This window comes from Ochlerotatus camptorhynchus, unplaced genomic scaffold (assembly GCF_037179485.1).
Source record: "Ochlerotatus camptorhynchus isolate MF236.1 unplaced genomic scaffold, CSIRO-AGI_Acam_v1.1 ptg000109l, whole genome shotgun sequence".
NCBI lineage: Eukaryota > Metazoa > Arthropoda > Insecta > Diptera > Culicidae > Ochlerotatus > Ochlerotatus camptorhynchus.
The window spans coordinates 1-115,126 of NW_027040599.1; the positions used below are offsets into that span (position 1 = coordinate 1).

General features: G+C 40.4%; 6 protein-coding genes across 8 annotated transcripts; 3 read left to right on the top strand and 3 right to left on the bottom strand.

The window, feature by feature from the left end:
• Nucleotides 1–9,156: 9,156 nt before the first annotated feature.
• Nucleotides 9,157–14,744, bottom strand: Lamtor5 (Late endosomal/lysosomal adaptor, MAPK and MTOR activator 5). The gene is made up of 4 exons (XM_065219752.1): nucleotides 14,607–14,744; nucleotides 14,484–14,545; nucleotides 9,306–9,420; nucleotides 9,157–9,245 (listed from the first exon to the last, which is right to left on the bottom strand). The coding sequence occupies exons 1-4, from the start codon at nucleotides 14,639–14,641 to the stop codon at nucleotides 9,191–9,193; spliced, it is 267 nt and encodes an 88-aa protein (XP_065075824.1). The 5' UTR covers nucleotides 14,642–14,744; the 3' UTR covers nucleotides 9,157–9,190.
• Nucleotides 14,745–21,237: 6,493 nt separating this feature from the next.
• LOC135699453 (uncharacterized) lies at nucleotides 21,238–22,089 on the bottom strand. The gene has a single exon (XM_065219715.1). It carries the CDS (start codon nucleotides 22,087–22,089, stop codon nucleotides 21,238–21,240), a length of 852 nt encoding a protein of 283 aa, XP_065075787.1.
• A 673-nt stretch (nucleotides 22,090–22,762) lies between these two features.
• LOC135699463 (zinc finger protein 585A-like) lies at nucleotides 22,763–67,993 on the top strand. 2 transcript variants are annotated; one of them, XM_065219743.1, is made up of 11 exons: nucleotides 22,763–23,111; nucleotides 64,802–65,168; nucleotides 65,225–65,435; nucleotides 65,494–65,583; nucleotides 65,638–65,900; nucleotides 65,958–66,319; nucleotides 66,377–66,559; nucleotides 66,856–66,963; nucleotides 67,030–67,245; nucleotides 67,314–67,500; nucleotides 67,570–67,993. In XM_065219743.1, the coding sequence occupies exons 1-11, from the start codon at nucleotides 22,804–22,806 to the stop codon at nucleotides 67,990–67,992; spliced, it is 2,718 nt and encodes a 905-aa protein (XP_065075815.1). In that variant the 5' UTR covers nucleotides 22,763–22,803; the 3' UTR covers nucleotide 67,993. The 2 variants fall into 2 exon arrangements, with proteins under 2 accessions (XP_065075815.1, XP_065075816.1); XM_065219744.1 differs by lacking the exon at nucleotides 22,763–23,111 and having other exon boundaries at nucleotides 64,650–65,168.
• Nucleotides 67,994–70,109: 2,116 nt separating this feature from the next.
• Nucleotides 70,110–73,229, bottom strand: LOC135699465 (transcription factor grauzone-like). Its single transcript, XM_065219746.1, has 7 exons — nucleotides 72,950–73,229; nucleotides 71,984–72,891; nucleotides 71,484–71,924; nucleotides 71,232–71,420; nucleotides 70,908–71,158; nucleotides 70,745–70,842; nucleotides 70,110–70,685 (listed from the first exon to the last, which is right to left on the bottom strand). The coding sequence occupies exons 1-7, from the start codon at nucleotides 73,070–73,072 to the stop codon at nucleotides 70,488–70,490; spliced, it is 2,208 nt and encodes a 735-aa protein (XP_065075818.1). The 5' UTR covers nucleotides 73,073–73,229; the 3' UTR covers nucleotides 70,110–70,487.
• An 8,580-nt stretch (nucleotides 73,230–81,809) lies between these two features.
• Nucleotides 81,810–84,837, top strand: RpL3 (ribosomal protein L3). The gene is made up of 6 exons (XM_065219747.1): nucleotides 81,810–81,917; nucleotides 82,274–82,466; nucleotides 82,671–82,839; nucleotides 83,219–83,354; nucleotides 83,827–84,216; nucleotides 84,423–84,837. Exons 1-6 carry the CDS (start codon nucleotides 81,915–81,917, stop codon nucleotides 84,777–84,779), a joined length of 1,248 nt encoding a protein of 415 aa, XP_065075819.1. The 5' UTR covers nucleotides 81,810–81,914; the 3' UTR covers nucleotides 84,780–84,837.
• A 4,640-nt stretch (nucleotides 84,838–89,477) lies between these two features.
• LOC135699468 (uncharacterized protein K02A2.6-like) lies at nucleotides 89,478–93,142 on the top strand. Of its 2 annotated transcripts, none has more exons than XM_065219748.1 (2): nucleotides 89,478–90,266; nucleotides 92,487–93,142. In XM_065219748.1, exons 1-2 carry the CDS (start codon nucleotides 89,562–89,564, stop codon nucleotides 92,937–92,939), a joined length of 1,158 nt encoding a protein of 385 aa, XP_065075820.1. In that variant the 5' UTR covers nucleotides 89,478–89,561; the 3' UTR covers nucleotides 92,940–93,142. The 2 variants fall into 2 exon arrangements, with proteins under 2 accessions (XP_065075820.1, XP_065075821.1); XM_065219749.1 differs by having other exon boundaries at nucleotides 89,478–89,988.
• The last annotated feature ends 21,984 nt before the right edge of the window (nucleotides 93,143–115,126 follow it).

Sequence of the window (115,126 nt, forward strand, 5' to 3'; positions counted from 1 at the left end):
AAAAAAACTGGTATTCCGCAATGAAAATAATAATTATTTTACATACAATATGATGCAGCTCTATGTCTCCTTAGCTCCCAATAAGGAAGATGTAACCCTGAAATTTCCAGGTTATGTTATGCAAATAAATATTTTTAGCTAGAATGATACTTCATATGTTTGTGTTGTGTTATGTTGTGGGAGAGCTTGGGATTAAACCCATGATATTCTGCTCATTAAGCAAAACCGATCCCTCTAAGGTTTTTGTGCATCTCAAAACGAAAACACTAGACGGCAAAACATGATTAAGCCCTCACCTGGTATGTAATGGACAACAGAAATACGCGATAATTCATATATTGTCAGCATATGATGCAATATCACAACTGTTGATAAAATGAACGGATCCCATCTTATTTAAGACCTGGATGACCTGAAATGTGTGTAACCGGGTTAATACTTATTTAAATGTAATGTAATATTGAAAATGCGTTATAATGCCATGTAACAAGATACAATAAAAACAAGATTTTTACAAAACAGATAATGAACGATTCAGATTTCTTTTCAAGCTGGCACCTATGCTTCCCTGGAGCCGCTCATAATAGCTAACATTAAGAATTAAGTATAATAAAATGTAATTTACAATAATATTAAATGATGTAAAGTCGATAATGAAAGATATGTATTACTATAAACACTATACATATACGATAACCAATAGCTAGCTTAGCTTAGATTGACTGCACATATCAATGGTTGCAAGTTGCAACTCCGTGATTGATCAGAATCATGAAATTGTACAATGAATCAACTGAATGGGGCTGGGAATGACCGTCCATTCTCATTGTACAAGTTTCAGTGGCTCTATATGTTGTAGATCAATAACGGCGCCGGCCACGTCCTTGCAATCAGGTGGGAGTAGGGAAGGAATATTAGAGTGACCTTTGTTGTTTGTGGGCCGTGTTTACCTCTGCACCCCAACAAAAGACGCAGAAAAGGAGATTTTTGTTAGTAAGTTGGGTTCGTTGGATCAGGATTCACCTTGATAAGTGATGCGACCATGGTTTTAAATGAATCAATGCTATCATGCATGATACTTGGATTTGCCCGAAGCCAAAACCAAATGGTTTATCATTGGGCCTTATTTCGGGTGTCACTACACGGTGATAAGCAAGTGATACTCAGAATAAGAGCCGTGATTACCGTACAAATCAAATGGGAATCACTTCACCGTGACGACAAGTGACAACTTTTCCCACATACCAAACTTTTTTTTTTACCGTGCATATTTTCTCCATATAACACCAACAATTGTCTAAAACTTCGCCCAAGACACCAAACCAATCGGACAAACCGTTTCAGAAAATACAATTTTTTGAAGATATCATGTGCATTTTTCATAGGCCCTTCTCATAAGTAAGGCTAGATTCAAAATGGCGAACCAAGTATGCAAAACGGTGTTTTTCTTCCCCAAAAACTTGTATGCAAGGTTTCATGCAAATCAAAAAATACAAAAAATAAAAACTGGAAAAATTTCCCACTTGTTCGTGGAACCGCTCTAATGATGTTCCGTCATCAAAGAGCTGGAAGAAAACTCAAATAATTTAAATCAATAGATCCAGTCTCAGTGTTCACTCGGCTGTCGACAAAAGCAGACCACTCTCGATGTGTGCTACGCGATCGTCTGTTTTCTCGGCAGCAACCATTGTGTGGTCCTCCTCATTGTTCTTCATCAGCAGTTCTTTCGGTCGATGCGTCGTCGACTTTGGAAAGCAACCGTTTCGTGATGAGTGTGTGAGTGCTGACCACGTTTTGCGTCCATTGCTGCAATGGACGCGCTCTGACCCTCGTTGGCGTACAACAATTTGCCATACAATGAAACTACTGGAAGCGGCTCCAGTTCTGATGGAGGAGGCTTTTTGGATAGCGGAAGATAAAGTGTTTATTGTGTTGTACCTTTTGACTATATTTTTAAGATGTATTGTATAGTGACCAAGAATCCTCGGCTCTGTAAAGTTAATTCGGTTGAGCCTTACCAAATAAATTAATAAACAAAAAAAAAAAAAAATAGATCCAGTCTGAATGAAGGCTGCAAAAAGAGAATAATTATACAGCAATGACCCATTTTGTCAGCTAGCAAAGTATGTGTATCTTAAACATTCATCTTGAAGGAGGAAGGTATGAAATTACAATTATGTGGAATTATAAATTAGGAGATCTTAAAATGTGTGAAAAATACACATTTCAAGAATGTAGTACCAGTCAAAAAATGTGTATTTTAATACTCATTAATGGGTAAAAAACTTCAAAACTTGCTGCATACTGCTTCGTTGATGCTCGCCATTTGCCTAAGCGAAAAAAATTCAGCAATTTTAGGCAAAGGATGAGGAACTACGGTCCAAACTTTAAAGAGCAACGATGGACAAGCTAGAGGGTAAGTGGTTTATATTATTTTCATAGCTTAGCCCTAGAAAAAAAAATCATTTTTAAGTTTTTCATTGCCCGCTGTCTGGCTGTGATTTTTATTTTAATTAAATAGTATTGAATCCGAGCAATATTTATTTAATCATTGGCACAAATAAGAAAACTCCATTCGTCACCATAATATTAAAATTCTGTAAATGATTACTTTTTACACATTTTGCAGTAAAAACCGTAATTGAAAAATGTGTAAAAAATACACTTCTATTGACTTTTGATGGGTTTACACATAAATGAGTAGACCCCTTTTTTCACGAAATGTGTGAATTTTTACACATTAATGTGTTTACGCTGGTTACCGTGTGTGAGCCTAAACAGATTGTTGGATGCGGTTTTCAACAAATTCAGTTTTTGCTAAATTTTCGGACTTTTGTGTTTCGGCTTTTTGTGCTTCGGCCTTTTGTGTTTCGGCCTTTTGTGATTCGGCCTTTTGTGCTTCGGCCTTTTGTGATTCGGCCTTCTATACGGGTCCCCTGATCCTTTTTTTTTTTATATTAACTTTATTTGTACAGGCTCAATCGAATAAACTTTACAGAGCCGAGTTATCCTTTGCGTTATACATTATTGCTGTCTTAAATTTAAAGTTAAAGGAACTGGACCGAGTACTCGCGGTTGTCTCGAGGTTAGTGGAGATTTACAATTTTTTGGATGGGAAAAGGGAAGAAGGAGGTTTGAAATGTGGTTTACGATACAACTATTTACTTAATCCTAAAGCATGAAATTATTTCTATTCATCTTGAAAACAAACATTGAAAAAAAACCCCACACGTACAAAATACAAACTAAACACACGGTTAATCAAACTTACAATCTAAGGTTAATATCCTTAAAGTAAACATATATGAGTTTCATAAACTCCAGATCGCGTCTAGCCAAAATATCCCGAACTGGAACATTAGGTTGTCTACCTCGAGCCCGAAGGGAATCATAAAAATGTGATCTGACTCCACGATACTCCGCACAAGACCAAAGGATGTGATCTGCGTCCTGGTAACCTTGTCCACATTCACAGAGATTGCTGTCTCCCAACCCCACACGGAACAAGTGAGCGTTTAGACAATAGTGATTGGACATGAGACGAGACATCACGCGTATGAAGTCTCGACTCAAGTCCAACCCTTTGAACCATGCAAACTTCGACACCTTAGGGATAATTGAATGTAGCCATCGTCCCAAGCTCCCTTCACTCCATTGATGTTGCCAGCTAACGAGCGACTGCTGACGATAAATAGAGAAAAATTCACTATAGGCGATCTGTCGATCATAAATATCGCCTTCCATAGCGCCCACCTTCGCAAGTGAATCCGCCTTCTCATTGCCCAAAATTGAGCAATGCGAAGGGACCCACGCGAAGGTGATGATGAAAGAGCGCACGGATAAAGTACTAAGCAGTTCTCGTATTTTCAAGAGAAAATACGAGAAGTGCTTTACCGGCCTAATGGAACGGATAGCCTCGACAGAACTGAGACTATCCGTAAAAATAAAGTAGTGGTCTGGAAGAAGTGAAGCAATAGTTTCCAAAGTGTAGTGAATTGCTGCCAGTTCAGCCACATACACAGAACAAGGAGCTTCAAGTTTTCGAGAGGCGCTATGAAATTCATTAAATACACCAAAACCAGCGGACTCCTCTATTAGAGATCCATCTGTGAAAAACGTTCTTGCAGAATCAACATGGCCAAACTTTGCAGCGTATAATGACGGAGCAATCATAGGACGATGATGCTCTGGAATTCCGCGGATTTCCTGCGTCATAGATAAATCAAAATTCACTGAATTGCCGAAATCGGAGAAGACTACACGATTGGGAATATTTCTTGAAGGGCTGACATCCTGTGTTAAATATAGGTAGTACAATGTCATAAAACATGTTTGAGGATTTAGCTCCAGAAGCTTCTCAAAGTTTTCGATCACCAGTGGGTTCATTACTTCGCAACGGGTGAGGAGCCTCAGAGATAACTCTGAAAAACGGACGGATAGTGGCAACATGCCCGCCAGCACTTCGAGACTCATCGTATGAGTCGAGTGCATGCATCCTAACGCGATACGAAGACAACGATACTGGATCCGTTCCAGCTTGATGATGTGAGTTTTAGCTGCCGACTGAAAACAAAAACTACCATATTCTAGAACCGATAAAATCGTTGTCCGGTACAACGTCAGAAGATCTTGTGGATGGGCTCCCCACCACGTTCCGGTAATTGATCGAAGGAAATTGATCCTTGGTTGGCATTTTCGTCTCAGATACTCAATGTGGGATCTCCAGGTGCATTTGGAATCGAACCAGACCCCAAGATATTTGAAAGACATGGAATGAGTGATCGGTTTACCCAAAAGTTGAAGCTTCGGTTGTGCTGGGCTATGCTTCCTAGAAAAAACGACCAACTCAGTTTTCTCCGTGGAGAATTCGATACCCAGCTGAATAGCCCAAGTAGACAAATTGTCCAAGGTATCCTGTAAGGGTCCTTGCAGGTCAACCTCTTTTGGCCCTGTGATAGACACTACGCCGTCATCTGCAAGTTGTCTCAACGTGCAATTGTCATTAAGACAATTGTCAATTTCTCTAACGTAGAAATTGTACAAAAGGGGGCTTAAACATGAGCCTTGGGGGAGACCCATGTAGCTAAATCGAAAAGCTGTAGAGTTTCCATGAGAAAAGCTCATATGTGTTTCTGACAGCAAATTGTACAAAAAATTATTCATTAATGGAGACAATCCACAAGCGTGGAGTTTCTCTGAAAGAACTTCAACGGATACTGAATCAAAAGCCCCCTTGATATCCAAGAACACAGAAGCCATTTGCTCTTTCTTAGCAAAAGCTAACTGAATTTCCGAGGAAAGCAACGCGAGACAGTCGTTCGTTCCCTTGCCCCTACGGAAACCAAATTGAGTATCTGAAAGAAGGTGGTTCGTCTCAACCCATTTGTCGAGGCGAAAAAGGATCATTTTCTCCATCAATTTCCGAATACACGACAGCATCGCGATGGGCCGATACGAATTGTGATCCGACGCGGGTTTATCAGGCTTTTTAATGGCTATCACCCTTACTCGTCTCCAATCGTCGGGAACAATATTGAGCTCCAAGAACTGATTGTACAAGTTCAACATGCGCCTCTTAGCAACGTCTGGGAGGTTTTTCAGCAAGTTGAACTTGATTCTATCAGATCCCGGGGCAGAATTGCCACACGAAAGGAGAGCGAGTGAAAGTTCGACCATTGAAAAAGGCTGACTGATTTCGTCTACCGAATTCGCGGTTTCGCGAGGAGTCAACTGCGACGGCACGGAATCCGGACACACTTTTCGCGCGAATTTAAGAATCCATTGATCCGAGCATTCCTCGCTTTCGTTGTTAGTGGACCGGTTACGCATTCTTCGCGCCGTACTCCAAAGCGTATTCATAGACGTTTCGCGCGACAATCCGTCTACAAACTGCCGCCAGTAACCCCGTTTTTTGGCCTTGATGAGGCTCTTGAGTTCGCGTTCAAGAGATGTGTATGCGTCGAAATGCTCGCGTGTTCCGCGCTTCCGAAAAAGTTTAAACGCGTCGGACTTTTTACGGTAAACCTCCGTGCATTGTTGATCCCACCAGAGCGATGGTGTTTTCTTACGGATTGACGATCGCGGCACCGGTCGTGTTTGAGCTTGAAGTGCGCTGTCGACGATGAGATTAGAGAGGAAATTATATTCCTCCAACGGCGGAAGCTCTTCCACTGACGATACTGTATCGCCTATCGCGGATTGGAACTTAGTCCAATCGATGTTACGGGTTAGATCATACGCGACGTTAACGGATTCTGACGAGTTGAACCCACTGGCAATCGAAATTTTGATCGGCAGATGATCACTACCGTGCGGATCCTGGATTACATGCCAAGTGCAATCCAACGATAGTGAGTTAGAGCAAAAGGTGAGGTCTAATCTGCTACCATTCAAGGATGGACCAGCCAAACGTGTTACTTCTCCATTGTTAAGTATTGTCATGTTGAAGTTGTCGCAGAGATCATAAATCAAAGTAGAACGGTTATCATCGTACAGCTCCCCCCAGCCTGTACCGTGGGAGTTAAAATCTCCCATGATCAACCATGGAGCGGGAAGTACCGCACATATGTCGAAAAGTTGTTTGCGATTAACAGAGACTCTAGGAGCAATATATACAGAAGCAATACAAAGGCTCTTACCTTTAATGGTAGCCTGACATGCGACAACTTCAATACCGGGGAATTCGGGAAGATTCACTCTATAGAAGGAATGGCACTTTTTGATCCCCAATAGTACCCCTCCTCCACGTGAATCCTCACGATCCAATCGAATAATGTTAAAATCATAAAAAGGGAGATCAATTTCTGAAGAGAGCCATGTTTCACAGAGGGCAAATGCATCGCAATTATTGTTATGGACTAAATACTTGAACGAATCTAATTTCGGAATAAGACTTTGACAATTCCACTGTAGAACAGTGATCAAATCCCCGACCTCGTTTGGAAAATTATCCATCGAAGGAGATGATAGCTGCAAGAAGGGGCCATTTTGAAGTCAATTGCTTCAAGAAGGATTTCACAGTGGGAAGCAATGTGAGGACAATGCTTTTCAGAGGATCAGAAATGTTGAGGTATTTGAGAATACCGTCCACAATGTCATCAAATGAGAACAACCCAGATGAAGAAGGGGTTTCTGTTCTTAAAATTGGGGCATCAGGGGTTTTGGATGTCCCCGGAAGAGGTGGAAAATCCTGGATATAGTCAGTTCTGCGGAATCCAGGAGGAGTAGAAGTCTCCTTTTTTCCACCACTCCTTGATTTGGGCAAGCTGATTTGGGGTTCTTTATTTGCAACAATCCGCGAACGGATGCGCTTTCGTTTCCGTGCAGAACCTTCCGGAAAACTGAAAGAAGTTCCCTCCTCAGCCAAGTCAGAGTCAGTCTCGTCATCTGACAAAAGAGAAAAGGGATTTTTGTCATTGGTCGATGGCGTGGCTGTCTTAAGCATTTCTGCAAAAGACCGCCTGGAACGTTCCTTAAGGGAGCGTTTCATTTTGTCCCCGAGCTGTTTGTACGCCGGGCACGACGAGAGAGCATGAGGAGGAGTTCCGTTGCAGTACACGCATTTTGGTGCAGTAGCTGCGCAGGCGCCATCCTCATGCTTCTCCCCGCATGTGGAGCAGCGTGCCTTGTTGCCGCAGTGGGAGGCCGTATGTCCCAACCGCTTACAATTCTGGCAGTTCATGACCCGAGGTACAAACAACCGCACAGGAAGACGAAGTTTTCCCAGCTCGATGTATTGAGGAAGGGCAGATCCAGAAAAGGTCACCCGAAACGAGTCTGTGGGGGTAAAACTCTTTTTACCCTCGCTGAGCGATACTGACTTCATTCTATGAACGGCCAGTATCTTTACCGGAGGAAGCAAGGGGTTCTTGAATCGGCCAACCGCTTGCTTCTCCAGTATCTCGGGGTTCAGGCTCGCCTCAGTGACCACACCTTCGATATCCACATCAGAGGCTGGAATGTACACCCTATATTCCAGTGTGAAAAACTGGGAAACAGCAATTTCATTGGCCTGTTTCAGGTTAGCGACGGTCACACGAAGTTTGTTGTGCCTAACCTTCGTTATTTCGGTCACGGCAGAGAATCGCTTTGTCAGATCATCAGATATCTGAACAACATTCAAGGGTTTGTTTTTGGGCTGAAAATAGACAACCCATGGGCCAGTCGAGTCATTCGGGTAGGCCCGCAATCTGGAGCTTTTCTCAGCCTGCCCATTGTCAGACTGAGACGACGAACCATGGATGACATCATCATTTTTCTTAGATGAATGGTCATCCATGTCGTCTTCTGACAAAACATCCATTTTGTTCAACTAGTGGGAGCGCAAAATGCTCTCCCACTGAACGCACAGATACAATACACAGAAAACACTACAAACACAGAAATACAAAATGAAAATTTAACTAATGGGGGAGGAAAAGAAACAAAAAAAAACAAAAACTTATCTGATAATCCTATACTACTACCACCGAGCGTTATATGTGTAGGCGTTTACACAGATGACTGGGAAGCGACGCGCAGCGTGGATGACCTTCGCTGTGGTGCACTTGATCGAGGCGCACACAGGCGCACGATGATTGATGAACGATGAAGATGTAGAAACGGGTGCTCACACTCGATGATGATGATACGTGCGCGGGTATGCGTAAGCGCGTATGCGTGACCACGCAACGATGATGCCCAAATTGGTTCGCGAATTTCCAATAGCACGGATTACTCTTTCCGAAAATGACACTTTCTACTAAAAAAAACTCACTTTTCGATCAATTTACCGGGAACTATGCTTTCTCACTTAGTGAGAAAAAAAACTGATAATTTATATCAAGCGAATACCGAGAAAACTTCCAAAACAACGGAGCGCGAAACAAGTCGACCGTACTTCTTGCTACGACGCAGTGAATGGGTCCCCTGATCCTGATAACCCAAATTATAGAACTATTCCACCAATGGTTTGGATTATACCCCGAACACATCGTTAAGCGAAATAACCATACACATTTTATTAGGGATATGATCAACATACAAGACAGTACGAGCAGTTGCCGCTAGCAAAACGGTCCTATGTTAATGTGACTTCTATAGGACATGAGACTGTTACGCGTGTAGGTATAGGTTAAATTAATATTAATGGATTTTTTCGAAGCTGAGAATAAAATATTTAATTTCAAACAATGAATATTATTATTAAGGTTTATTTTTGTTTGTACACAGCTCCAGTGATACCGTTTTTATGGATAATGCATAGCCTAAGATTGAAACATATAGTGAACATTTATAGTGATAAAGAACGCAACAAAATCACTTACTTGTCCCCAACTTCCATCGACACAACAGGAGCATTGCAGTTCGGATCCAGCTGAGATGCTTGTTCGGAAATGGCTACGATAATTCCAGCTGATTTTTCTGATGCGTTTCCCCTCGCTGTGAACAAACATATAAGTAGGCAATTTTATCAAATGAAGTCAATTTAAAAAAAAAAATTATTTTTTTTTGCTCGTTTTGTTTTCCGTCGATCTTGTTTTCCGTGCTGAGCACCAATGCTACCGACGCCAGGGAGGCAGCTCCCACACCTGGACCACACCTATCGACCCATCAACTCATGAACCAGGGACCAACGGCTTTACTTCCCTTCCGAAGGAAGGCGTGATCAGAGACGTTATGCCTCAGAACATCCCGGCGGCGTCGACTGGGATTGAACCCAGGCCTGCTGGGGTGAGAGGTAATCACGCTTACCACTACACCACCGGCGCCGCTAAGAATAAAATAGTAATTAAAAGTCGTAAGATTAGTGCTCATAAGTGTACTTTGTTTTGCTTTACTAGGTTTAATGCTCCGATGTATACAGTTATTGTTAAGGTTTGACAGGTTAAGGTGATACAATCTGCTATTACGAGATAAACTAGCCAAAGAACTAATAATCTCGCTAATGAAGCTTGCAAAACAAAACTGCTTTCCCACACGCAGAGGATTTTCATCTAGTTGAAACAAAAAATATATTTTTTGAACTCAACAATTCGATATTTTTGTTTAAAAAATTGGTTATTGTTGAATCAACAATATTTTATTTTAAATTCAAAACAACATATTTTTAATTTAAAAATATTGTTTATTCAACAACAACAAATTTTGATGCATTTTGTCAATGTAATCAAACGCAATCAGCAAAGTGTGCGCCATTATGTGACAGTAATCAAAAATAAAAGTGGTGGAAGAAATGACCGCTTGAAATTGTGGAGGTTCTCAACAGACATGTACTGTAAGCCGCGACCGAACAGCTCTCTGTATTTTAGGTAATAATTATATTAATGTATTCAATACTTAAATCACATAAAATACATTGAAAAGCATCATTGTTCTTTTAAAACAGAATGTTTTTCCATCAGACACAGAAAAGGAATATCATTGAGCCAACAAATTAATATTGTTGATTCAAATAATACAAATACTTGATTCAACAAATAAAAATTGTTTCGCTATTTCAAAGAAAATAATTTTTGATCAATGATTTAAAATTAAAATTATTTTCTTTGAAGACAATAAAAAAATTGTTGGTGTCAACAATATTTATTGTTAGCCGGGAGATAACGATTTTTGACGTAGAACTACGTCTTTGTCGACTATACTGGGGTGCAAATCAAAAAATATGTGTGGTGAAGGAGTGCTAGGTTTTGAACGCTTGTAACTTTGTCATTTATAGATGAAATTAAAATTCAAATACGCCAATCGATAGGATATTACATTACAAACCTGAAATAAATATTTTTCCAATGTTTCTGTAATTAAACTTCTGAAAATGTACAAATGATAATTTTATCACTGTTTTCATGAAATAAACCTTTTTCCCAAACCCAGTCATCATAAACGAATACCACTTGGTTGCACATCATTCTGCTTGAACCTGAAAAGATATAAATCAGCGCTGCTCTCCTGTCTCTGCTCAACAAACCAATCCCACCAAGGTGGTCATTCTCTAAAACAGGCCTGATAGGACTAGGAACTGTAATTAATAATAATTGAAATTTCACAAGAACTAAAGTTGAAAATACGCATCTGTGTCACTTGATAAGTTATACATGTAAACCACACAAATTCAAGAAATATAGATCATTTAAAGTCAAAAAAAAAAGTCAAAGTCCTGTCTCTGCTCATTCCCGCTTCGGACGGCGTGGCACTAAGTCCTGCAGCAAGCAGGACTAAGTCAGCGGCTAAAGGTGGATCACGGCGTGTCCGCCACAATGAGGAATGAGACTTGAAAAAACGTGCATGTAAAACATTCTGCCCCTTAACAACCTCTTCCCCTCCCCCCTTATCAATTACCCGAAAAAGAAATGGACTTCGACGATCATTTTTTTTTTCCGGGAAACGATTTTTAAGCAAACCACTATTATGTATAAACAATTAATTTTTTACATGCAGAGCCGATATTTTCAAAAAACCATTGCTTAACAGGAGACATACACTCGATGGATTACCAACAACTGACTGTAAAACATATCTGGTACCTCTATATATGCAATTATATTAACATCCATAGTCCATCCTATTTTACATATTCTGTGCAAAAGAAACTTTCTGCTCCGCCCATTCATAAAAAAACGGCGGGAAATCCTATCAGGTTTGGTTGCACATCGGTCTGCTTGAACCTGAAAAGATATAAAACAGCGCTGCTGTCGTGCTTTTGCTTATTGTCGCCTTGGACGGCCAAAAAGGCGAAATAACGTGCCTATGGTTACTTGGGTCACCAACGCCCCACAGATGCTACGGAGTTGGATAGCTGGGTAGGAAATGAGTCAGGACTCGCTTAAGCAGGTTATGTGACCATAGTAATTGTTTTGTTTTGGAGGAGCTTGGGAATAAACCCACATGCTTCTACTCAGTAAGCAAAAGCGGTAGCGGTCAAACTAGTCGAGCTCCTCAATTTTTATTCAATTCCAATCCTGTTTAAAATAAAACGTAAACAAACAAAAAGAAAAGGTCTCCCTTGAATTAGCGAATTTACTCCTATATATGGCTGAATTATCTAATATTGAATAATTATTGTTTACGATAATTACAGGAAAATATAAAATAAAATATTGACTGCAGACAAAACGTGACTACACCCAAGTAGCATTGCAAGTTTTATGGAGGTTTTAAAGCATTCTACAAGTCTTAATCATGATCTCAACAAGATATTCTCACAAAGGTATTTCACGCAGCTATTATGCAGGGTACACTTTTTTCTACCTATCTTTCTATTAGGCCTATTGACATACGTTAGCTTCGAAACTTCGAATATTGAATCTCTTGTATTATACGCTATTGACCATATAACAAAAATAATATGCAAAAATAAAATAAAATTTTAATAAAATATTATGTAAAATTTTTACTAGAAGATCACTAATTTATTGGTGAGAAGTTTCTAATAAGCCCTCCCAGTTCCTCTGTATACATAACAAATCTGATACTATAATCAGAATTGTTCAGTCTGCATTAAGCAGCCAATTTCATCATGGAAGTTCTATTAACAACCAAGAATTAATCGTTTGAGGCATACGGAAGCATTATGAAGGTGATATGTTTCACTTATGGGAAATCATCATAGTTGCAGATGTAAAGAGACTAAACATAAGCCCTTTGCTTCAGTACCGTTAACCTCCATGTATATGGGCAGGGTGAAACCAATACAGAATATAGGTAGTCAAAATTAAAATATATTTCTCTGTGTGATGTTTGCTGCGACGCAAATATGTTGATGCAAATTTAATGCCTGAAACCAGATTTAATCTATGACAATCTACTTGTGCACCAACTTCCCAAACGTTAACAAATTTCGAAATACTATCCTGGGACTAGTGCTGTGACGATATCAATAAGTTCGATTCTATCGATAAATATCGGGTCTAAATTATCGATACAATAACCGATATTTGAAAAAAAAAATGGTTCTACCTTCTACCGTCGTTGGTTTTATCTCCAGTTGAAGGATCTGGTAACAAAGAATTTGTTCGTGACAAGCCAATGAGAAAGATCTCTACCGCTAGTTTGGTAGGGAGTTATCACGAGGGAATGGTTCAACGCAATAATAACCGAAGGATAATCAAGTGGACGACTCATTTTGTATGGAAGAAAATTGATTTGTAGTAGGTACGTGAGGAGTGGTATCGAACTAATGACATGTGCTATTTTTCGGTACTTAACTTACTTAGGACAAGTAAGAATAGTACGTTTCCATGTTTGTTTCAGGTGGCTCTGAAACTTCTGTCAAATATTTCAATCTTGGTTTCTTGGGAGCTTTTTTTTTCGAAAACGAGGCGAACTTTGAGCGATGTGCCTCGAAAAATGGACAGAATATTTTAGTTTGTGTGATGTCGATGTTTTTGATTTTCCAAATGCATTATAAAGTTGGAAGGGAATGAAATATGTTTAACCTTCCTAATGCATTAGGAAAGAGTTTCATATTGTGCATTAGCGAGACAAAAAAGACCCAAATTGCAACTTGCTCCCAAAAATCAATTTTTGAACCGATTCTCACATTGTATTTTTTTTTGTAAAGCTTCATTTGACAGCAATTTCCAAATGCTAGGAAAAGTCCTAAAATTTCAGGTCTCTATCATATTTCGTTACAAAGTTACAGCTTTTTAAAGTGACGCCGGGTGAAAAAACCCTAATTCACTAGCAAGTTTAATGCATTTTCTATTAAATATAGGAATCGGACCCGATATCGATACTGAAAATCCGATATCGAAATGATATCGATATTTTCAGAGACCGATATCGATATTATCGATAACTACGATAACTGGGACCACATTATGACATTATTACATTGTATCCAAGACGAAACGACTTTTTCATACAAGCGTTCATACAGCGGAGCCGGTGGTGTAGTCATGATTACCTCTTATGTTTTGAGGCATAACATCTTTGATTACGCCTTCCTTAGCAAGGGAAGTGAGTCGATGGGTCGATAGGTAGGGTCCAGGTGTGGGAGCTGCCTCCCTGGCGTCGGTAGCATTAGTGCTCAGCACGGAAAACAAGATCGACGGAAAACAAACCATGGAAAAAAAAGCGTTCATACGAAACACGCTTCGTAAAGGTCCCTGGTTTGAAGTTAACATTTAAAAAATTCGAAAACATTTTCTTCGTTCAAACCCTAAATTATGTTAATCAAAATTAATTTAGCAATACAAAAAACATTTGTTTGCTGATCATCTGGATAACTAACTGACGTAAGTATGTATCTATGAAACATAAAGTTCGTGAGCTCATCTTCTCTTAAAAAAATAACCAAATAGATGTTGTAACTTATCAATGTGTGCATCATAGTTTTCTTAATCTTGGCTGTTGATTTTGTGAAGTAAGTACATAATAGGTATTCTCACAGGGTAATCGATAACCGTCGATAACGTCTGTAATGTAAATTCACCACAGTCGATAGTTTATTTCTCTGAGTTTAGGAGTAATCTATCGTTTTTGTAATACCTAATAAATTAACGTACCTCCTATACATAGTCCTTGATTGTTGGCCAGGAGACATCCTAGATTTCCTGGAGTGGCCATCCTTAAACATGAAAAAAAATTCAGATTTGTCGACTTGTGAAATTACTCAAGCAAATTATTACACTTTGTCCAAAATTTGATCAACTTGCTCTTCCATATTCAAAGCAGTATAGAATGGTTATAGATTTACAGGAGATTCTGTTGATAACAGAGTATTTTCTTTTGTTACAATCGCAGTATCACACTCCACCTTCAACAGTTTCGCTCACTATAAACTTCTTTGATGTTTGCGTAAATAATTCAGTGCCAACATTTCAAAGGGGCGTAATTGCATTTGTAAACAATGGCTTTAGTCGTCGATTTCTCGCGAATAAAAGCTCACTCATGAAAAATAATGACACCAGCAGGTAGAGGAATGTTTCCTCTTACAGCTAGCATTGTAATTTTGGAGAGGTAAGATTTCATTCGTGAGAAATTGACGGCTAAAGTCATTGTTTACAAAAGCAATTACGCCCCTTTGAAATGTTGGCACTGAATTATTAGTTTGACGTTTTGGTAAATTATTAGTATACACGGTAACCGCAAAATACCCAATAATGACCACAAAGTGAGCATTTTCGAGGGAAACTGGGACTACCCATTAAATGAGTAAAATTTTACCCATTTAGGAGTTTTTGAAACTACAAACATATAAGTAAGTATTTATTTCTAGACAAACATTTCAAATGGTCCTATCTGTCATTGAAGCTGATTGGAGAAAAATTGATTTGAACTTTTGCAATATATTTTTAAATGCCATTTTTAATTACGACATAAAACGATAATCTTTTGTATTCTCAAATGCATAGGAAACACATAGAATTCGACTGAAGTGTATGTTTCTTCGTTTTATTCATAATTTTCAGATTTAATTCGTGGTTTTGTTACATAGGACCTTTAGCTTTTTTCAGTATCAGTTAGGACCTGTCAAATTGGTCTGATTGCAAAGTTAATGTTACTTAGGACCTTGGTGAGAAGACGGTTTAAAGGTCAGATAATTACAACTACATCATTATTTGTAATTGTTGATGGGCTTAAAACTACTATTCTGCCAATTTATTAAGTAAACAACATTTATAATAAGAACTTGTCCATTATTTTTTTCTGATGTATGCAGGAAAAATGTAAGTGTATGGAAAATTTGCATATTTTTTAATATTCGGTATATTTTTATAAACAAACTCTATTTTTTTCATTCTACATCATTCGTTTTACATTTATTAGCTCAAGCTGTTCATCAATAATTTACATTCATTCATGTTATTCGATCAAATCTACATCGCTGTCCTCCAGTAGATCGAGATCCCGAGCGAGATCCACATCAAAGTGGTCTACAACCGTATTATTGTTCTTCTTCCTGTTTTTTTTCTGTTGCAATGTTGCAAAATAATCTTTTTGCTTGACATATGGCATCATTTTGCGTAAATCGTCCAATTTAGCACTTGGCAATTCAAGTGGTTGATCCGCAATTGGATCGAAATCCTCGTCCAAATTCACGCTTGTAATATCGCATGTCGGATTTGACAGAATTTTGAATAAGCTTTTGCCTTGGTGTACTCCTGGAATCGCAATTAATTCGTCAACTCCATACCAGAAGCAGAGCGATTGATTACAGGCATCGTAAATGAAACTTTCTCATATCCCACTTCCCAGTTAGATGTTGGATCCATAGGAATTTCTAAAGCTTCATGTTCATATTAGTATAGCATTTCCAACTAACTATTATGAGTTTTAGTTTTTCTATTCCACGTGAAACACGAGATGAAACAAAGGTCCTAATCTCGGTCCTAATAGCATTTGTATTTTATTTTTTTTTTGTTGAATTAAAGAGCCTGAATTCATAAAATAAATTCAAGCTCTTTAGGTTGAATGACAGATTGGACTGTAAACATGTTTAAGGTCCAATCAGAGAGCTGTGCGATATTATAAAAACTTTCAAATTGGACGTTTTTTTCACATATTTTTATAATTTTCTGAATATTGATAATTAAAATTTCTAGAACAATACTTAGGCTGTGAACCATTTGCCGAGTTAAATTTAACTCGTGGTTAAAAGTGACATTTCGAAAGTTATTTTCTATGTTCGAAAATCCCCGTGCTGTCGATCGACCGGTTTTTGAGCCACAGTTGTCAAAATTTAACTTCTTGTCTGTCAGAAATAACCATGCTCGGATAGCACGGTTAATCGATAACTTTCCATCTGTCAAATTTTAACCAAAAGTTAAAATAATCCACCAAATGGTTCAGAGCCTTATAGAGATGGTGACCCGCATAAACGCGAACCATAAATTGACCTTACCTAAAATGGTTAAAAATTGTTTATAATCCCTGCTAAACTTTAACTGAAATGGTTATGGAACTTTACATGAACGTTTAATGATAAAGTTTCAACCTTATGTATTATGGTTTTTTGGAACTGGACCTTACAAATAATGGGCTGTTAAGAACCATTACCATTCTAAATTCTTGTTTTCTCCATACATTTTCAGAAAGAGAACTATATAAGAACGTTTTTACTTATGATTTGAGAACATTAATGGTAATGGTTATGGTAGTCAGTAAGGTCCATTAATGGTTTTGTATTATCGCTCAACTTTACGTGGAATATATCGTGAATTGGTAATCAGTAAATTACAGGCAACCAATTCGCGATATATTCCACATAAAGTTGATCGATGTTACAAAACCATTCGTGGACCTTACTGACTACCATAACCATTACCATTAAAGTTCTCAAACCATATGTTAAAAGGTTCTAATATAGTTCGCTTTCCGAAAATGTATGGAGAAAACAAGAATTTGGAACGGTAATTTATTTATTTATTTATTTATTTATTTATTTATTTATTTACATCAACAGGCTGGATGAAGCCCCAATGATTTAAACCTTATCAACTATGGTAAAAAAAAAAAAAAAAATACATTCAAGCATGGTCATAACATAAAAAAAAAACATTAAAAAACGTATATCTTATAGTCAATATCTTAACTCCTGCCGGCGAAAAACAGAAGAAAACTTTCGACGAAGCGCATCACGGGAGAGATGAAAGTCGAAAACAGATGCAACTCTGTTGAATGTTCTCTGCAGTCCGCAAATCGCACCGTACGCTCCATAATTTGTACGACGTAGAGGCAGTCTTAGCATAAGGTTATTACGAAGCGGTCGGGGTTGAACATTCAGGTCAATTTGCCTCAGGATAGCCTCACAATCTGTCCTTCCTTGTAGGATATCGGCCACGGTAAGGGCTCTGTTTGTGTCTCTTCTAGTCCGGAGAAATTCTAGGTCGATAAGTTGACAACGGCTTTCGTAGCTTGGTAATCGAAACGGATCGTTCCAAGGCAATCTACGCAACGCAAAACGAAGAAAGCGACGTTGAACAGATTCAATTCTCTCGGCACCGTTGTTGTAGTTTGGGTTCCAAACCGCTGAACAATACTCAAGCGTCGATCGAACAAGCGAACAATAGAGAGATTTTAGACAGTAGATATCAGAGAAGTTTTTAGCTATCCTAAAAATGAACCCTAAAGTTCTTGACGCCTTATCAACAACATATGCAATGTGTTGCTTGAAAGAAAGCTGCGAATCCAAGATCACACCCAAGTCTTTCACCTGATTCACGCGTTCGATTGTCGAGCCAAGCAGGTCATAGCTAAATATTATCGGTTGTTGTTTTCGTGAGAACGTAATAGCGGAGCATTTGGCTGGGTTCACTACCATTCTGTTTAACCTGCACCAACTAGCGAATACATTCAGTTGACGTTGAAGAAAGTGACAGTCAGCAATGGAGCAGATTCGTAGGAAGATTTTGAGGTCATCTGCATATGATAACCGAGGAGCTTCGATGACCAGATGCACGTCGTTGAAGTACAGTATAAAAATTAACGGTCCCATGTGGCTTCCCTGAGGTATACCTGATGTGGCGAAGAAGCTAGCTGATCTGCAATCTCCTATGGCGACTTTTAGTTGCCGACCGGTAAGATATGATCGAAACCAACTCAGAAGATTACCGCATACACCGAGCCTGCCGAGTTTAGCAATTGCAATAGCATGGTTCAACTTGTCGAATGCTGCGGATAGGTCTGAATAAATAACGTCCGTTTGAACCCGATCCGACATGCTTTCGGTTATATACGATGTGAGACACAGCAGATTGGTAGTTGTAGAGCGGCCGACAGTAAACCCATGTTGATCAGCACTCAAATACTGCTTGCAATGGGACAGCAACGGTTCCATAATCACTAGCTCGAATAGCTTCGAAACGGCACTTAACGATGTAATTCCTCGATAGTTATCCACAGCTCGTTTCCTTCCTTTTTTGTGGACGGGAAACATGTGCGCAAATTTCCAGCAAGATGGAAATATGCCACCTGAGAGAGACATTCGGAACAGGCGAAGAAGCGGAATTAACAAGCTAGCAATATGTCTCTTCAAAAATACAGATGGAACTCCATCAGGTCCAGGATTGAAGGATGACTTGAGCAGAGTCGCGGCCTTAGAAATCATTTCTGCATTAACATCAATTGCACCCAGCGTTTGATCGTTTACTGGAACGTTCCTGGCAGCCAGGTTAATATGGTCGTCAGTTAGTGTCTCATTAGTGAATACACTGGAAAACTTTTCGGAAAAAAGGTGGCATATATCCTGAACAGTGGCAGCAACTTCTCCGTTGAATTCCATAGACGATGGGAGGCCGGATTCCCTGCGTTGCTCGTTCACGTAGTTCCAAAAGGATTTCGGGTGTAGCTTAAGTTTGCGCTGGATGCCTCGTTGGAAACTTGAAAAGCATTCACGACTGACTCGCTGGTACATGTGATTCAGCCTCACATAATGTAGTTTCAGAGGAAGCGTGCGATACTTCGTAAATCTTCTCAATGCTGCTCTCTTGATTGACTTCAACCTACGTAGCTCTCTCGTTTGCCAGGGAGGGTGAGACACTTTGTGGTGAGTTCTTTTCGGGACGTGTCTGTCAATGACATATGCCAAGACATGTGAAAAGGTTTGCGCTGCAGCCTCAACGTCATCTGGATCAAGGATGTTCTCCCATACCATGCTAGACAATACATCTATGATGCTACGGTGGTCAGCTTTACGGAAGTCATAAGAAACCGTAGCAGTATAGTCGCCAAAATCACGCACGAGTTTGTCCTCAACAGTGACAATTAGAGGAGGGTGATGTGGAACTGGCTTAGTTAGTGCACAAGGAGCCGAGGAAATTGATGGAGCCCTGTCCTGTGTGCTCACGAAGCAGAGGTCCAAACTACGACCATTTTCATTAACTACATGGTTAATTTGAGAAAGCGTCGCTGCGCTGTAGTTGTCGAGAAGGCTAATAGCTCCTGCGTGAAATGTAGAGCTATCAGGATCTGGATACAGGAATCCGCTATGAGATGGACTCCACGAAACGCCTGGCAGATTGAAGTCACCAAAAATGAATATCTCATCAACTGGAGTGGAACTTTCGACAACTGTGAAAACTGACCGACAGTGAGTATCGATGAGTTCATTGTCGCGGACTCGATCAGGTGGAATGTACAGAGCGCATAGAAATAGTGTGCGATCACCCAGATTGATGGCTGTCCAAACCTGCTCCACATTGTTCCATGAATCGTTCTCGATGGCCTTTGCCTCCAACCCGCTACGGACAGCTACAAGGACACCTCCACCAGTAGATTTACGGCTGTTGTTAGGATTCCGATCGCAACGAAAGACCTCGTAGTCAGGACCGAAGACTTGACTGGAAAGCGTTCGATAATCGAGCCACGTTTCGCACAGGACAATAATATCGTAGCAACGATCCGATACAGCTAGGCGGTATTCTTCAACATCAGAATTCATTCCACCGGCGTTTTGGTAGAAGATCACGACGTCCTGCTTGCGGCAAGGAATCGAACGACTGCTCTCCCTGGAAATCACAGATACATCAGGCAATAACTGACCATCATCAAGTCTCATTGGATACTCGCCATAGTGAGTGGGTTGGAAGACCCCCTCTCCGCATCCGACAGCAGGTCCGGAACGACTATGATGAACGAAGGCTGCTGATGGCAGGACTGAGACGGAGGGATTGGGGGCTTCCATGGGGCTTTCTACGACGCGTTCCGGGTTTCCAGGATTAGGAGTTACAGAGGCATCATCACAATGACTAACATAGTTAGAATTGCTGAAAATTTGATCGGCATCAGGCAGTGAATAGTTAATATATTGATTGTACTTGCTTGTAGAGGCAAGGTGGAAGACTCCTGATTCATATCCAGCCACAGGTCCAGGACGACTATGCAGAACGCTGGCGGGAATCGGCACGACTGGGCTGGAGTAACCAGGAGCTTCCAAAGAGCGGTCTATTGTGCGTCCCGGAGATGAATTAGGATTGTTCGAACAGTAAAGCGGATGTTGTGAATGAGCAGTATCAGAAGTGCTTCTCAACTGGAAACAGCCGCCAGGTGCTTGAAGCGTTGCACTGGAACACGGAAACTGATCAGGCAAATGACTGTAACTAATGTATGCATACTTGCCTGAAGACGATGCTTGGGAGACCCCACCACCGAACTCGACCGCAGGGCCAGAACGACTCTGATGGCAGGAAATAGAACGACTTTGATGGCGGGAAACAGCTAGCGCGACTGGATCGAGTGGTTCGAGGTCTCCCATAATGCGACAGGCATTGCGTTCTGGTCTACAGCGCTCCGATTCACAACGCAAAATCCAATTCTGAATCAGCAGACTGGGTCTAGTCCGGAAATGGGAGTTGAGAACTCGGAAGGTCCCGTAATAGGAGAGATCGTGATGGTAGGCGTGTTCAAACGAGGCAACCACATGTTTTTTGAACCGTCTTCAAATTCACGGAACAAAATTCCTTTCGGCCATGTATCCGATCTAAGAGCAGCTTCGCGTAGTTTGGGATCCATTCCGACTTTGTACGAGATGAAGCTCATACGGCTGATGTCGGATCCTTTTTTGACTAGCGGCACAACCTTAATCGGATCTTCGCACTGTACACAACCTTTCACCAGCTTCTCGATTGATTCCGATTTCACGCTAGGATGAATACGAGAAAGGTACAGCCAAAACAGCTCGGTGGGTTCAGGGACAGTAAGGACCTCGGTAAAGGCATTGTCACCTGTTACTGCTTTAGAACCACCAACAAGTGGTTTGCCTGTGAGCGAGCCTTCATCGCGGCGCCGTTTTAATGGCGGTTGACGCATGAAATCAGAGTTTGTCGGAGTTGTCAATGCGATTCGTTTTGATAGCTGAGCGATCTGCTGTTCTTGCTTAGCCATTTCCTTCCTAAGCTCAGTGTGTGCGATTTCCTGTCTCTCGGTGATAGAATTAATCACACTGCCAAACGACGAGACGGCAGTTTTGAATCGAGCACATTTCATCAGCTTCGCGCACTCGTTACACATCCAAAACAGGTTCGGGCTAGTATGGACAATGTTCAGAAAAGCCTTATTCAGCTTTGTGCCGCCACACTTTAGGTGAATCATCCTGTCGCAAAAAGCCATGCAGGAGACGGATTCTTCGTCGCCTTTAACAGGCTTAGCGCATTGGTCACAGGCGGAAGTCATGCTGACTCAGTTTCCAAAAGTGATTTAGAGACAGCGGTGGAGATGCTCTAATACGCAAAGAGGAATTGGATTCTCGAGATCGCCCACTGCTATACGTGTACAATATGTCCGATTGGATAATGTTTTCACTGTTTTCACAACACAAAATATGCTCTAATTGGCCGATTATCGTAACGAACTACACTTTCCACTAACAACCAGTACAATATTACAAGTATACCGAACGGAAAAACACGAATAACGATAGCCCGTGTGATAAAAAAATGACAAATTTAGCAGCGCAAAATCACGACGATGTGAATAACAACAACTATATTGAATTTGGTTCTTAACAACCCATTATTTGTAAGGTCCAGTTCCAAAAAACCATAATACATAAGGTTGAAACTTTATCATTAAACGTTCATGTAAAGTTCCATAACCATTTCAGTTAAAGTTTAGCAGGGATTATAAACAATTTTTAACCATTTTAGGTAAGGTCAATTTATGGTTCGCGTTTATGCGGGGAGCTCTGCAGTACAGAGAAGCATTAAACTCGATTTGTTTACAAATGTCAAATAGTACCTTTTGAAATGTTTATCTAGCAATGTTTGCGTAGAATTTGTTTTTGTTTTGATTGTCAAATTTGTTTACGTTCATTTCGGTTCGATCTTGATTTGTTGATTTTTAGATAAAAGTTGTGAAAATTTGATTTAAATTATTCGTGATAATATAATGCCTTCTAAATGTTCCGTGGCTGGCTGTTCTGTATATGGAAAAGATGCAAGCTACAAGCTATTCAGAGTTCCAGCTGTTACCAGCCGATCGGCTGGAGAAGAAAAGCAGTATCAGCAACTTCGACGCTTGCGGTGGCTCAAAAATTGCAATTTCCATCTAACGTCGTCGACATTATTGGTGTGTGGTCGACATTTTTATTCAAAAAAACCAGCTGATTTTCAAGAAACGAAAAATATCGACTGGGTGCCAACATTAAATCTTCCCGGAGCAAGCAAAAATCATGTTCCGGATGTTGCGTATACACAGTAAGTAATTATATAGTATCCCGCATAAACGCGAACCATCACATGACCTCACCGATAATGGTTATAAATTGTTTATAATCCCTGCTAAACTTCAACTGAAATGGTTATGGAACTTTACATGAACGTTTGTGTGATAAAGTTTTAACCTTATGTATTATGGTTTTTTGGAAGCGGACCTTACAAATAATGGGTTGTTAAGAACCATTACCATTCCAAATTCTTGTTTTCTCCATACATTTTCGGAAGAGAACTATATTAGAACGTTTTTACTTATGGTTTGAGAACATTAATGGTTATGGTTATGGTAGTCAGTAAGGTCCATTAATGGTTTTGTATTATCGCTCAACTTTACGTGAAATATATCGTGAATTGGTAATCAGTAATTTACAGGCAACCAATTCGCGATATATTCCACATAAAGTTGATCGATGTTACAAAACCATTCATGGACCTTAGTGGTTACCATAACCATTACCATTAATGTTCTCAAACCATAAGTTAAAAAGGTTTTAGTATAGTTTTCTTTCCGAAAATGCAGGGCTGTTACAACAGGCGCGGATTTCGCGAATTTCGCGGATTTCGCGATTCTCGCGGATTTGTCGCGGATTTGAATTTTCAGTCGCGAAAATCGCGGAATCATTAAATGATGTCGTGAAAATCGTGAAGGGACTGATGTGCTGTCACAAAAATTGTGGAATTCATTGTAATCTTTCCGTCCCGGATTATTTTGCTGTCATCAATTTTGTTGTTCATTTGGCTCTCAATTTTTTACCGGTTCAAACCAAACACCCTGCAAATAATCGATATAGATGATCTCAATTCCAAAGTCACATCGGATTTACACGGAAATTCCCTGAGGTCTGTCCAATGTGAGACATTTTCCTTTTTTTCCATTATGAACATAACATTTTTCGTTGTCAAATCATAAACGAATCGTATATATGCGAGCAATTGCCATGTATACCGGATATTCTTGGTTCTCCAAATCGTCCTGGAGTTCAGTTGATTTGTTCTACTATATCAACCAAGACTCCAGTAATGTCTGTAGTATCGAAATATATCCAAACAGATTCAAAGTGTCTATGTGGATTGTACCCGACCTATTGCTACGTATACAAGATGTAATAAGTTCTGAAATAATTTGGGATATTAGATTATTTTTCTACTAGATCACCCAAGACTAATTCAATATCTGTAGTATCGAAATATGCCCAAATAAATTTGCAGTGTCTATGTGGATCATGCCAACCTATTTCCGTGTATGCCAAATGTATCCAAATCGATAATTCGATACTACAGATATTATCCTAGTCTTTGTTGATCTAGTTAAACAAATCATCTGAACTGCAGGACGATTTGGAGAACCTAGATCATCTGGTATACGTGTAAATAATTAAACATTATCCATATAGACACTATGAATCTGTTTGGATATATTTCGATACTACAGACTTTATCCAAGTCATGGTTGATCTAGTAGAATAAATCATCTGAACTCCAGAACGATTTGGAGAACTTAAAACATCTGGTATACATGACAATAGTTCATGCATGATCCACGTATACACTGTGCATCTGTCTGGAAATATTTCGATAGTAATGACATTGTCCCAATCTCGGTTGATCTAGTAGATCAAATTATCTGAACTCCAGTACGATTTGAAGAACCTTGAACATCTGGATTACTCGGAAATAAATCATGCATGATCCACATAGACACTTTGAATCTGATTGGACATTTTTCGATACTACAGACATTATTGCAGTCTTGGTTGATCTAGTAGAACAAATCAACTGATGTCCTGGACGATTTGGAAAACCTATAATTTTTCTGTATACATAGTAATAAGTCGTGCATGATCCATAAAGTCCCATATATACGATTCGGTTATTATTTGACAACGAAAAGTGCTAGGTTTACATTAGAAATAAAAAAAATCATGAAAATGTCTCACCATTTGACAGAACTCAAGGAATATCCGTGTAAATACACAACCGTGACGTGACCAACAAGTGTGACTTATGAAACTATGGTAATTTCTCGATTATGTGCAGGGTATTTGGTTTGAATACGTCAGAGACGCAAAGGTTAAATTAAAAAAAAATGCATTTCAAATGAAAATGCATTTTTTTTAAAATAATGTTTCATCAAATCTAGGCCGGTCCCAGACAACCAGAATGCACGTATATTCAAAATAGTTTTCGTGATGTACAGACATATATACAAACAAATAATTCGTATAGAATGCAAATAAATGGCTTATACGTACAAAAGTGGAGGCCATATACGTGCATATTTTAATTTAATTTTAAACGAGTTGATTATACATCATATTCGATTTAATCTGTAATAACAAATTAATTTTGAAAAGTCTTACGATGTAATCCGATTTAATTTATGATACAGTACGACGGAAAAATGAGTCATCGCATAAAAGTCGTAAATTTGCATTCTATACGATTTAACTTAAACATAATGCGAGGTACGCCATTCTTATAAGCGATTTTGACTTAAACTGTAGGAATTTACGATACTGTCTGTACATTGTTATACGACTTATGGTTGTCTGGGGTATTATTCAATAGAATCTTATAATGTAAGAGTGTTTTAAGATGTTCACTAATTACTCAGAATTTATACTATACATAAATAACTGAAGATGATCAATGCTATTTAAAAAAAAAATCAAAGGTTACAAAGGATACTCCTTTAGCTCAGTCGGTAAAGGCGCAGCTACAAAGCAAGTCCATGCTGGAGGCGACTGAGTTCGATTCCCGTCCGGTCTATTAATTTTTCGGGTTGGAAAATTTCTCTACTTTCTTTGGCATAGGATGGTACAGGCATAGGAAAGCTCTCAATTAAAATGTGAAAGTACTTCAAAGAACACTAAGTTGAGAGCAGGCAAAAATCTAATATACTACTATATAAGCAATAGGCTTGAAATGCCATGTAGTAGTATACAAATGCTATTTTTAGACAATGAAAACAGTTTTTTTTTTGTCGCGGATTAGTATTTGAAGTCGCGGATTTCTTTTGAGAAATCGCGGATTTCGCGGATCAAATTTAGAAAATCTTGTAACAGCCCTGAAAATGTATGGAGAAAACAAGAATTAAACCCATTAATTTTATTGTTTTTCTATTGTTGGAAATCCATACTGTATATAACGTATTGTAGATGATTCTGTGACACTACCCCGAATGTCACTACCCCGAACGCCGTTACCCCGAAAGCTACTACCCCGAATGTCCTACTACCCCGAATGGCCATTACCCCGAATACCCTACTACCCCGAATGACCATAACCCCGAAATTAAGACAAACGGAAGAACAGCATGCGATTAAAAGGATAAGGATTGTGCTACATTTCCCCGAATGCCATATCCACGAAAAAAAAAAGTTAGGAATTTTTCAACCTTGGCAATTTTCTTACTATATATTGAGCATAGTGAGCAGATTGCAACCCACCTTAAATTTCAAACCATGCAAATGGAAGATTTAATATGAGATTAACCCAACTACCAATTAATTTGCTTCGAGTAGCTAGAAACCCATTCCCAAAGCACAGGATGCTCACTATGCCCCTCTTTTCCCTATATTAATGTATTGAGCCGTTTAAAGCATTTTCATTTTTATATATAGAATAATAATCCAAAACCAGTATGCTTGTTTTCAGTTCATTTATTATTCATCATTATTTGATTTGTTTCTTGGAACACCGTTGAGAAATTCTTCCTTTTTTTTAGACATGAGCAGTTCTTTGGAGTTTTGAGGTTTTCATACTTTTAAACACTGGAATGTAATTGTAGAAGGAGAAAAAGTAATTTAATAAACAGTAATTGGAATTTTTTCCTTCTTTTGATCATGAGCTATTCTTTCAAACTTAATTGGACCAGAACATGATTAAAAATAATAATAAGTAATTTTAGAAAATAAATGGATATTTTTTCTTCTTTTCATGAACTATGGTTCAATTTAATACGAAAGAACAGCTCATGAAGAAATTAAGGGAAAAGAAATCTTTATTGGATATTTCTCCTTCTTTTCAATATGAGCAGTTCTTTCAGAAGGAAAATGGGAATATTCTCATCTTAGAATATTCGATTATGAAGGAATATTATTATATTTTCAATCCATTTGTTGAAGTGTCACTAAAGAGGGAAACTTCAATGCAGAACATGTGAATCTCATACACCCAGATCGCTGTGTGAAGGATTATAATGCCTTTGGAAAAAAATCTGCTTGTTTTTACTGCTAATAATACCAGTTACACCGATTCTATAACATTCCCCAGAATGTACCATTCCCCAGAAAAGATGATGAAATTAGTAATTTATCACTTTTTTTTGTCATTTTATATTGTTATATATTCAAAGAAGGGAATATTTCCTTCTTTATCGTATATCCAAAGAATTTATTATTTCCTTTTGTTATATTTCCAAAGAAGGGAATATTCCCTTCTTTATCATATATTTAACGAATTAATGATGTTCTCTTTTATACATATGCAAAGAAGGAAATATTCCCTTCTTTATCGTATATCCAAAGAATTAATTATTTCCTTTTCTTATATTTTCAAACAAGGGAAAACCCTTTGATCCATTAAGGTCTCCTAAAACCCCTTGACCCATTAAGAAGTTTTTCTCTTCTTTTTATATATGCGAAGGAAGATTCCAGAAGTGACTATAATAAACAAAAATACAGCTTACAGCTTTTGGAAATGGATTCGGGGTAATGGTCATTCGGGGTAATGGGCATTCGGGGTTGTGTACTATTCGGGGTAACGGCGTTCGGGGTAGTGTACCGTTCGGGGTAACGGCGTTCGGGGTAGTGACATTCGGGGTAGTGACATTCAGGGTAGTGTCACAGAACCATTGTAGATATATTGCAATAACAATAATTTCAATTTACTTGTATGATATATCTTATACTAGCTGAGTGCCCGGCCTTGCTTGGGATTCAATATAATCTTGAGTGTATGCACCGAATAAAAAAAGCATGCTATATTGTACGTAACCCCTCCCCCTCTTACCTAAGGGGCTAACCCTATGAACATCTCCTTATACCTCCACATGCCAAATTTGATTCCATTTGCTTGATTAGTTCTCGAGTTATGCAGAAATTTCTGTTTCATTTGTATGGGAGCCTCCCTCCCCCTTACAGAGGGGAGAGGGGTATCGAACCATCATAAGAACCTTTCCTGGCCTCAAAAATACCTTCATTCAAATTTTCACGCCGATCGGTTCAGTAGTTTCCGAGTCTATAAGGGTAAGACAGACAGACAGACAGAAATTCATGTTTATATATAGATAGATTGATAGATAGATGAAATATCGATGGTTGGCAATAGATTTAGTTGTAAATGTATCTTATTTTATGGTACTTGTAAGGTTATTTTTTTTTTCGGGGAGAGAGATGCTTTATTGGGAAACGTGCAGCAAACTTCCTTAAGCACGGAAGTCGTCCTAATCGAAACATCATCCACCATTTGCTGTTTTGTTGACCTAATGTGTGCAGTTCAATTAGTTTTATTAGCTCGCGTTCACGCGGTAGCCAACGGAAGCTGGAATCCACATAATTTCGCAGCTCTTGAATGGATTTTCCTTTCAAGCGTTCGTTGAAGTAATCGCTTAAAGGGTGATACGGTCAAAATTTGGTCAAGGGAAAACGCGTGTAAATCGGTGAAATCGTTTATTTAAAAAATCAAATTAAATTTCTTTTTCAAGTTCACTTAGTATAAAATTCAGGAAAAATATTCAGTTAGGCTTCCGCTTTTCCAAATCCGAATTGCCGGGCCTTACGCTTGACCCCTGCCATCAGATTTTGTACACCTTGTCCACCTTCTTCGCCGCAGAAAGCCAGTTTGCCTTGAACTGCTGCTCGCCCTTAGCAGTTTTTTTGGTCTTCTTTAGGTTCCGCTTGACAATAGCCCAGTATTTCTCAATTGGGCGGAGCTCTGGCGTGTTGGGAGGGTTCTTGTCCTTGGGAACCACCTGCACGTTGTTGGCGGCGTACCACTCCATGGCCTTTTTACCGTAATGGCAAGATGCCAAATCCGGCCAAAACAGTACGGAACAACCGTGTTTCTTCAGGAAAGGCAGCAGACGTTTATTCAAACACTCTTTCACGTAACTTTCTTGGTTGACAGTCTCGGAAGCTATGAAAATGCTGCTTTTCAAGCCACAGGTACAGATGGCTTGCCAAACCAGATATTTTTTTGCGAACTTTGACAGTTTCATGTGCTTGAAAACATCTGCTTCCTTTCCCCTTCCTTTTGCCGTATAAAACTCCTGTCCCGGAAGCTGCTTGTAGTCGGCTTTGACGTAGGTTTCGTCGTCCATTACCACGCAGTCAAACTTCGTCAGCATCGTCGTGTACAGCCTCCGGAATCGCGCTTTGGCCGTCGTATTTTGTTTATCATTGCGATTTGGAGTCACTACCTTCTTGTAAGTCGATAGTCCGGCTCGTTTTTTGGCTCGATGTACGGTTGTAGACGATACACCCAGCTTATTTGCGGCATCTCGGAGAGAGAGGTTAGGGTTTCGCTTGAAACTACCGGCAACTCTCTTTGTCGTCTCAGCGGCTTCCGGTTTTCGATTTCCCCCCGATCCAGACTTCCTGGCTGTCGACAAACGTTCCCCAAACACTTTAATTACATTTGTAACGGTTGATTTGGCAACTTTTAGCGATTTTGCCAACTTTGCGTGCGAGTAGCTCGGATTTTCGCGATGCGCGAGCAAAATTTTGATACGCTGCTCTTCTTGCTTGGACGGCATTTTGACAACTGAAGAGTGAATTCCAAAATCAAAATAGGAGCAACATTCTACACACACACACCTTCAAAATGAGGGGTGTTCAGGTTTTTTAAATGCAAAATTGAAAGAAATACGTCAAGTTGATATTGACCAAATTTTGACCGTATCACCCTTTAGATCGAACGATTCTAGCTTCTCTGCAACTCGCTTGTCTTCGTCGTATAAAGAACATTAAAAATCAAATTGAGGATCTCCGCAGAACAGTGACATACCTGCAGAGATGCCAGATCTACGAAAATCTCCGTAGATCTACGGATTTGACAAATTTTTGCGGAAATACGGATCCGTAGGCAAAATCTACGGAATCCTGTACAGTTTCTATGGACTTTTTTTTATTCAGTTTACGTCAGATTACTAGTTTCCTCCCTTCATAATCAAATTTTACGATCTAGAGTATAATCTGATTCTGAAGGGAAAGAAGCATAAAGTAAAATACACCCCTGCAACTTGTCAACCGTTTTCTTGCTCGCTTTCCAAAGCAACGAAAATACACAACGTGCTACAAGCAGAGCTGATAAATATCACGATTTTCATGTGACAATGAGAAAACTGGTCCTCTCACTATCACGAGACAAAACTACCTATCATGAGCTTTCTTGTCATTTTCCAACGACCAAGCACTCATGAGAATAATCCTCGTGCGGTTTTGACATCAATATTTCTAACTGTTTTAGACGAATTTAGACTAGCAACAGTATGTAATCGGTAAATGAATATATTTTTAAGATTTTAGCGGTACAAGTAACAATAATATCAATAAATGAGCTTATAATTACGATGATCTCAACGGCGCCGGTGGTGTAGTGGTAAGCGTGATTACCTCTCACCCCAGCAGGCCTGGGTTCAATCCCAGTCGGCGCCGCCGGGATGTTCTGAGGCATAACATCTCTGATCACGCCTTCCTTCGGATGGGAAGTAAAGCCGTTGGTCCCCGGTTCATGAGTTGATGGGTCGATAGGTAGGGTCTAGGTGTGGGAGCTGCCTTCCTGGCACGTCGGTAGCATTGGTGCTCAGCACGGAAAACAAGATCGACGGAAAAAACAAACCAAAAGAAAAAAAAAATTACGATGATCTTAACACTGTCACGTCTGAAATGACAAAAAATATCGATGAGAACTATCTCTGTAAATATCGCGTGAAATCTTTCATTGAAAATGACATTTGTCAGCCCTGACTACAAGACCCAATTACCGAGCTGTACCTGGAGTTCCTTAATTTAATTCTGCTGATTGTCGACAAGCTTTTTCAAGCAGAAAAGCCAGATATCATATCCATGCGCTCTACTGTGACACGAAAAGTAAACCAAATCTTGGGCTATTTCGTAAAACCTCAAGTTTTGCTCGCTGCTTTTAATCCGAAAGAGCTCAGATTAGAAAACAACGATTTCAAACTATTGAGTGAAATATACTTTGGCGTTAAAGTATCAGTCCTCATCAGCTCCGTAAAATACGACAGGAAACATGAGCTGGTTAAGCAAATGCTTAAACGATTGCAATTGGATAACGTGGTATTCAGGAATCTAACCCTCTTGGAGCCGTAAAAGTAGAAGGGTCTGTGTCTAGGGGCACGAACGGAAGCTTGACGTAGGACCGCTAGAGGACGGAACAAATATGAACATTTAGTTCTTTTAATTGATCAATCATCAATTATCTTAACTCTTTCCGTTTTTTATTTGTAAGCGTATCAAATTTGTAGTATTTATTTCAAGGAGAAAGTTGATGAAGAGAATCCAAGGGACTGTCAACTTGAGTATTTTCGATTCATCTACTCGACTTTAAAAGATGTATTTTGATTTTTTTGAATTTTTCTGGAAAATGGTAGGACGATGATTAATCTCACCAATACATTCGGGCCTACAATTCCACACCTTCTATGGAGACCAGGTTGAGCCTTGATAGCTAGCTGCTTGCGGGAACTGATGACCTTGACAAATGTCCAAAAAATACTTTTAACAAATTTATGGTGGTCCTGAAAAGCACCGTTTTGTAGTGATGGTTGAGTAATGCTGAGCTGAGCACGACGAGCTACTGCTTCCGATCCTAGCCTAGCGGTAGGACTTCTTCCTCCTTCTCTATGGTTTTTTTTTTCCTCTGTTCGGGACATAACACCACTGCGACCAGTAATTTGATCTATTGTAGTATATCCCGTGTCCTTAGTTAAGTGCATGTCGTATTACTCCATCACTATTGAGAAATGATGAAGTATTCGGTTTTGATACAGTTGTCATTCTTGCCTTCATTGCAAGGAATCGATTCTAACAGAAAGGTTCCGCTATTTATACCCTTCGGAGTTGGAACACCCTCCAAAGGCGCGCCCCTTTGTCAGTCAAAATTGGATTCCTTAACAACAAAAACAAGCTATGACACCGATAATGACCATGCATCAGAACCCTAGTCTTAACCACTTCAAACTAGGGAACAACGATTAGAAGATTAGGAATCACATAGGTGAAGACTAACTAACTCATTTTTTCTTTGTTTCAAGATCATCCTCGGTCCAGGCAACCCGAGGACTTATCACTATCAACAAGGCATAAAAAATAACAAGGACTAAGATGTGTTCCTTTGATTACTGAAAAATCCTGTTCCCCTAGTTTGAAGAAGTTAGGACTAGGAATCGGTGGTAGATCTTACATCCCGTAACGTACCACGAAAAGGTGATCTACCCACGTTACGGGGGTAATGGTTGCTCATATGAGCTCTGCAGCTCGCTGCTTGTAGGCAGCCTTTCGTTGTTGTTGTTGTTGTTGTTGTTGTTGAAAGCACTCCTGCTGCTGTTGCTGCTACTACTGCTGCTGCTGGACTGGACACCACCACTTACGGTGATAGAATGAGCACCGTTCAGTGGGACCGCATCGAATACGATGTTTAAGTCTGTGTTAGGGAATGCGCTGTTTTCAGACATTCGGTGATAATTTTTATCACCATTGCAACCACAAACGAAGTGACAGACGACTAACTGGCGAAGAAATCAATTAAAATAATGTGGTTCGCTGTAATAGAATTTTCTTAGAAGTTTGTGCCATCATCCACCAGATGGGATAGTATTTTTGTTTTGGTTTTGCTCAAAGTTGATTTTGTGTACAATGATTCTTTAACAGTGTGCAAAGAGTGCGTATCATTTTGTCATTTTTTTATGCATTTCAGTTTTGAGTAGAGTGAAAGAGATAGAACCAAAACATTCTAGTACATTTGGTGAAAATGCTAGTTCAATCCAGTAGTAGTGTTGCCATGTGGTACAATCCAGTAGTAGTGGTATTGCCATGTGGTACACTGAAAAATTGAAATAGCAGGTTAGTCACCAAAGTTTTCGAGCCGCTCCGTCTGTCACTTCGTTTGTGATTGCAACAGTTGGACATTTGGTTTTTTTCAATAGTGACCTATTGAAAATTAACTAAGTATTCATTTTAGCAGATTGGTAGATAAATTTCCAATCGTTTGGCTTATTTAGAATTAAAATCTATCTGCTATTGGTCGAAACCTGACCTCTTTCCGTAATGCTGGGCATTTTGGTTTTTTGAAATTGCGTGGATCCTGTGGAGATCTATCTAGCCCTGATGTATGTGTTGGTAGAGGGAAAATGTAAACTTTGCGGGAGACGATGTCTTAACACTCGAAAGCAATTTTGTGAAATATGAAGTAAAACAAATCCTAGCTAGTTCTGCATGATGATTTTGTTTGATTTTATTTATTTGTAAAGTCGCCGGGAAATACTAGCTGGCGATTTGTTTTTTTATGATAACTCCTTACTTGAAAATAGACAAAAACTCACAAACAGGCTGCTTTTTCTTGGTAAACAGTGTGATAAAATTTTGGTAACATACAAAAAATTCTATAATCCACATTAAATTTCATATGTAAGCGCCGATTGAAACAAACTTTTCGACGTCAGTACAAGGGTGATTGATTAAACGAAAGAAACGAATCGTGCGGAATGAAAGCCGAGGAAAAACTAATTGCACCAATATATTCAGGCCTACAATTCCACACCTTCTATAGATAGGTTGAGCCTTGATAGCTAGCTGCTTGCGGGAACTTATGACGTTGACCAATGTCCAAATAATACTCTTTAACAAATTTTTGGTGGCCCTGAAAAGGACCGTTTTGTAGTGATGATTGAGTAATTCTGAGCTGGGTATTCAACACGGATGAGGCTGTTGAGCTGTATGTCGTTTGGAGCGAGGGGACTGTGCTGGGGAAACAGCATATGCATGTAGGTAATTGGTGGATTTGTTAGTTAATTCGACGCTTTTGGACAATGCTGGACATTTACCAGTTTTCAATAGTTTCTTGTAGAAAATCAAAATTCAAAAGCATTGTTATCCATGCGCAGCCATATTTCTGATCGATTGGTGATAAAATTATTGAAATTGGATCAGGGGCAGCTGAGTTATTAACGTTCAAAATCTTTCTTAATTTGTTACATGTTCCATTTTCCGTTTTCACAAAGTGTACCCCCATATAGAAATCAAAGACGTAGTCCTACGTCAAAAACTTAAACAATCCACTAGTTTGGGTCCTCTACTCGGTCATTTCAACAACGTTATTGACAAAGAAGACTGGTAGCAAGACGATAATGAATTCAATGAGCTGCAAGTTTTCGATTAAAGACATCGGCGTTACGGATGAAGACAATGCTGACGATTTTTGGACAAAGATTGTTGAGCTGCGGAAAAACGATGAAAATTTCTCCTTTCCATTTCTTCGGCGGCTACTGAAGACGATTCTTGCATTACCGCATTCTTTCGCGGCGGCTGAACGAATATTTTCAACATAAAACCTCAACAAGACTGAAACTTAAAACAGATTATCAAACGAAACGCTGGTTGGAATATTAAGAACAAAGGATTGGCTGAAAACATTTGGAACTTCTAGCTCAATTTCAATCCCAGTAGACATGCGAAGCAAGCTCAACTCTGCAATGTATGTCACTAAATCACAGACAAACGAAGAAGAGTAAGAAGATTTCAGTGATGTTCTGCAAATTTTAAACAAAGTTTAATTTGTTATTGTTTGATATGGTTAGTTATCCTAAAATCATTTTAAAACACCCTAATGAAACAAAAATGATAAAATACACAAATATATCTCAAACAAACTGTCTGATTCACCAAGTATTTTTATATATATTAAATGAAGTAATGAAATTGGGTTGTTAGCAAAACAGCAAAAAAGGTTATCTTTCATTTAATTCCACTAAATTAATCTTGGTATCCATGACATTTTTATACCTGTGATCTTGACATTTTTATCTAGGGGATGAGTACTTAAGGGGGTTAGGTTTTGATACGTTTTTTAATGGAAATGACTCTGATGAAGACTGCACATTGTAGTTGAAATACGTATCTGTCATGGATACCAAAATTAATTAAGTGGAATTAAATGGATGATAACATTTTTGCTGTTTTATATTTCTTAAAGAAAAGTATACATAGCACTTGTAAAATCAACTTTTGATGTTAGACCCGGAGGGCAGAGTGTCTTATACCAATCGACTAAACTCGACGAGATCGACAAATGTATGCGTGTGTGAGTGTGAACGTGTTAGTACGAGTGGTTCCGAAAAATCGAAATTTGAAACCATTTTTTTTTCAAAATTTCTTCCATCGATTTATCATTTAACGTAAAATATTACCTTAGAAGTTCGACAAAAAAAAAACCGTAGAAATCCGTAGATTTGAATAAGTCTATGGAATTGCATAGAAAAAAATCTGGCACCTCTGCATACCTGTAACGCGCTTCCCTTCTGCTTTGACATTGTTTAATAAGTCAAATCACCGGGTGGAAACGGTTGTCATCAGGGTTTAAGCACTTGATTTTTCATATGCACAATGTGTTCTACACGTTGATTTCTAGTGTTTGAAAATTTGATATGTTGATAATCTTTCTCTAGCAATTTAAGCACAAACGAAGTGACAGACGACTTACTGGTGAAGAAATCAATTAAAATAATGTGGTTCGCTGTAATAGAATTTTCTTAGAAGCTTGTGCCATCATCCACCAGATGGGTTAGGATTTTTGTTTTGATTTGAACAAAGTTGATTTTGTGTACAATGATTCTTTGACAGTGTGCAAAGAGTGCGTATCATTTTGTCATTTTTTATGCATTTCAGTTTTGAGTAGAGTGAAAGAGATAGAACCAAAACATTCTAGTACATTTGGTGAAAATGCTAGTTCAATCTAGTAGTAGTGTTGCCATGTGGTACAATCCAGTAGTAGTGGTGTTGCCATGTGGTACACTGAAAAATTGCAATAGCAGGTTAGTCACCAAAGTTTTCGAGCCGCTCCGTCTGTCACTTCGTTTGTGATTTAAGTGTATTGCACATTGAAACACAATACTGTTCAAAACAGATGGATTTGAAGTGTTTTGCATTTCAATGCTATGTGAATTGTGCTAGCAATGTGTGACAACGGAAGCAACACACCCAACAATCAAGCATCAATTCCTAAATCAGATTCATTAAAAAAGGCAATTATAAGCTCTGTCCTCAAATAGCTTTTTATTTTGTTGATTGTGTTAAAATGCTTTGGTGGATGTCTTGATAGTGCAAATTATGATAGTCATCCGGTTTGAAGTGTTTGGAGCAAATGAATATCGGCGAAATATCATTGATTTTGTTCACGATGCCGTAAAAAACCAACCACTTTTTTGGCGGATTCCCCCCTTCGGAATTTGATCAAATTTTATCAGCAGATTATTCTGTTAGATATCATAACTGTTTTTGAATGTTTTCATTGCACAAAACCTATGTATTATCTCCTCTTCACCCGCATAAATGCGAACCATTACTTGATCTTATCAAAAATGGTTAAAAATTGTTTATAATTCCTACTAAACTTTAACGGCTTCGGAACTTTACATGCACGTTTATCACAATAAAGTTTTAACCTTATCTATTATTTTTTTTTTTTGGAACAGGACCTTACAAATAATGGATTGATAAGAACCATTACCCTTCAAAATTCTTATTTTCTCCATACAGTTTTGGAGAAGGAACTATATTAGAATCGAGATTAGAACCTTGTTATTAATGATTTGAGAACTTTAATGGTAATTGTTATAGTAATCAGTAAGGTCAATATATGGTTTTGTAGCATCGATCAACTTTATGTGGAATATATCGTGAATTGGTTGCCTTTAAATTACCAGTTAGCGATATATTCCTCATAAAGTTGACCGATAAAACAAAACCATCTATGGACCTTACTGGCTACCATAACCATTAGCATTAAAGTTTTTAAACCATAAGTAATATATAGTTTTCTTTCCGAAAATGCATGGAAAAAACAACTATTTTGAATGATAATGGTTCCTCAACCTATTATTTGTAAGGTCCACTTAAAAAAAACCATAATACAAAAACTTTATCACACAAACGTTTATGTAAAGTTCCATAACCATTTCAGTTAAAGTTTAACAGGGATTATAAAAAAAATTATCCATCTTTGGTAAGGTCAAGTTATGGTTCGCGTTTATGCGGGCATGTTTTAGTGTTTAATACCGCACATCAATCTTACACTGAGGCAAAATAACTTAAGAATTTCATTAGAACCACTTATGAATTATATCCACAAGAAATCGGTATGAATTTCATCATGTTATTGTTGACAACAGTATAATAAAACGGAGACGACTGGATCCAAACCCGAGGGGCACGCAATAACCTTTAACTCCTACGCAAGCCTTTTTTAAGTACAATAATTACAGTTAACTACATGATTAATTACTTTAATTACGAGCGTCGATTTTTTTTTTTGATTTAATTACTTTTAAGTACAAATTTCAGCTTTAATTACAAGTCGCTTAAATTAAGTACATTAACTCCATTAATGTACAGCGAGAAATGAACTGAAGTTTACCCCAGCGTACCGTTAGACCCTTTCGTTACTGGCCCGTGAAACAAAAACTTCACAGGCCCTTTTGCTACGTTAAGGATAATGTCAGCTCTGAAATATTGTATCGCTACCGCTGTTATGACTTCAGAATAGACCATTATAAACATACATCTCCCGGGACCTACGAGGTAATCTACGTTGGTGATTGGTGCCAATTCACATGCAACGATCGGTTAGTGATTGGAAATGTAGTAGGATTCCAATACTGCCGAGGTGTTGGCAGGGCAATGAACTATATCCTGGATCACGCCCCTGTCAAAGCACCGGAGAATGCGACAATGAAAGGAATGTTTGTTTGTGCTAACTGGTTCAACCTAAGAAATAACGAATTTAATTTGGTGGATGTGAACGAAAACAGAATTACAATAGAAAATTATGTTAAGCACGTTTTGCCTCTTTGTTTAACCCCAAAATGTATGGTTAAGGGGAAGTTTACCGCCTCGAAAATATAGTTTTTTCGACACGGTTTTTTTTTTTTTAATAATGGGAAAAATTATGAATTTTTTTTTCTTAGATTATTAGCTAAATATACGTGTAAAAATACTATTTATTTCTCCACGGATACGAATTTTGTTCATTCAAATCAAAAATAAATCTGTTTATACTCTAAACATATGAATGATACAAAGTAAATTGAAAACATGTTTAAAACTAAAATATGTATTTTGAATTAAATTCAAAAGCATGTTCTTTCCAGTGCTGTAAATTCTCAAAATCATTTGAACATTTTTGATGAAAATTAGAAAAGTAGCTATTCGCTATCAAAGGGGACCTCCTCCGAATGGGTGATATCAGTTGCTTAGTCATTTGACGAAGGCATGGATCATTCTCATTTGAGAAACGCTATATATCATTCGATTGAGTGTAACCTACACACAAACGGAGCTCTGGTCGACATTCCGGCGAAAAAGCTAAGCCAACCCGACACCAACCTGACTTCTATTAAACCCCAACCCGATGTTGACCCGACATTGACCCGACATAAACCCAAAATTGACCCGACATTAACACGACATTGGGTCGACATCGACCTTAAATTAGCCTTACATTGATCCGACATCGGGTCGACTTGTCTGTTCGGGACCATTTTCCTGGATTTCTTCCATACTCCACTGTCGTATATCAAATGATACTGAGTGACTCAATTGACAGTGACAATGAGCTTCGAATGAGAAAGGGGCTCTTCAAATTATGGTCATGTGAGAATTCTTTTACACAGAATTGATTGAATGGTTGTAGTGGTTCATCTTCAATCGAATGATATGAAAATTTACAGCACTGGTTCTTTCAGCAATATAGAAGTCAATCGTATTTGAAAGCATCAGTTACCGATGTGTCTGTATTTGACTGGCGATGATCGGCGGTAGTTTGATAGATTGGTAGATTGGTAGATTGAGGCGCAGAAGGCGGTAGTTCTTTCGCTGGCCATTTCGCAGGATCAGAAGTTTTTTTTTAGGCTAATAAGGGACTGTTCATAAACTACGTAGACATATTTTTGGATTATTGACCCCCTCCCCCTGCGTAGACAATTGTCCATACAAAATTTTTTAAATTTGTATGGTCCGTGCATAATTGTCAACCCCCCCCCCCCTAAACTGTCTACGTAGCTTATGAACAGCCCCTAAGAGAAAGAGCGGAACGGACACTGGAGCTGGTGAATACTTTGGACATTCACACACTGCGCTACTTCCGGGAAAAAATCGCAGCTAGTATGCAATTCGACAGTGAGCATGCATAAGGGCGAATACGTGATGATCGATTCTCTTCATCGATTTTCTCTTTGCATTGCTACAGCTAAGCGAAACATTTTTCTAGAATTTGTTCAATGCAGAGTAGCAACAGGTTGTATTGGCTATCAAAAGCAACAGCAAACGCACCGAGAAACGTTAAATCTAGCGAGTTATTAACAAAAGAGAAAATCGACGAAGAGAATCGATCATCGCGTATAGGCTCTTATGCATGCTCACTGTCGAATTGTCTTCCCAGCACGGATAACTTGAGTGTGTCAAGTTGATCGGTAACGATCATTTCGTGTCCTGTGCACATGGGACTCATCGTTTCCTATCGGTTTGAAGTTCTGCCCATAGTATTGTTTAGTTGACCCATGGAAAGACGAATAATGGGGAGGCGAATTTCATAAGTGCTATCGCGTCAATTCTTAATACGGATGTGATCATATGATGGCGATAATACAAATAAAAGCACACAATTGGTTTGAATCATCTTAGTGTCTGCAACCAAAACCTGATTATATTTTTTTTTTGTTAATGAACTCTGCCTTAAATCTGTTAATTCTTATTAGTATAATAATATTAAGTTTGAAAGAAATATTGAAATAATCGAAGAATTCACGCATAACATCAGAAAATTAATGCAAATGCAAATACATCTTCCATTGAATTTGTTAATTCAGGCACAAGCTAATATCATCATCTGTCGAACTGTGCTGCGAGCATGGCTTAAAATTCGAACATTTTTTGATCGGGAGGAAATTTGCTCGAGGAATTACTTGAATTTAAGGAAATGTAAAATTTGAAGACTTGTCGTCACAACAAAGTGATTCCCATTTCATTTGGATGGCAATCACGGCCCTCTTATGAGTATCACTTCCTTTTCACTGTATATTGTCGCTAGAGTTGTAAACCGATATAACCCACTCGTGACAATCGATTTTATTCTAGTTCTGCATTAAAGCGCATTATTCAACGAATACAGTGCACTAGATACGACATTATGTAGAACGTACAAAACGAGAGTGAAATCGATTGTCGCGAGTGGATTATTTTAGTTTCTAACTCTAGCATGGTGCTTCAAGAAATAAGTAAGTATAGGGGTGTAAGAAGAGTTTTTGCATAAATTGATTCATTCGAGGATGTGTTAAGGGTTTTCTTCAATTTTTTTTAAATAGTTCAAGAATAAGGATTTGGGTACGTTTTTAATTACATTTGTGTAACTTTAATTGCATTAATTACAGAAAATAATTTTTTAATTACATTAATTACGTAATCAAATTGAAGTACGTGTTTTAATTACGAAATTAAATTTAATTACATGAAATACTTAATTAACGGCGCCGGTGGTGTAGTGGTAAGCGTGATTACCTCTCACCCCAGCAGGCCTGGGTTCAATCCCAGTCGGCGCCGCCGGGATGTTCTGAGGCATAACATCTCTTATCACGCCTTCCTTCGGATGGGAAGTAAAGCCGTTGGTCCCCGGTTCATGAGTTGATGGGTCGATAGGTAGGGTCCAGGTGTGGGAGCTGCCTTCCTGGCACGTCGGTAGCATTGGTGCTCAGCACGGAAAACAAGATCGACGGAAAAAACAAACCAAAGGAAAAAAAAAAAAATTTCATTTTTAATTACTTAATTGGGTTCTTTAGGGGTATTGAGGTAATTGCATATTCTTAATCTGCATTACAAATGGAATCGAAATCCAAAATTTCATCAATTTTGGAGCACTGGAACTATTTTAAATAAGTATGATTACATTAGCTAAAATCACCATCTTAGCACCCCTCGATGGTACTTCGTATGGGAACGAGCTGTCAGTTTGTTAGTTTTGTGTCAAACAGTGAAGTGATTATTTTACTTTAAATCTTGATTTAAAAATTGAGATGGAAATAAATGGGATCGAAAAAAATATCGTTGTGCTCAGAAAACGACGCCTTTTCAGATGATGTATGAAAACCGACATATTTTTCAAAATTAAAGAACCCAATTACATAGTTGAACACTTTGTACTTTAAATCCATCGCAGTCAAAAAGGCTATTGCGTGCCCCTCGTCCAAACCATGGACATTGAGATTAACGGGCCCATGTGTTAACCACACATCTTTCAACACTTGGGAAATTGAAATGGTTATAGGTGTATAAGAGCTACCTCATGTTAGACGAAAATCATCCACGCTTATGAAATACATATGAATGTGTCATAAGTCGAGTCTTATGAAATTCTTATGTTTATGCTTCAGTGTAGTTTACCCACCCACACAGCAAAAAAAATGTAACGCTATTTCAAAACTACCCAAACTTGGGTAGAATCCACCCAGATCGGTCAAAACTGAACCTACCCAAAAATGAGTAAACTGTGTTGGGAGTGACAAGTTGACAAATGAACAACGTCGATCGGATTCATGTCGATGTTCTTCATTTGTCAACTTGTCACTTCAAACACAGTTTACCCATTTTTGGGTAGGTTCAGTTTTGACCGATCTGGGTGGATTCTACCCAAATTTGGGTATTTTCGAAATAGCGTGTAAAGCATCAAATGGCAAAACTTCGGTATAGAGTCGGTGTATAATGAGTCACGCCAAGAGAAAAACAGTTGAACTCGCATAATAAACATTTCCCTAATAAAAATAACCATAAAAGAGAGCTTAACGACGTGTTCGGGGTATCATCCAAACCACTTGTGGGATAGTTTGCCCATCCGGGATAGAGTTCGTTTATGGTATTTGTTTATTAGGGTTCTTCGATTATATTTTATATTTTATTGCAATATCTTTCGTGGACCTTTCATAGCATCGTAATGTTTGTTTACTTTGCACGATAGGTAGTTGGTTTGACATAGAAATACTCAGAGGAAGAGATGGGTGGAGAGAAAGTTTTGAGCCAAATGAACTGTCAAAATCTGAGCCAATCGGACATTCCAATTAGAATTTTTCAGAGGAATTCTTATTCTTACTAGAATACATTTGAGAGTATTGCAATCGAACAGAAATTCAATCACCTCTATGTTTTGTGTGCTTCTTAAATTTAACTAGTTTTTGGAACCAAAAACAATATTCTAACTCTATTGATTAATTGATCTTCGTTGTTTAATGAATGGCACCAAGAAATGTGAAAAATATTGCGATGCAATCAATTATTATTTTGCACGTAAATCGAATCAAAAATAAAAGTCATTTGAAATGCTAGCTTCTAGCAAGGGTTGCAAGATAATTTAGGAACAAATCCTGCTGCCGAATTGTATTTTGTTTTCTCCGCCTATCTCTCCCTCTGAGTATTTCTAGTTCGACAGTTCGATAGGTAAATTTGGCTTCACTCTTGGCGTGACTCATTATACCTGGGGGGACGTGCTGTCAAATCAGCCTACTGATCATCTTGTATGAAACTGGTTCCAAACGTAAACAAACGCTGTACACGCTAAGATCAGTTTACCTAGACGGTACAAAGAGATTACCGAGATTGGCCGTAAATTGCACAAACTCACATATGGGTATTTTTTTTAACCCAAATATGGGTTCTTATGAACCATAAATGATTTATTTTTATGCAAATTTGACTTAAATTTACCCATATTTGGGTTAAAAATTTTACCTATATTTGAGTTTGTGCAGTTTACGCCTAATTTGGGTAAAGTAAACCTACATTTGGGTTATCTGATCTTAGCGTGTAGGTTTCTTATGGCTTGTTTACGTTTGGAACCAGTTATGCGAGGTAGGCGACGATTGTTCGTATTTGACAGCCACCTCCCCCCCCCTTGCATTATACAGACACGTTATACACTGACTCTCACGGCAAGAAAAAAAATACTCAAAATTAAGTTTAAAAAAAACTCAATGTTGGGTTCTATCATTTGAGGTCCGCCATTGAATGAATCAGAAAAGCAGCGTTGGTTAAAATTTACTCAACTATTGAGTAATAATAAATTAACTCAAATATAAGTTTATTTTCATTGAGGTTGCTCTTATGCGCCTTTAACCTCGCCTTTAACCATTTCATCTTCACAAGCGTTGATAGACGAGTGGTCAACACACGGGCCCCGTAATCTCAACGTCCATGGTTCGGTTCCAGTCTGCTCCGTTTTATTATTTTTTTTTGTCAACTTGGTCAACGTGGATTCATGATCAGGAATACTCAAAATTGAGTTTTCTTCTTTAACTTAATTTTACCTAGCCCCACGGAAGCCACGTGATGAGTGAAAGGATATAGCATCGGTGTACATACTGTCGTTTTCGTTTTTGCGGTGTACACACTATTCCAAAACTACCCAAATTTGAGTAGATTCCACCCAGATCGGTCAAAACTCCTACCCAAAAAGGGGTAAAATATGTTGGCAGTTCCAAGTTGACAAATTTAATGGACAACATTGACATGAATCCGATTGACTTTGTTCATTTGTCAACTTGTCACTCTCAACATAGTTTACCAATTTTTGGGTAAGTTGAGTTTTGATCAATCTGGGTGATTCGACCCAAATTTGGTTAGTTTTGAAATAGCGTGCAGCACCGGTGTACACGGAAAAAAATTCTACCCAAAATTTGAGTTCTTTTTACTTAATATTGAGTTCAGCTTCTCCCTTGCACTCTATTGTTGTCAAAAAAAGGAACGAGAGAGTCGACTCAAGGATGTAGTTCAGCCCAATAAGTTACTTTTGAGTAAATTGCATATTCTCAAATTTACGTGAATTAAACTTAATTTTGGGTAGAATATACTTAAGAGTAGGTATTTTTTTGCTGGTGTTAAATGGAAACCAAGGAGCTGCTAAGCCTGCATTTTTCTGTTGTCTGCTATTTTTCACTCACACACTTACAACCAACGCAAAACAAACACATGCGGTGTAAGCGACAGCTGTAAAATATGCAATACAGCCGCAAAGTTCGTATGTGTTGTTCAAGTTTGTTATGGGCCATAAATTTATAGACCAGTTAAGAGGGTACTGTCAAATTTGTGAAATCCCATAGAGATTGCTGACGTTTGTCGTACGTAGTGTGCGTCAAGTATACGTATACGCAAAATGTTTTCATCGGGAAAAAAAACTTCATAGCGGAAAATTTTCCCGATGAAAACAAATCACTTACACAATCATACTTTAGCAATCTCTATAGTGGAAACATTTGATGTCAGTCCCATGATGGAAACTATATATATATATATACACGGAGAAACAGAATAACTCAAAATTAAGTATTGTGTACTCATCTTGACACCTAAGTGAAACCAGTCAAAATTGAGTTTTTTTTTGCGAATCTAAATTTGAGTATTTTGCAAAGACTTCGTACACTAAAAAAATATTCAAATCTAAATAGTATAAAAGTTACACTAAATCCCAACTCTCCTGACCGACGCATAGCTTGGTATAAAGACAGAGAATGCACGCCTAGTATAAAACTGGATTAAGGATAGTTCAGTTTAACCTTCCTAATGCATTAGGAAAAAGTTACACATTGTGCATTAGGGTCAAAAAAGACCCAAATTGCAACTCACTCCCAAAAATCCATTTTTGAACCGATTCTTGATCTAGTGGCCTCAAAATAAAGCTGAAGGATCCTAAAATGGCATCCTTTCCATGATTTTTGCAATTTGGCCATTTAGGCTACCTGGCACCGGTTCCGATAGGGCTCAAAAAGGACATTTCCAAAAACTCATGTACTGGTACCGTCCGACGGCTCAAAATTTATGATTTTTCATCCAAAAGTAAATAAAAATCATATCATGGACCAAAAGGTGAATATGGCCACATCCAGATACCCAGAACCGGTTCCGGTAGGGCTCAAAAAGGACATTTCCTAAATCACATGTACTGGTATCGTCCGACGGCTCAAAATTTATGATTTTTCATCCAGAAGTAAATAGACATCATACTTTGGACCAACAGGTGAATATGGCCACATCCGGATACCCAAAATCGGTTCCGGCAGGGCCCCAAAAAGGACAATTCCAAAACCTCATGTACTGGTACCGTCCGACGGCTCAAAATTTATGATTTTTCATCCACAAGTAAATAGACATCATGTCATGGACCAAAAGGTGAATATGGCCACATCCGGATACCCAGAACCGGTTCCGTTAGGGCTCAAAGAGGACTTTTCCTAAACCTCATGTACTGGTATCGTGCGACAGTTTAAAATTTATGATGTTTCATCCAGAAGTAAATAGACATCATGCCATGGACCGAAAGGTGGATCTGGCCACATCTGGATACCCAGAACCGGTTCCGGTAGGGCCCCAAAAAGGACAATTCCAAAACCTCATGTACTGGTACCGTCCGACGGCTCAAAATTTATGATTTTTCATCCAGAAGTAAATAGACATCATGTCATGGACCAAAAGGTGAATATGGCCACATCCGGATACCCAGAACTGGTTCCGGTAGGGCTCAAAAAGGACATTTCCTAAATCACATGTACTAGTATCGTCCGGCGGCTCAAAATTTATGATTTTTCATCCAGAAGTAAATAGACATCATACTTTGAACCAACAGGTGAATATGGCCACATCCGGATACCCAAAACCGGTTCCAGCAGGGCCCCAAAAAGGACAATTCCAAAACCTCATGTGCTGGTACCGTCCGACGGCTCAAAATTCATGATTTTTCATCCAGAAGTAAATCGACATCATGTCATGGACCAAAAGGGGAATATGGTCACATCCAGATACCCAGAACCGGTTCCGGTAGAGCTCAAAAAGGACATTTCCTAAATCACATGTACTGGCATCGTCCGACGGCTCAAAATTTATGATTTTTCATCCAGAAGTAAATAGACATCATGTCATGGACCAAAAGGTGAATATGGCCACATCCGGATACTAAAAACCGGTTCCGGCAGGGCCCCAAAAAGGACAATTCCAAAACCTCATGTACTGGTACTGTCCGACGGCTCAAAATTTATGATTTTTCATCCAGAAGTAAAAAGACATCGTTCTATGGACCAACAGGTGGATCTGGCTACATCGGGACACCCGGAACCAGCTCCGGCAGGGCTCAAATAGGACTTTTCCTAAACCTCATTTACTGGTATCGTCCGACAGTTCAAAATTTATGATGTTTCATCCAGAAGTAAATAGACATCATGTCATGGATCAAAAGGTGGATCTGGCCACATCTGGATACCCAGAACCGGTTCCGGCAGGGCCCCAAAAAGGACAATTCCAAAACCTCATGTACTGGTACTGTCCGACGGCTCAAAATTTATGATTTTTCATCCAGAAGTATATAGACATCATACCATAGACCAAAAGGTGAATCTGGCAACATTCGGATACCCAGAACCGGTTCCGGTAGGGCTCAATCAAAGAGGACTTTTCCTAAACCTCATTTTATTTGAAAAATAACACCTCACGTATGACATCCGCTTGGCCAATTGCCAAGTGGCATCGAAATCAAACATTAATTATTTGAAAAATTTATCGAAATTGATGAATCAATTTTTTTTATAAAAGCCAATTGGCTTATTGGGCAAGCAAACAACCCAATTAATCATTGGCACGGCTTACTACCATATCACCCAATGCATTTTATGGCTGTAGATAATCGGTAGTCACATATGAACTCAAATAACTTCTAATTTCATCAGAAAATGGGGAGAAACGGGTGAAATCGGGCACTTTCGGTAGTCTCTGCAAGACAAAACTAGCAGTATTCGTTTTCCCCAATTTTTGTACATAAGAACAGGATCTCACACCCTTTGAAACCAGCGATATGAAATAAGTGTGACTCTGGGTCAGTTTTTGCCCATTGTGCGCTGCCTCGTACTTTTGCTCCACTATAAGTAATTCTAGCATCCTACTGACTTATCATAAGTCTGATACTCCTAATACCATTTTCAATAAAAACGCAACCATGTTCTGTGTACGCCTTCACTACTGAAATTATCTTGTTGTTCACCTTCAAATTTGGTACAAATGATATAATTTATCATCCCGAAACAAACTGTTGCCTTTTCTTCGTAGACATGACCAATTTTTGTGAATGAAAAAAAAAATAAATAAAAACAAGTGAGAAAAATAAAATGATTTTGATTTAACTTCACCTTGCAGGAACACTCTGGACATAATTTGTGTAACTAAAACACATTTTATAACTTATTCTTATACGTTCCGATACGAGGCTTTTTTTCTATATTATAGAGACTTTTAGCTATTTGTTGGTTCGTCTCTTAGGCCTCAAGCTGTAATGAGCAGGCTTTGTCTCAGTGGGTAATGTCAAGAAGAATCCTGGAAAACGAGAGTCAATCCGAAACACATTCTCTTTATTTCTACGAGACTTGTTTTTCTTTTATTTCAGGTAAATTTCATCATGAATGAAGATTTTGATTTTGGTTCATCAGATGACGAAATAGTTGATTCTGAACCTGAAAATGATTCAATTGAAAATTTTTCGGATTCTGATGACGAATTATCCATAAGTGATGAAGAAGATTCCTCGTGGATGTCTAAAGACAGAACTCGATGGGAACAAAATATTGTGAAGCCGGATTCCAAAGTTGGACGGAAGCGGTCTTATGAGATTTTACGAACTCGCCCAGGAGTAACGAGCTATGCAACTGCTCATGTGAACAATGAAGTTCAAGCTTTTAAAGCTTCTTTCGATGATAGTCTCATCACTCTCGTCATCAGCCACGCTAACGAAAAGGGTTTTGAAAAATGTAGAGAAAATTGAAAAATTATAGATGCGGTGGAGTTCGATGCTTTTCTGGGTTTGCTTATATTGTCATCTATTTTCAAGTCAAACAAGGAGCCAGTTGAGACATTATGACACGAGATGCTTGGACGACCGATCTTCCGGACAACAATGTCAGCTCGCAGATTCAAAGACATTTTCGCTATGATCCGAACTGATGACAAAGCTGAACGATCTCGCGAGAAGAAAACCGCTATTAGAGAATTTTGGGATCTATGGAATGGTCAACAAGCGCTACTCTTCACACCGCACACAGCTTGTTTCATTGCCGTCGGGCGGTACCAATACATGAGGTTTTGGAATGGTCCATTTTGAGCCCTACCGGAACCAGTTCTGGGTATCCGGATGTAGCTATATTCACCTTTTGGTCCATGACATGATGTCTACCCAAGTAGCACACATCTGTCAAACAAAGTTGCAGCAACTTGATTGTGACTAAAATGAGTCCTATAGCAGTTACCTCAACCGGTTTGTGACAAGTGTGCTACTAGGGTATTTACTTCTGGATGAAAAATCATAAATTTTGAGCCGTCGGACGATACCAGTACATGTGATTTAGGAATTGTCCTTTTTGGGGCCCTGCCGGAACCGGTTCTGGGTATCCAGATGTGGCCAGATCCACCTTTTGGTCCATGGCATGATGTCTATTTACTTCTGGATGAAACATCATAAATTTTAAACTGTCGCACGATACCAGTACATGAGGTTTAGTAAAAGTCCTCTTTGAGCCCTACCAGAACCGATTCTGGGTATCCGGATGTGGCCATATTCACCTTTTGGTCCATGACATGATGTCTATTTACTTCTGGATGAAAAATCATAAATTTTGAGCCGTCGGACGGTACCAGTACATGAGGTTTTGGAATTATCCTTTTTGGAGCCCTGCCGGAACCGGTTCTAGGTATCCGAATGTTGCCAGATTCACCTTTTCGTTCATGGTATGATGTCTAGTTGCTTCTGGATGAAAAATCATAAATTTTGAGCCGTCGGACGGTACCAGTACATGAGGTTTTTGGAAATGTCATTTTGTGCCCTATCGGAATCGGTGCCAGGTAGCCTAAATGGCCAAATTGGAGAAATCCTGGGAAGGATGCCATTCTATAACCCTTTATCTTTCATTCGAGGCCAATAAATCAAGAATCGGTTCAAAAATGGGTTTTTGGGAGTGAATTTCAGTCTGGGTCTTTTTTGACCCTAATGCACAATGTGTCACTTTTTTTTGTAGCGTCACTCCTAGAGGTCGCTAAGAGCATCTTTTGACATCAAAATGTTTGTTTCCGAAAATTAGGGAAAGTCAGAAAATTTCAGGTCTCAATCATATTTCGTTACAAAATTACAGCTTTTTTAAAGTGACGCCGGGTCAAAAAAGACCCTAATGCACTAGGAAGGTTAAATCTAGACTAACATTTGAAAGGGGCGTAAGAGCCAAAATGTAAACAAACCATATTTTGCCACATATAGAGAGAATAGTTCACAAACTACTCGATAAACACGAAAATGTAGAAGAAAATATCACTTCAAATCATCAAAAACGTTTCTTCTTACATGGCGTATTTCCAACTTTTAACTCTATGATGCATCTGGTTGTTACGCCTTGCACCAGAACTACGAATTATATCGTTTTAATATGCCAAACGTATTGAGTCTGTAGTATCTAGTCACGCCCGATTCATTTGAAATGCATCCGATTGATAGTTCACGTGTAAACAACGAACAAAAAGAAGACCAAAAAATCTCCGGGCGTAATTCCACTCTCACAAAATTTGCGAACGAAGAACCAAGGCGTAACAACAAACGAAAAATCCCGAGGGTGTACTTCCACGGCGTATCACCAGTGTTGGCAGTTCAAAGGGTGGATGATCCGGGGGGTAACAACATGTATGAAATTATCAGGGCGTATGATGTTTTCTTCTCGATTTCACGACAAATAAAACTTTTTTTGAGTTTTTAGTGATGCATGATGATAGATTACAATATTAACTATATGTCAAGCTTATAAAATCATCCAGAAAATGGAAAGTCGTGAAATAGGATTAATTTTTAGGTCATCAAAATTCAGAAGCGATTTTCTCGATATGGTCATTTTGGAATTACGCCCTTTTCAAATGTTAGTCTAGAAATATACTTTATACGTGCAGTGATTAGTCTTGCTGTATGCTGGTTTTAGATTGCTTTGCGTTTTTGTTTTGATTTTTGGTTTCTTTTGAATTTATCAATTTGTTCACAGGATTAAAACATTGAACCATTTTTATTTTTCTAGCAATAAACATTTACAATGTCATCATTTTACTTTATCGCTTAGTGCTACATGAGGATGTACCAATATTAGCACGGATATAACTTTACTACCGACACCGACCATATTTCTTCGGCCACGCAACAGTTGCAATCCAAAAGCCGAAAGAATCGACGCCGGTAGGGTTATGTTGTCGTAGTAGAGTTGTTCGCTCTCCGATCCGGATGTTAGCGAATTCATCGACAGTCAACAGAGGGCCCTTACTATGTGCTCTATAACCATTACCAGCGTATTTCAGTCGCCGCGAATTTCTCCGGTGTCACCTGCTTTCCAGCTCAGGTTTCTGTTCCTTATTTTTATTCATGAAAACGACTGACAGCACAAATCGATTTTCGAAGCGATCAATCTGTGAAGCGAAATGTCTTATACTACGGCAGGAAGACATACTTGGCATCTTCATCGCTGGAATTAGAGGGTAGAACGGGTCGAGCAGGAAGGATAGTTTAATTTGGGAAATGATTTCATAAAAAAATGTCAGCAGATCGAACGAAGTGATGCCTAAGTAAACTTTAACATAAATATCAACTCACCTTAAATTCATCCATCGGAAGCATCGGAAGATATTCTTCCAGCCGTCTTGCGTCAGGTCTCTGGGACTGTTGTCATCTGACCCTGACCGATCCCCACTTCAATTTCCTCCGTCGGTTTTCTGTCCTGGATTCTGCTCTTTTTTTTTAAATCATGTCAAAGGCTAAATCAGCAGTATACACTGAACGAATACTTCATCGGTATTCAGACTTAGTATAATTTTGACAAAAAAAGAATTAGATTCAATGTATAAATCAGTGCCAACATTTCAAATGGGCGTAATTGCTTTTGTAAACAATGGCTTTAGTCGTCGATTTCTCGCAAATAAAAGCCCACCCCTCTAAATTACAAATACTAGCTGGTACAGTAAACATCCCTCTGCGTGCTGGTGTCATTCATTTTCATGAGTGAGCTTTCATTCGCGAGAAATCGACTACTAAAGCCATTGTTTACAAATGCAATTACGCCCCTTTGAAATGTTGGCACTGAAATATTGATTAAGCATAAAATGATTAAATTTTAATCTATCTGTGTACAGTAATATTTTTGAGTGTAGACAGTAGAATTTAACTGTTTCAGGAAGAGTGAATATTGGATAAAAACTACGCAAAGAGATCTTAAAATGTGTAAAAAATACACATTTTAAGATTTTTTTTTATTTTTTTACTCATTATTGGGTAAAAAAAACTTCAAACTTTGCTGCCTTGTTCACGCACGCGTTTTGTATATATTTCAGCAAAGTACAACAGGAAAATGGAGGAACTACGGTCCAAGCTGGACAGCGTAACGATGGATATACTAGAGGATAGGTGATTTATACTATTTTCATAGTTAAGTTTTATAAAAACTACAAGGGACAACCCAATGGAGTTGTACGCAATGATGACGTAGGACTACGTGGTATGATCAAGGGGGGGAGGTGGCTGTCAAATACGAACAATCGTCGCCTACCTCGCATAACTGGTTCCAAACGTAAACAAGCCATAAGAAACCTACAGCGTTTGTTTACGTTTGGAACCAGTTTCATACAAGATGATCAGTAGGCGGATTTGACAGCACGTCCCCCCCCCCCAGGGTATGATATAATAAATATTTTTTTAACTGCAGCAGGAGCTTGCGTTTTGTGTAGGAATAGGAATTTTAGTAGGATTCTCTCTGTTTATACTCTTTAGTATAAACAAAAACCAAAAATTGTATCAATAAAAATAATGCATTTTCAAATTGAAAGTTTCTTAAAATACGAAGTTTCAAGCACGAAAACATTTAACACAAAATTTATCCTTTTGAATTGAAAGTATTTCTTCCACTTTCGACTTGTAATTTTAAAAGTGCATTTTTCAAAAGAAAAGTTATTCGTTTGTCGCCTTTTTGGTAGTGGAATTTTCACTTAAGGAAGTCAGCCGTCTACTGCAGAAAGTTGTGTCAAAAACCAAAAAAGCCGTCAAAAGTAATTCAAAATCTGTTGGAATCATTGCTGGTTTTACAAATTTTTGTATTAGAAAATTATTTTCCTCAGAAGCAATCGTTTACCGATGTGGCAGGACACTTGTGGGGACGGTTTTCGAGTGGTATCATTGCCAAAGTCATTTGCATCGTGGAGGATTTGGAAACGCTGCGGCAGTCCTCCAAAGAGGTAAATGGCTGGGATATTTAATGACGAGTTTAATGGTTGGTGTAACCTTTTTTTATTCCGAAATAGTTCAAAACTACGATCTACAAATTGCATCTTCCGTAACGTTCATGCAAAACTGATGGAATGTACTTGCCGTATCATTCGAAACGATGGATCTCCTGTAGCTGTTCCGATGAAAAAAAATGAGAAAGTTATCTAGTTGTCATTTATTGGACCATTACTCGAAGGTCAAATTTCTGTAGCAGAACACAGGATTCTTCCAAACCCTATATACAATCCTATCTTGGAAAGATTTGGGAGTGCATAATGAAGGCTCCATTTCTCAAAGTGTCACCCTAATCACCGCCTTCATGTCGATCGTCGTCATCTTACGACTCGGCAACAATCTGAGGTAATTACATAAAATGTTTGTTTTTTTAAAGTTAATGGAAATGGGAAATACATAACTATTGAAAATGATAAAAATACAAGCTGGAATCTAGGTTTGAAAACTTTCTTTTCAATTTTGAGAACTATTAATTTGAAAATAATTCCAATTTGAGGTAAAAAATTATATTCTTGTTTTGAAAACAGCATCCATACAATCCATACTTCATTTGAAAAACCTTGTTTTTTTTTATTTTGGCATTTCTACAATTTGATTCAAATGTTGCAACTTTTAAAATTAATAAGAAGAGAAGCTTTTGATTTGAAAGGCTACACATTGTTATATTGAAAGCTCTGGACTTTCTACCAAAAAGAACCAATGGAAACTTTTAATTGTACAAATGGATTTTTTAATTCTATCGATGATTATTTTTTGTGTGTATGACTATGATTGCCCTGAAAAGAACCTTTTGATATGAATTTTAGTTGGGACATGTTCAGAAAATTAACTCTTTTGGAAAAGGGCCGATGGTAGTACAGGCTTAAAGACTTTGGAAGATGATGATGACGTATAGGCAGCTGCGTGTTCAATGACGGCATAAGGATCACATTTTCTCGGCACACCTTAGCACACCTTGGGTTTTCTCGTACATCAGACCGGAGATGAGGCATGTTTGAGATATTGAGATCGTGAGAGTGAATTTTCTCTTTCAAATTTGAATGTTTTGGCTCTCTGGGGATTGGTAGTAAAGCGGTCAAAAATGTATAGGAAAAAAACTTTTTTTTATTTAATTCTAGCTTATTTAACAAAAAATTCCAGGAAAAAACTGAACGACAAAGTCCATATACGATTTCTTTAGATTGTCGTCAACTTTTTTTGGAAAGCTATGTGAAATTCACATAAATTTCATGCATTACATATGTGATATAGTTTTCGAGTGTATCCCCTGTTTCCAAGTTTGGTTACAAGATTACAACTCTGGAGAGCATTTTGTGTGGTCGTTGGGAGCGTGGTTCTGAATATGGCGATGAGTGTGCAAAATGTTACGCAATTCCATCCTCTCTATTTGCACGCGCCCGAGGATCGGAGGCGAATGCCTCTTCGACTTGTTTCGTCTACTTACTACTCTCTGACGACTGTGCTGGGGAAGCAGCATATGCATGTACGTAATTGGTGGATTTGTTATTTCTTTCGACGCTTTTGGACAATGCTTGACATTTACTACTTTTTCAATAGTTTCTTGTTGAACATAAACAGTCAAAAGCTTTGATATCGATGCGTAAGCGTAGCCCTGATCGATTGGTGATAAAATTATTGAAATTGGTTTAGGGGCAGCTGAGTTATTGACGTTCAAAATCTTTCATAATTTGGTTACATGTTCCATTTTCAGTTTTCACAAAGTGTACCCCCATATAGAAATCACAGACGTAGTCCTACTTCAAAAAATCATAATCAATGTCACTTCATACTGATTTCTGTTTTTTTCCTTGATTTGTTTTCCGTGCTGAGCACCAATGCTACTGACGCCAGAGAGGCAGCTCCCACACCTGGATCCTATCGATCCATCAACTCATGAACCGGGGACTAATGGCTTTACTTCCCTTCCGAAGGAAGGCGTGATTCTCGGGGTGATCAGAGATCCCGAAAAAAATAACAACAAAAACACATTAAAAAACAATGTAACAATAAGACGAAAATTATTGTCTTAACAATGATTTATATTGTTACGTCTACAATAAATTTACCTTGATTTATGTTGTAATGGAAAATTTACAATAAAAAAGGGGGGTTGTTAAGTATCTTAACAATGAAATTTTCGTGATTTCCCCATATATATTTTTTACAATAACATTATATATTATTGTTATTTTACTGTTGGTTGGCGAATCTATTGATTAAAAAAAATGACAGTGTACTTTAGAGTGTATGTGTTGGCTTGACAGATCTACTTTATCGACTTTAAAAATGAATCGAAAAAAATAAAACATCGCCCCGGGAAGGGAAGGGGGTGGTATGTCTGTTACGGGTGAGTCCTTTTTTACTGGTTATGGATTGGGATTCGATCCGGAACTTGTGAGAAATGAAGGCCAACTCCCCTGCACTTGATCTCTCTAGGTCACATCTCCTTGGTGGTTGAGCGTCGTTGATAAGTTAATGCATTCTACTGGAGAGAATCGCCCATGAAATATGCTTCCACCTGAGAGTTCCTTCCTGATATCTTCAAGTAGTGGAATTTTTTATTATTATATTGTATGATTATTGATTGCACGGAAAAGGTCTGCATTAAGCGGGATTTAGATGAGGCAGGTGAGTTGAATTCAACTCAAACCGATCTGGTCGTAGGCGTTCAATTGACTTGACAACGAATAGAGCAAGTCCGATATCGGTCAGATTTCTGGACGTTCATTTCGCAGTTCAAGTGAGTTGAACGCTGAATTGAAACATCTTAACCCAGCATTAGAGAGGGTCTAGGATAAGAGATGAGCGGACGCGGACTGGCTGGTTTTGAGCCAAACGAACTGTCAAAGCCAGAGCCATACGAGCAGCGCCTATCTTGATTACATTGGCAGTGTTGCTGACCCTCTCATAGTCTGCATGCTTCAATCAGATTTATTTTTATTGTTCGTGAAGTAACCCACAATGAAAACACACCAATATTTAATGTAACAACAATTTTTATTGTGATAGAGTTGTTCATTATTGTTCATGATCGAATCATGTTAACAATAAAAAAAAATGAAAAATACGATAAAAATCATTGTAACAACATTTTATTATGTACATTCACTCAAAAATATTACAAAACCAATATTGATTAAATGGTATGCATTTTATTATTAATCAAAATGTATACATTGGTCCGATTAATATTTTCTTCAAAACTATACTAAGTCCGATTATCGGAGTGGAATTCGATCAGTGTATACTAAAACGATCAAAAATGACAATGTCAAACACGATGGCACTCGTAGTTGTTTTTCAGTTCACGTTGAAAGTGGTAACGTTCTCAAATGGTTCTGCAAACATCGTCCGCCCATTGATCGAAAGAAGCATGTAAGCCTGCCGGAAGTGGAATCAGAGCCTGTCATCAATGGCAACCCTGTATCGATTAGCCAATAATCTGCTGATGCACAGTAATTTCTTCTATCTGTTCGACTTAACGGCCAAAGCGTTGAATATGACCATTCCGGGTGGACCCAAGTTTTAGCCGCCTATCAAAGATCAAAACTTCGGGTAATGATAAACCTGGGTTGCCATAATGATAATTTTATGGTAATGCTTTTGCTTTAATTAAAACTTTAATTTTTATTTTAAAACAAACATATTAAGCATTAAACGAACAAGAAGCAGAAAATACATTCCCTCGAATAAACCGTATGTATGCATTGCAAGCATATTTCGATTTTATACTATGGCAGGTATAAATCATTTTTATACTAAGGCTGTATTCTCTCCCTTTATACCGACCTTTGCGTCAGCACGGAGAGTTGCGATTTAGCGTAACTTTTATACTATTTAGCTTCCAATATTTTTTGAGTGTTCATTGTACAGCTAGGCAGCAGTTTTGCCGTTTTCGGAAGAGTACAACATTATAAAGGCCGGCGCACAATAGATACGTTTTCGGGTTTTTTGACAGATAATAATGGGCTAACTGTCAAAAAACCCGAAAACGTATCTATTGTGCGCCGGCCTTAACAATCATTTTTACTGTCGACAATAAATATTAATGTTAGAGCATTGTTTCCACTGAAAAATTCACTGTAATTTTTTTTTCGGGATATTATGCCTCAGCGGCGCCGACTGGGATTGAACCCAGGCCTGCTGGGGTGAGAGGTAATCACGCTTACCACTACACCACCGGCGCCGCTACTGAGTTGTAAAAAGTAATCATTTCTAGAACTTAAATATAATGGGTCGCATGGTTTTTTTTATTAACTTCGGAATTTTCTTACTTGTGTCAATGATAAAATAAAGATTGCTCGAATAAAATAATATGGTGTAGTGATAAGCGTGATTACCTCTCACCCCAGCAGGCCTGGGCTCAATCCCAGTCGACGCTGCCGGGATGTTCTGAGGCATAACATCTCTGATCGCGCCGAGGATCACGCCTTCCTTCGGAAGGGAAGTGAAGCGATTGGTTACTGGTTCATGAGTTGATGGGTCGATAGGTAGGGTCCATGTATGGGAGCTGCCTCCCTGGCGTCGGTAGAATTGGTGCTCAGCACGGAAAACAAATCAAGGGAAGAAAACAAAAATCAGTATATGAAGCAAGCAGGCGAGACACCGGACATTGATTATGTTTTGACGTAGGATTACGTCTTTCAGCAACATATTGGGGGTGCAATTTCAAAAAAATCAAAATCAACCGCAGGACGAAAATAGGTCAGGTTTTGACCACATATACCTCTGTCAATAACAGATGAATTTTAATTCTAAACAAGCCAAAGAATTGGGAATTTATCTACCAATCTGCTAAATTGAACACTTTATTAATTTTCAATAGGTCACTATTGAAAATACACAAATGTCCAACTGTTGCAATGGTGAAAAATTATCACCGATTACCTAACACAGACAGCGCATTCCCTAACACAGATTTAAAAATCGAATTCGATCCTGTCTCACTAAACGGTGCTCATTCAATCACCGTGTGTGGTGGTGTCCGGTCGTCAACGTCAGCAGCAGCAGCATTGCTTTCAGTGTGTGGCGTTAACATTGTCCTCCAGTACACCACGAAAGGCAGCCTGCAAGCAGTGAGCTGCAGAGCCCATTTGTTAAAGAGTATGTTTTGGATATTGTAAAGGTCATCAATCGGATGTCAGTTCCCGCAAGCAGCTAACTATCAAAGCTCAACCTGGTCTATAGAAGGTGTGGAATTGTAGGCCTGAATGTATTGGTGCAATTCGTTTTTCACTCGGTTTTCATTTCGATTCGCACGATTCGTTTACTCAGTCACCCTTGTAGTGACGTCATAATGTTTGTTTCGATCGGCATAGGAAATTAATATGAATTATAGAATTTGTGTATGTTACCAAAATTTATGAATGGTCTTGCCACTAAATGTTGAGATAATTAATTGATTATTGAATATCACACTGTGTATACCATGAAAAAGCAGCCTGTTTGTGAGTTCCATATAACATACAGCTCACCAGCCTTATCCGTGTTGAACACCCTAATAGCTCAGCATTACTCAACCATCACGACTAAATGGTCCTTTTCAGGACCACCACAAATTTGTTAAAGAGTATTATTTGGAGATTTGTCAAGGTCATCAGTTCCCGCAACCAACTAGCTTTCAAGACTCAACCTGTTTATAGAAGGTGTGGAATTGTAGGCCTGATTGTATCGGTGAGATAAATCATATCGTGCGGCAGGAAGTGATAAAAATCCACATATAGAATTTAAAAGAAGTGGGAATAATTCGCTTTAGGTGCATATTCAGGTAAAAAAGTGAACGACAAGTTAAATTAATTAGTCAGGGACATTCATTTGTTTTCCCAGACAATATTGTTTAATATAAATGATTTTTCTTCATACAGTTTTACCTGCTTAGAAAGCCAAAAAAGTTCAAATTTGTCAGAAAATTAGCTTACACGAGCTCATGTTTTTTTATGACACCCACCCAATTTGTGATTTCCTTTCATAGATTACAAAATAGAGTATCTAACACTACAAAACATGCCTGGTACCGCATTTAGATTAACATTCGAAGCCCCTCCTTTTTTACATATTCTGCTCAAACGATACTTTCTGCCCCGCCCATTCACACAATTCGGAAGGAAATCCTGTATGGGGTGAGCTATTTTGAGTGCAGAATGTGTAAAGAAGGAGAGACTTCGGTTGTTAATCTAAATGCATATAAAGAGGTACCAGACATGTTTTGCACTGCACTGTCCTCTGTGAACAGTTATTGGAAAACAAATTATGTGTAGTTCAAAATCGATGCCACCGCCAACAACAGCAGTGACATCTGATGGAACATGAAAGCAGAAGCTTGACAAAATGATTAATCCGTGTTTCCCTCGGCTTTCATTCCGCTTCGCACGATTCGTTTTTTACTCAATAACCCTTGTAGTGACGTCAAAAAGTTTGTTTCGATCGGCGCTTAATTTAATATGGATTATAGAATTTTTTCTAGGGGAAATGGCTCTAATGTTGGCCTATGGATCTAAGATTGGGCCCATCGCTAAAAATCTGCTATTTGCTAGGATATTTTTGGTTGCTTTTGAAAATTTAGTCGATAGTATGAGCCAAAATTAGGGGCTGTTTTCAAGTAAGAAGGTAACATAAAAAAAAAAAAAAAAAAAAAAAAAAAACAATTCGCCAGTTGGTATTTCCCGGCGTCTTTACAAATAAATACAATCAAACAAAATCATCATGCAGAACTAGGATTTGTTTCACTTCATATTTCACAAAATTGCTTTCGAGTGTTATGACATCGTCTTCCGCAAAGTTTACATTTAGACATAGGATTACGTCTCTCTTAAACATATTGGGGATGCAATTAAAAAAAAACAAAATCGCCCGTGTTACCAAAAGTGGTCAGGTTTTGACCACTTATAACTCTGTCAATAACGGATGGATTTTAATTCTAAACAAGCCGATTGGTAATTTTTCTTCAAAGCTGCTAAATTGAATACTTTATCAGTTTTCAATAGGTCACTATTGAAAATTACACAAATGTCCAACTGTTGAAATGATTATAAAATTATCACTGATTGCCTGCAAAAAGTGGTTTTCTTAACATAGTCGCTAAATATTGATACCGAGCACGTAATCCTATGTCAAATATACGGTCGAGTCTTGGATACAACCTCTTACTTTTTTTTTCTAAAACTAAACTAAAACTAAAAGCTATGAAAAAAGCAGGGGGAACGACACTTCAGGATTATCCCATTTTTACCCAAACCTCTCATATAATTTTCAACGTGCACAAAATTTCAATCCATCCTATCTATTCTTTCTATTCCCAACTTATCCCTTCTGCATGCACACAAATTGGCAAGCAAGCCGTGCAGTTTCTCGAAGATTTCAGGTCGACCGCGAAGCACTCTGCCATACTCACTGTCAGTTTACAACACTCTCCACAACAAACACCACGTATGTCAGCTGACCATGCCGGTAAAAAATCGGTGCGAAAACTAAAAAAAGATGACGGACCATTCGTCTATAATCGGTCTCGGGGGCAAAAAACATCAAGTGCATCACGGAGGAGACGGCAACGCACATCCATTTCCCGGACTCAAACCGATCGAATTCGACGGATAAGAGCCCGGGTCTCTGTGTGTTGTAGCATGGAAGTTACCGAACAGGCGCGAAGCAACTGTTGATTTCGTTCGAACTGCTGATTCTAGCCCCGGGAAAAGCCTTACCAATGAAACCCCCTACGACAAGCAGGTGGAAAAGGAATTCAGGTCGTTTTTTCCACTCGGCCCAAGTTTTACTCGTCTCTGCTGCTGGTCAAGGGTTAGGATAAGAAAGAGCTAATGGTGAAGTAAGACACCCACCGGGTGATGTATTTCTGTGCGACAATATTGCGGATCAAATTCCCGTCCAAATACAGCTGGGAATATTAACTGGAACTTTGTAATCCATCGCCATCACCCGTTCATCCTACTGCGCAGTTTCGACCTTTTCGGTGCGGAACCGTTTTCTGCACTTGAGCTGTGACTGTGAGCTTTGATTATTATAGTTGGGCGGTGTCCCGAGCGGTGTCCATTAATTCCGTTTCACTAAAAATCAATATGTTTGACCCCCCCCCCCCCCTTTGGAACAAAACGTTACACTGAAAATGACCCCCCTCTATTTATTACGCAACGCTCTATAAACCCTTCTCCCCCGCCTTTTCATTTAATTAATGTTTGATTTCGTTTTGTATTTTTTTTATTTTTAGGTAATTAATTATATTATTAATATTCAAAACAAAAACAAAAGATCAGCATACCATCGAGTACCTCCTTTTCAAAAGTTCAAGATAGCAAAAATCTCAATTTATAAAATTAAAACAGATCCATTTTGTAAAGCAAGATTTAGTGATGATAGCCTTCGTTGTCGTTGCCAAAAACGTCAAAAAAGACCTGTATTTTCAAACTTTACATCAAGAAACGAAAAAAAAACAAACTGTTCTCTTTTTTACGCAACGCAAGGCTTTACTACTCCTCCCCTATGTATAATTCGTAACGATATAGGTGACCCCTCTCCCCCTATAAGCGTTACGTAATTCATGGACGCTTCATTGCAGCAAATTTTTCTTCTTTTTACACCTATCCTCTTCGCGTTCAGACTCATATCCCTCTGAAATTTTTTAACATCCCTCACATCACATCAATTGCCTGATCTATTACCATCTATTTTTTCTATCCCTGCTCTATTTTCGTCAACACGACACACTCAAAAAATCCCATCAATTATGTTTTTCCCCGAAAATCCCAAGTAATTACTAGACTGAAAAAATACATCCAAATGATTGTCGTTCCCTCTGGAAAAAAGTATAAAAAATCACCTTCCATCCATTGTTGCGCACTGTCCGCACAGTTTGGACCGTAGTTCCTCCATTTGTGCTGTTTTTCTTCTTTTTCCTTTATTTAACGTCGGTCTCTGTTCCGCAATCTAGTGCCAATCACCGACGGACATCGATTGCCATCCATTGACGGCAATCGAATGTGCAGGAAGGCAGCTTCCACGCCTGCGTAAAATATCGCACTCATTCAACACACATGGGCCGGGACCAACGGCTTTACTTCCCAGAGATTTTTATACCTCAGAAAAATCACACCGACCTCGGCTGGGATTGAACCCAGACCCATTGGGGTGCTAGAAAGCAGTCACTACACTAGAAACACTAGAATAAGAGACCAGCGGAGAAAAAAAAATGAATTTGGCAACAAGATAAACATCAAAGCAATCCTGGCATCACTTGCATTTGTAACTGCTTGCGAGTGACTCCGCCAATGCACCGATGAGCGAGTTCATGAGTGATTGTTAAACGATTTTAATACTCCTCCCTAATTGAAGCAAACCATTTGTAAACATTGCAGATTGGAACCGCTTTTGACAGTTCGATTGGAATCATAACAGTGTCTCCACTGGTCTCTTATTCCAGTTAGAGTCGGTGTATAATGAGTCACGCCAAGAGTGAAACCAAGTCTACCTATTGAACTGTCAAACCGGCTACCTATCGTGCAAAGTAAACAAACATTACGATGCTATGAAAGGTCCACGAAAGGTATTGCAATAAAATATAAAATAAAATTGAAGAAATGATCATAAACACGCAGTGAGCATTAAATTGTCATGGGATACGTTTGCTAATGATCAGTAATGAGAATTTCTACTATTGTTTGATAAGATAATTTGACAAAATCACTGCCCTAATAAAAAATAACCATAAACGAACGATAACCCAAATCATTGAACTATTCCACAAATGGTTTGGATGATACCCAGAACACGTCGTTAAGCAAATTAACCATACATTTTTTATTAGGGTGATATAATGATTCACTACAGCCGCTATTTTTTGTTCTCGCTAGAAGTCATTTGAAGTTGATGTAGAAGTCCTCTGTTGCCAAGTGAAAAGAAAGGGAATCCTTCGAAAACCGTGATGCGAGTTCAACTGTTTTTTTCTCTTGGCGTGACTGCCCCCCCAAACCCAGCATATAATAATGTTTGATTAATGAAATGTATTCAAAAAAGGGTTATTTAGAGCGAACAATCTTCAACTGGAACGTACTCACCAAATCAATATATTCGGGAGCGCATTCCCGATGCTTAATTTTCTCTAGTAATTTTTAAACAATTCCTCCTAAAGCGAATCCAACCACACAATAACTAAATATCACTTTTCTTCTTCATGTCACTCTGTGCATGCATCGTGAAAAAGACCAGCCTCGATCCTGTGTACATTTTCAGATTGCACGTTAGCGATCAGCGATGATCAGAGCCAGTTGTCTCACAAAGAGTCGTAGACAGAGATGAATAAGCAGCTTGTGAATAAAATGCACTTTGATGTTTGGTTCTGGTAGCAAATTGGGCCCGGATCATCAACCAAATAAAGGAAAAAAACACAACGACCGACGCAAAATCGACACTGATCACTTCTCGCGTCACTTTTCAAATAGACCAATGTAACAAATGTAAACAAATCGAGTTAAGCGATACAAACTATTGCTGTTCTGTCATTGTATGTGATACAAAAACATCCATCCAAATTTACTTTCATTTATTTAAGATAATCATTGATCAAAAATTGTCCAATGTACAGATTGAAATGATGGATACATGATTGTTACTTCGGTCATTCGGACTGCCTAACATGATTGGTGCTCATTTTCCAAAGGCGGGGCCAATCTAAAGTTAGGTACTATACTCTGAAATCTGTGAAAGGGAATCTAGTATCATGTAGACAAAACGTCCAATGTAACACTCATTGATTATGTCATTGAGAAAAATCGTCCAATGTAACATGTCCGATGTACAACTCGACTTGTCAAAACGTCCTATGTGGTTTTTTCTATGTTGTAGCATGAAATTCAAAGTAAAATTGTGATTTTACCGTTTCTTCTGAATTTTCAACGTTATTATACACTGACTACATTAAAAATAGTATTGCAAAATGTATTGTTTTTAAACAGTTAAAATAATAATCTGTCGAACTTCAACTTCGATTTTCTCAAAATGGTGGATATGTTACATTGGTCTATTTGAAAAGTGACGCGAGACTTCTTGGATGATTGGATATAAGTTTTGGCACATACTTTAAAGTATTTTGAAACTATAATTCAGGCATAACATTTGATAACGGCACAAAAGCATTTGTAAACAAACTTTCTAAGGCCCTCTACACGTGAACCAAAGTACACCAACGCAAACCAATACCACTTTCGGAAAAGGCACACTACGTCACGTATACGTATACGCAAAATGTTTTCATCGGGAAAAAAAAAAACTTCATAGAGATTGCTGACGTTTATCGTACGCACACTACGTCACGTATACGTATACGCAAAATGTTTTCATCGAAAAAAAAACACTTCATAGCGGAAAATGTTCCCGATGAAAACAAATCACTGACACAATCATACTTTAGCAATCCCTATGCTGTTCTTCACTGAAAATTCGCACCAAAGTTTGAAGCTTTTTTTACCCAATAATAATTATAAAAATACACATTTTTTGACTGGTACTACATTCTTAAAATGTGTATTTTTGCACACATTTTAGGATCCAAATTTACACATTTTTTGACAGCTGCATATAAATATAAAAAACCAGAGCCAACATTTCAAAATTGCGTAATTGCTTTTGTAAACAATGACTTTAGCCATCAATTTCTCGCGAATGAAATCTTACCTCTCCAAAATAACAATGCTAGCTGGTAGAGGAAACATTGCTCTACCTGCTGGTGTCATTATTTTTCATGAGTGATCTTTTATTCGCGAGAAATCGACGGCTAAAGCCTTTGTTTACAAATGCAATTACGCCCCTTTGAAATATTGGCACTGAAATGTGTATTTTTTTACTCATTTATGTGTTTGCGCTGTTTACCGTGTAAGTTTTGCCATTTGATGCTGATGCTTTACACGGCTACACATGTGTTCGTGAAATCCGGCACAGAGATCTTTGCATACATGCATTATCAAGCAAACTGAAAACTGCGCGAAACTTTAGAGAGCAGGCTTTGTTTTCATCACGGGCTTTGACAGTGACTTTCATCGTTTCATCACAACAATTTTAATCTCGAAAAACAGAAATCAAGAAATGGTTATTTCGTGTGCGGTAAAAACATGCCGGAACCACAACAAAAATTGTGACCTGAGCTTCTACACCTTCCCGTTGCCACGGAAGTACAGTACCAAGGAACATGAGAAGCTCTTGGCTATGCGATTGGCTATGTGGCGGAAAGCCTCCGGCTACACGAAACCAGTAAATAGGAGTGTACGAATCTGTGGCAAACATTTCGTTGGCGGTAAACCTACGAATTTCGATGAACCGGCTAACGTTGATTGGGTACCATCGCTCCATCTGCCGGAGCAGCCTCCTTCAGCGGTACAGGGTGCGGAGGTGGAAGCAGCTGGAGAGATCAGCAGGCCCGAGCAGGAGAAGCATCCGCAGACGGTAAGTTCCGTGGAAAATAAATATCATTCGAATCTTCTCATAATGTTTGATTGCAGATTTGTAGTATGAAATATTGCAGGAGCAACGACCGTCCAAGTTGGAAAACGAAGATTTTTCCTTTTCCGATGCTGGATACAACCAACTACGTGCGCCGGGTGCTTTCTGAGAAACGACTTCTGATATGGCTTCAATTGTTGGATCAATCTACTAGCTGGGATAAGGTTGACATATGCAAGTTGCAGCTGTGCAGCTTACATTTTGCAACAGGTAATCCATACTCCTGGCCTAACACAGGTACTAATCGTTACTGAAATAATACTTATAGGCACCATGGCAGAATTGACTGATGTTGAAAATGTCGATTGGATTCCAACTGTCAACATGACTAAAAGGGTCTGTTTCGCTGATCATGTCGGTGAGTTATGCGAACTTGATAAGATATTCAATTATACTTATTGTCCCTTCGTAGCTCATTTCGATCTATACAATTTAATTTCGTTGGTGAATGACTCGCGAATGACACAGAATTGCATGACAATCGACGATTTCAGCTTACCACAAGCAAGTGCTGCAGAAAATGCCAAATTAGCTGAAAAGGCAGCAGAACCGGTAACATTTCCCGGCAGACCTAAGGTTTTTGTAGGCCTCAAGTGCATTCTTTGCTTGGCGACTGCAATGCTGAAACCATTGAAACCGGAACACCGTCAAGCAATTGAAATTCTCTTCAAAGATGTAAGCATTCCAATTACACGATTATCATGTTTTATTTAATCGCATTTCTTTATCCAGAAACTACGTGTAGAAAGTGAACTGATTTGTGCTAACTGTAGCAAATCCGTATGCGATTTTTTTACTTTCTATAAAACTATCTTAAACAATCAGGAAAAAGCGACAGTGCGGAAATTGAAAAACGTGTTTCCCGTTCCGCAAAATTTCCAAAAACGGTTAGCACCAGCGCCACTAACATCAGCACCGGTTGAGAAAAAAATGAGATCAGCTGATGAGAAGGGTGTGAAATTGTTCGAACTGTTGACTACGAACGAGTTTCAATGCAAACTATGCAAAATTACGCTAGCCACTAGGTCAGTCCTAAATGATCACCTATTTCTCGCACATAAGGTGAAGATCAGTTGCAAGCTCTGCAAAAAGAGGTGATACTGTTTTTCATAAGCAATAAAAAGTTGATAAATCATAAATTATTCTTGCAGTTTTTCGCCTGAGGGATATACGAAACACAAGGCAGAATGTTTAGCAAAAATCAAAGCAAGAAGACAAGCCAATAAAGTGGCCACCGACGGGGCAGTACCTTCCAATGCGAATGTGACCACACCCAAGCAGGTGACTCCTCCACCATCTAATAAAAAACATTCTTGCTACATTTGCAAAGAATTGTAAGTACCTGTCGGGGGGGGGTACTTCACTTCTGGGGATGCATTTTATTTAAAAAAAAAAGTCTTCGAGCGGGATGAAAAAAAAGGGAAATAGACAGAAGATATAAATAGAAATAGAAAAGGAATGATTAAGATAAAAATAAGATTTTCTGGATTTTTTTTCATAAATGGATATGTTGCAAAATTTGTGGATAAATCATGGGGATCATAATGTCTCTTTCCCCCTGGTATCTGTCTAATTTGTATGAAAAAATGTGTTATGATTGATAATCGCCTTTATTATTTATCTGCTAAAGTTATACACCTGGGGAAATGATAGCTCATGTTAAGACGCATGGAATTGACACCGGAATCAAACAGGACGTTATGAAAGATTACGAAATATGCAGACTGTGCCAAAAGGCGTAAGTTTATAAGGAACTTTCTCTTTTCAAAGAATCATTAACTACAATTCATTGTACGGTTTCTAGTATTCAAAAAAAAAATATGGAAAGACACATGGAAGCACACGAAAGTCAACGGAACCAATTAAAGAAGCTCATACAAGAGCAGCAAGAAAAGCAGAGATTCCAATGCTCTGAATGTCTCCTGGAATTTAGAACGATAGCTCAAATGGAAAAACATAAAACTAAGCACAAGCTTGTAAACCAGGATGATAGGATCGAGTGTCCGGACTGTGGCCGAGTGTAAGCAAAAGTGTGACAATATTGTAATTGTAATTGTAACTAGCTTGTTTTTATTGACACCGTTGCAGCATGACAGCCAAGTACTTCAAATTCCACGTTCAGTTGGTGCACGACAATGATCTGCTACCATGTGAAAAATGTGGCAAACAGTTTAGCAGGGCTGCTCTCAAAAAACATCGATCAACTACCTGTGGAGATGATGGCATGGTCACGTGCGAACATTGTGGAAAAACAATGAGGGAATATTTGCTAAAGGCAATGACTGCTTACGCTGAAATCAAAAATGTTTGCTTACAAATAAATTCCTTTTTTTTCTCGATTTAGGGCCACGTTTCCAAGGTTCATTCGACTACGACGGTTAAATGCAGTTTCTGCTCGAAAGAATTCGATAGCAAAGAATATGCCAGCTCTCATGAACGGTGGTCACATCGAGAAGAATGGGACAAGAGGAAACGGGAAGGCGTTAAGCGGTTGGATCTCGATCGCGAGCAGCTTGAAGAGGCACTTGGTATCAAAACGAATCCCAATGAAGATGAAGACTCAAGCACATGTCCGGTGTGTTTCAACTTTCATGGTACAAAGTCAGGCGTCGAACAACACGTAAAGAAGGCACATTACACAGAATACATGTCTATGGTCATGGGCGGTATCATTGTGAGCAGTGGGGAGGACGCGTTGGAAGATTTCAACCCAGAAGAATACATCAGCGAAGTGTTGCAACCGGATGAGGATATCGATGCAATGTAGGTAAAGTACGGTATAAATAACTTTAATGTAAATACAGATACAATCATAATTGTAAAGTAATCTCATATATATCTCGAATATTGTGAACTCCCTACTGACCTCTGATATCAAGGTAATGTTGAAGACAGCTATGAATTCAGTTCGCCTTTCTGAAGGAGTATACAAATACTTATGTTTTTGAACTTGTATAGGGAAATTTTATAAGTATATAACAAATTATTTATTTCCATAATCTGACAAAAGCTTCAAGATTTGGTTTGATTTCATGTTTGAATAGCAATTGAGCCGTGTCACATGGAGGTGGCCACTAGACTGATGTAAAATTAGACATTTTCACTCCACAGTGCTCAAACGGTCCCAAATTGGGCCCTGATTAGCCTCCCAAAACTTGAACTCATTTAGTGAGAAACTGACTTGGCACAAACCATTTGAAGTTTATATGGAAATTACTATGGGAAAACAAAACTTTTTGTTCATTGTCTTCTAGCCTTTTTACTTATTGTACTGTTAACAAATTCTATTGCTATTCTTATGGGAATTTTTATCAGCTACAACTTTGCAGAAAATCGTTTTTCAGGCAAACGTCAAATGAAATAGTTGAAAAAGTTTTTTTGAATGGAAAATACGGTTCGAACGAAAACAAGAATATGGGTAATTAATTGATTAAGAGATTGATAATCTTATGGCAAGATTAAGCAACTGTATTGTGGGCAACACTGTATTCTGCAATGTAACATAGTAGCCATGATTTTTGTCCTCTATTCTACGCGCCATAAACACCAATGTTGCCTGCTGAACAGTTGATTGAGCATAATCATAAGACATCAGTGACTTGAATCCTTAATAATTTTTGTTCCTTACATTTGATCGAAAAGTGGTCTTCAACAGAGTTGTAGCTGAGAAAATTTTCAACAAGCTCAGTTATCGTTTTCTAAAGTAGAGTGGCCAGCTAAGTTTATTTACCTTTTCGTTCTTCTGTCCTCGATAGGAAATATACATCTAATTCAAGACGATCATTTTAAAACTTACTAAATACGCGTCAATCAAGTATTGCACTACTGCTTGATTGAAAGTTTCAGTACATTATCAATGGTGTATATTTGCATCGATAATGTATTGGAGCGGGGCTTATCATGTGTGAAAATAGCTTCGGAATGCTGCGTTCTTGAAATGGGCTATTGTAGCTGCGGTAGAGCTGTCACCTTCTAACTCCCGGTTTCAAACTTCTTGCATTCATAAGAAATGATTGTAGGCAGATTTTATCCATAATGCCACTGCCAGACAGTGGGAGTTAGGTCAAAGGTGAATCTTCATTCTAATCTACGATTCCACATACTATTAATAACCTTTTACACATGAGAACCTCCTATCGATCAGAATGAATTGGGCATATGTTTAGGATCAACAAACACTTTCAGGCGCAAAGGAGCAACAGGATCGAGCTGATAACGTTTCTTAATTCCAAAATCTGAAAACTGTTTTGAATAATATGTTTAGGTAATGGGCAGCAACAATGGACAGATAAACTACTTACAGCTTCTATTTATTAAATGCTTGATATAGAGATTGCCAGCAACGCCGGCTGGGTGTATCCAATGGCTTACCCTCCCTACTAACAAAAATCCACCCTTCCCGTGACACTTATGAGGGGTCGTAGAGATCTCTGCATCTCTCTTAAGTAAGTATCGGACTAACATTCCTCCCCTTTCCCCACCAGATGCAAGGACGTGGCCAGGACAGCTCTGGTCTGCTGGAGGGAGACACATCTTTTATCTAAGAAGTAGTAATTAATCACAAATTACTATCTAACAGCAACGGATGAAGGTGGGTCTCCTTCTTAACAACAGTTTGGAGCTCGTACCACCTACGACATTGTGCAACCTGGTTTATGCTATGCTATGCTATGATGAAGCAGATGATGATGACGTGTAGATTTTTATATGTTTACGTCAACAGGCTGGATGAAGCCCCAATGTGCTAATCTTATACATGTAGAACATTATAAGTCACACTTACGATATCCATCCATTGGGAATTATTGTGCTGCAGAATCATAAGAAGTTCTTATGGAATTCTTAATTTGTTTTGTCTCAGTTTATAGAAAAAATCGAACAAGTGTTTATTCGAGGTAGGATTATTTGTTATTAAATCAATTTGAAGCTTCAACCTTTGAGCAAAATATGGCGAAATAAGACTGATGCAATGTCTTTTGACCGTTGTATTAGAATAGCTTTAGAGGTACCATTCTTCTTGAAGCAGTCTTTCATTCATCTTTGCCGTTCAATTGTTACCATTCAAATTTCACTCCACTGTCTGACAGATTAGTGATTCCCACTTATGATGTTAGTAGTAAATACTAATGAACCCCATTTTTTCACACGAAGACAAACGTAGGGTCAAGTTTCGAAGGTATTACGAACTCTGATGGCTTGCTATCAAAAACCTCGTGTTGTTGTGTATTCATTACACCTAATGTAGATTGTTTTTTGCGAAAATCAAGCAGGTGCTTCCAGTACTTTGAACTTTACGCCTTCTTCACGTTTAGCCTGCAGCTCAAGCCACTGTTCGTAGTGGGCCTTCTTTCGGTGCGTATAGAGAATCGACTGGAAGCTAAACGTCATCGGACAGAACGTGCACTGGTACAGACTCTTTCCCGTATGTGTTGTCATGTGCTCCGTTAAACGTACCTTAACCTGAATAATTGCAAACAGAATGTAAATGTTCCGAGCTCCGATCGTTTGTTCGAAATTACCTTGAATACTCGTCCGCAAATTGTACAATCGTATCTACGATTATTGCAAGTATCCGACTTGTGACTCCACAGATGGTGTTTCGATTTGAACATTTTACCTACGGAATTGAACAGTCAATCGGACGATACCAATGTAAAAGTAAGCTACAAAAGGGTATTTTACCGCAGACATCACACGACACAGGTGCTTCCGTCGTGTGTACCGAGTCGATGTGCTTCGTCAGTATGTACTTATGCTTGAACGTTACACCGCAGATCTGACATTTAACCCTTTCTCTGACCTTCTCCTCGTGTTCTTCCTGATGGCGGTTAAGGGAAAATTTACTCTTGAACATACGAGGACAATGCGTGCACATATAGGAAGCACTCTCGTGAACAACGCGCTTATGGCTCTCCAGTGTACCTTTACTAAACCTAGGAATATGATTGTGATTTAATTTAACAAAATCAGCGAATTCTGATAGAAGACTATATCGATTAGGCTTACGGCTTGTGGCAAATATCACAGGTTACATCCTTAACGGCATGTTTTCGTTCTACGTGGGATTTTAAGCTTTTCTCGCTCGTCAAAGCTTTGCCACAATGTTCGCAACAAAACGATGCCTCTCCAGGTGTAGTGTGAGCACCTTCCCTGTGCTTCGGTAGATTCTGGTATACGTTACCACATATATCGCATCTGTAATTAAAACAACCCTTCGCATTATAAATCTCAATTTTTAAGCATGTTTCGAACACCAACCTGTACTTCTCTGGGTTGAGATGAAAATCTTTATGAATCAGTAGCATCGAGCGAATGTTACATTTTTTGTCGCACATGTGGCACTTCAAATAACCCTTATCGTTGTGCGCTTCGCGCATGTGCTTTTTCAGATCTTGCATATTATCGTACTCAACATCCGGTACGTGGACGTCCACCATGCGCTGCTGGTCGCAAATTTCGCAGATGATTCGCTTGTAGAACTCCAAAACCTCGTCATCGCGACCCACAATCCGCGGTGGTTTCTCCATTGGTTTGCGATTGTGATGCTTTTCGTGTCTGTCACGCTTTTTCTCGGTAGCGAATCGCCTGGGACATAGCCGGCACCTAATGGGCAACTTTTCCTCCATTTCAGGACGATGAATTCTCATATGCTTGGCAAGCGCTACTTGCTGGTCGTTCTGTTTGCCACAAATTTGGCACCTAAGCAAGAAGATATGGTTAATATTCCTCGCTTATTTTTTAACTAGTTAAATATCTACCTATACTTATCGGGATCGGTGTGCACAGCCACATGGCTTATGAAATTCCCAGGCGTGTAGCAACGCTTGTCGCAAACCTTACACTTTATGTAAGCCGGTTCCTTGTGATGGTTTTTATAATGTACCGTTGCATGGTAGAACCTTTCAAATTCCACTCTTTCGGGGCATAGATAGCAGATGAACTCATCGATGTGCTCGAACAATTTCGTATCCTTCTTCCGCTTTGCCCTACTCGTTTTTAACGGAGCATCAGTCTCCTGTTCCTCTTCTTCGGAATCGTCTGGTTTTGTATCTAAATTATCGTCCTCCGTATCACTGGCATTCCTTCGTCTACGTCCTCTCAGTCTACTTTTCGATTTGATTTCTTCATTACTATCATCATCATCATTGACATCGGATTCATCCGATAGCGTAAACCCTTCTTTACCATCTTCCGAAGACGACTGTTCGTCTTTGTAAACGGCTCTAGTAGTATTACGTCTTCTTAGTCTTCCAAACGCCGAATCGATTTGTTCCTTGGTATCAATTGTTTTCGAGAGAGATTTACACTGAATCCTTGATGACTTCCGAGTTGTCACCTTTTCTGGTAAATCTCGTTGCTCGGATGGTGTAATATCCCCATCAGGCTCGCTGCCACCAAAAACATCCAAAGCATTAACATGAAGATCATCTAATGGTTCTTCTTTCACCTCGGCTAGAAACTCCAACTGGGCCTCATGTCCAAACACATTGCCCTTGTCAGCAAAGTGGTCATCTCCAAACGGATCTCCAGACAGGTCCTGCTTAGCCAATGAGTCTCCGCTATAAAATTTATGAATTTTCTCGACCGTTTCATAAAAGTTATTGAATTCGTACAACGAGTTCCAACATTCATTACAGATGAGTTGCTGCTCATGAGACGGTTTAAACTATAAAAAAAACTATGTTTAATTAAGAAAAACACAAACATTGCAAATAGGTATTTACCTCAAACCAAAAATGTTTCGATATGATGGCGGAGATATTTTTAGACGAATTTATTTCACCAAAAATATCAAGATACACAACTGCACTGTCAGATTTACATATTTTACACACTTGAAAATTCATATTAAGTTAATATTTGAGAGCAAATATGTTGATGATAAACGTCATGAACATAAACTCAATAATAATTTTTTTCTTTGTGTTGTCCTTATTTTGGACGGCTAAGACCAATAATAATTTGTCATTCCAATTTTAGCAGCAAATTGAAAATTTTCCCGTCCTGTTTATGCACTGATGTCAAAATTGCAAAACAAACGTTAGTGTGAAAGGTTCGAAATCAATGCCAAATATGTCATCAATAAATGACGTGCACATTTCTCGCGTCACTTTTCAAATAGACCAATGTAACAAATGTAAACAAATCGAGTTAAGCTATACAAACTATTGCTCTTCTATCATTGTATGTGATACAAAAACATCCATGCAAATTTACTTCCATTCATTTGAGATAATCATTGATCAAAAATTGTCCAATGTACATAGTTTGAAATGATGGGTATATGATTGTTACTTCGGTCATTCGGACTGCCTAACATGATTGGTGCTCATTTTCCAAAGGCGGGGCCAATCTAAAGTTAGGTACTATACTCTGAAATCTGTGAAAGGGAATCTAGTATCATGTAGACAAAACGTCCAATGTAACACTCATTGATTATGTCAGTGAGAAAAATCGTCCAATTTAACATGTCCGATGTACAACTCGACTTGTCAAAACGTCCTATGTGGTTTTTTCTAGAGTCGGTGTATAATGAGTCACGCCAAGAGAAAAACAGTTGAACTCGCATCACGGTTTTCGAAGGATTCCCTTTCTTTTCACTTGGCAACAGAGGACTTCTGCATCAACTTCAAATGACTTCTAGCTAGAACAAAAAATTGCGGCTGTAGTGAATCATTATATCAGTGATTTTGTCAAATTATCTTATCAAACAATAGTAGAAATTCTCATTACTGATCATTAGCAAACGTATCCCATGACAATTTAATGCTCTCTGCGTGTTTATGATCATTTCTTCAATTTTATTTTATATTTTATTGCAATACCTTTCGTGGACCTTTCATAGCATCGTAGTGTTTGTTTACTTTGCACGATAGGTAGCCGGTTTGACAGTTCAATAGGTAGACTTGGCTTCACTCTTGGCGTGACTCATTATACACCGACTCTAGTTTTTTCTATGTTGTAGCATGAAATTCAAAGTAAAATTGTGATTTTACCGTTTCTTCTGAATTTTCAACGTTCTTATACACTGACTACATTAAAAATAGTATTGCAAAACGTATCGTTTTTAAACAGTTAAAATAATAATCTGTCGAACTTCAACTTCGATTTTCTCAAAATGGTGGATATGTTACATTGGTCTATTTGAAAAGTGACGCGAGAATTTTTAACCAATTTTACAGTAAAAGTATGGACGTCTGTCAAAAGTTGTTCCAATCGAACCGTCAAAATGCACCGCTTTGCTCGATTGGAACAGCTTTTTTTCAGTTTTGTGGTGACAGTCGTCCATACTTTAACTAGTGGGCTTTAATTTTATACCCCGTTCACATTACAGCGTATATCACGTGATATACGCTGCCTTGCAATGAGCACTCATACATCTAGTTTTCACTGGAAATTCTATGTATGAGTGCTCATTGCAAGACAGCCTATATTACGTGATATAGGCTGTAATGTGAACGAGGTATTAGACCCTCCCAAAGGATACACGCTAAGTAAACATAACCCAAATGTAGCTTCGGTTTACTCAGATCGGGCTACAATCAAAAATATTAGTAACAACGAAAGATTAAAATTTAATCATTTTATACCCCGGACAGACTATGGCTTATATCACGATGGAAAATGAACAGGTGGGCAGGAACTCACAGTCTCCCAGTGTTGGTGAGTTCTTTGCCGTTAATGTTCACGAAAAGTTCACTATTTTGCTATACAGAAATTCAAAACAAAAATTTTATCTGCGGATTTGAACAGTTTTTGACCTGTTTCATACTACCGGAAGGTGTATGCTGGTCACAAATGCCGTGCCAAACTGATTTCCTACTCAATTAATCAATCTTTGATGTGAAATTCGCTAATAAACACGAGGCGCATTTCGTATAGCAAACATGCCATAACAAAATGGGCATGGTTCATTTAAGTAAACAAACTAACACTTCTTCCGACTGTTACACCTATGTATTAGCCGTCTCGGGCTTATATCATGTAATATAGGCTGGCTTGCAATGAGCACTCATATATAGGATTTCCAGTGAAAACTAGATGTATGAGTGCTCATTGCAAGACAGCTTATATTACATGATATAAGCCATACACAGCAAAAAAAGTTGTTGAATATTACATCGAAACTGCTGCAACCAGGTCAATCCATCGGTTGTGTAAAATCACATTGTACGATGTACATCGATTTTGCGAACAAAATTACATCCATTGATGTAATATTGTATCTGCGTTTTGCTATTACATCATTATTTCATGCATCAGCTTGAATTACGTTGATCGATATTACATTTTTTTTTTTTGCTGTGTAGGCTGTCCAGGGTATTATCAACAATCAATACGAAACTAACGATTTTAAATTGGTTCACCACTTTAGTAGCCTATTGGTCCCAAGCAAACGATTAACGTACCCTATTCTAGTTGAAATTCTATTACTACACTATGTTTGTTTTGATTCGCTATGAAAGTTTGACAGATAACATCAGGAGTGTGTGGATTCATGCAGAACATGCAGGGGTGAGTGAAATAGCTTGGGACTGCTTGGGACCGTTGTTCTGGTACTGAGGGACCCAAAAATAATAATGATTTTCTTCGGGACCCAGTGGTCTTAGAGTTACCTCTATGGTATTATCATAGAGGTAACTCTAAGACCACTGGGTCCCGAAGAAAATCATTATTATTTTTGGCTCACTCAGTACCAGAACAACGGTCCCAAGCAGTCCCAAGCTATTTCACTCACCCCTGCATGTTTTGCATGAATCCACACACCCCTGATGTTATCTGTCAAACTTTCATAGCGAATCAAAACAAACATAGTGTAGTAATAGAATTTCAACTAGAATAGGGTACGTTAATCGTTTGCTTGGGACCAATAGGCTACTAAAGTGGTGAGCCAATTTAAAATCGTTAGTTTCGTATTGATTGTTGGTTAAATGCTTGTTCGATGAACAACTTGCTAGTGTTATGTCTGTTTGTCTGTGTATCATTGTTAAGATATTGCACGTTTCACACCAAATTGGACTAATAAGCGCGTTTCACTTATTAAAAAGTGTGATAAAACTGCAAGTATACGTCTAATCGTCTTGGTGTCTTCAGTGCACTTATTCCTTATGATACAAGCAATAAGTGCTCCTAAGACATCAAAACGTGCACCTCTATCACACGTTTTGCATTTTTGGGACAGTCCAGTTTCAGATGCAATTCCCGACCAACCATTTTGTTAATTTTCTTTAATTTTCTATACATCGATCTTCAAAGCCATTCATAAGAAAAATCGATAGCGATCGTCACCATTTCATGAATAATTGTAAAGATGCTAAAAGTCTAATCGTGAATCGTTTATAAAGATCTGTCTCAAAATATTGCTACCAATCGTTACCAATGTTAAAATATCGATTGTGTTGCCAGATCAAAATATCGATTTCTGTTGTAAAATCAAAATATCGATACACAACTGCTGATTTTATTTGTGATTTTTTATCTGCATAATTTCTAGTTTCGATCCCAGGCCATCTGGGGTGTACTGATTTCGTTGTTGGTTGCTAATCCTCGGGTCCACGGCTGCTGTCGATGAGCTTATCAACGACAGGCAAACACACTCTAGTATGTGGTGTATTGAAATTTCTGTAAATCTTTTCATACATGAATTAAATATTGTTTTGTCATAACCATCAACCAGTCAGCCATGTAGGTGTAATAGAGTTCAAAAAGGTATTAATTTTCCTCATTGGGTTCCAAATGCCGAGAATCCCACCACGCATGCTATCACGGGTTATTAAATATAAAACGTGAAGAACTACAATGGTAAACATTTGCTGCGTCACGGCCATCGGTCTTCTCGTTCATTTACCAGCAGATTGCTTCTTCCGATGAAATGCCGAATATGTCGATAAATAATATAAACATTGCTATCTGTCACCTGGTGTGTCTCGAACTCTCTTTAACCAACGATGCAAATCGATAACAAGGAGATTATAAATGTGCATCGATAGCAATCTTTGTTGTTCTTCGTCAAAGTTCAAAGTTACGATGATATCAGTATTTAAATATTTATTGATGAATATTTGTAAAGAATACTAAAGTCCATGTGAGATATCGAAATTAAAAGAAATTTAGTATGGCACCTTTATAGATTACTATCATATGACCGATGAAGAAATAATCTTAAATGTAAGTATCGAGCAATAAAGATTTTTAAATGTGTACATCGAAATCATAGAAAATTTAAAGTAAAGGATTGCCGACATAAATCTTTATTTCTGTATAAAGCACTTTGAAGAAGTTTCACGAACGGTTGGTCGGGTTATAGCAATAATAATTTTCGTCTTATTGTTACATTGTTTTTTAATGTATTTTTGATGTTATTTTTTTTTCGGGCTGGTACCATAGAGGTAACTCTAAGACTAGAAGGTTCTGAAATAACGTGCTCAACTTTTTGGCTCAGCTCTGGTACTCTCTTCGGTCCCAAGCTAATCGATTCACCCCTTGAAACATAGGAAAAACCAATAACCCCTCATTTTATCTGTCAAACTTTCATAGCGAATCAAAACAACCATTGCGTAGTACTAGAATTTCAACTAGAATTGGGTACGTTAATCGTTTGCTTGGGACCAATAGGCTACCCGCATAAACGCGAACCATAAATTGACCTTACCTAAAATGGTTAAAAATTGTTTATAATCCCTGCTAAACTTTAACTGAAATGGTTATGGAACTTTACATGAACGTTTAATGATAAAGTTTCAACCTTATGTATTATGGTTTTTTGGAACTGGACCTTACAAATAATGGGTTGTTAAGAACCATTACCATTCCAAATTCTTGTTTTCTCCATACATTTTCGGAAAGAGAACTATATTAGAACCTTTTAACTTATGGTTTGAGAACTTTAATGGTAATGGTTATGGTAGTCAGTAAGGTCCACGAATGGTTTTGTAACATCGATCAACTTTATGTGGAATATATCGCGAATTGGTTGCCTGTAATTTGCTGATTACCAATTCACGATATATTCCACGTAAAGTTGAGCGATAATACAAAACCATTAATGGACCTTACTGACTACCATAACCATTACCATTAATGTTCTCAAATCATAAGTAAAAACGTTCTTATATAGTTCTCTTTCTGAAAATGTATGGAGAAAACAAGAATTTGGAATGGTAATGGTTCTTAACAACCCATTATTTGTAAGGTCCAGTTCCAAAAAACCATAATACATAAGGTTGAAACTTTATCATTAAACGTTCATGTAAAGTTCCATAACCATTTCAGTTAAAGTTTAGCAGGGATTATAAACAATTTTTAACCATTTTAGGTAAGGTCAATTTATGGTTCGCGTTTATGCGGGTAGTCAAGTAGTAAGCCAATTTAAAATCGTTAGTTTCGTATTGATTGTTGCTGGTACTATCTTCGGTCCCAAGCTAATCGATGCACCCCTCGAAACATAGGAAAATCCACGAGCCCCCCATTTAATGTGTCAAACTTTCATAGCGAATCTAAACAAACATAATGTAGTACTAGAATTTCGACTAGAATGGGTGCTTTTACTTAGAGGACTTTACTCAAATTAGAGTTGTTTTGAAATAGCGTGAGCACTGAAATATTTCCAAACGTTGTAAAAAGAAAAACGGCAACACTGTTAGGACCCAAATTCATCCCTTTTAAAATTACCTTTGCTTAAGGGCCACCCACAATAGTCCGTCACCGTCACCGTCACCGTCAGCGTCAACGCATCCGTCATGTACTAAAAAGGCTGACGGACGCATTGACGCAGCGCTTGCGCACAATCATGCGTCACGCATTGCGTTTTGACAGTAGCATAATCTCGTTTTAATCATTTGTTTTGGTAGAAGATTTAATATTAAAAAAAGTCCGAACATTCCCCCTTATTCTGCGAGTCACGTGACTCTCTGTCACCGGTGAGGTGACTCTCCATGTAAATCAAATGGAGAGTCACCTCACACGAGGTGACTATTGTCACCTCACTGGTGACAGAGAGTCACGTGACTCGCAGAATAGGGGGGATTCTGAATTTTGGAGGCGATTGGTGAATGGCGAGTTGGATTTGCAAGCACCGAGCAAGTTGCCAGGCTCAAATGAAGTGATGCCGTATTTCATTGTTGGGGGTGCTGCATTTCCTCTTAAGAATAACTTGCTCCGGCCATATCCACCACACTGAAACAAATCGACATGTACCGTTTACTGGATCCATCTTATAACATAGCAATGTCAGCAGATTTATTAATTCTATGTGATGATTGATAGATTCCATTGTATTATCACTTTAAAACTATGACTGCGATATGGAATGATTTCTATCGTAATTTCACATACTTTGTACTTGATAATACTTTGCTTCGAACGTAGTTAGCGATAGGTAAAAAGTATATGAATATTGTCTGATATATTTCATGGTGAAAAATTGTTGATATGTCATGTTGATATATGTGGGAACAGACATCTAAAGAGCCTGAATTTATATCCAGGCTCTTTACAGACATCTAGAAACTAATGGAAAATCATATAAGTTTGCATTATGAGAAAATTCAGTACAATATACCTGGTTTCATGATGAATATTGCTCACTAAAAGATATATCTTATAAGATAATCATGTATATTTTATTGAAGTTGCTTTTAACGATTTTTGACGTTTGTTGATATGTCGCGTGTAAACAGACATGTAGAAACTATTGGACTGTCATTTAACTTTGCAGTATAGGAAAACATGTATATCTCATATCTCATTGGAATAGCTTCCTTTGATTTTTGAGGTTTAAAGATTGTAAACAGATTTATCCCAATCATTATATAGTCATATAGATTTGCCTTTTAAGAAGTCCAACAGCAAACATTTGTTTTGGCATGTTTTTCTGGGATGAATATCGCTCAAAATAAAATACATCTTACATGATTGCTCTTCATAAATTATTGACACCACCGAAACGGAACATAAATTTGTCAGTGCTATTTGTCTTCACTCTAGCAAAACGAGCATAAAGTTGCACTACATTCCATGTCGGGAGAGCTGTTCTTACTTCATGCTAATTGAACGAGCTCAGTCTTAAAGTCAGTCGTGTCCCAGTGGAATCGAGCGCAGAAACCGAAAGCATCACACCTCAACAGTTCTTGATCGAATCCCAAATCAGCTACAATAAAAAAAAGACACAACTGTGAAAAAGCTCCCACTGCCTGATGTTTATTTTCCGATTTATTTTTAAAAATCGATTAAATATATGTGTCAAAAGAAGAAGTAAATTTCATGTGATTTTCACATAAACTTTACTTCGATTGATTTATGACACATATATTATATTGTGGTGAAACGTAAAGCTTATGCTTATGGGTTTCAAATCCATTTCAGTTAATTATTATAATTTGACTGATTTTAATTTATCATATGACGATCATATAAAAGTTACCAAATTATCAGCATTGTAAATGTATCAGATATTCATATAGAATTTACATGACACATTTTCAATCATATCATTTTCAATGGATTATCTTATAGCGCAAATTTATTAGATTCCCACATAACAGGAATATGTCAAATTGGTTCAGTGCACCTACCTCTAATTCAAGACTAGAGTCGGTGTATAATGAGTCACGCCAAGAGTGAAGCCAAGTCTACCTATTGAACTGTCAAACCGGCTACCTATCGTGCAAAGTAAACAAGCATTACGATGCTATGAAAGGTCCACGAAAGGTATTGCAATTAAATATTAAATATAACCGAATAAATGACCATATACACGCAGTGAGCATTTCATTTGTCATGCGATACGTTTTGTAATGATCAGTAATGAGAATTTCTACTATTTTTTGTTAAAATAATTCGACAAAATCACTGATATAATGATTTACTACAGCCGTTAATTTTTTTCCTCGCTAGAAGCCATTTGAAGTTGATGCAGAAGTCCTCTGTTCCCAAGTTAAAAGAAAGGGAATCTTTCGAAAACCGTGATGCGAGTTCAACTGTTTTTCTCTTGGCGTGACTCATTATACACCGACTCTATTCAAGACAACTTCAATCAACGGCTGTCCAGATCCAGGAGGGATGGTGATGGGAACGTCAGTGAATGGCGTACATTAGTTGATCCTCTGAGATGTATTAACTCTGCGGCCCTTCAGAGAGGCAACAATGCGACACGATCTGCATACGTTAACCGAAATGTGTTGGCCAAACATGTATTTACACAATATTGTTAAATAGTTGCAATTGTCTACAAAGCTATTTCACTAGTTGTATTTTATTCTCGATTTTATTGAAAAAAAAAATCACTGACATTTGCTTGGGAATTGGGGTTGGCCCTCCTTACAAATGCAAATTCCTACTAACAATGTTTTCCATGATGTGTTCAAAGCAACACGGCACAACATACGCTTCTGATTACGCTGATGTGACAAAACAGCAACATGACGCTGCGTCAATTTTGAAAATTTTCAAAATTTAGCACAGCGTCAGCGTTTTAGTACTGGCGCGTAGTGAGCGCAACGCATCTTTGTGGGTTGCTAAACTGAATAGCGTTAGCTCAAACCAAGCTGTCAGTTGACGCTGACGGTGACGGACTATTGTGGGTGGCCCTTTAGCGTCAGCGCACTTTGACGGCGAGAAGACACGATTTTTCAACATCCTTCTTTTCCGTATCTGTACTTCGTGGAAGTCGGACGTGTAAACGTAGACAAGATGGTGAGTAGTTCCTTGTGCATTTTTTCAATTTTAATTGTGATTATAAGTAGTAAACTAGTATCCAAAACATTCATTGCATAAAATTTCCTTGAGTTTTTTCGTCGGAATCTATAATATCTGAACCATTTTTTTTTTATTTTTCGAGGGTCGATATTTAACCACGCGGTTTTCGTTTTATCAAGTAAATACTTCATAATCCGTATTACGTTGTAAAAGTAACAGATTTCACTTTATTATTTATGGTATTGATAATTTACAGTAGTTTTCTGGTAATCTATACTAAGTCAATGTGTATTTAGTGCCTAAATTTCAAAGCATTTTTACCTAACCTAACTTTTATTTTTCCTTTCCCATAGTCGCATCGTAAATTCTCCGCCCCTCGTCATGGTTCTATGGCCTTCTACCCGAAGAAGCGTGCCTCTCGTCACCAGGGTAGGATAAAGGCTTTCCCCAAAGATGATGCTTCCAAACCGGTTCATTTGACCGCTTTCCTCGCATACAAGGCCGGTATGACCCACATTGTGCGTGAAGCAGACCGACCGGGTTCAAGTGAGTATTGCAATAGTAATGGCCTTCGATGTCAAGGATTGCGTTTCTATGATGATCAATTTTATGTTTACGGTTATTTCTGATAAACCATGAATTACAAACCAGTTTAGAACTAGGGCTGTCTGACACATTAGTTGAATGCTGTACAATGACCTTTTCTTGAGAACACCTTTACATTACCATCGAAATTGTGTATCATTGCAGAGATCAACAAGAAGGAGGTCGTTGAAGCCGTTACCATTTTGGAAACGCCACCAATTGTGGTTGTTGGAGCTGTTGGTTACATCGAAACTCCATTCGGACCACGTGCTCTGTGCAACGTTTGGGCTCAGCATTTGTCGGAAGAATGCCGTCGTCGTTTCTACAAGAACTGGTACGATTTTAATACTGTTCATAATCTCATATTTACCCACTTGAACGCATTGTATGATGAAGCTAACTTGTTCCAACAAGATGTCTGAACTATTCTGTTGAAACATCTTACTGCTGCTTTCCTTCTGATTTTAATTCGTTCAATTTAGTTGGACACACATAGGAGAACTTATTTCTAATGAAACGACAAAAAAGCTCTTCGATCGTTATGAGAGGGCTCAAATTTGTCATGTGAGCCAATTTCCCTTCCCGATGGTAGGAAATTCTGGTGAACATGGCTTGAGAAATGGTTCTCCGCTCAGTTGATATCTGATGAGAACCTTTCTCTGTTCTGTCTTTTTCGTTTTATTGCAACCTTTCCGTTGTTCTCCGATCTAAAGGCATGCGAGCAAGAAGAAGGCTTTCACCAAGGCCTCCAAGAAGTGGACTGACGATCTGGGTAAGAAGTCGATCGATGATAACTTCAAGAAAATGATCCGCTATTGCAAGTTCATCCGCATCATTGCCCACTCTCAGGTGAGTTCACATGAATGAGTTATACGTTACTTATTAATTTAAGATCAACCTTTGGAATAGCCGGAACAACCAAACGTACAATGGCAGATTTCCTTAATCGAATGGGATTATTAGTTTGCATGGGCGTGTTTTGATTCACGAAAAAAAAAATTAAGTTTAGTTGTTCCACGTTATTAAATTGTGGGTCTAGAATTACACACGACATCACCTGGACGGATCTATTGTCTTCGGACGACGGAACTTGTCTAAAATATGGGGGCCGGCTCTGCTTTACCATGTACGGTTGTTCCTCAATGTCGTAGATAAAATCGCCCTTCGGGAGGTGATGGACGGTATATTCCTGATCTTTCGCGTAGCCCCTGGGCTGTGACCGCGTAGATAAACCATACCAGCCACAGTTCAACTAACTTGTTTAAGATTTCTCATGTTTACTTGAATCATTGTTTTAATATTACTATCTCTATGAATGTAGATTCGTCTGATCAAGCAAGGCCAGAAGAAGGCCCATATCATTGAGATCCAACTGAATGGAGGAACCATCGAAGATAAGGTCAACTGGGTCAAGGAACATCTGGAGAAGCCAATCCCAGTATCACGGGTCTTTGCCCAGGACGAAATGATCGATTGTGTCGCTGTCACCAAGGGTAAAGGTTTCAAGGGTGTTACCAGTCGTTGGCATACCAAGAAACTGCCCCGCAAGACGCACAAGGGTCTGCGCAAGGTTGCCTGTATTGGAGCTTGGCATCCGTCACGTGTGGCCTTCACCGTTGCTCGTGCTGGTCAGAAGGGTTACCATCACCGTACCGAAATCAATAAGAAGATCTACCGTATTGGTGCCGGAATCCACACCAAGGATGGCAAGGTATGTGCAATTTCACTTCATATCGGTATTATTAGGTCCTGCTTCGAATGATGATATCCTTTGTAGCCGACATCAATCTATTTTACTACATTTCGATGAAACGCCATGTATACATAATGATAGGACTGATTACATTTACCACCAAAGCTAAATGTGATCTTAAAAATAGTGTAACTTAATCTTTTTTGTTTTTCGTTTCATTACAGGTTGTCAAGAACAGCGCTGCCACCGAGTACGATCTGACGGACAAGACAATCACTCCTATGGGTGGTTTCCCATTCTATGGTGAGATCAATAACGATTTCCTTATGATCAAGGGCTGCTGCATTGGTGCCAAGCGCCGTATCATTACCCTCCGTAAGTCGTTGTTGGTGCACACCAAGCGCGCCTCTCTGGAACAGATCAACCTCAAATTCATCGATACCTCGTCGAAGATGGGTCATGGTCGCTTCCAGACGCCGGCTGACAAGCGCGCCTACTACGGTGTCCTCAAGAAGGATCGTATCCGCGAGGAGAAGGCACAGGCTGCCGCTGCTGCTGCTGCCGCTAAATCGTCTGCTTAAGTTCGTTAATCGTAAGATGTATGGTACTGAAATAATACATCTCTATTAAGCATATCATTGACTGCGGCTGTTGTTACTTTTCCGAAACCATATTTAATGGATTACATACGGGTTGAAATTTATAATTTGAATTCGCTGGGTCTGTCTACTGCGATGTCGTGACGAATTCCACTCGAGTGCAGTGCGTTTCGCGCTTTCAAATAGTGCGGCAGGGTCAAATGAAAACAAATTTTTGTGGAAAATACAGGGTAGCAAGTTGCCGGTGGTGGCTCAGTGGTTGTGCAGTCATTGTGCTTTTGTCATACGGCGTATGATGGAGCCGTAGCGGTTGCGCAGCCGGGTGCAGTATGTCTTTGGCGCATTATAAATTACTAGATTTATCCAACTTCCAAGGTCCTATCATAATCAGTGCTGCAAAATATCAATACCTTCAAAATGCTGAATTTCACTAGCCACCTGATGTCAGTTCTCACAGTTAGAATATAATATAGGGGAAATGGATTTAAGATTTGGCCCATCGCTAAAAATCTGCTATTTATCAATTTTATCTAGATGAACGCGTCATTTTGACGGTACTAATGGATATTTTGGTAGCTATTGAAAATTTAGTCGATTGCGGTATGGGCCCAAATTTGGGGGCATTTGGGCCGACATTACATCCTTTTGCCCTATATAATACCATGGGCATTGTTACAAGGGCTAGGCAGGTTACAAGCTAGGAAGGGGCGAAAAAAATACTATGGAAAATTTGGCCGAATGCCATTTCACCGAAAGCCTTTGTGTTGCTGAGTCTAGGGGGGGGGGTCAGTTGTCCTCCCTGCCCCCGTCTGGCTACGTCTATACATTGGTATAACCTCGAGGATCACTTAACTGCAACCAGGTCCCAGGATTTGTATGTATCTTTACATTTTGAAAGATGCACACTAGTGATGCCAGTTGTGATGCAGCGGACCAAAAGTTTGTTGGAATTTAACTACTATTGGCGTTGACGGCACCGTCGAAAAATTTACACTTCCAGCTAATTTAGACAGTTTCTTATGGGAATTTTTGGTGGAGTGAAAGGATAGTACAAAGTCCGCCATGTTTCACGCACAGTCTGACGTTTGCTTATGGATTTTTCCTATAGGAGTAAAGAGCTACAAAGTCGCCGTCAACGCCAATACACGCTAAGATGCACAAGTCGGTAAATAATACCTAAATATCGGTAGAAATTACCGATAATCGATGAAAGTGCACATACCTAAATTATCGGTAATCATGGATTACGAATATTTAACGTTAAAAATTACCTAATTTATAGTAAAAAATCGTCGTTAAAGTAAAAGTAACGGTTTTTTCTCGGTAAAAAATATCGTTAGCTTTTTACCGATAATTTTAGGTAATCGTAGCTAAGAGTGTAGCCAAAATTAAACCAGGCGTAACATTTGATAACGGCACAACAACTTTTGTAAGTAAAAGTTGTAAAGCCTTATACACGCGAACCAAAGTACGTCAAACCAATACAATTATCGGAAACGGGAAAATTTCCCCCAGCCGATGATGTTGTTGGTTTACGTTGGCGTTCTTCGGTTCGCGTGTAAGGAGCCGCACAACTTTTGTTTACAAAAGCTTTTGTGCCGTTATCAAATGTTACTCCTGAAATAATTGTGTAGTTTAGAAATTGTGATTTTAATTATGAATTGTTTTTCTAAATAATTGAGTCTAATGGACTTAAACTTAAACTTAAAAATGATCTTTATTTCTTGTGATTGTGTGGTTTACATATTTCTTATTTTTTCAAGTGACACAGATGCGTCTTTTCAACTTTAGTTCATTTGAGATTTTAATTATTATTTACAGTTACTAGTCCTATCAGGCCTATTTTAAAGTATGACCACCTTGGTGGGATTGCTTTGATTTGAATTGAAAAAGGAGACTACTTATAACTACTATTTACAACTACAACTAACCTACAACTACTATATGCACCTAACCTACTATATACAAGTTGCTTATCAAAGCATGTTCTGATAAATTACATTTTTCTGCAAATTTAGTCTTGATTTCGTTAATTCTTGAATCTATTTTGGCAATTCCTGCCTCTTCGTGTAAATTTGTTATTCTAGTGTCGAAAGGACGATCAAGAATCATCCTCAGCACTCTATTTTGTGCGACCTGAATTTTGTTCCTGTGAGTTCCCACACCGGAGCTGCGTAGAGGATCGCAGGTGCTATGATTTGTTTGTAGACGGCCAGTTTGTTTACCCTTGAGAGGCGAGATCTGCGGCAAATCAGCGGATACAGACACCTAACCAAGGCGGAACACTTGACTACGGTTTTCTCCACATGCGAGCGGAATAGGAGCTTTTCGTCAAACAACATCCCGAGATAGGTTACTTCGGCGGACCACTCAACCCTTGTGCCATCCATGATTACTATTTACAACTACTACTATATGCACCTAACCTACTATATACAAGTTGCTTATCAAAGCATGTTCTGATAAATTACATTTTTCTGCAAATTTAGTCTTGATTTCGTTAATTCTTGAATCTATTTTGGCAATTCCTGCCTCTTCGTGTAAATTTGTTATTCTAGTGTCGAAAGGACGATCAAGAACCATCCTCAGCACTCTATTTTGTGCGACCTGAATTTTGTTCCTGTGAGTTCCCACACCGGAGCTGCGTAGAGGATCGCAGGTGCTATGATTTGTTTGTAGACGGCCAGTTTGTTTACCCTTGAGAGGCGAGATCTGCGGCAAATCAGCGGATACAGACACCTAACTGTACACCCCTAGCTACACCACTGGCTGTCTGGAACAGCTGTGCAGAGAGAAGAATAAACATTCAGTTTATTATACTGACTGCACTACCGGACAGACGTGCGTTTTATTTTATCGTATCACGGTATTCCTTATCGGTCACCTTAACGTTTAGAACCCGTGTCCCACAAGATATTTCAGTGACGACGAAGGTGGAGATTTTAGTTTTCGCGTCCCGGGAAGTGCAAGTGTTCCTGATTGCAGTGATTTTAGTGTTTTCACTGGTGCAGAATAGTTATAGATTTGGTGCGACCAAAAGCCTTTCTCGTTGGTGGTTGGAGTGTTTTTCTGCCGACGGAAGGAACAACAATAGTTTACGCTGCATTCCGTGGCTACGTAGCACATACAGGAGTTGGTTTGTTTTGGCTGCTTTAACAGGTTTGCTGCAAAGACACGTAAGTTTTTCTCGAAAAGTGGAAATAAAAAGAGAATTAGCGTTTTACTTTGCATGCCGTGTAGTGTTAAAGTTAGTTTATATGAGCCATTTTCTTTTGCCTAGCAAACAAAGAACTTGTGTATCATTTTGTTTTCCGTACAGTGACCTGGCTTTGTGAGTTAAATAAAGAAACAATTCCATCACAGTTGAAGTAGTTGCCGCAGTACGAAAAGTTTGTTTCACCAACATTGTAGTGTTTCACACTTTGTTGCGTCAGAATTTTGTTGCAACATAACTTGTATCGCGAGAGTGTGAGGTTGTTGCGCGAGTTTGTTGCATCGGGTTATGCTAGTTTCATATAGCAAACATTATTTACGCTTGTGTTGAGCGACATTTACACGAAGTTGTTTTGTTTGTGTGTTTCACGTTTGTGTTTCGTTGATAAAGTTTGATCTTTGTAAAAGTGGGTCTCGATTGTTTCGATACACATCAGTTGAAGTTTGTTTTGTTTGGCAAGATTAACAGTTTATGCTATATGCACGGAAAGAAAAACTGTTTGAAAAATTGAGCAAAAAGTTTTGGGAAAATTGTTTTAAAAATTATGTTTTGATTTAATCAACTGTTTGTTGTGATCAAGTTTGTTCGATTATTACACTGAAAGAAATTTTAATATTGGTTTTGTGTGATAATTTATCGAATCGGTTTTTCAGTTTTCTTTGTTTAGTACGCTGTCAAGAATGCCGTTGGTAAGTCACGTAGAGCCGTACGTACCTAGTACGATTCCGTTTGGCCAGTACCTGGAGCAAATGGAATGGATTTTCATCGACAACAAGGTAACAGATGCTGATGACAAGAAAGCATCGTTTCTGGCGGCATGCGGTAAAGAAGTTTACAGCGAGTTGAAGCTTCTTTTTCCTGGTAAGGATTTGAAGACGGTGTCATTTAAGGATATCACCGATACCTTGAAGAAGCGGTACGACAAAACTGAAAGCGACATGATCCAACGTTTCAAGTTCTACCAACGAGTGCAAGGTCCTACCGAAAGCGCAGAGGATTTCATTCTTGGTGTGAAGCTGCAAGCGGAGATGTGCGAGTTTGGCGATTTTAAGGACATCGCAATTCGTGACAAGCTTGTGTGTGGCATCAACGACCCGGATGTGCAACAGCGTTTATTTGATGAAGAGAATCTGACGCTTAGTAAGACGGAGAAGATCATCATCAACAGGGAGATAGCTGGAGCAAGGCGTAAGCTAGTGTCCCGTGAATCCGGTCGTGTGAGTGTTTTGAACAGGCTTGGTAAACGCGAAGAGCGAACAGTTTCACGTGGAAGATCCCGAGGTAGGAGTCGCGGACCAAGTAGGCGAAGCAGAAGTCGTAGTCGTTCTGTTTCTTTCGACCGTAGAAATCGTTCTTCGTTTAGATCACGGAAGTTTCACTGTAGTTTCTGTGACAGAGATGGTCACACGCGTCGCTTCTGTTATGATCGGAAGAACAAAGAGAGGAAATCTGTGAAGTTTGTCGATTCTCCTGCAGCAAAGCCGAAGTTGACCGAGTATCAGAAAAGTTTGCGTCGTCGGCTGAACAGATCTATTTCGGATGATGAGGAGATGGAGTGTATGTTGATCTCTTCCATCAAAACCATCAACGAACCGTGTTTCCGCACAGTTGTAGTCGAAGGTGTGCGATTAGAGATGGAAATAGACTGTGGAGCTGCAGTTTCCGTCATCAGTAGTGAGACGTACGAGGGAGAATTCGCCGATATCTCGATGCAGAAGTGTACCAAGAAGTTGGCAGTGATCAGCGGGAGTCGATTAGTGGTCGAAGGACAGATTCCGGTGCAGGTTGAGTTGAACGGACGACGAAAGACTGTTAAGCTGATTGTCTTGAGGAGTGGAAGCTCGTTTACACCGCTACTTGGACGTGATTGGCTTGACATCTTCTATTCTGACTGGAGAAATGCGTTTGGCAGTGGGGCGAGCGTGAACCAACTGTCGTTTCCGGCTTCAGAGGAACAAATTGTGGACGATGTTAAAGGTAGGTTTGCCAATATTTTTGATAAATCTATGTTTACGCCGATCAAAGGTTTTCAGGCAGATTTAGTGTTGAAAAAGGGAGCAGTACCAATATTCAAGCGTGCATATGACGTTCCATTACGTTTGAAAGATAAAGTTGACGAACATTTGGAAAGTTTGGAAAAAGATGGCGTCATAACACCGATCGATGCAAGTGAGTGGGCATCGCCGGTGATTGTTGTAGTGAAGAAAGACGGAGGTATTAGGATGGTGATCGACTGTAAGGTTTCGATCAACCAGGTGATCATTCCGAGCACATATCCGCTTCCGTTGGCTCAAGATATTTTTGCTTCACTAGCTGGTGCTAAAGTTTTTTGTTCACTAGATCTGGCTGGAGCGTACACACAGTTGTTGTTGTCTGAAAAGTCTAAAAAAATTATGGTGATTAATACAGTAAAAGGTTTGTTTTCGTATAATCGTCTACCACAAGGTGCTTCTTCAAGTGCTGCTATTTTTCAGCGAGTCATGGATCAGGTTTTGAAAGGCATTAACGGAATTTATTGCTACCTTGACGATGTTTTGATAGCTGGTGAGGATTATGAGGACTGTTTACGAAAGCTTTATTTGGTTTTAGAACGACTTTCTAATGCCAACATAAAAGTTAATTTGCAAAAATGCAAGTGGTTTGTGAAAAGTTTGCCATTTCTGGGCCACGTGTTGACAGAAAAAGGTTTGTTACCGAGCTCAGAAAAGGTCGAGACGATTCGGAGAGCAAAGGTTCCGAATAACGTCACCGAGCTGAAGGCATTTTTGGGTTTGATAAACTATTATGGCAAGTTTATTCCCAATTTATCCTCACGTTTAAGCTGTTTATATCGTTTACTCAAGAAAGATGTTAAGTTTGTCTGGACTGATGAGTGTACTAGTGTATTTAATGATAGTAAGCAGTTGTTGTTGTCTTCAAAACTATTAGAATTTTTTGATCCTAAGAAGCCTGTCGTTGTTGTGACAGATGCTTGTAGCTATGGGTTAGGTGGCGTGATTGCTCACGAAATCAATGGAGAAGAGAGGCCTATTAGTTTTACCTCCTTCAGTTTAACAAATTCCCAAAAATCCTACCCAATTTTACACTTGGAAGCGTTGGCTATTGTGAGTACCATAAAGAAGTTCCACAAGTTTTTGTTTGGAAAGAAGTTTACTGTGTACACGGATCATAAGCCGTTAATAGGCATATTCGGTAAAGAAGGAAAAAATTCGTTGTTCGTGACGCGTTTGCAGAGATATGTAATGGAACTAAACATTTACGACTTTGACATTGTTTACAGACCGTCATCGAAAATGGGTAATGCTGATTTCTGCTCAAGGTTTCCTTTACCTGATGAGGTGCCAGTTTCGTTGCAACAGGAGTTTATTAAAAGTTTGAATGTACACAATGAGTCTCCTTTGGACCATGTTTTGATTGCAAATGAAACAAAGCAAGATGAGTTTATTCTGAAAATAGTTTATTACATGAAGCATGGTTGGCCAAAGAAGTTGGAGCGCAATCTTTTAGATGTTTATGCTCAGCATCAAGATCTTGAACTCGTCGATGGTTGTTTATTGTACCAAGATCGTATTTTTATTCCTGCTAGTTTGCAAAAGCAGATGTTGAAGTTGTTGCACAAGAATCACTCCGGAATTACGAAGATCAAGCAGATGGCAAGAAGGACGGTTTACTGGTATGGTATGAACAGTGACATTGAAAGTTTTGTCAAGTCATGTAGTGTGTGTTGCCAGATGAATGTAGTTCCTAAATCAGTTTCAAATTCCAGTTGGATTCCTACGACTAAACCATTTACGCGTATTCATGCGGATTTCTTTTACTTCGACAAGAAGGTTTTTCTGGTTATTGTGGACAGTTTCTCGAAATGGCTCGAGGTTGAGTACATGCAGTTTGGAACAGATGCCAGGAGAGTTAAATCGAAGTTCATGAGTGTTTTCGCGAGGTTTGGGTTACCAGACGTAGTTGTTACGGATGGCGGACCACCGTTTAACTCGAAAGATTTGATCGAATTCTTAGAGAAGCATAGTATTAAAGTGATGAAGAGTCCACCTTACAACCCGTCGAGTAACGGTCAAGCGGAGCGCATGGTTCGAGTCGTTAAAGAAGGTTTAAAGAAGTTTTTACTAGATCCGGAATTGGCTGGTTTAAGTACTGAAGATTTAGTTTCGTACTTTTTGTTTGGCTACCGGAACACTTGCTTGGAAGAGGATCATTCGTTTCCTTCCGAGAGATTGTTTAGTTTTAAACCAAAGACGCTGTTGGATTTAACCAATCCTAGAAATAGTTTTAAGAATCATTCGACGAAACCCAAGAAAGTGGATAATCGTGTTGTGTTTAGTCCTAGTCCTAAGAAACATGACTGGATTGACAAGTTACGTCCTGGAGATACAGTTTATTACAAAAATTTTAGACCTACAGATATTAGACGATGGTTAGAAGCCAAGTTTCTTAAACGTATCTCCTCGCATGTTTTTCAGGTTTCCGTTGGAGGGAGAGTTTACTCTGCTCACCGAAATCAGCTGAAGCTGGTGGGTACCCCAAAGCGCCGAGGTTTGTTCTTGGGGAGGAGCGAGAGCAGTCAACGGAGGAAGCGTGCTAGAGAAGACGATGACGATGACGATAGACTTAGCATCAACGAAGAGGGCGATTTTTACGGATTCGCCTCGGATTCTTTCATATATGGTGACGGGGATGGTCGCAACAGGGTTAACGTTCGTGATCCTGAGTCGGTTGACCGTCGAAGTTTGTCATCTGTGGGAGATGATGTGCAAGGCTCATTCAGAATTCCACCCGAGGAGTTCGATCCGCAGGAAGGCCCATCGAACGGAGCTGTGTGTCCATCGTCGCAATCGAAGAATAGTCTGGAGAGTGTTAGACGTTCAAAGCGATCTAAACGTCTGAAGAAAGATGTCGATTTTGTGTATTTATAATCCATTGAGTTTGTGAAAATGTCAAGAAGGCATTCAAAAAAGAGTTAGTTTTTTCGGTAGTTATTTTATGCCGATTTCAGAAAATGTTTACGGTAGTTAGGTTTTGCCGGTTGTTTAAAAATTTCACGGTAGTCGAGTTTTGCCGAATGTTTGATATGTTAAAACTAAAAGGGGGAGAACTGTAGTATCCACCCCTAGCTACACCACTGGCTGTCTGGAACAGCTGTGCAGAGAGAAGAATAAACATTCAGTTTATTATACTGACTGCACTACCGGACAGACGTGCGTTTTATTTTATCGTATCACGGTATTCCTTATCGGTCACCTTAACGTTTAGAACCCGTGTCCCACAAGATATTTCACTAACCAAGGCGGTACACTTGACTACGGTTTTCTCCACATGCGAGCGGAATAGGAGCTTTTCGTCAAACAACATCCCGAGATAGGTTACTTCGGCGGACCACTCAACCCTTGTGCCATCCATGATTACAGTACAAGATGGAGCCGGTTTCAGTTTGGGCGATTGCCGATGGAGGAACATGATCGCTTGTGTTTTGGAGGCATTGATTTTGATTTTCCACATGGTGGCATAATCAGCAAAGGCGTTAAGGCATCGTTGAAGTTTGTTCGTTATTTCGCGAGGCATCCTTCCTTTGACGGCTATTGCGGTATCATCTGCGAACAGGAAAAACACGCAACCGTCACCGAGGGGAGGAATGTCGGAAGTGTAAATGCTGTAAAGCAAGGGGCCCAGCAGACTGCCTTGCGGGACTCCTGCTGGGATGGAAAACGTGTCTGAAAGACAACCATTCAACGATACCTTAAACGACCTTTGCTGAAGGTAGTTTCGGGTGATTTTAACCAGATGTAATGGGAAGTTGAAGTTACAAAGCTTGTACACAAGTCCGTCATGCCAAACATTGTCAAACGCCTTTTCAACGTCTAACAAGGCCATGGCTGTGGACTTGGATACAGCTTTGTTACTTCGGATGTTATTCATCACCCGTACTAGCTGATGATTGGTAGAGTGCCCCTTTCTGAATCCAAACTGTTCCGGAAGGAGAATGTTGCTTTCCTCCACAAACTTGAGCAAACGATTGAGAATGAGTTTCTCGAACAATTTGCTCAGCGCTGAAAGGAGGCTGATTGGTCTGTAGCTTGAAGACCATGTTGGATCCTTACCGGGTTTGCGGATTGGTATGATTTTTGCTACTTTCCAGATGTTTGGAAAGTAGTGCAGTTCCAAACATCTGTTGAAGATAGCGGTTAGAAGAGACTGCACTTTCATGCTGAGTCTCTTCAAGATCAAGTTGAATATGCCGTCAAACCCAGGGGCCTTCATGTTCTTGGTGCATTTCAGCGCTGAGCAAATTTGTTGTACTGTAATCATATCCGCCGGAGGCACGACACAAGGGGAGGCATCTAGGTTTTGAACGCATTGCGCAACCTGATCTTCGAGCGGACTTTGGATAGACGAGCCAAGCAAATGCGATGAAGCGACATGCTCGCCGATCGCATTTGCTTTCTCCTGTGGGGTGATTAAAAGCCGATCGTCATCATTTTCGACTCTGAGAGGTGGAACGGGTTTGGGATGAGTTTTCAGCACCTTGGCTACCTTCCAGAATGGACGGGAGCGGTCATCCAGATTCTGGACAACACGCCCGAAACTTTCATTTCGGAGTGAGTCCATTCTGGAAGCAATCTGCCTGTTCAGATCGGCCATTTCACGTTTCCTCGCTAGATCTCCAGTCCTCTGAAACTGGCGTCTACGCACATTTCTCAAGCGAATCAGTAATTGGGTGTGGGAATCAATGGCAACAAACTTACCCCTCACAGGAACTTGTCGAACACACGTCTCGTCAGCCACGGATATGGCCTGGTGGAGCCCTTCCAGTGTCCGGTCGATGTCCTCTACGGTGTCAAGTGGCGGATTTTCATCGATGTTTCTGTCGACCACATGCCCAAACTGCACCCAGTTGACATGATGGTAGTCTTTGCGCAGGCTTTGAGTAGGTGCCACGTGGGTGCCGACTTCAGCCACCACCGGTTGATGGTCGGAACTGAGATCGTTGATCGCCATCGGTTTGGATAGTCCAATGTTCGATAGAAAAAAGTCCAACGTGGAAGGGTTTCCCGCTGGAGAGATGAATGTCGGTTCATCAGGGAATTTCACTGTATACAGCCCATGCTGCGAGTGGTCGAAGAGCAGACGTCCGTTCTGATTCCGCTGATAGTTCCGCCATGCTTCGTGGCGGGCATTTAAATCGCCCCCAATGACGAATCGTGAGCTCGTGCGAGTGATGGTGGTCAGATCATGCTTGAATTGGATGCCTAATCCATTACTGGCAGCACACTGACGAGGGCAGTATACGGCGACTGTTGCGGGAGTAAAACAAACACTGTTCCGATAGTTGCGGTGACTGAGCAACTTCAAAGCTGCAAATTTATTTCATATTAGGTTAATAAAGTTGTTTTAAGGTTTTACTTTTGAACTTACATTTTCAGTGTTCGCTCATCCGAAAATAAGGTTATGTTTTTCTCTGCCGCACTTCTCTCATCTAGAACCTGTCGTAAAAGCTTATTACATATCGAGTTACACAAGTTCATATGGCAATTCTTACCGTAGGTACTAATGCTAAGTTATTTTGAACTAATTGAATATAAACGGAATGATTTTACTGGGTATTTAGAGCAAAGTTATCAATTCACTTTTTTTCCTTGTATCGCGCACCAGGTGCTTTTTCGTTTTGACAGTTTCTCGCGCTAATCGTTCGAGGGAGTGGACGGTAGCTTCACGTCTGCGTACGCACAGTGGGCACGGCAACATCCCCCCACCCGTGAGCTTCCCCAGTCCCGGAACGGCCATCCTCTTCAGCGGAGATTTGATCCTTTCTCACGTCCAAGAGTGCCAACTTCACGGCTGGCCTTGAAATGATTCCTCTCGCTGTTTGAACAGTGGCCCGTCTGACCTGGTTGTCAGCTCCCTTGGTAGTTTCAAGAATTCGTCCCCTCGTCCAGCTATTTCGTACGTTTTCGTCGATTACTATGACTAAGTCGCCAAGTTCCAACGGTTTCACCTTCTCAAACCATTTTGTACGCCTTGTCAGCATAGGAAGGTACTCGCGTACCCACCTTCGCCAGAATCCATCCACAATGTGTTGTGTTAGTTTCCAGCTATCACGAAGTACACCACCATCGCCTACCAGTGCCGTTTCCGGTTGTTTCACTCCGCTTGATCCGTACAGCAAAAAATGGTTCGGAGTCAGTGCTTCGTCATCGGCTTGCTCCAGGGGCAAATATGTTAGTGGCCGTGAGTTCACTACTCCTTCCGCCTCCAACAATATTGTCTCCAAAACTTCGTCGCTAGGGTAACGTGGACTATCGGATATTGTTTTCATGGCCGTTTTCACCGATCTCACTAAACGCTCCCATGGTCCACCCATATGCGGAGCTGCTGGGACGTTGAAATGCCATGTGGTGTACGCGTTGGTAAATGTAGAAGCACATTCCTGGCTTATGTCCCGAATCTTCTGTTGCTCTTCGGACAGCTGGCGATTGGCTCCCACAAAGTTGGTGCCGTTATCCGAATACACTTCAAGGGGAGCGCCGCGTCGTGCCACGAATCGCCGAAAGGCCATGATACAGGATTTTGACGACAGGCTATGCGTTACTTCAAGGTGGACAGCTCTCACCGTTAAACAGGTAAACAGGGCTATCCATCTCTTCACCAAACTTCGACCTACCTTTACCTCCAATGGCCCAAAATAGTCCACACCAACGTATGTGAATGCTCGTACAAATGGTGTGAGCCGAACACTGGGCAGTGGAGCCATCATCGGGGGCTTGGGAACTGCATGGTTGACCTTACATAGCTGGCATCCCCGCGCAACTTTTCGAATCAAGGTACGAAGTCCGGAAATGTAATACTGTTGTCTCATTTCGTTGTGAACTGTCTCATGATTCGCGTGCAAGAAGCGTCGATGGAAGTTGTCGATAAGCAGCGTCGTAACGTGATGTTTCTTGGGTAGAATCACCGGGTACTTGGTGGAGTAAGACGCTTCTGGAGCCGCTGCAATCCTGCTTCCCATCCGAATTATACCATGGTCGTCCAAGAAGGGAGTTAGTTGGTAGAGAGTACTGGATTTGGCGATCGTTCCTTGCTTTACCAGCGATGCTAGCTCATCCGGGTACGCTTCGGCTTGTGCTTGGCGTAGTACTGTGTATTCGGCTTCCTGGATTTCATTACGTTGCAGGACAGAGCCTCGTCCTTCTGCTGGGATCCTTTTCTTCAGTACAGTAACTGCTCGATGTACGTAGGCCATAGCTCTGACCAGACGGTTCCAGTTGGAAAAACGGCATTCGTTTATCAGCTTCTCCATAACATTGTGTTGGTGCAAAAATACGGGACGAAGTTCTTGACTGGTGGTGGTTGGATTCTCCACTTCCACAGGCCATTCGATACCTTCTTTCGTGAGAAACTCAGGGCCCTTAAACCAGCGGCTATCGGGAGCAAAGGTGGGGCCGGAGACCCACTTAGTGGCTTCGTCAGCAACATTCAAGCCTGATGGAACGTACCTCCATTGATCCAAGCTGCTCAGGGAGAGTATCTCCCCCACACGGAATCCCACGAATTGGTGATAGCGACGGCTGTCCGAGCGTAACCATGCCAGCACAGTGGTCGAGTCCGACCATAGGAAACGTTTATTGAGCGGAAGTGTTAGCGAAGAACAAACTGTTTGCATTAGTCGTGCCCCAATCATGGCTGCCTGTAACTCCAGCCGTGGAATCGAGAGTGGTTTCAGGGGTGCCACCTTTGTCTTCGAAGCCACCAAAGCGCATCTAGTTCCTTCTGCGCAACGCAGTCGGAGGTATGCCACGCAAGCATAGGCTGATTCGCTTGCATCTACAAACACATGTACTTGGAGCTCTCGTAGGGATTCAGACGAAAGATTTCCGAAGTAACATCGAGGCACCTGAACTTCTCCAATGAGTGCCAATAGCTCCGACCAACGGTACCACATATCAAGCAAGTTCTCAGCAATCGGTTCGTCCCAATTGGTTCCGGATCTCCAAATCTCCTGCATCAATATTTTCCCATGGATGGTGTAGTGGGAAATGAATCCAAGTGGATCGAACAACTTCATTACCATTTGGAGCACCTGTCGCTTGGTGGGTATCACGGTTCCGTTGAATAGTTGTTGGATTTGTAGACCAGATGCGTCGAAAGTGAATACGTCCTTGGTTGGGTCCCAAATCAATCCAAGTACTCGTTCAGAAGTGACTTGCTTGTCGGAATTGATCGGTTTGTCTGATGTCGATGCTTCAGGCTCTCCTAGAGCAGCTAGAACTTCGGGTACATTTGATCGGAATTTGTGGATTTCAAACCCTGCTGCTGCGTGAATAGTCTTCACCTCCTTCACGAGCTGCACCGCTTCGTCGACGGTATCCATACTGTCCAGGAAATCATCTACATAATGGTTTTTAGTGATGGCCTCGACAGCTCTGGGATAGATGGTAGCGTACTCTTCTGCGTTTTTGTTTTTTATGAATTGCGCTGAGCAGGGCGAGCACGTGGCACCAAACGTGGCGACATCCATAATGTAGATTTCGATGTTTCCATCCGGGCTGCTTCTCCAGAGAAATCGTTGGAACTTCGTATCGTTTACTCGAATCCAGATTTGGTGAAACATCTCACATATGTCACCACATACTGCAACATTTCGTTCTCTGAATCGGAGAATGACCGCCACTAAAGATGTAAGAAGATCCGGTCCTTTTAGAAGTAGGTCGTTGAAACTAACACCTTCCACCTTCGCGGCAGCGTCCCAGATCAGACGGATTTTCCCAGGCTTTCTTGGATTCACGACTACTCCTAATGGAAGGTACCATACACGTTGATGATCCGTCTGCTCGAGCTCTTCCTTTGTTGCCTTGTGAGCGTATCCCTTCTTCACGTAGCTTTCGATCTGCTCGTTCACTTTTGCAGCTAGTTCCGGATTTCGTGCCAGGCGCTTCTCCAGACTCTTCAATCGTCCTTTTGCCATGGGCAGGCTGTCAGGAAGCACGGGATCATCAACTCTCCACAGCAGCCCTGTTTCATAGTGTTTCCCTTTGCGGACTGTAGTTTGTTCCAAGATTTGGAGTGCGCGTTTATCTCCCTCGCCCTCAAGCTTCTTGGTAACGGCACTTTCTTCGACAGCAAAGTAGCTTCGCATCATGTCGTGGAGCGATTGATTGCTTACAGGTTGAACATAGTGAAAATTCAGGTTCGCTGATGTAGGGACGCTATCAGATTCCTTCCCAAGCGCACACCAACCCAGCCGCGTCTTGACAGCAATGAGCCCATCGTTTCTTCTTTCTCGTGTCTTCAAAGCAGTGAGCAGTCTTACATGTTCCAATCCTATGATCATACGCGGTACGATGTTCGAATAGCTTTGTAGGGGTAATCCCCTCAGATGAGGATGCTGATCGGCTAGCCCTTCGTAGTTGAAAGTCTGCTTGGGTAGATTCAGCTCGTCGACGGTTTGAACATTCTCCATGGGGTACTTTTTGTGCGAGCTCTCACCGGCGATGGTCAAACTGACGCGCTTCGATCCCTTCTCTTCTCTGGAAATTTTCCCAGTCCACGACAGCCATAATGAAGAAGAAGGCCCATCAATCCCTAGCTGCTCGGCGACCTCAGCCTCCAGAAGAGTTAAGCTTGATCCTTCGTCCAGAAATGCAAAGATGTTCACAACTTTACCATTCCCAAACAGCTTCACAGGGAGATACCTGAAGAGAGAGTACGATTTACCGCAGTGATGGTTCTGGTGAGCATGCAATCCGTCGTTAGAAGATGAAACTTCCGACAAAACTTGATCCGTTTACTGGGCGTACTGAGCGTGCAGAAGCTGATGGTGACGTGGCCGGCAACCTTCGAGTCCACATTCCTTCTTCGACCGACACGGCCATTTTCGATGAGGCACCAAACAGGTCCGACAAAGGTTCTTCTGCCGAATGGCCTTCCAGCGAGCGTCGATGTCAAGTGCTTTAAAGGATTGGCAGCTCACTATTTGGTGGTTTGCATCTTCACAGTAGGTACATCCTTTGAGTGGTCGATCCTGGGCAACTTCCGGGTTCCGTTCCTGCTCATTTGATGATTCTTGAGTGTGAATGAAGAGTTTTTCCTTGTGCTTGTCGGATCGACTCTCCTTCGTGTTAATTTGCAGAGATTCTGTATTGAGCATGAGATCAGAAGCCAGGCCCACTAGATTTGACATAAAGTGGTTGAATGTCGCCAAGTTGACATCTGTTTGTGATTGTTTATAACTACCCCACTGCAGTTTCATGTGGGTGGGTAGCTTCTCCACGAGCTCGTTCAGAAGCATTGGATTCGTGAGATGGTTTTGCTGTTCCGCAATGATCATGTGATCGATCAAATTTTGAACCGCCAGTCCGTAGTTAACTATTGACCTGAGGTTATCTGCCTTCGGGGCAGGGGCAGCTCGTACACGCTTGAGGAGTGAATTTATTAGAAGTTCCGGTCTTCCATACAGCATGCGAAGGGTTTCCATGACACTGGGAACCGAGGAAGGCAGCAGCAAGCGGCTTCTTACTGCTTCTAGAGCGTTTCCTCGCAAACATCGTTGGAGTCTGGCCAGATTTTCGGCGTCGCAGTAACCACAAACCTCTGTGGAGTTTTTAAAACTGCTATAGAAAATAGGCCATTCTTCTGGAACGCCCGAGAAGATAGGCAAGTCTCTCGACATGACCTGACGAGCGGCTATCTGAGAAGCATTGGGTCCAGGTGGCACTGAAACCTGTTGGCTATTTCCCGGTCCGTATGGGTTTATCCCTAGCGAAACAGGAGCTGTTCGGTTATTCGATAGCGTTGCTGATGGTAGCCCAACGTGTTCGAAACCCGGATGTACTGAATCAGGATTCCAACTGGGTACAGTTGACGGAAATGGATAAACGTTGGATCTGCCTATGGGTTCATATCCCATCGTTGTCATTGGGAGATTCTTTTGCATCGAACTTCCTTGGGTTGCAAATACTTCCGTAGCTACTACCGGCATCCCAGATGAAAACGTTGGAGTTGTAGTAGTCCTCATGGATGTTCCCCAGGGAAATGTGTTGGCAGACGTACGTGGAAGGTAGCTCGTTGGTTGCACAGGGGGAGGATAATCAATCAGCTGCACATGTTGGTTGTTCACTTGAGGTGCCGTCGTACTGTCGAACGTTCTCGACGAAAATGCTACCGCTGGGGGTGCTACTCTGGATAGTGCTTGACCGACCATGGAAACAGATGGATTCTTCAACTGTGCCGGAGTAGAAACGGTTTTCGGTCCGCTTCCTACGGGAGACTCTTCCAACTTCCTCGAAACTGACTGTGCTTCAGAGGTAGGAATCAAACGTACTTTCCCTTGCGTTGCTCCGGTTATTCCGCTGCTGTATGGTACACTAGGCAGTCTGGGATCCATATTGTTGATGGTGCTAGCAATCGCCTCGTCCTCCAACCATTTTTCCAACCTCTGCTGCTTCGACTTCGCGCTCACATTACTTCTAATGCTAGCCAAGTCTTCTTCTTCCTCCAGCTGCATCAATATGTCGAACTTTTCCTTCAAATACTTTTCTTCCTCTTCTAGCCGCTTCATTTTCAGCTTGTTCTGTTGCTCCAGAAGCTCCAGCTGCAGTTGTGCCCGTCGAGACCTTTTGCTCGACGCCGATGTGTACGCCGTAACGGCAGAACTAGCTTTCTCTTCCTCCGCTACTGCTAATGCTGTGGGTCGGCATTTCTCGCACCTCCACGACCGATTCGGATCGGCAATCGAATCCGATACACCAGCACATCCGAAGTGTTCCCAAGTTTCGCAAGCGTCACATCCGACCATATTATCAGCAGTGTCGGGTTTATCGCACTTCTGGCAGTGATTTTCATCATCCGGCGATACTAGCGGCATTTCGATTTCAATCCCACTCGGGAAATTGAAAATCTTTGAAGTTTGTTGCGGGAGTAAAACAAACACTGTTCCGATAGTTGCGGTGACTGAGCAACTTCAAAGCTGCAAATTTATTTCATATTAGGTTAATAAAGTTGTTTTAAGGTTTTACTTTTGAACTTACATTTTCAGTGTTCGCTCATCCGAAAATAAGGTTATGTTTTTCTCTGCCGCACTTCTCTCATCTAGAACCTGTCGTAAAAGCTTATTACATATCGAGTTACACAAGTTCATATGGCAATTCTTACCGTAGGTACTAATGCTAAGTTATTTTGAACTAATTGAATATAAACGGAATGATTTTACTGGGTATTTAGAGCAAAGTTATCAATTCACTTTTTTTCCTTGTATCGCGCACCAGGTGCTTTTTCGTTTTGACAGTTTCTCGCGCTAATCGTTCGAGGGAGTGGACGGTAGCTTCACGTCTGCGTACGCACAGTGGGCACGGCAACAGCGACGAACCGGACGTTTCCGGTTGGTGATTCCACCTCGACACTAAGGGCCTCGATGATAGAAGTGCGAATATGCGGCAGCGTGCAGAACTTGATTCCTTTCTTGATGATGATCGCAACACCACCCCCCCTGGAGTCAATACGATCAAGCCGGATAATGTGGTGATCAGGCAACCAAAAGCTGTCACCGGATTTAAGATGGGTCTCTGTTAGGAGGCCCACGTCGATACTATGCTTGCGGAGGAAGTCAGCAAGCTCGAGTCTTTTTGCTCTTACAGAGCATGCGTTCCATGTGACGACAGTTATCGGACACCGTACTGAATAATAAACTTACCGAGCACTTGGATCTGTTCGGGCTTGCTGCGGCACTGGCGAAGAGCGCTGGTCATGTCGACGAAAATCTTCATCAGCTCATCCGCAGAGAAGAGATCGGGATTGGCGTTTTGTGCTGGTGGTTGTCTCCAGAATCCAGGGGGGGATGGAGAGCTTTGTCCAGCTGAGGCACCAGACGTTTCTTGGCGGGGGCCGGATTGCACCCGTGGATTTGCTTGACCGTGTTGCGTAGCAGGAAGAGGCGGGAAATCCTCCAGTCTGAATGCCGGCGTATTGTCCTTCTTTCGTCCTGGTTGATTTCTTGTGGACGCCTGCTTTCGGATCCGTTTGAAATCTTCGCGTTTGGGGCACTGTTTGTCGGACCCTTGATGAGCTCCATTACAGTTGGCGCATTTGGCCGCTTCCGACTCGTCGACAACACACTCGGAGGAGATATGGTTTTGGGCGCATTTGCCACAGCGCGGCTTGACGAAGCAGTTTCGGGTGCCGTGCCCGAAATTCAGGCAACGTTGACACTGGGTGACGTCGTGACGGCCGCCACGGTATGGCTCCCATCGGACAATGATGGAATTGATGGAGCGGATAGCCTTCAACGCATTGAGCGTCACCGTTCCCTTCTGGAAATGCACCAGGAAAAGACAATCTGGATACCTTTTGACGTTCTCGTCCCTCCTTGTCATCCGGAAGACGGCAGTTGGGGCCAGCTTGTAGCGGTTCTTGATTTCCGCTTCAATCAGCTTCGGGTCAAAATTCGGTAGACCCCTGATGACGACCTTGAATGGTTTCTCGCCGGGAATGTCGTGGGTGAAAAATTCCACCTTGGTAGTCCTCAGGTGGGCAACGACCAAGTCATACTCCGCTTTCGTGCGGAGCATAACCTTGGTGCCGACTCTGCCCAACTTGAATTCGGCTTTAACGCCCAGCGAAGCCAGATCTGCGATGAGATCGTTAAGATGGGCATTTTTTACTACCAACGGAGGTAAACGGATACGAATTTTGTTCATTTAAAACAAAAATATAAATGTTTAAACTCTAAACATATGAATTATTCAAAGTGAATTGAAACTATGTTTAAAACTAAAATATTTATGTTTGAATTAAATTCAAAAGCATGTTTATTTCAACAATATAGGATTTGGGTAAACGGTTTTTAGCGTGTCATGCCTTTTTATTTCCTTCTTGTTACATTCGGAAAAAGTTGCCCCAGCTTTGCTCAACCTCAACAGAAAACGGTCATCCATTCCGGATCCTCCTCCGATATCGAATATAGAAAGAAACCGGTATGAGGACCAGTGGCAGAAACCGAGGCAGAAACGGTAAAACGACGCTAATAACATAAATTTTCACCGGTTCCACTGAACTGGAATCCCCGGACACCCACCCCGACGGGTCCTCGCATCCCGGACCAGGACCCCAATACCAACAGGTCACCCTTAATCGCACCCGAAAAAGAGCAGGAATTAAGATGCCCTGCCCGAAGATCTTTTTTTTTTATTTCTTTGCAAACCGTTTTATTTTGCTTTACCCTGCTAAAATAATTACAAAATATGTATGTTTATTTTTAACATGAGAAGCATGTTTAAAATAAACATATTTATGATTGTTCGCATAGCTGTCAAACCAAACAAAAATAAATACGTTTATTTTCAACACGAATATTTTTGAAATAAACGTAACAATATTTTTATTTTAAACATGGATTTCACATGACTTCAAACATGGAATACGTTTAAAATCAACCTAATTTATGTTTGTGGCCAGAACAAACTGAGTTTACGTTTAAATTTACCTCAAATATTTTTGTTACGACGATAGTTTTTTCTGCGTGTAGCTTTACTTTTGCCGTGTTTGTGTCGGCAACGTCACCGAAATCTCCGACATCACTACCGTTTGTCGCAGTAGCATCATAGAGGTAACTCTAATGGCGGTAAGCTCCTATCGGTATTATCCTCGGATTAAATCCCGATCAAAAATATCCGGCTGCTTTGATGTCGACATCAGCATTATTCAACACTATGCAAACACTTAACAGATCATCCAAACAGGGACGGTATTAAAAGTTAATCCGAGTTGGAGCTTACCGCCATAAGACTAGAAGGTCCCGAAGAAACGTGCTCAACTTTTTGGCTCAGCTCTGGTACTCTCTTCGGTCCCAAGCTTATCAATGCACCCCTCGAAACATGGGAAAATCCATGAACCCCTCATTTTATCTGTCAAACTTTCATAGCGAATCAAAACAAACATAGTGTAGTACTAGAATTTCAACTAGAATGGGGTATGTTAATCGATTTGCTTGGAACCATAGGCTAGTCAAGTAGTGAGCCAATTTAAAATCGTTAGTTTCCACCGGTTGGTAGCATCGCCGCGAGAAATCGTGCAATCGGACTGGCTCCGATTCTTCTTCCTCTTCTTGCTGCGCTTTCCTTTTGCAGCTGGCTGGGTATGCTCATCGATGGGAAGAACAGCAAAGAGTCTAATGGCTGCAAAAAATATTATTTATTTGGGTCAAAACTCTTGGAATGCTACATTTGAATTTGGCTTGATCGAGTGGCGATTTTCTTTTCTTTAGATCAAGACTACACTGTACCAAGCCACCGTCCTCAGTTGGAATGAAACCTCAGACCATTCAAATCGAAACATCGAAATCGCCTTTTCGAATGATAGCTGCAACCGGATGACGGTTGTTTTGAAATCAGATGATTTTCCTCTCGAATACAGGATGAACATTGTTATTGTTGGGGAGGATTCGGATTGTGCGAGAGAAATATAATTCTTGTAGCAGCTCGTTGTTTATCAGCTCAACTATAAGTTAAATACACATTTTAGGATCGGACATTAGGATAATTTGGAGCTACTTACAGAATTTTAGTATTCTTTTCTCCCGTGTACAACGTGCTCTGACCTGATGGGTCTCTTACGGGTTTATAGGCTAGTTTTAGGTAACACATTGTTAGAATAGGTATTTTAATTCATTTAGGTAATAAGAAACTTACTTTTAGGAGTTCAAATTTAGTTAGCAAGTAAGTTTTGTGAATAATCACAAATAATTTAAGTAAATTTAATTCTAATTTTACGAAGATCACTTCTGTGCACGTTCCAGCCTAGAATTGTGATTTTATTCTTCACTTTGCTGGTGACATCATCTCATACCTGTCAGTCCTCGTATCTGTCATACAGTCAGCGGCTCGGCAGTTACCAGTGAGGTAGACTCATCGCTGACTTGCTGCACAGTGGGCTTAACACTTCCCCGGCCCGTAAACCTTGTCCAGGGTCAACTTCCGGGACAGATTTACCAACCTTCGCCATCTCGATAGGAGCAAGTTTGACCAGCGGTCGTCGAAACAGTCCACTATTCGTACGAACAATAGCCTGTCTAATGTGTCCATCTTTGCCCGGGATGACTTGCTCAACTTGGCCACGAATCCAGCCATTCCGGCCATAGTCGTCGACGATGAACACCAGGTCTCCTGCTTTCAGTGGTTCACTGCTCTCCAGCCACTTGGTCCGAACATTCAACGACGGTAAATATTCCTTAAGCCAGCGCTTCCACAGTTCGTCGGCGACGTATTGTGAACGTTTGTAGGAGCTACGAAGTGCTTCTGCCAAATTCGTTGGTGCGATGCTAGGGTCCTGAAGACCAGTAGAACTTCCTTTGACGAAATGGTTGGGGGTTAGCGCTTCTGGGTTTATAGGATCATCTGGCATGTAGATCAACGGCCGAGCGTTAACTATTTCCTCTACTTCCGCGATGATGGTGAGAAGGATCTCATCGTTGAGCCGGTCTACGGTGATCAGGGCAGCCATGGTTTCCTTGACGGAGCGCACCATACGCTCCCATACTCCGCCCATATGAGGGGCGGATGGCGGGTTAAATGTCCAACGCGTTCTAGCATTCGTGAAGACGTTTGCGCCAGCCGTGTCGATCCGTCGAATTTGCTCCTGGAGTTCCTTACTGGCAGCCTTAAGGTTCGTGCCGTTGTCAGAGAAGATGGTGATTGGCGGACCTCTTTTCAGAACAAATCGGCGGATTGCCATGATACAAGAATCCACGTTCAGCTTATGGGCCACTTCCAGGTGGATAGCTCGCACACTCAGGCACGTGAAGACAACGACCCACCTCTTTTCGACACGCCGCCCTACTGCTACTGTTACCGGGCCGAAATAGTCAATCCCAACATAGCTAAAGGGCTTGATGAACGGTGTCACACGCTCGACTGGCAAGGGAGCCATCTTCGGAGTTCGTGGTTGACATTTCCGAACTTTGCACCATTGACACGCCTTGATTACCTTCCCCACACACGCTCGAATATTTTGGATGTAAAAACGTTGTCGAAGTTCATTGACGACTGTTTCCTTGAAACCGTGGGCAAAGTGTCGATGATAGTGCTCCAGCACGAGAACGGTAATTGGGTGATTCTTCGGTAAAATGATGGGAAAACGGGTGTCGTACGGAACCATCTCTGCCAGCTTCGTTCGACCGTCAATTCGTAGAACTTGGTGTTCGTCCAGAAACGGTCCTAAACGGTAGAGCTTGCTCGTCTTTTCTACCGTTGACCATTTCTCCTTCGGATGCGCTTGGTTTTTGGAAAGAATCGTAATCTCGTGGGGAAAGCACTCACGTTGCGCCAACCTCCACAGCACCAACTCAGCTTTTTCATACTCCTCCTGTTTCAGTGGAACGACCGTCTTTACTGGCGCACGCAGGGAAATCCGTTGCAGCTTAACTGAAACCTCAATCGGTTCAGCCGATCGTCCTTGAACTCGTCTTCGGCAGTTCGAAATGAAGCGGAAAATCACGCAAACTGTGCGCAAAACCACTTTCCAACGGGAAATTCGAGTGACATCTATCAGCGGCTCGGAGAGTTGATCATTGTGGAACATGTGACATGCTCGAAGTTCTTCGGTAGTGTTAGATGGAGGAAGCTTTTGTGTAGGCCATGATTCCTCCGGTAGCTGAAGAAAGTCAGGGCCATTGAACCAGGCGCTGTTGTTGTCCAAAACCGGCCCGTTGCCCCACTTGGTGAGCATATCTGCCACGTTAGATCGGGTTGGTACCCAGCGCCACTCGTCCACTACTGTTTCTTGAAGAATCTCCCCGATCCGGAACGCAACAAACGGTTTGTAGTTTCGGTGATCCGACCGTATCCAAGACAGGACCGTTCTCGAGTCGGTCCACAGCACGCGTTTTGTTATCTGCACATCGTGATTTGCAACAACGGTGTTGAGAAGCCGTACGCCCAAAACGGCCGCCTGCAGCTCCAGACGGGGAATAGATAATGGCTTCAAAGGGGCTACCTTGGTTTTGGCCATCACTAACGAACATCGTGATCCATTTGGAGTCGTGACACGGAAAAATGCAACGGCACCATATGCCTTTTCCCCCGCATCTACCAACACATGGAGCTGTAGGGAGCTATACGTTTCAGGAGGTGCACCACGCAGGTAGCATCGAGATATTTTCAACTTCTCGATTTGCGGCAGTAAGGATCTCCAATGCGTCCATTTGGCGTAAGACTGGTCATCCATCTCCTGATCCCATTCGCAACCCGCTCGCCACAGGTCTTGCATCAGGATTTTTCCCTGGATCGTGAAAGGCGCCAACAACCCTATCGGGTCGAAGAGGCACATGATGCAGCTTAGCGCAATGCGCTTTGTTGGTCGCTTCGGTGTGGTCAGGTAAGGAATCAGATCGTCCCGTAAAGAGGTTGAAAAGGTGAACACGTCTTGCTTTGGACACCAGATGATGCCTAGAACCCTGGCCGTCTTGCTATCCTTGCTGTCGTGTAACGGGATCCTTTCTTCAACCTCGGATTCCCCAAGATCAGCGAGGAACGCATCCGAGTTTGAAACCCAGTGGTGTAGCTCAAAACCCGCCTGAGAGTGGATGTATCTGACCTGCTTCGCTCGCTCGATCGCTTCGTCAACGCTATCCGCGCTGTCCAGGTAATCGTCGACATAATGGCGACGGATTATCGCCTTCACCGCTTCTGGAAATCGTTCGGCAAACTGCGCAGCATTTAAATTTTTTATGTATTGTGCAGACGCTGGAGAGCACGCCGCGCCAAACGTCATTACGTCCATCAAGAATACGTCCGGATCTTTGGCTGATGGATCGGTTCGGAAAAGGAAACGCAGGGCATGTTTGTCAACCTCCCTCATCCAAATTTGGTGAAACATCTCACATATATCGGCTCCAAAAGCCACCAGTCGCTCACGGAACCGTTGAATCACCGCTGTCAGGGATGTTAGAAAATCGGGACCGGTGAGAAGCATTGAATTTAGTGAGACACCGTCTACTTGGGCAGCAGCGTCCCAGACAAGCCGGACCTTGTTCGGCTTTTTCGGGTGAAGAACGTAATTCAGAGGCAAATACCAAACCTTCCGTGGTCTGCCTTTGCCAACTCGACAAGTGAAGCTTTGTGGGCATAACCCTTCCTTTGGTATTCTTCTATCTGCAACCTCACATTTTGCTCGATGACTGGATTCTTTTTTAGACGGCGTTCTAGGTGGTCAAGACGCTTGATTGCCATTCTCTTGCTGTCCGGGAACTGGAAGTCATCCTTTTTCCAAAGGAGACCCGTTTCGTAACCACCTTCGACTCGAACTGTGGTGGTTTTCAGTAGTTCTTTTGCTCGGCGATCCATTTCGGACTCTGGAAGTGCGCGTACAGAGACATTTGTTTCTTCTATGGTGAAGAATTCTCGGATTTGGTCGTGGAGCTCTTCGTTCGTGAGGCCGACGTGAAGACCTAATAATTCACCTGACGTGGTAACCTCCCGTGGACCGTAAATCGTCCAGCCCAACTGCGATCGAACGGTGATTGGCTCGTTAGGTTTTCCAATCCGCGACTCGATAGGTGCCAGTAGATAGACGTTGTTTAGGCCAATCAAAACCTTCGGCTCGTCATTGGCTCGGTTTGCTGCATGTAGACCCTTCAGGTGACTATACCGCTTACCAATATCCTCGAAGTTTACTCCTTGTTTCGGCAGGTGCATTTTCTTCCCGGTTCGTACGTTGGTGAGATTGAAGCGTTTTCTGCTCCCAACTCCAGATATCTTAAGTGTCAGACACTCCGAAGCCGGCTCCTGGCGAACGATATTACCAGTCCACTGCAGCGTTAGCGGCTGCGGAAATCCCTTTGCGTTCAGTGCAGCAACGAGACTGTCTTCAATTAGCGTCATCGAAGAACCTTCGTCTAGGTAGGCGAGCGTTGTTATGGATTTCGACCCGTTGTGAAGAGTGACTGGGATGATGCGAAAAATCACCGACATCTTCGTAGAAACGTGGGCGTGGTGAAATTCCGGATTTTGCGCCTGCGTCGGTGTTGGTTGAGGGACTATCCTGGCCGATGCTCCATCGTGGTGGACCAAAGGATGATGCCGCTGACGACAGTCACCAACGTTGCAGGTGATTTTGAATTTACACCAACCTTCATGATCATTCAAGCATCGTTCACACAACTTACGTTGCCGCATCAGTTTGACGCGATCGGATAGACCAAGACCGCGAAATTTGTCACAGTTTCTTATTCGATGGCCATACTTTTGGCAAATGAGGCACGGTTTGCTCGGTCCTGGAACTACAGCAGACTCCTCGCTATAAGTGTGGATGATTCCTTGATTCTTCGGCTTCGGCTTATCGACTCGATTATTGGATGGGGCTTTGGTGTCCAATGTGACTTCACTTGCGTCGGCAACAATGCGATAGATAAAGTCAGCGAATGTACGAAGAGTGCCGTCGAGTGCGATCCGTTTGAATTGTAGCCATTCTAGCTTAGCTGACGCAGGTAGCTTGTCGACTAACTCCTGAAGAAGGATCGGGTTTACGAGGTGGTCACGAAGATCAGCAGCTTCCAGATGGTCACACAACTCCTGAACGGCCATTCCAAATGGGATGAAGGTATCGAGGCGGTCGGCTCTAGGAGCGTCAGTTTTCCGGACCTTATTCAAGAGTGTGTGGACCAACTGTTCGGGGCGACCGTAGAGCATACGGAGAGTGTTTATGACCTGTGGTACCCCTCGCGGCAAGAGAAGTCGACTACGCACAGCCTCTAAAGCCGGTCCCTTAAGACATTCCTGAAGTCTAACAAGGTTCTCGAGTTCTGTGAACCCACAAGCCTCCGTGGAGTTTACGAAACTGCTATAAAACAGTGGCCATTCTTCTGATCTCCCCGTAAATATGGGCAGATTCTTTGAAATTATCTGCCGAGCTGCACGCTGAGCTCGGGTAGGTCCAGGTTCGTACCGCGATGCTGTGCCAGCCAGTGAATTGCTGCAGGCCACGGATGCGCGGGTTTCCGAACTTTCTACTGAAGCGGTTTCAGCTTCTGGTGTTTCATCGCTCTCATCGTCGTTGCTGTCTTGCTCCTCCTGTACAGCACATTTTCCTCTCTGCTGGTGTCTGACCACATCGGGGTTCCGCATAGGGGTTTCGTGCGCACCAACGTTGCTAGTGCCGTGAGTTGGAATCTTCTTGTTTTTCAACCAGTCAAACACACGGCTGTGGGAGGGCTCGATATCACCTACTTTGTGGTGCTTACCACCAAGTGCACTTTTCTTCTCCAGCTTTCCTCCAACCGCGCCTTCCTGCTCATCATTGGCAGCTGCGTTAAGCTCGGACTTCTCACACTCGAACTTTTCCCTGAGTGAACGTCTCTTCTGCTGGAACGCTGCCTCTTCAGCTAACCGTTTTTCCAACATAAGCTTCTCTTGCGCAAGCTGTTTCTCCTTAAGCTCCCGCTCCATCAACAGTCGCTTCTCGGCCAGAATCCTCTCTACTTTCAGCTGCCTTTCACGGATAAGTTGTTCCATTTTGAGCTCCCTTTCCGCTTTCAAGAGTTGTTCTTCCATACGACGGAACTCGATCTGCACTCTCGATTCAGCTGTTGCCAAATCACTTCCAGCTGCTTTTTCCGAGGGTTTTTCATCACCCAGATTATCACCAGCAACACTGCTACCGTTTTCACCAGTTTCTGCTTCCTCAGCAGATTCCGCTCCGGAGGTCGATGGCACGGTGAGATTCTGCGTAGCGGATTTCTTCGAGCTGGGTTTCGGTGGAGGATTTTCCACATTCTTACCCTTCCGTTTCTTTTCCCGCTTCGCGGTGCAATTTTCACACCGAAACTCACGATTTTCCACTCCGGGACTAACTCCAGCACAACTGAAATGCAGCCATGCTTTACAACCGTCACAAGCCACCATCTCCGGGGTGTCCGGCTGATCGCACTTCGTACAACTTCCCGGCATCTCGAATTGAGGTTATAAAATTCTTTGAGAATGTTGGGAAGGATTCGGATTGTGCGAGAGAAATATAATTCTTGTAGCAGCTCGTTGTTTATCAGCTCAACTATAAGTTAAATACACATTTTAGGATCGGACATTAGGATAATTTGGAGCTACTTACAGAATTTTAGTATTCTTTTCTCCCGTGTACAACGTGCTCTGACCTGATGGGGCTCTTACGGGTTTATAGGCTAGTTTTAGGTAACACATTGTTAGAATAGGTATTTTAATTCATTTAGGTAATAAGAAACTTACTTTTAGGAGTTCAAATTTAGTTAGCAAGTAAGTTTTGTGAATAATCACAAATAATTTAAGTAAATTTAATTCTAATTTTACGAAGATCACTTCTGTGCACGTTCCAGCCTAGAATTGTGATTTTATTCTTCACTTTGCTGGTGACATCATCTCATACCTGTCAGTCTTCGTATCTGTCATACAGTCAGCGGCTCGGCAGTTACCAGTGAGGTAGACTCATCGCTGACTTGCTGCACAGTGGGCTTAACAGTTATGAAAAGGGATAGGGCCTTCATTAGGAATGAGTAATGCTCTCTGCAGAATGATAGTCATCTTAAATTGAAATTATTTGGTATTGGCTCAGCCCCTTAACGCAAATCATTCAAAACGATGATGTAAATAATTTGATCGAACATCATTTGTTGCTCTGAGCAGACAAATGAGGTGGAAGCATAGACATCGCTATCAGAGGTGGTACGAGCATTGGTAACGCGTAGAAACTGTTAATTGTCTAGCAGTTTAGTTCGGTTTGAACTCGCTCTCCTGAGTTGTTCGGAAAGTATTTTTTTAGTTAGTGTTCGCGCTCTTTCTTTCGTGGTTTGTCGTGCGTGTATGTGTACCTCTGGCCAGAGTCGGCACCAAGGTTATGCTCCGTACGAAAGTGGAGTATGACTTGGTCGTTGCCCACCTGAGGACTTCCAAGGTGGAATTTTTCACCCACGACATTCCCGGCGAGAAACCATTCAAGGTCGTCATCAGGGGTCTACCGCACTTTGACCCGAACTTGATCGAAGCGGAAATCAAGAACCGCTACAAGCTGGCCCCAACTGCTGTCTTCCGGATGGCAAGGAGGGACGAGAACGTGAAGAAGTATCCGGATGGCCTTTTCCTGGTGCATTTCCAGAAGGGAACGGTGACGCTCAATGCGTTAAAGGCTATCCGCTCCATCAATTCCATCATTATCCGATGGGAGCCATACCGTGGCGGCCGTCACGACGTCACCCAGGGTCAGCGTTGAATTTCGGGCACGACACCCGAAACTGCTTCTTCAAGCCGCGCTGCGGTAAATGCGCCCAAAACCATGCCTGCTCCGAGTGTGTTGTCGACGAGTCGGAAACGGCCATATGCGCCAACTGTGATGGCGCTCATCAAGGGTCCGACAAACAGTGCCCCAAACGCGAAGATTTCAAGCGGATCCGAAAGCAGGCGTCCACAATAAATCAACTAGGATGAAAGAAGGACAATACGCCGGCATTCAGAGTGGAGGATTTCCCACCACTTCCTGCTACGCAACACGGTCATGTAAATCCGCGGGTGCAATCCGGCCCCCGTCAAGAAACGTCTGGTGCTTCTGTTGGACAAAGCTCCCCATCCCCCCTAGATTCTGGAGACAACCACCAGCGCAAAACGCCAATCCCGATCTCTTCTCTGCGGATGAGCTGATGAAGATTTTCGTCGACATGACCAGCGCTCTTCGCCAGTGCCGCAGCAAGCCCGAACAGATCCAAGTGCTCGGTAAGTTTATCATTCAGTATGGTGTCTAAACCGATAACTGTCGTCACATGGAACGCATGCTCTGTAAGGGGAAAAGACTCGAGCTTGCTGACTTCCTCCGCAAGCATAGTATCGACGTGCACACTAAGATTTTTTTTACAGGAGTCAGTATTTTTTTACTGGGTTTTTGAATTGCTGAAAAAGTCGGTAAAAATTCAAATGACCGTTATCCGTAAGGAATCAATGAAATCGACCAATTTTATTTTCTATCAATAAATGGGGTTAACAGAACTAAGTATGTACAAGTTCAGAACAAATATTCTCATTAATAAATTTTCCACAGATTTTTAAACTTTTACCGAACAGTTCCGCAATTCAAAAACTCGGTAAAACCATACTGACTCGATTAGTGTGTGGGCCTCCTAACAGAGACCCATCTTAAATCCACACGGACAGAAAATTGTTTGCATTGAACCAAAAAAAAACTTTAATTGTATTTAAGCAAACAATTCCGGTTGAAATTATATTGCATTTTGTTGTTTCAATAATACTTATTCATATAAATTCAAAATAGGATTATTTTTGTTTTAATCAGCCACTTTTCAACTGCAACTATAGTAAAAATAACATTATTCTATTATTAAGCCAACAATAGTTAATATTAATTTAGCATTTATTTGCTGTGTTCATTTTCTGGGTCATGAAAGCAAAAATAGCTACCAACGATTCCCTCGTTTTCACCCGGACAAAAATGTAAACAATAACAATACTTCCATAGAGGTAACTCTAAGACTAGAAGGTCCCGAAATAACGTGCTCAACTTTTTGGCTCAGCTCTGGTACTCTCTTCGGTCCCAAGCTAATCGATTCACCCCTCGAAACATAGGAAAATCCAATAACCCCTCATTTTATCTGTCAAACTTTCATAGCGAATCAAAACAAACATTGCGTAGTACTAGAATTTCGACTAGAATAGGGTACGTTAATCGTTTGCTTGGGACCAATAGGCTACTAAAGTGGTGAGCCAATTTAAAATCGTTAGTTTCATATTGATTGTTGATACTTCCGCGTTCCACGTAAGTATTGTTTTTAATTGTGAATTTCGGGAAATAAGTGCAAGATTTTCAAAAATCTTGAGACTTGAGGTAAGTAAGTATGCTGCAATTCGAGCTGCAGTTGATAAATATAATCAATGTTTCTGTTTTTATTTCCTTGATTTTTTCCGTCGATCATATTTTCCGTACTGACGAGTACCAATGCTCCCGACGCCAGGAAGGCAGCTCCCACATCCGGACCCTACATATCGACCCATCAACTCATGAACCGGGGGCTTTTATTTTATGCCTCAGAAATTCAATTGCAATTTCTGCAATTTTGTTTCAAAAAGAAAACGAAACATAAAAAAAATCTGCG

Excerpts from the sequence above, each read along its gene's own strand:
- LOC135699463 (XM_065219743.1), top strand. The coding sequence starts at position 22,804 with ATGCCTTCTAAATGTTCCGTGGCTGGCTGTTCTGTATATGGAAAAGAT. Across the intron at positions 65,584-65,637 it reads CTGTTTCGCTGATCATGTCG|CTCATTTCGATCTATACAAT; the intron begins GTGAGTTATGCG and ends GTCCCTTCGTAG. Across the intron at positions 65,901-65,957 it reads TTGAAATTCTCTTCAAAGAT|AAACTACGTGTAGAAAGTGA; the intron begins GTAAGCATTCCA and ends TTCTTTATCCAG.
- Lamtor5 (XM_065219752.1), bottom strand. The coding sequence starts at position 14,641 with ATGGAAGAGCAAGTTGATCAAATTTTGGACAAAGT. Across the intron at positions 9,421-14,483 it reads TCAAGGACTATGTATAGGAG|CGAGGGGAAACGCATCAGAA; the intron begins GTACGTTAATTT and ends GTTTGTTCACAG. Across the intron at positions 9,246-9,305 it reads TCGATGGAAGTTGGGGACAA|GCTATGCATTATCCATAAAA; the intron begins GTAAGTGATTTT and ends TTTCAATCTTAG.
- LOC135699465 (XM_065219746.1), bottom strand. The coding sequence starts at position 73,072 with ATGAATTTTCAAGTGTGTAAAATATGTAAATCTGACAGTGCAGTTGTG. Across the intron at positions 70,843-70,907 it reads TGTGTCGTGTGATGTCTGCG|GTAAAATGTTCAAATCGAAA; the intron begins GTAAAATACCCT and ends TCAATTCCGTAG. Across the intron at positions 70,686-70,744 it reads TTTGCGGACGAGTATTCAAG|GTTAAGGTACGTTTAACGGA; the intron begins GTAATTTCGAAC and ends GCAATTATTCAG.
- LOC135699468 (XM_065219748.1), top strand. The coding sequence starts at position 89,562 with ATGGAGTGTATGTTGATCTCTTCCATCAAAACCATCAACGAACCGTGT. Across the intron at positions 90,267-92,486 it reads GTAAGGTTTCGATCAACCAG|GTTTCCGTTGGAGGGAGAGT; the intron begins GTGATCATTCCG and ends CATGTTTTTCAG.
- LOC135699453 (XM_065219715.1), bottom strand. The coding sequence starts at position 22,089 with ATGACTTCCGCCTGTGACCAATGCGCTAAGCCTGTTAAAGGCGACGAA.
- RpL3 (XM_065219747.1), top strand. Across the intron at positions 82,467-82,670 it reads AGCAGACCGACCGGGTTCAA|AGATCAACAAGAAGGAGGTC; the intron begins GTGAGTATTGCA and ends GTATCATTGCAG. Across the intron at positions 82,840-83,218 it reads CGTCGTTTCTACAAGAACTG|GCATGCGAGCAAGAAGAAGG; the intron begins GTACGATTTTAA and ends TCCGATCTAAAG.